The 144,179-nt window shown below is 43.8% G+C and overlaps 1 protein-coding gene across 2 annotated transcripts; it reads right to left on the bottom strand.

Annotated features, from left to right (window-relative positions):
• Positions 1-1,131: 1,131 nt before the first annotated feature.
• Positions 1,132-110,555, bottom strand: SCAF4 (SR-related CTD associated factor 4). Of its 2 annotated transcripts, none has more exons than XM_066599068.1 (20): positions 110,275-110,555; positions 92,580-92,663; positions 84,074-84,118; positions 82,397-82,558; positions 79,080-79,215; positions 74,566-74,711; positions 73,168-73,314; positions 72,979-73,076; positions 72,533-72,665; positions 72,263-72,439; positions 71,422-71,501; positions 68,642-68,832; positions 67,994-68,094; positions 67,737-67,850; positions 63,290-63,446; positions 63,060-63,202; positions 62,237-62,555; positions 57,741-57,827; positions 52,140-52,304; positions 1,132-2,798 (listed from the first exon to the last, which is right to left on the bottom strand). In XM_066599068.1, exons 1-20 carry the CDS (start codon positions 110,302-110,304, stop codon positions 1,531-1,533), a joined length of 3,783 nt encoding a protein of 1,260 aa, XP_066455165.1. In that variant the 5' UTR covers positions 110,305-110,555; the 3' UTR covers positions 1,132-1,530. The 2 variants fall into 2 exon arrangements, with proteins under 2 accessions (XP_066455165.1, XP_066455164.1); XM_066599067.1 differs by having other exon boundaries at positions 63,057-63,202.
• Positions 110,556-144,179: the final 33,624 nt, after the last annotated feature.

Here is a 144,179-nt window from a genome sequence, read left to right on the forward strand (position 1 = left end):
TGCTGAATGGGCTGCCTTTGATTGGCTGAGCACTTTGACCAATCAGAGGGAGCTCTCAGCTATTGAATGACAGCTGAGAGCTGCCTCTGATTGGTCCCTGCGCTCAGCCAATCAGAGGCAGCCCTCACCCATTCACGAATTCATGAATGTCAACTTGATGTATGTTGCCAAGTGCAGAGTGGCCTCAGTAGTAATAGTGAGCCGCACAGTTTTCGGAGTAGTATAATTGGCCTCAGTAGTAATAATGACCCCTATATTGGCCTCAGTAGTAATACCATTACTACTGCGGCCAATATAGGGAACACTGTTAAAGTTACTAATAGTTTTCTCTATATCAGCCACATTGATAGTAGTGACCCCTATAATAGCCCAAGTAGAAAAAGCGACCCCCTTAGACCAATATACTTACCTCTTCCTTGTCTTCAAAGTGCCATTGCACCTCTGCTTCGCAGAAATGTGTGCACCCGGACTCCTCTTCTCCTGTGGAGCCAAGGAGAGGAAATCGGGTGCACAGAGACTGCCATCAGTTTGTGCACCTTCAGCAGTGCCATTGAGTGATAACCAGCCGGGAAGCCACGACAACCCGGCTAGTAATCATTTTCATGGTGACCAGATGTCCCAAAAGCAGGACAAAAGGTGCCACGCTTAGGGACCCAGGGTTCCAAAGTAGGACTGTTCCGCCTAAATCGGGACGTCAGGTCACCTTATTCTAGTAGCAAGAGTAACGAATGGCAAGTGTGCCCACAGAGTGCCTTAGGTTCAGGACCACTGCTCTATGGGATTGCGTACACAGAGCCTGCAGAGATGAGTCATCCGGTGCCGACTTGCACAGTTGACAGCGCTGAAATGGAGAGCCGAGCAAGTATAAAAGGCCGGACCCAATACGCGTGTATGATGCTCTAAGTTTTGGGTCCGGAGATGTTGAACATATGGTGCAGAACACTGTACGGCTTCTAAAAAAATAACATCCCTGGACTCCTTCAAAATCGGCCCTGTGAGCACCATAACTTAGTCTACAGTGCTCATAGGTGGCAACAGGTTCCTTTAATAAAACAGGCCCAGTGTCTTTTGTATGATGGGCCGATGCCCGCATCTATTTTTCCCTTCACCAAAACTAAGAATCACACAAAATTTGTTACGAAAATAGAGTTTATTAAAAACACACCCCTAATGTCTTCAAGGGCTCAACGGTGCTTCCCCCGCTAAAACAAAAAAAGATCTGTAAACTTTTTAAAGATTTAAAAAGCTACAGCCAAACATATGAGGCTTGATTTTTTTAATAACGCATGTTGGAGCTTTTCGTAACCATTTAAGTAGAAGTAAAGCCAAATTAGTTTACAGTTCTTGAGAAACTATAACAGAAGGGCATACGGCAGAAGCAGATATTTTACAGCATATTGTACAACTCTCAAGCTCTACACAACAAGATTTAACCCCCACCCCAACCCTAGTTAAAGGGGCTGTCCCAAGATTTAAACTTACCCAGTTCAAATCTTGGGACAACCCCCTTGAGTCTTAGCAAACAGCTTTTTATGTAGACCCAGATTCCTTTTTTGCTGGTTCAGAAGGTGGCGAAACTTTAGAGGCCTTTTCCTCAACAGGTTTCTGCTCTTTAGGTTCAGCTTTCTCCTTCTCTGGTTGTTCAGGTTTACCTTTAGCAGGCTCGTGGTTCTCATTCATAATTGGCTTTCGACTGTCAGGGAAATCAAGCAGTACTCTTCTGGGCTCTCTTTCTCGCCCTACAGGCCACCTATTTCTCTCCTCACTTTCTCTAGGTCTATCACGGTCAGGACTTCCTCTGCCCCAGCTTCTTCTTCCACGCCCTGGTCGATCATGATCTCGATTGTCAAATCGGCTACCGAAGTGTTCTCGCTCACCCTCGTTACGGTTGCCAAATGACCTCCTACCAAACCTCTCTCTTTCAGGAAGAAATCCTTGACGATCATTTCTATCTGGATGGAAACCTGGTCTTTCTGGATTAAAGCCCGGTCGTTCAGGAAAACCTGGCCTGTCGGGACGGAAACCCTGTCTATCGGGATTGAATCCTGGTCTTTCTGGCTTGAATCCTTGCTCCTCTTCCATTTCTGGATTGAATGCTTCTTCTTCATCCATCTCTGGATTAAACACAGGTCCCTCCTCCATCTCAGGATTAAATTCCTCCTCTGACTCTGGATTAAACCTAATTCTTTCATTTCTATCAGGATTAAACCCATGCCTATCACCTCTTTCAGGATTAAACCCAAGTCTCTCAGGATTAAATCCACGCCTGTCATTCCTAAATGGTCTCCCTTCTTCTGGTCCCCCATGTCCTCCCTGTCTTCCAAAGTGGCCCATAGGTGGAAAAGGACCCCTCATCCCATGGGGTGGTGGCATTCCAAAACCACCTGGCCCAGGAGGAGGACCTCTGTGTGCCAAGTGAGGAGGCATTGGTCGATGTGGCATACCAGGAAATCTTTGCATGTGAGGTGTAGGTACCCCAGGTGGTCTTTGTAGTGGTATAAGCCCTGGTCTTGCTCCCAGAAGACCTGTAGATGGACTCTGCAATCCAATTACAGGCCCTGGTGGTGTTCCTGATGAGGGCCCTTGGGGTGGACCAGACATAGGAGACTGAGATTGAATTGGAGGACCTTGGGATGATCCCTGTGAGGAACATGAAGTGCTTTGTGGAGGTCCCTGAAGACCTTGAGGTGGACCTTGGGATGAGTTTGGAGGCCCTGGGGGTGCGCCAGGAGGGCCCTGGGATGAGCCTGGTGTAGCAGCTGTCTGGGGTCCCTGAGGAGGTCCACCCTGTGAAGAGCCTGCAATAATAAAAAAAACAAAATTATTGAAAGATTGTATAGATTACCATGCAAAAATGCGCTGACTAGAAAATGAAGATTTTTTAAAAGTCTATAATGCATTATTTTGGCTGAAAGCATAGTTATAGCTCAGCTGGCAAGTCCATACACAGGAAAAATCTAGGACAGCAGGCTTAAAAAAAGAAACCAAACAAACATGGCAGATTTCCCCCAGACATATTGTGCTTGCTGAAATGTACAGTCGATTGAAAACTTCAACTGAAGGTTGCCCAAACCTGACTCCTCAGCAAATTCATCTCCTATGGGCCCCTTTAGACTCCTGGGTGCTTAAATTACACTATTGAATGTTTGGACATGGGTTATTGTACCGCATGACGAACACATATGAAGGATTACCAGCTAAATGGGTACATTCCAAATGTCTGTTCAGGCGCTTAAGGGTACCGATAACAGTTGTTGGTGGGATGGGAGGGGGCGTGCGTGCGGGGGGGGGGGTCTATCCAAACTTGTAACACAACTAGATAATGTCATGTGATGATTTGGGCAGATTGGCCTTAATGATACAAGATGCCACCATATCACAGGTCTTCACTATTTGCAGCCGGTCACGTCGCTGAGCTTTCTTCGCCTACTGTGTTACAAAATAAAGTTTTTTCTAAACAAGTTATTTTAGAGTTTTGGGTGCAGATTCCTAATTTGTGCCCAGATTTTGACTGCCAGGAACAGATTTACAGAAATAACCTTAAGGCCTAATATGTCCACAGGCGGCAGAGGCGCCCGCACACTGCAATTAAATAGGTTTTGTTTTAGAAGTGTAAACAGTAAATCACGAATAGGGCGATGTTGGCCGCCTGCACACAACCGGGTCGGATTCCGGATGTGGGATCGCGCAGCAGAATCCGACCCTGTGCCCGGTTGGTGATCCCACGTACCTGTTCGTCACCTTCTTTATCTGTACTGCGGATGGTCCAGACAGCAAGCGCCGGACATTCGCAGTACAGATTGTCCCACGCCGTCGCTGGCCGGGTCCAGCAACCTTCACGCAATGCTAATTGCGGAAGGACCGCGGGTTGCACGGCTTCCATTGACTTCAAAAGAAGCCGTTCGTGCGACATCACACAAAAATAGAGCATGCTGCACTTTTTTTTCTCTGTGAGCTGAAAATCACAATTGATTTCCGCTTGTGTGCAGGAAAAAGTGCTTTTCCATAGCATGCTATGGACAGTATTTGCTGCGGAGCCTGGAGGCGGACGCCCGCCTTGGATTCTACAATGCAAATACGCCCGTGTGCAGGCGGCAGATGTGTAACAAAGAACTTCCATGAGTGGCATGAAGCTATGGGAAGTTAGATGCACTGTTTGCAGACACTTCTTTCTCCACTTATCGGTCTGTTCTGCTTCAACCTTTTTTCTAAACCTCTCAGTCATTTTGAAAAACTGCTAAATTCCATCTTAGTAGACAAGACTAACAAAAAGCTCACTGACAGATTGGGTTAAATGCTGTTCATAGAAATCTATGGAGCGATAAGGAAGGAGAATCAAAGTCTTACAACTGCTGGAGTCGCATCTACACTGCTCGGTACTGCTGTATAATGTCCTCTATAATGCTGCTTTTTTTTTTGCATATGAGAAATAGCAATAGGAGAGCAGGATCTCTGTGTGCCAGTGTATGGGAGACAGAGCAGCAGTCTACACCCACTAGTTCAAGGAGAACTAACAACTAGGATGGAGCCTGCAGAGGAGAAACCCAATAAAAGAATGCAAGATACAAGTCATAATGGCCAGATAGAAGTGTTATACCTTTATGCAGAAACAGCAGCTTATTGTGAAAAGTCATCTCAAAGTTCAGGTAAACTTTAAGAAATTAAGAGTCTCTCAGATTTACAGCTGAACTTTTAAACTAAAAAAATGTACCAATAGATGCCATAACATAATCCTACTGCGGATCATGGAGGAGATTTACCAAAAGCTGCACACCCCAATACGGGCGTATATAGACAGCAAAACTATTCCGAAAAAATCTGAGAATCGTCTGTCTGCGCCGGACCCGGTTTTCTTCGCGTTGAAGTGGGCGGGGCCAGCTCTAGACTAACAGATTAATGTATAAATGGGACCAGGCCTACATGTCTGTGAAAACGCACGGAGCGGACAGGATGCACTTAATACATGACAAGGCATGACCATGGGCTAGGACTTGCTTTGAAGCCAAGCCACCTCTGTTTGTTGCTGGGGTGGCTAATGTCATCTGCTGTAGGCAGCATGTTCTAGAGCCGGGGGAGCTGTATGACATGCTGCCCACAGTTAGGACTACATGAACACGGTGACAGGTTCCCTTTACGGTTGCTACATCTGTAATTTGGCCAATTTTGGCCGCTTGCAGTGTTAACTCGAAATGTAAATGTTCTCACAGTTTGCCTTTTCAATATCTTTTCGGTTATGTAACAATTCGATAACATGTTGCACAAAGTTATCCTCGTTACACTAAACTTTACTACCTCTGTACCTAAAGGCTGGTAACACCACCAAGTGATGGGGAGATCTATGTTTAATGCCACAGGCCTGGTTATTGCAGGACTGCGGCACTAGTAAGTCTCCTGGGGAAGGGCTAGACCCCATTACTTCCTGGAGACCACTATCTACTGACACTCTGACCATTAAGGGGTCATCTCCCATCGGCTCCTGCGCGCTGACGCCAGGACTGCCCTGTAATATGAAGCAGAGCCGACAGCCAGTGCGCAAGCGTGCCGGGAAGGGGGACACATGCGTACTGGCCATTGATTCTCCAAGGATGTCACAGGTTAGACGCGGCCAGGCTAGGAGTGATGCGTCACTTACTGACCCAGGCAGCAGGACTCGCCGTCTGGCAGTGGTTGAAGCAGTGGTGAAAGCTGGAACTTTGCCAGCTTCTGCACTGCGATAGAAAGGCTGCAGGAGGGACATCAGAAGAGCAGCAGGTTCCTGGGGAACGGCCCCATAAGGCACAGGTGAGTACTGTATAGATTTTTTTATTTTGCTGACAGAACCCCTTTAAGTAAAAATGAAATAGCTACAAGAGAAAGATAAAAGTCAAACAAGAACAATTTAAATACTCGACACAACTAACGAGAAGTTTCTCCAAATTTACCACAAATTGTCACTTTGAATGACTACTGTGGTCTTAGGCCCCCTGTCCACGGCTAGCGATATTCCACCGCCGGGGAGCGAACCGCCAGTGCTCTGCGGTGAGCCTGACTGATAAATCACGGCATGCTGCGATTTACCGCGATTCTCCGCTCGTGGACAGGAGGCTGCACTGTGGAAAGTATGCACCGAGTTACTCATGGCCGGATTATCGCCACGAGTAACGCAATACAAAATCGTCCGTGGACAGAAGTCTTAGAATTATTCAACTCCTTGAATAGAATATTCATTCCTGAGGCTATTATTCCAACACAGCAAAAATCACTTGCAGCCGTATGACAGCCCATCGGCGGCAGCCAACGGCTGACAGTGTAGCAAGATCCTGCGGGTATTGGCAGCTACAGATGAGCAAAGTTCAGCCCAAGATAAAAGCAGAAATTTGCACATAAGGTGTTATCTCAAGCACATCTGATACAATTAAGCAATCAGATACCAGGACTGGTTGGGGCTCTGCTGACGGACATGTGGTTACATGTTAGAGATATGGGGATTGTCTCATAGAAACAAGGATAGAAAAAGATACAAAGACGCTGAATGTTCCTAGAGATACATTTGGTAGCAGTTTGCACCCTCAATGTTAAAAGGCACACTGGCTACGCTACCTGGACGTTGCACAGGGAGGAAGTTATCACCGGCTGCTGCCAGATTCCTGAGGCGGGCGGCCAAAAACCCTCCAGTGACTGCAAAAGACCTGCAGCAATATTTGGTGGCAGCAGCACCGAGGTTTCTGTTTGCACGGTAAGGCACATATTAAATGCTGAAGGTCGTGTGAACTCCAAGACGTCCCCTCTACTGCCCCCAAAGGACGAGAAAAGTCACCTTCCATATGCGTTAAACCATATAAGCCAAAGACCTTGTGGCTTGCTTTTCAGTGGAACTGTGACCCCCCCCCCCCCCCCTCCAAAAAAGAACTTTTCGCTAGATCAGTGGGTTGTCAGGAGGAGGAAGAACAAAGTAGATGCTGAAAATACCCCCTCCCCCTCCCCGCGGTGAAGCATAGCGGTGGTTCGCTGGTGCTCTGTGATGGTTTTGCTTCCTCTGACCTAGAGACCTGCAGCGACTAGAGGGGAAGATGGATCCAATCAAGTAGCAGGATGTCCTAGAAGAAACCATCACGCCTGTGATGAAGCTGAAGCTCCTCTGCACCTTCAAACAGCAACACCACCAAGTATACCTCGAAAGTCCACCATGGCTTAGTTTCAGAAGTATTCCTGGAAGATTCTGCATTGGTCATCACAGACTTGAATCCCATAGAAAATCTTTGGAGTGATGTGAAGAAGGCGGTTTGAGCACACAAACCAAATATTTGTCAGTGACCCAGAGACCATTACCTATGAGGTACAAGGTAAGATTCTTCAGGACCGCTGTCAGAAGCTGCTGTCTGGATGTACATCACGTCTGCAGATGGTCACAACAGCAGACTGTGCTCTACTAAGTACTAGAGATGCAGGGGGTAATAAGCCCATGACTGTGGAAGCCACTTAAGGCCCATTTACATGAGCCGATCATCGCTAGAAAAAAAAAATTGCTAAAAGGCGATCGTTTTAGCAATAATCGTTGCGTCTAAATGTGCGCCCATAGTGCACTGCGAGCTGATCGTTAAGTTCAGGGCAACCTAAAAATCGTGGTTCAGTCTTATTAGCAGTTCTCCATGGGGAGTGCTGATACCATTGTTTCCTGATGGGGAACAAAGGATCTGAATGCAGATAAGAGCCCTCTGGCTATTAACTGCTTTCAGCTAAGGCTTCATTTGCACACTTAATTGCTCTTAAGTAGCTGAGTAACTACTTAACAGTTTATGCAAAATGATTGCTCAAAGCTGTCACTGTTTGAGTGATCATTGGCCCGTGTAAATGGGCTTTTAGAGCTGAACAGTGAAAGATGGGCACATTTACACCCAACGATATCGCTCAAAAGATGGCGTTTGAGCGAAAATCTTTGTGGCTGAATGGGCCTTCAGATAGCAGAGTCTTCTGCTGACTGCCATCTCTCACAGATATATAATTGCTCGTCCTCCAGGAAACCACCATACACAGTCCTCCATATACCATACATATTGGATCATTGGCCAATCCTGTGGCAGGGGGTTGGTTCGGCTGACGATTTTGTAGTACGTTTGGCCAACTTTTGCAAGACCCTAAAAGATTTGTGAAGATGGAGGCTACTATCAAACAATCTTCAGCGACTGTTTTGCACAGATGCGATAAGGTGTTAGAGAATGGACTGGAAATCACTTTTGGCTTCCCACCTCCATTCACTGCAAACAGGCTCAGGGTGAAGTCACACGAACGTATATCGGCTCGGTTTTCACGCCGAGCCGATATACGTTGTCCTCGTGTGCAGAGGGGGGGGGGGGGGGGGAGGGGAGAGGAAGGAAGAGCCAAGTGCAGGAACTGAGCTCCCGCCCCCCTCTCTGCCTCCTCTCCGCCCCTCTGCACTATTTGCAATGGGGAGAGGTGGGACGGGGGCGGGGCTAATTCTCAGAACTTAGCCCGCCCTACCTCTTCCCATTACAAATAGTGCAGAGCGGCGGAGGGGAGGCGGGAGCTCAGTTCCTGCTCCTGGCTCTTCCACCCCCCCCCCTGTACACGAGGACAACGTATATCGGCTCGGCGTAAAAACCGAGCCGATATACGTTCGTGTGACTTCACCCTCAGAGAGTGAGCGACTCCTATTAACCCCGAGCAAGAAGCTGCAACAGGACGACTAGCAACTACTGAGCAATTTCTTACTTGTTGCCCTGTCAGGGGGTGATGGTTGGCCAGAATGACTGGTTTGGGTGATAATTCAGGCAACCCATGTAAAAGGTACCTAGAGCGGCTTTGTCCATACATCAACCTAATTTAGAAGGTGCCGCCAACCAAAAACAACAACTCAACAGCAGAAAGGCTAATTCTGCAAAGAATTGATAATAATTGCAGAGCTAATCCAAGCAATCAGAAGGCTGGACGCCCGGCCAATGGCGCGACACTGGATACTGGACAATGAATTTGTTTCCTCTTCATTGTCGTGAATGTAGATTACTTTGTAGAGATTTGTAACACCTACTCCGTGCCACCTAATACCTGGGACTCCTCCTTATGTGGAAGGCGTGTCTTCTCGCCAACAAATCATCAGCATGTCCCATTTATTTTTTTTTTTTTTGCATAAATGTTGTGACTTAATTCCAGTGTAAATGTTATGCTTTGTGTGAACCAAGCCTTATATATCCACATTACTTCTGTTTTTTGTTTAATAAAGGTTAAAGGTTAAATCTAACCTATTATTTCAAATACATAAGCCTTAAAAGGTGTTCTCTTCTTGTTTTGCTATAAGAAGCAGACAGCACTGTACATTGTACAGTGGCCCTGGATGGTATTGCAGGCTGAGACCTACTGAAGTGAATGGAACTCAGCCTGCAGTACCAACTTGGGCCACTGCGCAATCTACAAAGTCATTTGATTCCTAAAACCGCAAAGCTAGAAGCGGGACAACCCCTTTAACAATTTCCTTCCATATCTTGTCCTATTAAAGTTATACTTTGAAAGGATACTTTGTATCCTCTTTCAGGTTACTAATAGCAGTATTTCCTCTGTGTTAATTGGAAAGTTCTCTTAAGAGCCTAACTCCTAAAATGGATATTGACAATATCAGAACTATCCAGCTTTCAGGTCCACGTTCTTCGGAAGGCCTTTGGTTACCGGTGGTGTAAAGACTGTTGTGCCCCATTGGGCATATGATTTTTTTAAAATCTGGATTCACCAATAAATAAGTTTGTTGCAGGAATGTCTGAGACTGAAGAGAAGTTTCATTCGATTGCAGTGGGTTCGTTTGGTAGCAATCACAAGGATTTGTGCTAACGCTGTTTAGATACAGGAGACAGCCACAGAATTTCTGAAATAAGTCCGTCATACGCCAATATAGCCTTAAAGTATCTTCACACGAACTCTGCAGCATTTACAGAATAAGCGTTGTGGATGGGATTTTAGAAATCCCACTCAAACCCCGTGGAGAAACTCCGCAGCGTAAATTAACCTGCAATGCAGACTTTAACCTGCAGGATGCCAATTCATGCTGTGGAATTTCACCGCTGCTTTCATTCCGTCGAATACAGGGACAAAATCAGAAAGGACGACAATAAAATCTGCAACATCGGGGGCAGGTCTGTCACAGCGGACAATCTCCAACAAACTCACATGTGAAGATAGCCTCAAGGTAGCAACTATGGGCCTGAAGCTTCTCGTTACCCAAAATAAGTCTAACATACATAAAGGGTTTTAAAATTAGTCATTGTTTTCGATCTGGAGTCTTTATATAAAGTAAAAAAAAAACAACAATGTTATAATTTTTTTTTTTTAAGTAGGCTAATCTGGTCAAAAACAAATAAAACAAACTACACATTTCTCCTGCCATATAGTGTATCCATCTTGTGTCATATCCGTGTACTGCAGTATATTAGTAGACAAATTACTATATGCTTTCAAAAGGGATTTTCCAATTTATTTGGCCAAAAATACTCAACTAGCCTCTACTCCCCCATCCCGGGTGACCACATCTCCGGTGGTTGACCACTGAGGTCTGTCATTGGCTGCAGCAACTTTTAACCTCCTGTCAACAAGCTGATTAGAGCCTGTAAACAGAGCCCCGGCGGGAGAATAGAGGTGTGGGGACTCGGGACAGGAGATATAGGTTACCTTATTTTTGTGGACAGGGCCAGCTGTATTTTTTTTAATAACTTAGAATACCCCTCTAAGAACCACTGTAGGTGCCAACAATTCCACTGGCAGGAGTTGCGCCCCCCCCCCCCCCCCCCCCCCCCACCTTCGATGTTCGGTAACTTCAGCTAACTTTTCTGTTAAGTGTCTAACAGTCAAGCAAGAACTTACTGAGAAATACTCAAGTACTTGTCTCACTCATTTCACAATATTAAGGCTGCTTCTCCTTTTTGTAGAAATTAATTCTTCAAAGATCTTATCTTTTCGCTGCAGGAAACGCAGAACTAAACCTAACCGCACGTTGTTCCTGTAACGGACATTATGGTTCCAGCTCCAGGGGTCCTTTTACACGGGCTGAGAAACCCTTCAGATTCCCACAATTAGTGAAAGTCTGACCGATTATCCTTCAGCCTAAATGGAAGCATGAGCGAATGACAAATGTGTTTGTCGCTCAGTTTCGGTATGTATAAACAGCGAATGATGGATCGTCCGTGTAAACAGGCAGCTCATCTATAAATGACTGCCTGTTTACTGTGCATGTAGCCGGGTGGTCGGAACAATCCCCAGCCTGCCTCTATTCACCAAGCCATTCTTGTTACCGTGTAAAAGCACCGGAATGATTATTGCTAAGACCACCGGTCAGGCATCTGCACCCGGCAGGTCGTCCCGTGTAAACGAACCATTAGAGCTGTTTGAAGGGGTTACTTTATTGTTTCTTGTGTTTAATTTCCTGCACCTCCCATATGCAGCGGCTCCAACTGAGGCAACACCAGATAAGGGGAGCAGAAAGATCTCACATTTCCTATGGCTTTCTTATAGCACATGGACAGGCCAGACAGTTTTACAAATACTATAGTCTGCACCCCTTGTGGAATGGAATTTAAGGATAGTCAAGAATTTGCCATTCCTAGTGCCATGTTTACAATATTCATATTAGTACATCTAAAAGGCCCATTTAGACAACAGTTAATTGCTTAAAAACCATCTTTTGAGCACTAATCGTTGTGTCTAAACACGCTGCAAGTGTACAAGCTAAAAGTCCGCAATGACTCTTCTCAGCGCCGCACACTGAGTTCTCAGTGGGATACCGCTGATACTATTCTCTCAGCTGGTATCCAGCTCTGAGCTCTCAGCGATAGCTCCGAGAAAAAAGCTGCTGTCAGCGCTCCTCTTGTTCTAGGAGCTATCAGCTCAGCGGGATACCAGCTGATAGCTGCAAGAACAAAGCAGCTGTATGCAGATCACAGTGCTCCCGCTGTCTTCTGCATACAGTGGCCACCTTCATTTACACGCTAATAAACTCTGAAGTATCTAATTAGCTACTTAAGAGCTTATGCAAAGTGATTACTCAAAACTGTCACTCAAACTGCCGTTTGAGCGATCACCTTCCTGTGTAAATGGCCCCCAACATGCAAAGGAATAGCTTAGCTATTAAGTCACACAAACAGCTTTTAGGACCAGAAGGGGCTTAGACTTGTGCCAGTGCAGAAAGAGAACAGCACAAATTGAAGGTTGCTAGTTAGTGTTCTTCCCCACCTAAAATAATCAGCTAAAAATAACTCTCACCCTAATTGATTACATCATTACCTTTCTTGCCATTGAATATGGAATCGTCTCCTACATAATGCATTTGGTTAGATTTTAATAATGTATTTATAGATATTGCCAATCTTAAAAGGGAACGTGTAATCAAAAAAGTTTTTGTTAAACTTTTTTTTTTCTTTAAAAACTTTCCATATCACACTATTTTTTTAACCCAATATCTTGCAGTTTTCACTTTGGCCACTAAGCCTAACAAGATACTTGCTGTTCTGTGCAGCAGTCTTATGGTCCCGAGAAGCAATAGACTGGGGGGCACTCACTGATTTCTAAAGGTACAGTTTTGTATGCATGTTCCTAGACGTATGCTGCCGAGAGGGGGATTGGGCGAGTTGTGGCAATCACCTATTGCGTATGGCGGATCCTATCTGTGTGTAAACAATCACAGCATTAAGAACACCTACTCAATAATGAGTTGGTCAACCTTTTTGGGCGATTACGACTTTCAGATGTCAAGGAACTGATTTTACAAAGTAGCAAACGCCCTCTGTTCAACCCATTGAGGTCTTTCCTGGGCCCACGTGAGGCATTGCTGCCGATGATGCTGGGTCATCAGGGGCACACTTTTCAACTTTCAGCTATTGCACGCCAGTTGACACAAGGTACACCACTTGGTCATTGTGGAAATTTGTCTAACTTCCCCAGTGTTGTACTGCTGGGTCAGTTGGCCTATTGTGGACATGTTCTGGCTGAGATACCAGACTCGAAACCCAAAGCTCACCTCTAGGATCAACTATACATGACCTGTGTCAGTGGTTCAACCAGTCTTGATACCATGGTTTGTGAACAGCCAACAAGTGCATCAGTTTCAGAAATACTGGCACCACACTGGGCTTTAGCAGAACTAAAAACCTACCAACTGTCAGTCCATATAAATAGGCAGTTCACATATGAACGACTGCCAGTTTACTGTGAATGGAGGCTGACGGGAATGTCCGCCTGTCCAGTTCGCTTCCATTCACAGAACGGCTTTGGATCCTGTGTAAAGCATAGGAGTGATCGACAGTCGTCCCGTGTAGAGGCGCCGTAACCCTTTCCAATCCAATTTTGGATTCCGGGTTTCCTAAAAGGCTTTCTCTTTTTTCTGTTATACAACAGTGCCATCTGCTGGCTAAACCAAAGTGTGTGTGCGCCAGAGAGGCACCGACAGCAGAGTGGCTAGCAATAGATGGTAAGAATACCCTGGCGGACCTTTTCTGACATTGGAGCTGTGCAAGCTTCAATCAGAATGTAGGAAGGCGTCAGACAGTGGATTGGAAAGCGTTAATGCTCAGAAAATCCTACGGTAACCAATGTGAAGTATAAGGGAATTATTTAATGTTTAGCTGCTCCCTACAAAAGGTGATCACGAGTAGACAAAGGAAAAAAAACAAAAAATAAGATTAAATAGATAATTTGCTGAAAACACATTCCTTCAAAGTGTTGTGCAACTTTTCTCTTACAATCTCTTCCATTTCCATCTAACCCAGACCTTACCAGCAACCACAAGAGGCTCTGCTATAAGACTGCTTCCACTTCTATGTCCGAATGTAGAGCTTGCATGGGACATGTTTCTCTCAGAGGATCCAAGAGGAGAGGAGGAAGCTGGTTCAGATGTCTATGCTCCATGTTATGTCAATGGAACATGAGGAGTGCGACGTGATGCTTACATTGTAGATGCTTATTCAGAACCCTAAATAGTCCATTGATAACAGGATGCTGGAACCTGTTGCTTCAGCATATCAATCATGATACCATAGTGACTGGGACAAAGCTCAACCAGGGCCATAACACCCGTATTGCTATAGAGACCAAATTTTGGAAATTTTATGTGAGCCTTTGCAATGTGTCACACAATTTTTTTTTCTTTAGAAATACGTAGAACGAAAAAGCCTGCCACCACCGATGCATCGTATATTCAGGCCGGTGTATCTCTGTGCAGACTGTACTAACACATTAGGATCCATCCTTCCCCCTTTTACGGCAGAGATGGGACATATACACACAACCAAAACATTTTAAAAATCAGATAATTTGATCTATGCAAAAACTGGCAGATAAAGTATGGCAGATTTGTTTTCCAAGATTGCTTCCTGCCATCCAGATTTACATCAAACTGTACTCTTCCAGTAGTGCGATACATAGGTAAATCTACAATGTGTTCTTCACTTAAAGTCTGAGGTAGGTTTTAGGATAGGCGATAGTCTGATTGGTGGGGGTCTCACTGCTGAAACCTTAACTGATACGGAGAATAGGGGTCCTGTCCCCACGCTCCGAAGCATAGAGAAGATTGAATGGGGCGACCGCATGGCAGCTGAGAGCCATTTCAGTCAGCCCCACTGCACATGTGCGACCGCCACTCCACTCAATCCTCAGGTCACTGCAGCGACCACACAGTAGAGACACCGCACCTCCATCCTCTGTGGGAAGACTCACCGACACCACCGCTGATCAGACTGATCACGCTTAGCCTATAAATAGAGGTTTTTGTTGCCAAAATAGAGGCCACTAGTCGCCTGAAGAAATCACTCAAAAGAACGCTTTTGGCAGACTGTTGGCCACAGACAGGCCACGGAGCTGCTCAATCTGAGTGACTCCTGCTTAGGCCGCCTGCACACAGGTGAGTCAGATGCCCTGGCAGCAGCGGCGTCCGCGCGCACCTGCTTTTCTTTTTCTCCCTCTGTACCTCAGATGGTCCACACGGCTCGCCATCAGACGTCCGCAGTACAGATTATTTAAAAAAAAAAAAAAGAAACTTCTGCTTACTCCTAGTCTATGTCGGTTTTCCATTGCACACTATGGACAGTATCTGCTGCAGAATCCGGAGGCGGACGCCCGCTCCAGATTCCACAATGCAAATCACCTTGGTGTGCACGAGACCTTAGTGTGGATGGAGGCGGGCTGTACCGATCCCCAGCTGCTCCGCCTCCATTCACTGTATAAAGATACCTTTAGGCTGAACCTGACAAATTAATATTCCATCTTTAAATCCCAACACAGTAGCCCCACTTCATTAGCTTGTAGAGGCCATGCCGGGTATAGTTAGAAAAAACAACTCTAAAATGTACAGCAGCTACAAAATAATTGTAGCTCAAGTAAATCAGAAGCATGTGGGGGAGGATTTATGGTTTACATTGAGCAAGAATCCCAGTGTTAATGGGTACAAACCATTTCAGACAAATGAATGATTTGTGACAAAAAGATCAGGTGTTGGTACATTACTGGCCACCTTAGAAGACAATTTACAAAAGGGGGGCATGAATTGGCCGAGTTGTTAAACAGGCCAGATTTAGTACTAGCATCTACAAGATTTTAAGCACAAAAACTGATCCAACGCATACGGTACCAGCTGAGGAGGCATAAAGAAGGAAAGCGTTGATTGTGTCAAATCAAACATTGTGCAACACCGACAGATCTGGTACATAGTCAGTCAGGCCGCTTCGATAACGTTTTGGGTCTCTAAAACAACTCTAGTAAATCTGCTCTACTGTATCGCTAATTGCATCAGGTCTTAAACTTATTAAAGGAAACCTGTCACATACATGCCTTCTTATCTGTGGGTGGGGCATTACAGAACAGGAGGAGCTGAGCGGACATATATATTAGTTTTGTGGGAAAAGTCAGTAGAACTAGTATTTTAAATCCCTGCTCAATCTGGGCTTAGAAGTCCATTGGGCGGTCCTATGAGTGATTTCATAGACCTCTCTAGGCACGGTCATACAGGGACAGCTGGGACCACCCACTACAGCTCCTAAGCCCAGGATGAGCAAGGATATAAATGAATAAAATTCAAGTTATACTGAATATTTGCCCACAATCTGCTCAGCTCCTCCTCAACAGCCCACCATGTTCAAGATGACAGGTTCCCTTTAAGAAAGGAATCTAAAAAAGTTGTCTTCTGTAGAAGGTGCTATAATTTTTCCTGCAGATAGTGTATTGAATACAATGAAAACAAGCAACCGCAGGCAATGATGATCTTCCACATCCAATGTCATCATATGGTCCCATGTTGGGTGCCAACAGCTGCACCCCAGAATAGATGGAACTTGGAACTATATGGTGATTCAAGTTTCTCTCAGTAAAACTGTGGCACCTATTGGACTATCGACATTATGGGTGGAATACTCGGTCTATGATCATCAGTATACCGGATCAGTTATGTTTCCAGTATTCTGGTGTTGCGTTGCTCAATATGAAGTATTGCAGTAAAAAGAAAATAATAAAATCATTGGTGTGTTGATACAGAAATCATTAGGAGTAGTTCTGGTAATAGGAGTGTGGAAATAGAGCAATAACGAACCTAAAAAGCTAATTTGTGGCCCCTTGGAGGGTAGAACAAGTCCAATTGGCTCCTTTTCCTGGTTGAATGTTTGTTTCTCATAGGCCTGAGCTTTCCACCCTTCTATTTCTGGTACCTCCAAGTTTTGCAAATGTGGGATCAGATCCTCAAAAAGTGGTCTACTTCTCTTAGACCTGGTAAACTTACACCTCTGTTCAATAACCCTGCCTTTCCACCCAGAGTGGGTGTTTTGCGCTGCCTGGGATGGGACATGTTATGCCGAATGCTACTCTACCCGTGCTGCGGGCTCATTAATGGATCATCAGCTACCTTGGCTCTCCTATGATCAGTTACGCTCTTTTCTAGGTGGACCATTTCCATCGGCGCCCCTTTCGGTTTCAATTTTCTTCATTGGAAACCCTGCTCACCCAATCTGCTTCACCAACTCAATGGATTTCCTGGCTCTACGATTTGCTTCTATCTTTGACTTTGCCCAGTTACCTTTCATTCTTAGAAAAATGATCCAGTGACCTGGGTATACCGCTAGATAAAACAGACTAAAACAAAAACATCTGCACGATTTCACATACATTGTGTTACACGTCATGCCCAGGAGAGGAACTTTAAAGTACTCTCTCGTTGGTATCACAACCCGGTCACGGTACATTCATATGTTCCTTTGGTTTCTAATATGTGTTGTTGGTGTACTGTGGAAAGGAACCACGTCCTGGAGACATATTGCATGGTTTACAGTCATGAGGTGAACAATACGCTACACCCTTGGCTTTGCTATCCTTGTCTTCAGTTTCTTTGGCACTGATCAAATATTCACTCTTGTGATTCCTCGATATTGGAGATCTATGTTGGAATGGGTTCAGGAGCCAAATAATATTATGGGATGGAAGAACTTCTATCTTAGGGCACAGACTCTCAGGATCATGTCCTTCCACTGTGGACACTTTGGATATTGCTCTGGTCTTCCAATGCTTTTCTGACCACTTTGTAATTATCCCCCCCCACCCCCTTTCCTTTCTTCACTGCCCCCCTTCCCTTCTCTATCTTGAGAGCTGTTCTGTATTCTTTCCCTTTGATGTTCTTATGTCTCAACGCCTTTTATGCTGGATTTTCAGTATTCTTTAATATCGGTGCTGCCGATAATCTCAGGATTTTCTACTGTACATGATTGCACTGCACCCCGTTCGTTCTTCTTAATGTATGTATTCACAAACCATTGTTCGTTTTGTCAAATGCCATTTTTTTCCGGCATATACGGTGACCAGTATTAAGGTGTTTATTTTCCTGTTTTATAACTTTTTTTGTGTTTGTCTGCTTTAAAATATCAAATATGATTATACAGAAAGGAAGCCAAATTTGTGGCAAAATATATATCCTGGAGCCTTTACAATGCACCCTACAACTCATTGTGTGTTATGTTTATTATGTTGTAAACTTAAACAAAAATGTGAGCGACTCCTGCGATCTCGAAGCAAGAATCAGACTTCTATTGTATAACAAAAGGGCTTCAGGTACGCTTTAAACAGATACACTGCAGATCAGCTATAACTAGTTACTGGAAGTCAGTCACAAATTATAGAACACATGACTGACGATGATTGATACAGATCTAGAAACACAGCATGTTGGTGACAGATACTTTAAATTGGGTTATTCGGGGAGGGAAAGATTTACCCGATGGAGTTCGGGTCCAGTGGTGCAGGCACCTCCACTTGTGGCCCGGTTCCAACACATGGTCACATGGTGTCCTCTAGCCATGATGATGTCACAAAGGGAGTTCGGCTGTTCAATTCTTAAGCCAGTCCCCTCCTCAGTCACAGCCGATGCTGTAGCAGACTGAAGCTATGTCTAGCGCGGACCAGAAGAATTACCTGTAAGATCTGTTTTATGTGGTAAAGACTTTACAACACGTTTCTAGCCTGAACTAGACCATCGGTTTACTCACCTGAGAACTAGGCTAGTCGAGGCTAGAAAAGCATTGTGAAGAATTTACCAAATAAAAGACAAAAAAAAACCCCATCATGGGTCTTTCCTCTTGTGATCCACGCCAGACGCAACTTCGATACGCTACAGAATTTACATCGATCCTACTGCTTACGCAGCAAGAAGAGTATCTGTGGAGCCGGTCTAGCCAGGTGAGTCAACCAATGCCCCATTAGTGTTGGGTATTAACAACCTATTAAGGTGAGCAGATCAATATTCATACACCTGAACGATTGATAAGTGAGGCTGCACATGATGAGCCTCCTCTGTTATAGTTACATAGCCAATGCAGAGACAAGGGGTCTAGCTTAGTTACGGAGGAAATCTCCACACCATACAATCTCGTATTGGAATCCGCTGCCTGCATCAACTGGATTGGCCATTTCACACCATGAATAACCCTTCCAAGAGGTCGCCCACATGGTCTTCTAAACCATCCTTTTAACATATGGAGTTCGGAAAGGTGTCCAAACTGGTTCACGGGTTTCTGGCCCCAAAGTCGAAGCATCACGTGTGTATAAGCCAAGTGCAGTTGTGGTTTCAAAAACATATACACAAGTCCCTACTGTAAGTGCTTACCTGCTCTTCACTTTCTTCAGCCTGCCTGCTCTTGGCCACTTTCTAGCGTTGCTCCATTAAGGCAGAACTATATAGAATAACTCAGGCTGGTGTTCTGTTTACTGGAGTCACAAGCCCAGTCCCTTATCACGTCCGATGTCAAACTCAGGTTATGCTTAGGCCTCTACCACCGAACCTGTTATGTAAGTGGTAACCCACAGTTCCCGCACTGACCAAGAAGGAGGTTACTGAGTAGCCCCTATATAAACTTTAGATTAAACTTGAATAAGAGGAGGTAGGAATGTAAGAATATTTCAAATCTTTGTTTGCCCTGAAAATTAATTTGAAAACTACAGTCAGTTTTAAGATTGTGGTCTTACTGTATACTTTAAGCCCTAAGGAGGTGACAAAATCAGGATCGAAAGGTCCCAAGGAGGTCACAATGCCTTAAGATGTACCTACACTTTCAGGTGACTTTCAGCATAAGCTGCTGTGTGTACATGAGTACCACCCCTTTTCTGGGAGGTATGTGACTTGTATATGGAGTTTTCAGTTTCTTTCTTCAGGGTGTGTATTGACTTGTTAATTTTCAATGAGCACGAGGGTATAGCTTAGCTGCTATGATATCTCCCATACACAGAGGAGATCCTACTCCCCTATCCCTTTGTAGCAGTCTCAGAATCATCGGAAATTATACAGCAGCATTGACCATTGAAGTTGTGAATCCGGCACTGAGGCGAGATAAAACACTTATTGGAAGCTGCAGCCAAGTCTCCTTGTGAGTCTCTCTGCCTTTGTTTGCGGTTGTATAAGATGGAGAATGAAGGAAGAAGTGTCTGGAGGTAGACAAAGACCCTACAACACCCAATTCCTGGAATCAGTCTGGGCTGCTCTGTTGCTCGAGACACATTTCATATGACAACAGGCAGAAGACAGCAAGTTAGCAGGAAGTGAGGCCCCAATGCCCAACATTTTAGAAGAATGTTTCAACATAAAAATGTAATTTTACGTAAATAAAATGATTTGCACTTTTGCTAATTATCATATTGACCATCATGACATTTTTTGAAAATGCTTTGCGTATTTAGGCTGGCCATACACTATAGACTTCCATTTTCAAAATGGCTTGTATTTCATAGTTGGTCTATGAAGGTGGTTGCCCTGGACAATGACATCTTATAGAGGCTGACAGGACTACAGTTGATTACACCCACAACTAAGACCCCATTACACTGAAAGATGATCGCTGAAGTCAGTTTGAGTGACAGTTTTGAGCGATCATATCTGCATAGTTTAGAGCAGTGGTCCCCAACTTTTTTGGCACCGGGGACCAGCTTCAAGCAAGACCATTTTTACAAGGCCCAGCAGGGTTGGGCGGGACATGGGCAGGGCTTTGGTTATATGGGGCGGGGTTATGAAGGGCGTTGGAGTTTAGTGCATTCTTATTTAATTATGACATTTAGAATGCCCTGGCAGTACACACATAGGGCAGTATAATATATCCCCCCCACCCAGCACACACATAGGGCAGCATATAATTTATCTCCCCCCCAGTAATAGACAGCCCCTCCCCCTGTAATAGGTAGCCCCCACCCCCAGTAATAAGCAGGTCCCCCCCCCGTAAAAGGCAGCCCCCCCAGTAATAAGCAGCCCCTTCCCCTGTAAAAAGTAGCCCCCACCCCCAGTAATAAGCAGCCCCCCTAGTAATAAGCAGTTCCCCCCCAGTAGTAAGTAGCCCCCCCCAGTAATAACCAGCCCCCCCAGTAATAGGCAGCCCCTTTCCCTGTAATAAGTAGCCCCCCCAGTAATAACCAGCCCCCCCAGTAATAACCAGCCCCTTCCCCTGTAATAAGTACCCCCCCAGTAATAAGCAGCCCCATCCCCTGTAATAAGTACCCCCCCCCAGTAAGCAACCCCCCAGTAATAAGCAGGTCCCCCAGTAATAAGCAGCCCCCCCCAGGAGTAAGCAGCCCCCCCCCCCAGTAATACGCAGCCCCACAACCCATATACTTACCTCCTCCCTGCTGTCAGCATCGCTCTCTCTCTGCTTGACCTGACGTCAGTGTGTAGCCCGGAACGCTTCCTCCCCGAGTCCTCTCCTGCGGAACTAATGAGCAGGGGACTCGGGGAGGAAAATCCTGGCTGCACAGACGTCAGTGTGTGCGCTGGGATCAGCGCGATTACCAGCGGGGAGCTGTGGCGCCCCCGCTGGTAATCGCTTCAGTGGTCAGCAGTGTCGGCACGCCGCGGGCCACATAGCACAAGGCAGCGGGCCGGATTCGGCCCGCGGGCTTGTGTTTAGAGCAAAGGTTCCCGGCGGTGCCGCGGACCGGCGTTAACCACCCAACGGCCCGGCCCCGGTCTTCGGCCCGGTGGTTGGGGACCCCTGGTCTAGAGTAGCTAATTAGCTACTAAAAAGAGCTATGTAGGCAGAGCGGGACACCGCCGCTATCACTTGGCGAACAATACAGCTGGTCTGCATAAGCAGTACTGACCGATCATCATTCAGCTCATCATCAATGGTTTATGCAGCGTAAACGATGGACCATGACCTGAACGCTGATCGTTCAGTGTAAATAGCAGGCATTCAGTATTAAACGACCGCTGTGTTAAGTCAATGGAGGGGGACAGGGGAGAGCGAGGAGCGAAATCCCCTGCAGCCTCACTGCCCTCTTGCTGACCGCTCTGCGAGCGAGCCAGCGATACTAGTTCCTGTGCAATAGCACGGGAGCAAGTGTATGCGGGAATGAGTGTCGGGCATAGTTTGTCCGACATTCGTCCCGTCTAAATGACCCTTTAGGCTCTGTACAGACCAGGTTTTACTCAAGTGTCCTAGGGTTCTGTTTGAACCACGAAAACTAGATGCAGCAACAAATAGAGGTTTTCATTAGTCAAACTAGTTGATTGGAATAGATCTTAGGCAAACAAAATATTTAGATCAGGTTTTTTTCTGAACATTTTCAAGAATAAGAGAAATTTTTATATGCGACTATTCAGGCTTTGAATAGAATGGCAAAACGAATGTTTAACTACTCCATTCAAACTCCTCATAGTCTGGGTCTTGCAACCGGGGGGTGGAGGGGGGACAAGAGTCATTAATTACAACAACTGGCAAAGGGGTGGGGGTATGTTAATCACTTCAGGACCACCCATAGACTATAAAGGTCAGGTAGTCCTCATCTATCTCTGCAAGGACAATTTAAAAACACCCTTGCATAGAATTCCCCTAGAGCCCACCTGCTGTGAAGGAGCTGAGAAGCGAATGACAGCTCAGATACCAGAGCTTTGCCTGGAGACCAATCAGTGTGGTTTCCTGGCATGTGAAGGCTATAGCAACCAGTCACAGTTATCACTGCTGTGCCTTCCCTTCCATCTTTAAGTGAAGCAGCTCATAAAAAGTTAAAAAATGAAGCAGACATAACATGGACATATGGTAAATGTTATTAGCCAATTTGTGTGGTATGACCAGAAGAAAATATAAAGTTTTGAAAAAAAACCCCAATTTTTGCATATTCTCTCTAAATTTAGATTTTTTTGCTAAAGGAATGTAAAACATTCAAACCAAAATTTACCATGGATTTCATATAAAACGTATCATGAAAAAAAAACAGTCTCAGAATGAATTGAAGAAGTAAAAACATTATGAAGTTATTATAAAGTGAAACATGTCAGATTTGGAAAGATTGGGCTCTCACATAGGCCAAAATTGGCTTGGGGTGAGGGGCAGTTAGCTGAAGAGACTGAGCTACTTTGAGCCCTATACGCTAGGCTTATGGGCTTGAAGTAGCTGACCCGTTGACTCAGGCGATGTCCTGCTGTCAGCTCTTAAACCCACCACTGCAATAAATTAGGTATGTGCCCAGTAATCATCCCCCTCTATATGTAGAATGGAAGGACTAAGAACGTACCTCAGTGCATTGCAGCGGCAGGTTTAAGCACTGACATTGGGGGAACAGCGGGAAAATTAAAGTAGAAGGCTTACCTTCGCAGACTCAGCGCGCCACTTACTTTAAACCTATAAACTCAGCTTATAGGGCTCAAAGTAGCTCACAGGTTCCCTTTAACGGGCAGACCCCCACCAATTTAGCATGCATTGCCCGTCTAGTGGATATGTGATAAAGGCTTCTGCCCAGAATACCCCTTTAAAATATTACCGTTGTCATACTAGCCACTACAGCCGTCATAAAAAGCTAAAACAACCCGTAGCTTGTCAGTTTTGCAGTGTAGACTGGGACAGTGTGAGCAGATACATCTCATCATGATTAGAGGATTACCATTTTATTGTACTGCTGCATGGCAAGATTACGGGACTTTTACCCCCTCCACAGTAAACAAGCTGACAATTGCTAGGTTTTCAGGTGAGCTAAAAGCCAAGTGGCTCTGACAAGTGAGCGATTCTTGTTCTTGCCCTGTAGGGTCCCGTGTTTACAAGTCCCCCAGATTTACTGGTCTGTGTGAAAGTCCCCTTAGGTAGGATAGCTACACTATACACATACCATTTCTCTATGCATTTTCCCAGGGACTGTCATAAACTCCCCTTCATTTCAGATAGCATAAAACATCCACACTACCTATACAGCTATATGGGAAGGCAGTGCGCTCCTTCAACATGGCCAACCGCCAGGTAAGCTTAAAACTAAAAAATGAATTAAAACATCGCTAAATAAAGAAAAATATCCTACGGGTTTACATCTAATGAACTAAGAAAAAGATACATGCCCTTTAAGATTACCAAACACTTCGTTTTGAAACACTTGGTAATTTAATAATATTTACTAAGCATTAAAGGGTTTTCCGTGACTAGAAGAAAAAAAAGAAGTATGCTTAAAATGGTCTGAAAGAAAAAAATGGATACGCTTCTACTTCGGGCAGTGCAGGTACCCGCCGCTTGGAACACGGAGGAAGCGAAGGTTAGGCACATGCCATTCATTGTGCACGTTACTGCTCAGCCAATCACAGGCTTCAGCGGCGATTCTTCCATGGCCACATAAAATCGGCAGTTGGCTGAGGGGTCACATGCATAACAAGTGACGTGATGGCTCTCGGCTTCTTTTGGTTCTAAGCCGCAGGTACCAGGACCGCAGTGCTTTCATACTATTTTATACCATAATTTTTTTTCTTAAGTCCCAGAAAACCCTTTAAGCCGACTCTAATGTGAAGACCTTTAAACCAGCTTCATACTAAAGGCCTCACTATACACAGGGTTTACTCATCCTAACTCGCTAATAAGGGCAGGGCCAGAAGAGTCGCAAATGTGCATGGGGACTGCTCCTCCGGCACATAATCGCTAGATCCACCATTCACAATAGATAAGCTATGATCATCTGCTCCCCCTCTTCAAAGTGACCTCTGCACAGATCACAGAGCATGCGTAGAAGAGTCCCCCATAGGAGTCAATGGATCAGCTCCCATCCTTTGTATGAATGGCCCATGAAGCTGCTGTAACGCATTTCGCTCAACACTGTTAAATGCAGTTCAAGCAAGATGGCCGCCCCCATAGTCATGTGTAGACAACAGAATTTAAGGGGAAAAAAAAAGAAAAGAAAATCAGAGTATGAAAACGGAATACGTTTCTCTGGTTTTAATTAAAACTTCTATATAGTGATATTGCTTCTTTAAAGGGGAATAGACCATAAGAACATACTAATTGTATAAATCAAGTTTTAATGTTAAACATTTTATGAATGTTTGGCGATTTGCTTACATTTTCGATGTTAGGATCCGCATTTTAAAATACTCCGGCTGTTCTCACATTGACCGCTAATCTTAAAAGTCTGACACTTCCTGTTCTGTAGAGAAAACTTTTTGGCAGTCGTCTCATTATCACCACAGGCAGGATTACAACAGTTTATCTACACCCTCCCTACTAGAACGGCTTCTGCACATATCATAGAACATGCCAATGAAAGGTTACATGTTGTAGATGAGATACCTTGTGATGGCTAATAATGAGAAATGATCAATCCAATAAGAGAAACACACAACGGTCCAGAACGTCAGATGCATTTAATAGGCCATCTTCATGAATTCATTCGGGTTTCCAAGATGCACAAGTCGTAGCAATGTTTCGGCTCCACCGCATCCTCTGCCATGTAGCCTGCAGGACGAAGCTCTGAAACGTTGTAGTATTTGTGCATCTTAGAAAACCTGCTGAATTAATGAAGTTTAGCCATTTTTTACGCGCTTCTATAATCCGACTGTTATAGGTTTCCTTTATTATTTTGGCGACCTCAAGGCAGTAAAGATCTGAAGTCACACAGCATCTCAGCATTTCCGGACACACAGGAGCGTCCCATGCTCCGATTGGAACAAGAAGAGATGTAGCTACAGCAAGCTTTAGAGACTACTTTGTTTCTTTCTGTTAAACGTACCAAATGCCATAAAGTGCAGCTCAATATCAGGAAAACGTTTCACTATAAATAGCGTATTCCGTATCTATATCCACGCGCACCAATATGTCCCCTTAAAGGCTTTCGGGTTGGAATATGTAAACAAATCAGTCCTGGTTTTTGGTAGCGGACATTAGAAGATAACCTACAAATGACCAACTAAAACATACTGCATTTGATGTTCTTTAAGCCCGACACTGACACGTTATGCTGGTGCACAAAACGACAACGGGCACACAAAGTAAAAAGAAATATCCTTTTAGCACTCTCTAAGCCAAATATAAATTAGCTTTCAGCTTCCTTTTAATCACCCCGAGTTCCTTAAGGCCCATTTAGACAACGATTATCGCTCAAAAGATGTCGCTTAAGAGACTTGAGTGATCATCGTTGTGTCATTCACAGTGCAAGATGATCGATCACCGTGCGCTGCCAGCGGAGAATGACGAAGACAAGCGGGGTGTCCCCGCTTGTCTTCTGCATACAGCTGTTCCCCCGCTCCGAGCACCCAGCTGTTATACAGCTCAGCGCTGCGAGCGGAGGATGCCGAAGATAAGCGGGGTGTCCCTGCTTGTCTTCTGCATCCAGATGTTTCTGCACGGAGCGCCGAACTGTTCTACAGCTGGACCGCTCTGTTCTTCATACCCAGCCTGTCATCACGGAGCGGGATACAGCTGAAACAATAGTATCAGCTGTATCCTGCTGTGAATCCCTGATAAGGCTCATCATCAGCATGCTGAAAGACAACAATGAGCGACGGGATAACTAAATCTGTGCGATGTCCGTACAGCTACACACAACGATTATCGCTCAATAGACGGCTTTTGAGTGATAATCATTGTGTCTAAATGGGCCTTAAGAGACACAGGATACAAAAGTCCAAGATAACATGTAGAAGTATTAAAATCCGCAGTGTAAATTAGGTTACCCGACACGTTACTCGACTTTCTGGGAGTCATTTGCCTCTGGAACATCTCATTTGAGAGTCCAGCAGGAGTCAGCCAGCAGGCCAGCGCTCCACTTTTCCAACGCCGCTGTGACCCATTTTTGTCAGTTATTCATCATAGTCCAGTGAGGCCAACAACTTTTTAAGGATTGACCAAATATGTGAGCCCTACTCTTCGTAATACATGTATTAATGACCCGGTAGAAGGATTGTGCAGTAAAATATCAATATTTGCAGATGATACAAAACTATGTAAAGTAATTAACAGGAGAGAAGACAGAATGTGGATACGTATAGATCTGTAAACGGCTGCAAATGGATCTGGATAAGTTGGGTTTTTGGGCAGAAAAACGACAGATGAGGTTGAACACTGATAAATGTAAGGGTCTGCACATGAAGAGAGGAAATCCATGTCACCATTAGAGTCTAAATGGGAAACCACTGGGGACACTGACCTGGAGAAGGACTTAAGGATTGTAGGTAACTGTAGGCTTAACTGGAGCAACCAGTGTCAGGCAGCTGCTGCCAAGGCAAATAGGATCATAGGGGGCATCAGAAGATGTCTGGGGGTGCATAATGAGAACATTGTTCTTCCTCTGTACAAGTCACTGGTTAGACCACACATGGAATATTGTGGACAGTTTTGGGTACTCAAGGACATATCAGAGCTGGAGTGGGTACAAAGGTGGGCAACTAAAGTAATAAATGGAATGGGCGGACTACAATACCCAGAGAGGTCATCAAAATTGGGGTTATTTAGTTTAGAGAAAAGATGGCTGAGGGGGGAGACCTAATATCTATGTATAGATATATCAGGGGTCAGTACAGAGATCTCTCCCATCATCTATTATACCCTGGACTGTAACAAGGGGGCGCTCTAATAACTATGTATAGATATATCAGGGGTCAGTACAGAGATCTCTCCCATCATCTATTATACCCAGGACTGTAACAAGGGGGCGCTCTAATAACTATGTATAGATGGGGTCACTACAGAGATCTCTCCCATCATCTATTATACCTAGGACTGTAACATGGGGGCGCTCTAATAGCTATGTATAAATATATCAGGGGACAATACAGAGATCTCTCCATCATCTATTTTAACCAGGACTGTAACAAGGGGGCGCTCTAATATCTATGTATAGATATATCAGGGGACAGTACAGAGATCTCTCCCATCATCTATTATACCCAGGACTGTAACAAGGGGGCGCTCTAATATCTATGTATAGATATATCAGGGGTCAGTGCAGAGATCTCTCCCATCATCTATTATACCCAGGACTGTAATAAGGGGGCGCTCTAATAACTATGTATAATATCTCAGGGGTCAGTACAGAGATCTCTCCCATCATCTATTATACCCAGGACTGTAACAAGGGGGCGATCTAATAACTATGTATAAATCTATCAGGGGTCAGTACAGAGATCTCTCCCATCATCTATTATACCCAGGACTGTAACAAGGGGGCGCTCTAATAACTATGTATAAATATATCAGGGGTCAGTACAGAGATCTCTACCATCGCCCACTCGTATCACATTTTATATCCAAGTTAGAGGCGGTACAACAGGGTACTAGAGTCTCCCTACGAGGGGTTAGTTTTCAACAATGAATGATCCTTTTGCTCTGATACTATAATCACCTATATCAGCATTACAAAGCACACAGAGGAAGGGGCTAATGCCCGTGGACGGATTATTGCTGCAGCCCGTCCATAGACATGCCAGGTAAAAGATTCGCCCCTGCTCACCAGCGCAAATCAACTGCGATTTTCCGCTCGTGGGGGAGAATTGCAGCACAGGTGGCTTTAATTGCAGTCAATGGAAGCCGTCCGCCCCGCAATATTCAGTGCAGAAGTACCGCGAGAATCCGCATCACAGCCCACCGCTGCCCGCGGTGGATCTGGAGAGATGAGTACGGGGTCTCTGAGGTGCCAGGTCTGATTTCACAGTTTGAATCTGACCCATTCGTGGGCATGAGCCCTGGTTTCATTTGATTGCGGGAGGGATTTTGTATATAAATACATACAGGGTAGACAAAATAAAACACCAAACTGTTGTCAGTCACTCCAGACAAGGTTTACAGCCTAGAAGTGATGTGGGACTGGCATAGGGGAAAATTTATAAAACCGGTCTAAAACACAGTATCTTCTTGTCCGCAGTAAGCCGTCATAGCAAAGCTTTCAGTTTTCAAAAGTATTAAACGAAATTAAAGCTGTACTGTGATTGGCTGCCACGAGCAAGAAAATTCTACTTTAGAAAGCTTCATAATAGCTTGTATAGCCTAAATGTACTTCATGTTTAGTAAAAAAAAAAAATAAAAAAAAATATATCTATATATATATATATATATATATATATATATATATATATATATATATATATATATATATATATATATATCACATGAAATCTATAGGTGATCGAGCAAAACTGATGTCTCATTTGAATTTGACATTTCGCAAAACTATGTATACGGGCTCGTTCACAGGGGCGTACGTGTACAACGCTGAGAGTCTCCCGCAGTGTTGTACACATTAGAGACCGCGTATGGACTATTTATGGAACTGTGCATGTCTGCGAATGACACGATCACGGGCATGCGCAGTGTAATTTTTATAAAAAAATTAAAAAATTCCCAGTTCTGTTCAGACCGGCGATGCGTAGGCAAACGCTGCCCGTATGCAATGCATATGATACACTGGGAAAAAGAGCACACTGCGACTTATTCCTCCTGGGTATCGATACACAGCGCCAGTGTGCATGGAAGAATGAAAATCCTTTGACTCCATTCACCGTGCGTTACACAAGGGCTATACGCATGCATTATACATGGTGACAATACGCCCGTGGGAATGGGCCCTAAACCATCCCCATGTTACAGCTGTGTTTACCAGCATTATTAGAGTGTGGGATCCTATTGTCTGAGGTCACTCAGCGCTCACATCTACCCGGCAGCAAGAAATCACTCTCTAAATTTAAGTAAATAATTTTACATAAAGTTTCAAAAACACAAACTGAGCGTGAAAATTGTGATGACCTGTGAGCCCAACCAGACAATAGTGAGAATACTTCCTCAAGGAAGACTTCTGTTTACTGCTTCTTTGGTCACACCTGCGTGGGGGTCCGTTCAGGGTTTCCGCCTCTGCTCCATTTTTGGAGGAGAGAAACAACTAAAACTGAAAAACAACGTATCAATTTTTATCACAATGGAGTTTAAAAAAAAAAAAAAAAAAAAGTCTCCAGTTTGTTTCCCTTCTCTCAGGTTTCCTTTTTGATTGCAAAAAAATAGCGCACTTTACATAATTTTTCTCTCCACAAAAAAAGAGAAACCAAATTAAATGGAAGCAAACGAAAATCTTTTAGTTTGTTGAAACCCATTGAAATCAGTGGGAAAAAAGGGACCAGTTTCTCTACTCCAAAAACGGAGCGCAGTCAGAAACCCTGAACCGTCCCCAACGCAGGTATGAAAGCAGCCTTATCCATGTAATGCAACATTTTCAAGTCGTATGTTTACATCTACTTTTCTCTGGATACTTTAACCAACAAATGTAACTTCCCACAAACTTATCATCCTAAGTAACCCTGCAAGACTGTAATTAGACTTTTACATCTTTAACATTGTCTTAACCTCGCACAACTGTGTATTATGGACAACTGAACCCCAAAACTAGTGTCACGTCAACATGTTCTTTTGTCTTACATGCATCCATCATCTGATAACAGATCCATTAAAATGGGGCCAATGCGGAGCATCAGTCTGGGTTTGGTGACTCTACTGGAATCAGTGGGGATGAATCTATGTCACTTGAACAGGACTTGCCAGTTGATCACATTTTACAGCCCTGGAAAATAAAGGTGTCAGCAGCCTCTGTAAAAGGATGAGCCGCTTATAATGAAAGTGCATGGGAGGAGGAGGGGGGGGGGGGGGGGGATGGGGAAAGGGACGGCCAATCACCATGGGCTGGAAATTGGCTTGTCTAAACGGGTCCTTTAGGCAGAGCCAAAGAGCAGAACAGGTGCCATCTCCATTTGTGAACTTGAGTATCATGGGATTGGTATGAAAAAGGAAGAAAAAAACAAACTGAATATCTAAGAAAATTAAAGATGGCACCTGACCTGAAGTAGAAAGGATTTTGGATTGCAAAGCAGTAAAGCAACGAAGTCGAGTTTGACGGATATTTGGGTAGGGGTGCTATGATGAAGCCATTTGGGTAGGGTGCTATGATGAAACCATTTGTGTAGGGGTGCTATGATGAAGCCATTTGGGTAGGGTGCTATGATGAAACCATTTGTGTAGGGGTGCTATGATGAAGCCATTTGGGTAGGGGTGCAATGATGAAGCCATTTGGGTAGGGGTGCAATGATGAAGCCATTTGGGTAGGGGTGCAATGATGAAGCCATTTGGGTAGGGATGCAATGATGAAGCCATTTGGGTAGGGGTGCAATGATGAAGTCATTTGGGTAGGGGTGCTATGATGAAGTCATTTGGGTATAGGTGCTATGATGAAGCCATTTGGGTAGGGGTGCTATGATGAAGTCATTTGTGTAGGGGTGCGATGAAGCCATTTGGGTAGGGGTGCGATGATGAAGCCATTTGGGTAGGGGTGCTATGATGAAGCCATTTGTGTAGGGGTGCTATGATGAAGCAATTTGTGTAGGGGTGCTATGATGAAGCCATTTGGGTAGGGGTGCTATGATGAAGTCATTTGGGTAGGGGTGCTATAATGAAGTCATTTGGGTAGGGGTGCTATGATGAAGTCATTTGGGTAGGAGTGCTATAATGAAGTCATTTGGGTAGGGGTGCTATGATGAAGCCATTTGTGTAGGGGTGCTATGATGAAGCCATTTGTGTAGGGGTGCTATGATGAAGCCATTTGGGTAGGGGTTGCTATGATGAAGTCATTTGGGTAGGAGTGCTATAATGAAGTCATTTGGGTAGGGGTGCTATGATGAAGCCATTTGTGTAGGGGTGCTATGATGAAGTCATTTGGGTAGGGGTGCTATGATGAAGTCATTTCCGCTGAAGGACTACTCTACGTAATATAATCCAATTTTACATGCACAAAAGCAGGTTTATGACCAATGTCCATGTGATCTTCTGCCTGTTGAGGTTTCCGTTCTCCAGGTTTTACAGACTGTACCAGTGACACGGCTTACATGCATGTACTAACAGTAGGACTGTACACTGCTGGCCAGGCAGTGTGGTGGGAGAGGTTCCAATACTTTTAGTAGCCGATGGTTCTCAGCTCAATAAACTGATCCAGTTATGATTTGATGCAAAATGAGATTCCTTATAAAACCGGTTACATGTATATCTGCCATACAAGAGCGTATTCACTTATAAACACCTTTCCAACAGTGACACACAGGAGCCCCATAGCAAGGATTAAAAGCAGCCCTAAGTTCTAGGGGTTTATCCCAAGAAAGAGGCATTGTGGGAATTTAGACGTTTCATACATTGGTTTAAGTGAAGCCTGTACAGGTGTATACAGAGCCTTGTTTAACTTTATCACATCTGGTGGCACCAGACTATAAATTTCTGCCATAAATTATAGTAAATGGGCTCGTAAGAGGACGCCCGTTTTCATGTGTCGCCCAGTCCACTTTAGGAAAATTGATGGAGAGCAACGTAAAAAGGCCAAGTAGCAAAATATGGTCTGCAACATAATTTGTAACATTGTACACATGAAATCTGGCATACAAAACTTAATAAACATGCACCATTGTGTATAGAAACATAGACGATCAGTGACAGAAGGAGCCCTGGTCCGCAGTCTGCCCTTATTAGTGATTAGGATAGTTTTTCCAAGTCATGTTTAAATCCATTCACTATTGATTTTCCAACCATTTCTACTGGAAGTTTGTTCCAATCATCTACAACTTTCAGCAAACTCATTTTCTGTCAGTTTCTCATCTCGACAGCAAATGTTTTTTTAGATTCTTCTTCCCTGTTCTAGTATTTAGCCTCCTAATAAAAACATTCCCATCCTGACCTTACTTTATACCGCTAACATATTTATACAGGTCCCACTATGCCATATGTAAAGGGTTTCAATCTTGCCCCGCCCCCCCCCCGTTCCTCCAGCCTACATGAATTTACTTAGTTTTTCCCTTATACCGTTTTATGCCTAAAACCTTCCACCATTTTTGTGGTTGGTCTCTAGATTTGCTGTATTTTACCAATGTAGGCAAGAAAGATCCCCAACACTCTTCCAGTTACAAAAATTACAGGCCCCCTTTTTGTCTGTCTCTATGGTACTTAAATAGACCCTCGGCTTTCGGGAGGAAGTGTCATGTAACGTACATTTTTAATATGTTCCTTTTATGGTGAAATACAACCATTTGAGTTTACAAACCCGAAGTCTGAAGAGAGAAACTGATGGTTTCCTTCCCAATTCTGTATGGTGCAGCGGTCAGGAAGTTGTGCCGATAGAATTTACTAAATACCTTGACGCCTCTGTATCAATAAACATAACCGTTGCTATAATATACAGGCAGGTAGGTGGTTAGTGGTTTACTACAAAGTCTTCGGTTAGGAGCGGTGCTATAATGAAGGAGGAAGACTTATCCCCACCAGTCTCTCAGGAGTGCATTGTTCGTTTCATGAACTGTAATATCACATCAGCTATATGTAGGTACTAGCGGATATACCCGGCTTCGTCCGAGTTAATTTGGTACTGGTGTTTATCTGGTGTTCACACGGAAAATCTTATGAAGTCATGGTTACTTTAGAGATACCGAGGAAAAAAATCTGTTCACCATTTTGCATAGTTCTTTGCGTTACCCAGGAAATACCATGTGGAGGCAACCATGCGACGTTTCTTTATATATAATGACATCAGGAAGTGAGAGAATTAGATTATGTTCGTAAATTTTGGACGCTAATTCTTTTGCGCTTAGAATTGAATAATCGAGTTGGGACCCATTAACTTTTTCTATTTATGACATAATCTATGCTCGTGCCAAATTTCAAGTTTCCATGAGATCAGGAAGTGAGAATTAGCGTCCAAATTTTACGTACGGAATCTAATTCTCTCACTTCCCAATGTCTTAGAAACATGAAATTTGGCACAAGCATTGATTATGTCATAAAGAGGAAAAGCTAATGGGTCCCAACTCGATTATTCAATTCTAGCGCAAAAGAATTAGCGTCCAAATTTTACGTACGGAATCTAGTTCTTTTGCGCTAGAATTGAATAATTGAGTTGGGACCCAATAGCTTTTCCTATTTATGACAATCAATACTCGTGCCAAATTTCATGTTTCTAGGACATTGGGAAGTAGGAGAATTAGATTCCGTACATAAAATGTGGATAGTAGTTATTTTGCGCTAGAATTGAATAATCGAGTTTGGACCCATTTATTTTTCCTATTTATGACATAATCAATGCTCATGCCAAATTTCATGTTTCTATGACATCGGTAAGTTGAAGAATTAGTGGCGAGTCAGTCAGTGAGGGCTTTTGTCTTTATATAATTCCTCAATATATATCCCCTTAAGTCTGTATTTACATGGGCAATGCACGTTGTGCCAAATTCTCAGGTATGGCACCCCGTTTGAGTGCCGTGCGAGGGGCAGGACTTGGCCCATTATAGGTCCTCTTATTGTGCGAAACGTGCACACAAGTAGGACATGCTGCAATTTTCAAATCCGACCATCTGAATGATAAATGGCTCCTGTACAGGAACCCCTTTACATTCAGGTCACATCGGACAGAACTCGTACGAGTTTCTTGCCCAGGTAAATACAGCACAAGGGTGGTTTTACATGCGAGTTTGAAAGGCAGATTTTGAGCCAAAGCCAAAAGGTGTATCGAAAAGGAAAGGAAATGATGGAATTATACTTCATTTCGGTGGATCCACTTCTGGCTTTCAACTGCCACAAAAATGTATATGAAGACACCCTTAAAAGTGGAATATAAGATATAGAAACACTTTGGCAAGAGCCAAACACCGGCCAAGATTTTTGAAGGTTCTGTTGCATTCACCCACTGCAGTGACCTGCTACAGCGTTCATATAGGCATGGCAACAAGGACCAGGACAGCCACCAATTTGCTGCAGCAGTTATAGGTCTGTAGCAATTGGGACCAGAAGTATGAAAGGATTTGCCGGGTCCTCTGCTGGTTTCCGTACTTCACAAAACCCAGCAGGAGACCCTACAAAGCCTGAGAATGGAAGTGGAGGGGGAACAGTTAGGAGAGTACTCTATTTGAAGTACAGGTATCCTTTAAACAGAGTGCTCCATCTGGAAGGAGCTGGACCCAGCTGACTGAGGAGGAGCACTCAAAGTAAAGATGTAGGTACTCTTTCCACCTTCAGTGTGACCCGTTATCCGTACAATTCCATTGAAAAACCAATAAATCATCTAGGGTGAAAAAAAAAAAAGTAACAAAACTAAAATAAAATGTGGTTGCATTTGAGGATGGGGTTCTGTTCAGAATTAGCCAATCACATTTAAACTTGTGATAATATACCATGGAGCACAGTGAAGACGTCAGCAAGAAGTGGATTACATTTGACACAACAGTGACATTACTAAGAATTGGACGTCTCTCAAAAATTGATGGAAAGAGCAAAAGAAAAATTGGTCCAGGAGGCCGACAGCAACATTAACCCTTTCCAATTCGGTGTTGGACCTCATCGACAATAAGATTTCCCGTACAGCTCCAATGTCGGTCAAGGTCCTATACGTTTCTAACATTATGCAGGACAGCGCTTCAATCAAGAGGGAGGGAATTATGAATAGTTCTAAATAGCCCATTTTGGCATAAAACCTTCAGGCCTCAGCTAAGAAGCTGAAAGACTAAGAACCCAAAGCAGACCTCCAAATCACCAAGTGAATGGCTGCACCAGATGAATATCAAACTTTTGGACTGGCCCAACCAGAATCCGATTGAAGATCTGTGGGTGACTTGAAGAGGGTGCTACACACAAGATGCTCTCACAATATGACAGGTTTGGAGCGCTTTTAAAAAGGAAGAGTGGGCAAAGATCGCCAAGTCAAGAAATGCCATGCTAATAAACCCCTACCCAAAAAGGCTGAATGCTCTCAAAAGTAAAAATGTATCCTAAATTTAGAAAAAATAAATAAAGACCCCCGCGTCCCTTCAAGTAGGTATCGCGGTGACCACCAAAAGTCCAGTTTCAATTCTTTTATTATGTCCTACACAAAAGGCAAGTATGGAATGCAACACGTTTCAACGCTTTAACAGTGTCTTTCTCTTGAAACGTGTTGCATTTCCCTACTTGCCATAAAAGAAGTGAAACTGGATTTTTGGTGGTCATTTGGATGCCTACTTGAAGGAGTGCGGGGGTCTTTTCTGGATTTAGGATATATTGATTCTGTTTGTCAAGTGGGCAAAACTCCCCAAGCTAGCTCTCCTGGAACTTCAGGATCAAGACGGGTGTCAGAGGTCCATCACAGATCGATAAGCCAACTGGGATATCTCGGTACTAGTGGAGGGGTTCCTTCTGGCAGCCTCCGCTAGGCACCGGGTGAGTCCCTTTCTTCGTTCCTAATGTGTCTTTTGCCTCTAGCGAGGTATATTTGGTATTACAGAGCGTGGTCCACATTATTTGTATGCTCAAAAGTAAAAAGGTACATTAACAAAATATACGTTTTAGGGTGTGCATGCTTATGCAGCCACACTTTAGCTTCATTTCCACTCTAAAAGAGGTTTGTTTTCAATGGCATAGTACAGATAACGGGTCACACTGACGGGTGAAATATATCCGAAATGATTCATCTTTGTTAGAATTTTTTTTAACATGACCAAAACCCAGCAATTAACTGGGTGTAGAATTGTTATATCCCCTGTATTAAACGTGTGTATGTGGAGCTTCCTAGAGGTTCTCACAGCTTCCTTAGGTGACCTGCAGTAGTCTGTGGTGTTTGTCAGAACTCCCATTGAGCAGATCAAGACATTATGTTTGTACCAAATAACCATTCCTCTATGCCAGTCATGGGTGGTAAAAAGATTAGGTCAGGTGTTTGTTTTTTCAATGTTCAACCCATGTAATCCTATTGTGTTACCCCATAACAGCCCATCAATATAAAATTCCAGTATTTTTCTCAATTGAAGATGTCTGAAGTCAAACAGGTTCCCCCTTGATGTAGGGCACTCTGCACCTTAAAGCTCTTCAATATATCCATACATATCTATATTTCCTATAAACTAAACTCTAACATAATCATTTTAGTTAATGTCATTTAACGCATCCCTCCAGCCAAACATAAAGCCCAAGTACCCCTAAATCCCCATCTGCAGCAACTTCATAAAATATTTTTTTCACATTGTTGTTTGCTATACAAAAATCTTCCATCCCTCATTCAGAAGCAAGAAGTATTTCTCATAGTGACGCTCTTGGAGATGCTTGGTCCTTCAGTTCCTTGGGTCGGCGTTTGCTACCTTTCCTCTTCCTTTAAAAAAGTGTGAGTTGCCTCTGCTGTCAAAACCAAGTGAAAAGCCCTAAAAGAGCTTTAGGGAATCTGCCGGGTCTACAGCAGTGACTGGTTCTGAGTACTCCAATGTAGCTATGGAAAAACTAGATTAATGCAGTTTCAGGGCTATAGCGCACATTCCTCAATGCCTACCATTGGCGGTAACAAGGCTAGGACAGGTAGGTTTTCAATCCATTTGATTCTATTGAGTTCCCAAAAAGCACCAATCTACAGCTGCACCGGTATAGCAACGGTGGGGCAGTTTCACTACTTGAAAGTTCAGCAGCTTTGTCTTAAGCGCACGTTTTACAAACTTTGACATTTCTGACAAAAGGGGCACAGCGTGGTGGAAAGGGGTATGAACAAAGTGTCAAAAATTGCACTAAAATGCTGGCACAAAGTCTGGCGTAAGCAAAGCCTATAGGTGGTATAAAGTTACTAGTAGAGTAAGAGTAGACAGTGTGAAGCTGTGCCACTTATCATCCAGCAGTCACTGATGAATCAGGACCATTTTAAGACTGTCCAAGTTTATAATGGAACTTTTAGCCAGTATTCGTAAATCTTCCCGATATGACCATTTGCCATCTTCCTTAATTCACCCCATGTGGGCTAGGTAAAGAGTTTTCTAAGACCAGTGGTTGGCCCACAATGGACATTTATCACCCATCTACTGTATAACTGACATTTGATCACTAGGGTCCCCACCAAGCACTACAACAGGAGTCCTAAGCCACCACCACACAGTTGTGAACTGAGTCATGGTTGAGCAAGTTCACCTGTTCCATTCATGGCTATGGGATGGACAGAAACAGCAGAGGGCGTAAGTCAGCTACAATTAAGACTATAAATGGAGTGGCACCTCTAATGTTTGAGAGCTGCTCCAAAGTTCACCTTATTGCATTCATACAGTGATAAGAAATTGGGGCCCCCATTCTTGTGCCTGTGGGGGTCCCAGTGCTCAGACATTTATCACCTCTCTCATGGATTTGATATGCCCATTGTGGGGCTACCTCAGTAAATAGTTATCAAACAAACTAAAGACAAACACTAGAATATTAAAAATTCATTGCATTGAGCCTGATTAAGAATGTTTGATGTAGAGAAGCAGCTCTTCCAGGCAGATACCTTGTGTAATTCCTTCCACATGACTTATCCATTGCTCCTTTCTCGCACCGATAGCATCCTATGCAGATTGTGACGCCTGATTTTCTCTAGACCTTACGGTGTAGACTCTGGTATACCTCCATTAGAGAACAAAATGTAGATCTGAAACAGATATGGGGCCTGACCATCTGAAGGGCGGTTGTTTCCTGCAGTACATTACACCGGGCACCATGTTTTTTCCCCCCTAATGGCTATTCTAGTAGTATTTCACCTCCTGAATTCAAATCTGTTAGGATCTTTCCATCAGGCAGGGTTTTTGTGACAATTCGAGTTTTATAGAATTAGTACTTATGTAAGCCAACATTATGTGAAATACAGATTTGGATGATTGATGGGAATATTTTGCTTTTATTAAGTTGGTGATACTGATAAGAACTGGGCCTCACATATATGCTGTTTATCATGTGTTAGGCTTCTTACTAGTTGGAAAAACAGTACACATTATATGCCATTCCAATGATTTGGAGGGAACTGAAGGACCATAGAACAGATTGCCATTTCTGCTTAACTAACATTAAAGGGATCACATCTAAAACAAAATACACAGTGGATTATCCGAATTTGCAATGAGGCCTGTCTAAAGGCCCATTTACATGCAAAGGTAATCTTTCAAACGATTATGCAAAATGATCGTTAAAACTTTGAATTTTTCAAAGTACTAATAGGCACTAATGCCCATTAGTACTTTATCAGCTTCGTTTACGTGCAAATGAGCCTCCAGGAGAGCTGCTTGCAGAACACAGCAGGTGGTTTGAGCTCTGCCATTGGCTCCATTGTTCTGACACTGGCTGCCGAGAGAAAACAATGTCATCCCCTGCTCCCGTGAAGAACGCAGCATGCGACCGAACAATGGTTTTTAAGCTCACCTAAAAATCATTGTCCAGATGAAGATTGCACGATAGTAACATTTACATGCAACGAATATCACTTAATTGCCATCATTTTAACAAATTTTGAAGGATAATCGTTGCGTGTAAATGGATCTTTATATAGTGAAGAGTATCCTGTACCAAAGTGTCCAGATTTTTGTGACCGACAGCTGACAATACTCACTGAAGATGAAACCTACAGCAATTAGAAAAGCAATCTTACATTTGAATAAGTTGCTCATCACAACCTCACATCTGATCTCAAGACAACCTGATCCGGTATTTAGACTTGTCTAAACAATTGGACCTTCTACGTTCTAGTCTCAAAAGGATAGAATCTACAATGTAACACGTACAAATATACCGATATCGTACAGTGATTTTAAACAGTACCTTCCTGAAGAAAAAGGTGTCGTTTTTTGCAATGCTTGTTCTCTTATGAAGGACCTCGTAAAGCAACACTGCAGATGAGTGACAACTATTCATAGACTCAAGTTAGTTTGAAGGCTATGCTTTTGTATAATGGTAACCAATTCCTGTAGCACCTAATCAATACCTGTAGCGCCTGCTGCCGATATGAAAGACATACGAAAATATGAAACTTAGAAAAAATCCAGTAGGAAAAATATGACTGGAATATCTATGGGAGATGTGAAGGTGATTGCTTTACTCCTTGGAATGCAACTTGGGTCACTAAATTCTGTTCATGTGGTTGGGACTGCAGGGATATTCAACAAGGGCCTAAATGTGCTTCATGTATTCCTGGGCAAAAAGTGTGTCAAATGTTCCTTTAGTGAATCCTAAAAAAAAAAAATTATTTGCCTCCACCGCATATAAAACTGGGACTGATTAAACTATTATTAAAAGCAATTGCTAGAAATTCTGCAGCATTTATGTATTTGAAGTCTAAATTTCATAAAGTTGGTGACGAGAAGCTGAAAGTAGGAATCGTTATAGGGCCACAAATAATATCAGTGATGGATGAGGAAGAATTTCAGGGACTGTAGATCCATTGCAAAAAGCAGCCTGCTTGTCTTTCAAAATAGTCTCTTTTCTTGGAAATCGTAAAGTCAAAAACCTATTGTGATCTTGTGGAATCACACCAAGCTATGGGATGCAACAGGTCCTTAAAACTTCACTTCTTGGACTCCCACCTGGACGACTTCCCAGAAAATAATGGGGCGGTCTGTGACCAGCATGGCGAGTGTTTCCCCATCTGTAGAATTCTACCATGAAACAGAGATACCAAAGGCAAGTGGAGTCCCAGTATGCTGGCAGACTATTGCTGGGCTAAATATTCCCGTCAATCAAAAACTTTCTAGGTAAACTATTTCACATAATGTTGACTTCCTTAAATACTAAATTTATAAAAACATGAAATGTGTGTCACAAAAAAACCTCTGCCTGATGGAAAACTTCTAACAGATTAGAATTTAGGAGGTGAAATACTACTAGAACCACCATTAGATTCTTGTGAAATAAATATATATATATATTTTTTTTGTAGGCCAGTGATATCGCTGCTGAGTGGTATATCCCCCCTCTGGGGTAAGCAGTGTGCCCCATTTGACACCATACTCCCCTTATGTGAATCTACCAGTGAATTATAGATAAGTGCTTGCTTGGTTTTTCTGTATAAGATTAACAACCCACTGATCAAAACTCGTACGATAAGCGTTGTTCTACCAAGGCTAATGTGGACTATCAGTGATGATCCAGTCTTCGTGTATTTACACTACTCAAATGCAGCAAACTATCCTCCAGCACACAGAACTGAAGGTACATTATATGATAAAACTGTGAAAGGCACCTGCGCCTCATCAGATTGTATAATAGACCTCTGTATGCTCCTAACAGAAGTACCAATGACTAATATATAGTCAACTACTCATCACTTCTGTACAGGAGCTTACTGCCTGGGCCCAGTTAATCGCTAGATGTTCTGACCTAACCGTATTTAGGGCAATATACCACTTATAAAGGCCTTCAATGGGCCAGAATAAAGACTCCCTGCTGGGCTGGTGCTTCTTCTGCCAGCACAAGTTGCAAAGTCTTAGGCAGCTTCTATCTTACAGAAGCCATGAGGCAAGTTCACTTCCAAGAAAAAACAAATGTGAGAACATAAGTGTGATATATGCAACAGTTTCATTAAAATAAAAAAGGAGGGATTTAGGAAGGGAGGAGGCAGGAACACCTTTGTTTGTACTTTGTTTTGTAGAACAAATTCTTCCCTTCCCCAAAAAGTCACATTTAAATGTTAGCATTAATTTTGCTCAATCCCCGAGTAATCACACAAGCACAATTGGCAGTCTGGATAACAATCAGGTATATACTTTCCTGGAAAATAAATTGCAAATAATAAAAAAAAAGGAGCAAAGTATGAAATAGAGTATACAATTCTGTCAGGATCCAAAATAGATGAGTGAAGGTTATAGGATTCCACCAGTACAGGAAAAATATTTGGAAATCATGTCTTCCTATAAGAAGATCATATCCAAGGTGGAGTTCTCTTTGTATGTTTAAGGCGTTTAAGAAAAAGCACCAAGGCAATAGTGAGTTTGTAAAGTACTGGCTGCACTAACCAAGCTGTTGATACTGGATTAGTTAAAGGGCCACTCTGTTGACTAATTCATTCGTTATGTAGCTAGCCCACCCCAAGTATATACAAGTCGGCTTGCATTAACGTGGTCAGATATTTGTCTGAAACTCAGCCTCTTTTCCTACTCTGATGGTCATTTGATCTTAATTCTGACATCTCAGATTTACTTGGGGTTATGGATGAGTTTTCTAGTCAGTTTCTCAGCCTGATACTGTTGCATGGATCTACCACAGCAACTATGTCAAGGGGGGGGAAGACATGCACTTCTGTAAGCTACTGATGATTAGAGGCTCCTGTCACACAGTTTTAATGGAGGAGATCACAGCCCATCCTCCTGACTATACTTATGGGTTGTAGTTTGACTATAGAAGGTAATGATTAAGCTGTCCCCCATGCAGGTAGAATGGTATAACCCTAGTTAAATGCTGTGCCGACTGAATCATGGGATAGATGTGAAACTGAAGGTAAAAAAAAATAAATATCATATCTATCTAAAGATAGTGGTGAGATAGGCGAGGGGTCCGAGACTGAAAAAAATGCGTTTTTGCCAGAGTGGCCCTTTAAACTATGATCAACTGTTTAACTTTATTTAAGGGAAAAAGTGTTGCACCAACATCTTTTGATCCAAGATTGGAAAAACTTAGTTCAAGTGATCTATGACCATAAGTACATCATGCATGATGATTGGTGACTGCAGTCAGGTGATCCTCCCAGCATTCATAGCAATAGTGAAAACATGGCCACTACCAGCAGCAAAGTGGGTGTAATTTTACTACCCAGCCTGGTCCCCAATCTTAAATTGCGTCTGCTAAACTAAGTTCAACTAGTTTGATTGGCCAAAATTGGAGGATTAAATTGAACCTAGATGTGAGCCACGATCACGGACTGAACCATGTTGGTGCAACAGTTTTCTACTTTATCTTACATTAACTCTTGTTGATCCCTGATAAACTCTGGTGTAACTGGCCCCAAGTGTAACAAAACACAAATAAGAAAACTTAGAGGCATTACATAATATGTAAATTAAGGGGAAATCCAGCCCCCCTCCAAAAGGCTTTGACCTATGAGCACATAAGTAAGATTTTGGAATTTAAAACTTTATTTTTTTTTCTTCTTATAACACAGTATTTCCACTTCCCCTGTGATCCAGTGCTGCAGGTCCGCTGTGGACATGTTTGTTGTTGATGAAATCATTGAAAGTCACCTGAAAGCAGGGTTACCACTCTGAACTCCTGCAAGCATGGCGCCCATGATGTAAGCGTAGATGCCAGAATAGGTGATGCAGCCAGCAGGTGACTGCTGACACCGGGAGCACAGTGGGGCTGCAGTACTGGCTGGCCACAGCAGAGGAACAGTAAGTACTGCCCTTTTTTAATGGATCTGGAGCTATTTGGGGAGGAGAGATTGTTGTCCAGTAATTGGACTATTCCCTTGAAGGGGCGATCTGGCACTACAAAACTAAATCGCCTATCCTTAGGCTAGACCCATCAATATCAGACTGGTGAGGGTGCTAGGAGCCAAACCCTAACCAGTCAGCTGACTAACAAGGGACCAAACCTCTCATAGGAATAGACCATCATTTCTTGTAGCCACAGAAGGCACCTTAGAAGCCAGAAAACATTTAAAGCAGCAATGATTTCAATGGGTTGGAGATTAAATTCTCTACATGGTGCAAATGAATGTGGGTCAAGTTTTGTTCTATTAGAATAAGAAGTTTTCTTGATTTTCCCTTTAAGCTAAAGGGGTTCCATGGTTTTAACTGTTGGTGTTCACAGAGCTTAAACCAAATAAGCTCGCAATTTATAAAAAGTGTCTAAAGAGTAATATGTGCATGAGGCAAACAACTGCTGGGGTCACATTAGTGAGCTTGTAAATAGCAAAACAAATTGCCAGGTTAAACTGTAGCGGTCATTTATTCTTTATGTACAGAATAGGCTAAAACTATATTGCCAAAATGCTTAGAATCACCTATTCTGTACATTTAAAAAATTAAATGACAGTTACACTAAGGCTCGTTACTGTGAACACATTGTAAAAAAAAATCATCAACACGGAGCAAAATATACAATCGCATTGTCCCAGTACCAAGAAAAACCAAAGACATACCGAATAGAATCCATGGGTCTTCTCTTCCAAACTTGCCCTATACCTTAAATTACATTTGCCCAGATTGTGTCTCCACAGGCATAGAACGCCTTTCAAAAGGTTTACTATAAAAATAAAGCTTTAGTCCTCATTTTTAACACAATCCAATTCCAACAAAATTGGGACGCTATGTAAAATATAAATAAATGTTAAGAAAAAAAGGCAATGATTTGTAAATCTCCCACAACCATACTTTATTCACAGCAGAACATAAAATACATAAGGGGGAAAGGAAGAATTTTTTATTTTTCATTAAAAACAAACAAAAAAAAGTAATTCATTTAGAAATTGATGGCAGCAACACATCTCACAAAAATTGGGCCTGGGGCAACAAAAGGCTGGAAAAGTAACTGGTACCAATGAACACAGCTGGAAGGTCAGTTTTCTACTAAAAGCCTCCCTCACATGAACGTGGCAAAGCACCACAATTTAATATGGTTGCCTTTGCCGTGTTTTACTTTAGTTTTGGTCTGCAGCAGTTTTTACTATTCATCATTGTCGAGGTGCGCTAAATGCCCCAAAATAGAACAGACTACGCTTAAAAATTGCGGTGCTGGAAAGCGCCGTGATTGAACAGCTGTCTGAGGCGCTCCATTGAAAACAATGGGAAACTGACCGCGTTTAGCACTGCGCTGAAAAAGTCGTTTGTGTGAGGGAGACCTAAGGCAAGTTTTCTAAGGTCAGTTTTTAAAAAAGCATGTTAGAGAGGCAGAGTCTCTCAGAATCAAAGATGTCAGAGGTTTACCAATCTTTAAAGTGCGTTTAAATATCGTGGAACAATTTCAGAAAAATGTTCAATGTGAAATTGAGAACACGTTGAATATTGCAGCATTTACAGTATATAATATCCAAAGACTGAGAAACTCCTGTTCACAAGGGACAAGGCTGAAGGTCAATATTGGATGCTCGAGATCCACGAGCCCTCAGGCGTCACCGCATTAAAAACGGGCACAATTCTGTAATGCAAATCGCGGCATGGGTTCAGGAATACTACAAGTCATTGTCTGAACATAGTTTGCCAGGCAATTCACATATGTAAATTAAAGCTGTGTCAAGCGAAGCAGCAGCCACACAACAAAATCAAATATCGATATCTTCTATGGGCCAAAGTACATTTAAAATGTTCTGAGGCAAAATAAATAACTGTTCTGTGGTCAGAAGAATCAAAATATGAAATTCTTTTTGGAAACCACGGACGCCGTGCCCTGCAGACTCAAGAGGAGAGGGACCATCCAGCTTATCAGCAGACAGTTCAAAAGCATGCATCTATGATGGCATGGGGTTATATTGGTGCTTATGGCATGGGCAACTTACACATCCTGAAAGGCACCATCAATGCTGAGCAGTATATGGAGGTTTTAAAACATATGCTCCATCCAGAAACACCTTTCAGGAAACGCCTTAAATATTTCATATCACAACATGGCTTCTCAGAAGAGCAGTCCGGGGTGAAGCGGCCGCCTGCAGTCCACACCTTCCACCAAGAGCAAACATTTGGCACATTAGGAAACAAAAAATTCAACAAATATGACCGAGAACTGTTGAGCAGCTAGAATCCTACATCAGACAAAAATGGGATCACATCCGTCTCCCAAAACTCCAGCAATTTGTCTCCTTACTTCCCCAGATGTTCAGGGACATTTTCTTGCTTTAAAACTAAGTAGGGGATGCTACACAATAGCAGACCTGGCAGATTATTTATTTATTTTTTTTAAGATGTGTCGCTGCCATCAATTTCAAAATTAATTCATTTTTTAAAATAAAATAGAAAAAAAGGTCTCCCTTCCCCCTTCTGATGTGTTCCGAGTTCTAGTGTGAAAAACAAATCTGGTTATGAGATTTGAATATTTTTGCCTTCTTTTTTCTTTACATCTACTTACATTTTAAACAGCGGCCCTACTTTTTTGGAATTAGTGTTGTAGATATAAAACACTTTGCGTAGGGTTCCTATGGAAGCATTTGGAATTTGTACAAAATACAGGAGAATATGGACCACACAGACACATATGTACATGAGCTCGGATATAACCTGACATATGAGTCATGTACGTTAGCCTAAAAATGAAGGTGAAGTGCTTTATGTCAATATTCTATCCAGTTTAAAGTGCAAGTGCGCTTTTCAATTTTTTTTCTTTACATGTCACAGGACCATATTGAAAGTTTTGATTGTTGGGGTCCGAGTGCCCAATCCCCCACCTATCGCTAGAATAAAGCGGCTGAATTGCTCACACAAGTGCTGTTGAAGATCGGCTCCATAGAAAGTCTATAGCGGACAATGACAGCGCTCAAATTAGAACTTGGGCTACTTAATTTTAGTGAATGGTGGGGGCTCAGCAAACAGACCCAAGCAAATTCAAAGTTGTGACAAGACCCAGTCAATCACTAGAACAAAACAGTTGAAGCACTCTTGAGCACTGCCACTGCTTACTAGCTGTAGACTAGCCCATAAACTTTTTAGTGAGCCCAACTTCCACTAGTAAGCAATGCTGGCGCTTGGGTGAGCACTTCAACTGCTTTGTTCTAGCAATCGGTGGGTGTCTTGGCACCCCCAAGCCCCAGTGATCAATACTTAACAGGGCTAAAAAAAAATGGTTAAATGACACTTTGAATAGGTTGCACTTTCAAAAAGTGACAACCCTGTGGGTGGCACACTGGTGAACATCAGTGGTTATCAATCAAATTTGTATAAAACCTGAATTATATAGAATTTTCTTACAGAAAAGCCCAAAGGTTTATAATTTACAACTCAGTATCATTTTACTTACCCACCTACGAATGTTCCACCAACAGAATATAGTAAAAATGCTAAATTAGTTAACTATGCAGAAAGTATATTAGGGAGGCCCATTATGTCTAATGCATTATGACCTAATGCATGCCAATAATTAGTTCATGTTAGTCCACTTTCAGACAGGTAGTATGAATACTAAAATGAACCATATTATGGCCGTCTGAAACTGGCCTTACACAAAGCTGTTTTTATGCAAGTCACCTATTTTGTGTAAGAAATGTGTTTCTCCAAACCGGTCACAACTAAAAATTACACAACGCACAGATTTAGTATCAAGCTTTATTGAAAAAAACGAAGACATTACATAGTGCAAAAGTACATCCTCAGGTGTTTAAAAAAAAGTTAAATTGCCCCAAGCTATTGCAAATATAAATGTTTCATTTATGATTTAATGTAGGAAAATGGAGGTCAATATGGTCAGTTGTCTAGTGGTGATCTGTTTAAGGCCTAATGATTTAAATGTCTATCATATGAAATGCACTAGACGAAATGTAGAGAATGCAACCTATTAATGTACAGCACGCAAATGAAATGGCGCTGCAATGTACAGACAGGCACACTGGGAAGCTAGACCAATGCAGATCCTCATGGCCAGATCAATGCTAAGTAATAGCAATGGGAAAACAATATATGCTAAAGGCAAAATTACTGAAGGTATTCCTAGTACATCTAGGCATGTCTAAGAAAATACTTAATATGGCACTTCCTTGGAAAAAAGATTTTCCAATGTGATCTGCAATATGTGCCCTTCTTGCAAGGATATCTATTATAAGGGATCAAAGCCAAGTGTTTAACCAGTTGATTGACGTTGGAAAGATGAAATGAATTCCATAGGGTGAGAATCTTACCTTTCCTTCAAGAAGCATACAGGCCTCTGTTCTCATGAATGTATAATACAGTTTGAGGGGTTGATACCCGAAGAGACCAAGGTCTCAAAAGTTCATATGTTGTTGATTATGGTGGCCAGCATGACTCAGCAGGAGCAGGACCACTGCAATGGAGCTCCATGCATCCTCTTCCACATGACGTACATGGTTTCCTTGACATTACCCTGCAAGCTTTGATGGCATGGCTTCTCTCAGAAAGATGTACCCCGCTGCCCAGATGCTCATTTGGAGTGTTTTTATACAAATACTGAGTGTTGTGAGCTGCCTAGGAGTTATATTCTATAAACAATGTGTTTTGTTTACAGGTTGAGATTTAGAAATTAAGTGCAAATATAAAATGTGTGGTCTGGTTGCAAAATCATAAAGCTGGAATGTCATGAACAGACTGATTATGGTCAGTCTTTTTGACGTCGATCAAGGCCGCTTCAGTATCTTTTTTTTCTTCCATTCATTATGTAACTAGTCTCCCAATATATATGTGTCGGGCATTACGACCTTTATTAGTTATTCCTTTCTAAATGAAAAGTCCTGGAGTCCTTCTCTTCAGTTGGGTCATGTGATCTCATCATGATCACCTAGGAATTGCTTGGCTTCGCGTTCTCTCCAAGAATCACTATTCCATTCAGCAGAACCTCCTATATGATAAAACTGCACGGATTGTACCACACAGGCTCTTCACAGGGCCTGTCACAGGTATAATGAAACAAATGACAGGCCATCCTCCCTGACTGTATACTCATAGCCTTTAGCTTATTTAGGGGAATATAGAGGGCAATGACAATCACACAGTTTTTCCAGGAGGCAGAGATAATGCTGGCTCATGTGTTGCTGTGCTGAGGCATCATGGGATTGCTAGCACAGCATACAGAAAGACAGCAGGGGGGGGGGGGGGGGGGAGAACTAAAAATCAAAATGGTATCTGATAAGTATGAGACGGTAGGCTGCACTGCACAGAAGTGACTGCAATATACATAGGTGACGTCCAAAATGGATATACAATAAGATGAAAGGTGCAAGGATGAAAAAGTGTCTTTACTGAGTAGCTCTAACCTTCAGTGAGCTCTACAATTTCAGCCAGCAATATAAAATGTCTATGAAAGATTAAAAGGGGGTATTCCAGGCTTTTTTTTTTTAAAGAATGACACATGCCCTGGATAGGTCAACAACAGTTGATGGAGGAGGGTCTGCCACTTGGGATCCCCATCCATCAGCTGATCGTCAGATCATCAGGCCTGCTGTCAGTGCAGTTGGCCAGATGGCATTCTCACTGATTAGAAGAGAAAGTGAGAGCACTGGCTTCACTCCCACTGAAATCAATGGGAGTGCCGCACTGCTATTACACTTTCTACTCAGGACAACACATGACACCCTGACCAGGAGGTGTAGGAGCAGCGCAGTGCTCCCATTGATTTCAATGGGGGTGAAGTTAGCGCTCTGACTTCTTCCTCTGACCAGTGAGGACAGTGTCTGGCCCACTGCAATTACAGCGTGACGGACAATCAGCTGATGGGACAGGGGTGTCAAGTGGTAGACTCAAACATCTGATGACATGTCTGAGGAATAGACATCAGTTAAAAAAAACAAAACAGAATACCCCTTTAAATACTTCCTAAATCTCTGCGGCTATGGTTAAAGGGGTTAACTCTGAACGACTTCAGTGTAAGTTGTAAAAATTAAAGTGGAAATTACCATTTTGCCAGTCTATGGTCCATCAGGATACACTCTGCTAAAGAGAATCCCCTTGCAGGTTCAATCAACCTTTACAAATATCCTGGCTAGAGAAACTGACTGCTTGCATTGGTGGAGGGGGAGAGATGCAAGCTATGCAGATAAGGTGAAAGTCAAAAGGCATGGCCTTCTACATCCTGAGAAGGATAGAGCATCTAGAACTGGAATGGACAAATCCTTAGAAATCAAACATGTTTTATCTATTCTTGTATTTGTAAGATTACCTCTTGGATAAGTAATGAATTTACGGCATTTGTAAGATATATGGAAAATTTTTTTAGAGCACGAGTCATTACCTTGTAAATGAGTAGAAATCAAATCAAGTACATAACAGTATGTGAATTACGACGCAGCAGACGTAGGCTGCCAATAGACTTCCTCGGTGGCTACAGCAGGCCTGCTGCTCACTACAGCTCATATCAGATTCGGATCATACAAGTAGATTAGAAGAAAGTTGTATATGTAGTCTGTTAATGCATCTGTATGTTTAGCACAAGCAAACCTGCCTGGTAAAACAGTGTGCACTGTGGGTGTCTAGGAAGCCCCTGTAATAAGGCATGTACTGTAGACATTCACACGGAAGCACCTGCATAGAAGAACCCACCCTGAACCATTACAAACACTCAGTTTCCACAGAACTTTACTACAAACATCCAACTTGATGAAGGTGTATAAAGATTTAAAATACATGATCTACATGAGGATATCAAGTATATGAAGACATTCAAAAGCATGTTAAAAAGGGTTACCTCCGTTTGTGCCTCCCCATTGGTGCTGCAGCTTATCTGTGTGGCTTGGGGCAGGCTCGGTACAGAATCAGCCTTTTTTTCCCATTGGAAGCTGACAATATTAGTCCCTTCTTGCTCTCTCCCTCTAGGAGTCTTCTCAGCTATACTGCTATGAACTGCAGAGGTGGCTCCTGACTAAGCAGGCAGAAAGTTATTTCTATTGTCTGCTCTGTAGTGAATGGAGAAGGACTATACAGAGACCTGGGTAAGTGACTGAGCGTGTCCTCTGGCTGTCAGCATATTAGGCAGACCTGCACATTGCTATACCCACAATGAACACCAGGAGATGCTGTACTATGTAAGTAAATGTCACATTTCACTGTGTGTGTTTTTAAAAAAATGTGTAAATGAGAAATTATGATCTATACAGTGAATACATTTAAAGGTCAGCCTTTCTTCTGGAGCAAGCTTTACATAGAAGTGTCTTGTTATGCAAGTGTATGTATAGTCTAAATATACATAAATAAGCAAAACAGTTGACTTGCACATCCATAATCTTAATGGCAAAAAACTCAAAATGAAATGTGCCGCCAACACTCACACAATCCTTAATGAAGCGTGTATTCAACACTAAGTTACAGATAAAGTAAAATTGTTATTGCTCATACAGGTTTAAGTTTGAATATAAGTTCAATCATGTACTTAAAGGTAATTCCAGTTTGACTTCTGGCATAAAAAAGTCTGATAGGTGCAGGTCCAACCACTGGGACCAACACCAATCCAGGGCGAGGGGCCCTAACTTTTTCTGACCCGGCTGTATGTGGTAGCTGAGAATAGTTGGAAATTATGGAGCATCCAAATGTCCACCACCGTTTCCTTAACCGCCGTAGTAATGAATGGGAACAGAAACAATATAGCACAGCGAGCCGTGCTTATTTTTAATTCCCCTTCAATTCTATGGAAGTTAAAGACACTGCATAGCCCAGCAGCGTTCTGCTGTTTATCTCCCCGGCCACCTCGCCGGTGGTCCCATCACAGCCATGTATGACAGACGGGAACACCTTATATGTAAAGACAAAAAATGGCTTTTTCCATGTAAAAGATCATATCTCGAAGTATGCTTACTTTGCAAAATTAAATTGCTAATATTTAACCATTCACAATAGGCAACATACCAAATGCTTCCAAACATAAGGCTTGTAAAATTTGTGACATACTAGAATAGCAGAAGATGACGGCACTAAACCTACATGTGTAAATACTAGGGAGGCCATAGTTGTCAGTGTAATCTCTATTATCCATTTATGGTGCTTTTTTAGGGGGAGGTTTTAGGTTTCAAGCGCATTTCAGTTACTTTCACTTACAGCAGCTCAATGATTGGCGGGCACTTCACATGTCTACAACGAGGCAGTTATTGGGCATCCATAGAAGCCGTTAACGTCTTGGAGAGAGGTGTTTAAGCAATCTAAGACAACCCCTAATCTCAAAGGCTTCTCAAGTCTATGATCACACGGAACGGATACGGTGTGGAATGTCCGCTGCGGAATTTTCAGTGTATAATCTGCAGCATTTTGAAATCTCAGCTAATTGAATGAGTTTGTGATTTTTCGTCTACACAGAGCGGTAAATACCCGATATAATTGTGCTAGCGGAGCACATTACAATGTTGCAGAAAAGCAAGGTACTAGCGGCTTTTTCTGCAGCAGAACTTAACAGAGGTTATATAGAGGAACAAAGTAACAGAGGAAAATCTGCATAAACAAACGGAAATAAAAATTGGGCCAAAATCCGCATAGAAAGCGCCACGAAATCAGCAACAACTTTATGTCTGGCAGATCTCAGGATGGTTTACCAACTCCCCTATGGAAATTTACCAACTCCCCTATGGAAATTCCACAGTTTATCAGTCCCGTGTGAACATAGCCTGGAATATATAAAGTGTCTCCCCCCCGCTCTGAAGACGGTATAATCTAGTACTAGACGGTACAAAGCAATTCTGTAAAGCAAAAAAACTAAACAAAAATCTTTCTACACAGTGAACCTTACGGATAGTAAATTGTGCCTCTAAAACCTCATACACATTCTGCTCAGACAGTACTTGCAGGCTTATTACAGTACCATTATAATATTCAAAAACGATCACTCCAGTGAACATATGATCTCCTGATTTAGATACTTTCAGTTGAAAAATTCTCAAAAACAGACTAACTTCCTGAACAGCCAATCTAGCTTCTACAGTATCCGAGGGGCTGCAGTTATCCTGATACAAGGACACTAAACAGTCTGTAAAATCATTCTTCTATCAAGTCCCTGTAACAACCAGGAACAGACACCTAAAAATCATCATAAAGACAGACTTACCGTGATGTGGATTCATTGGCCCGGGAGCATTAGTTGGCCCTCCTTGAGGAGCAGGCCCAAATCCATTTCCATTATCATCAGATTCCATATTTTCTCTTCCAGCTCCAAGAGATAACATATTTCCTTGTGACACATCTGAATCATTTGATGAAGGACCTGCTGTAGCTAAGAAACCAGATGTTAATCAAAAAGCTCCCAGTAGAAATCAACCCCTCAAAATGAGAACAAGTGTTTAAAATGGCCAATATAAATAAAGAGTGCCGCGGGCCTTATTCTTTTTTAGCTTAGGAGTTTGCAGTTATTATAGCGTCTTTACAATTTTGTGGTTCAGTTCTCTTAAAGTCTGCACCCCCAGACATACCAGCTACTAAGCCTAGCAGTAAGAGAAACCGTAGCAATAGAACATAGTCCAGGTGCCATTACACATTTTCTTATAGCGTTACATAGTGTTTAAATTGCAGAATTCCAGTGCAGATGCCAAAATGCCAGGGTTTTTTTCATGTAAAAAAAAAAAAAAAGTTTAATTTCATATTTCTTTCCACCTTCAATGTGACAAGAGTTATCTGTACAATTCCATTGGAAAACAAGTCTTTAAAACACCAAACCTAAATAATGGGGTTGCGCAAGTGATTTTTCACACTCTTAAATTTGGGGGTGCGGTTGTGTTCAGAATTAGCCAACCACATTTAAACTCCTGATAAATAGTAGTCAGCACTCTGCTGCCATTATTTACAGCGATTCTAATTTCCCCCCATAACACGTCAGGCAAATCCTAGAAGAGCCGAACATTTTCTTAGTTCGTCGGTAAACATCTTACAGCACATCAAAAGGGATCTGATTGTTGGAAGGTGTCAGGAGAAGGGGGCCAAGACATGTCCAAGGCATTATATATACACCATGGGACACAGTGAAGACGTCAGCAAGAAGGGGATTAAATTTGGCACAATGGTGACATCACCAAGAACTGGACATCCCTCAAAAATTGATGAAAAGACCAGAAGAAAACTGGTCGGGGAGGCCGACAACATTAAAGGAGTTGCAGGAGTTCTAGTGCATGTGACAACTATCTCCCGTATTCTTCATATGTCTGGGCTGTGGGAAAGGGAGGGGCAAGAAGAAAACATCCAGGCCTGGGTATGTTCTGACAAAACCTCCCATCACGGCTGTTAAAAGTATGTGGGAGAATGGGTTACGTCCGATGAGACTGGGGAAAACCTGTTGGCTATAATTCGAAAAAGTATGTTTAACAGAAGGAGGCCAGATACAAGATATGTACTGCAGGAAATGCCCAATCACCATTTGACTCAATAGCATGCAGTAAGCCAGATTGCTATATACTCAACTCAGGGTGGGGGAGGTGTGACTGCCAACAGACCCAGCCTGCACTATAAGCATGGATACCAGGAAGACAGTGTGCACCTGAATATTTTTGCTCCTCTATATAGCAATCTGGCTTATTGCATGCCATCAGGTCAAATGGCGATTGAGCCTTTCCTGTAGTATATATCTTGTATCTAGCCTCTTTCTGTGAGTTATGCTTTTGAGCATTTTTTCTCACCTCTGATTTTTGGAAAATGTTTGGCCAACACTGCGTATCAGCAGAAGACCACAATACCCCCAGAGTGAAGATAGTAGAGGCAACATTATGCTTTGGGGCTGTTTATCTGCTCCTGGAACTGGGGCTTTAGTTAAGCTGGAGGGGATTATGAACAGTTCCACATATTAGTCCATGTTGGCACAAAAGCTTTAGGTCTCTGCTGAAGAGGACTTTCACCTTTCAGCACAACAATGACCCGAAGTATATCTCCAAATCACCACAAGAATGGCTGTGCCAGAAGATTATCAAAGTTTTGTAAATGCCCAGCCAGAGGCTAGACTTGAATCCCATTAGAAACCAGTGGGGGTAGACCTGAAGAAGGCACTACACATGGGATCCCCCAAAATCTGACACATCTGGAAAGGAAGACTGGGAAACGTTGCACCATGCTAAGACACCTACCCCAAAAAACTGAATGATTTCTTGATGTACCCTTTTGACTGACATCCTAACAAGTATTAGTTTTACAGTGTACACATTCATGCAACCGCATTTTAGGTTTTTTTTTCCATCCTAAATGATTTCAGCTTGTTTTTCAATGAAATTGTACAGATAACACATTGAAGGTGGAAATAAATCTGAAATGATTTATCTTTTCCCTTTTTTTAACATGGTGTGTAGACTTTTTATATTCACTGTGTCTCAAAGATTAGACACAAGCTTTAAAAGGGATCAGAGTTCAATTAAAAAATAAATAAATAAAAAAATCTTCCCCATGTTCAAAAAGAAAATGGTGAATACCTCTCACAGCTACCGGAATAACCCCGGCAGTTCCAAGTCTACCCTGTGATGTACTGTTAACAGGCTGCTGCACTAGGTTCTGTAACTGGCTGCAGCAGCCTGTGACGTCCAGTACACACGCTGCAGCAGCCTGTGACGTCCAGTACGTCACATGGGGAGCTTAGTGACTGTGGTACAGAACATGCGGAGAGTCGGGAGAGGCATTAGCCATTTTATTATGTTTGGGCTTCTGGAAGATACTTAACCCTTCGCAATCCAATTTTGGATTCAGGGTTTCCTAGGGGGATTTCTCTGTCATTATACAATGGTGCCATCTGCTAGCTAGAGCCAGTACTGCGGTAGGGGACATGCTGGAGAGGTCCCCGACAGAGCGGCCAGTAATATACAGTAAGAATACCCTGCTGGACATCTTCAGATATCGGAGCTGTACAGCCTTCAATCAGAATATCTGAAGATGTCAGACGGTGGATTGGAAAGGGTTCAAGAAAAATTAACTGATAGCACCATTAAAATATATGGCTACCTTTAGTAGGGCTGGGCAAATTAAATTCATTTTGCCAAGTCAGTGCCTCACAATTTAGAATTTGGCCTACGAGAACATGGCTAAAACAGTGTGTGGTATCAAGCACTGTAAGAAGTGGGGTGCTGCTAAACTGTATGGAAAAGTGAGTTTAGCTAACTCCCCACGCCGTAGGTTAGCGACAGTGTAGGATCGTTCAGTCATTCAGTTTACTATATCAGTGAATGAGAACGACTGAACAATCGGTGTTTAAACTGATTAGTGAACGAGCCAACGATTTTTGTGCTTTTATAAAATGAGCAATGAATATGCAAATGAATTATCGCCCAAATCGATAATTGAACGATCGTTGATTTTCTCTGGTTTAAATTATTCCATGTAAAAGGGCCTTAAGGTGTCTATATAATTAGATCATCAGTTGTACCTGCCAATTTTAGAAGGCCTGGCTGACCATCTACCATGTATGGTTGGATTTCAACTTGCCCAATCCTGTGTTCTCATGGAAGATAAGATTTCTCTCCCCATTGAGAACACACGCTGAGCATGCGTTTGGCCAGCAGCTATCTAAAACCTGTATGGTCACCTTTAGGTTGCAGACTAACATTAGTAGATATTGCGGAGAACACTGGTATCAGTTGTCAATCTAATATACACTCCTTGTAGAAAAAAATAAAATCAATCAATCAAGTATCTAGAAGAAATTGTCATTTTGCTGCAAAATTCTACAGATTTGCAAGTGAGAGTTGTGGCGTGATTACATAAATGGTCTTGTCACCGGAGGCCCTAAAAGTGGTCCCCACTCACCCACCCCACGGTCTATAAAAGGCCCCTTGTGTGTAGTGACCTCTTTCCACTTGTGTAAAGCTTGTTGACCACTAGGCACCTCTACGACGCAGAGAAGAGACTTCACCCAGTTTGAAAGAGGGGCGCATTATTGTAATGCGAGAAGCTGGATGGTTGCATTGATGAATTGTCCCCCACCGGGCTGTTCTGACCAGACTGTTAGGGGGTGTTGGGACCAGTGGATGTGTGAGGGCACACAAGGTGACCGGGCTCAGGATGTCCCACAAGCAGCTCCAACTGTTCTGTTGTCCCCTATCCAGAGACAGATGGCGCCATCGTTACAAGCCCGTGTCGGTCGCAATCATTTCCAGGCATTTGGCTGAACAACATTTGGTCATACGACGCTTTACGGTTTTGTTTGGGCACAGAAGACGGATGTGTACGGTCAAGAGACCTCACGTTGAGCGCCTTTAATCCTGCCTTTGCTGTGGGGCACGCTGTCCTCACTGCCGGAGTGATATTCTGGGGGGCCATTGCATATGACAGTCGGTCACCCCTAATACGGATATGCAGGACAATGACAGCTCAGCGATATGTTAGAGACATCCTGCAGCCACATGTGTTCCTCTCATGGCGGCTTCCAAGAGGCAATAGAATAATGCTCAGCGGCACACACGGGGGTCACAGGAAGCCCCCACAACATTGTCACACTTTTGTGGCTGCCAGGACACCAGATTTTATCACCACTAGAACATGTATGGGACCATCTGGGACATCAATTTTAAAACCTTAAGAGTTTGCACGATCTAGAGGCTTAGTTACAGCAAGTGTGGACAGATATGCCATAGGATACCATACAGAATCTGCATGCCTCCATGATCACCCATATCACATCTTGTATCCAAACTAGAGGCGATACAACAGGGTGCTAGAGCCTCCTTGCCCTCCCATATCACATCTTGCATCCAAACCGGAGACAGTACAACAGGGTACTAGAGCCTCCACCCCCATCCGTATCACATACTGTATCCAAGCTTGTGGCGGTACAGCAGGATGCTACAGCTTCCATTTGCCCCTCGTATCACATGTTCTATTCAAGCTAGAGATGGTACAACAGGGTATCAGAGCCTCCAAGCCCACCCGTATCACATCTTGTAACCAAGCTAGAGACAGCACAACAGAGTACTAGAGCCTCCATGCCTACCCGTATTACATCTTGTAACCAAGCTGGGGGGGGGGGGGGGGGGGGGGGGGGTACAACAGGGTACTAGACCCTCCATGCCCCCTGTATCACATCTTGTATCCAAGCTAGAGGCGGTACAACAGGGTACTAGAGCCTCCCTACATGGGGTCAGTTCTCTACAATAAATAACCCTTTTGCTCGGATATTGTAATCACACAGAAAGTTTCATTTGATTCCGTCTAGGTGCTTGATTTTTCTTGACAAGGAGTGTATATTAAGCCCTTGTAAAGTCTACACGTGTGTATCAGAAGAAACGAGGATTAAACATTTTGATTTCAATACACCAGATGCCATTGTTCTGCTAAGTGTCTTGCCTTTCCACTGAAAAACAAGAGGTCCCTCATCATTGTAAACATTGCTCTATGCAGAAGGATCAGAGTTTCAACATAATCAGCATTAATTGCAGAAAATGTGTCAGGAAGGTTGTCTACTGGTCATTTGTCATTTTATTCAATTAGAAAGCCTTTTAATACATGCTGACTGTGGAAATCAACAAATGCTTTGGCCCAATAATCTCAGGATAAAGGTCCAACAATCAATTGAACGAGCAAATGGAAGAATTATATTAACTTTAGATTTCTGATCGCACCAATAAAGCAATGTATAAAATAAAGTAGCTAACCCAACACAGAATTATTGTTCATTTAACATAAATCACCCAAACTCCATAAGCTTAAAAAATATTAACCATGATGTTCCAAAAGGGAAGTCACTTACAGGTTGGGATGCCTAATCCAGATACGGGAGGAGGAAGAGATAATGGAGGAGTCATGGGAGGGGGCATCCCCGGCGGAGGAAGAAATCCTGAAGGGCAGATACAGTGTTAGAAAGAGAAATGACAAGTGATTGAAATAGTTGTTCAAGTAATGATGACCCTTTTGCATATTCAAACACACAGCACTCCTGAAGGAGGGGGCTATTTGGGAATTGCAAAGTCTTAAGGCCCATTTAGACAAATATCGTTCAAGAGATGTCTTTTGAGCAATAATCGTTGTGTGCCTTTACAGCGCAAGATGGTCGCTTAAACGTTGAGCAATCACCTTGCTCTCCGAGCGGGGTATACAGAAGACAAGTGGGGCCGCTTGTCTTCTGCATCCAGCTGTTCTGCATGCCCTAGAACACAGCTGGACCGCTGTGCTCTTCATTTTCACGGAGTGCTCAGCTGGTATATAGCCGAAAGCTCCGTGCGGAGTATGAAGAACACAGCTGGACTGCTCTGTTCTTCCTACCCCGCCTAAGTTCAGGGAGCGGGATACAGCTGAAACAATAGTATCAGCTGTATCCCGCTGTGAAATCCTGATAAGGCTCATCATTGTCTTTCAGCATGACTTAACGAAAACTGCACGATGTCAGTGCAGTTAGACAACGATTATCGCTCAAAAGACGGCTTTTGAGCCATCATCGTGTCTAAATGGGCCTTTAGGTTTTACGCTGTTGAATGTGAGAAGAAAAATTTTAGATTAAAATTTTGCAGGTCTATTCGCCTCTTGCATTAACTTGCATTGTAATTCTTCTAAAGTGATTTTTATAAAATCAAAATGACCGGTCATTAGGAGACCCACTCTGTACAAGTGCCATTATAATATATACCTCTCGCTATATTTTTTTGTGTAAATTGGCTCCATATACAGTATTTCAGTTCAACGCTGTAGATATAAGAAACCATTTAAAATGTTTGCTTTGGCTGGAAAACCTCCAACACTAAAATTCTATCTAATTGTATTGCATGTGGTTAACACTTACCAATTTGACACCAGTTAATGTAAAAAAAAAAAGAATCAGCTCTACCGTAACAATGTAAAAAGATTGTAAAGAGTTAAAACCAGTGGTGCGCCTTTGCAACATGCTTATATCTTAATCTACGCACTGTCTCTGAATAGTCAATACTTAATGCTTCATCAGATAAATTGGAAACAGGACCGCTGATCAGCTGATTGCTGTGCAACTTTAGTAAGAAAAAAAGGTAGTCTCCAATTTAACCGCTTGAGGGCACTGCCATTTTATGCTTTTCCACTCCCCTATTTAATGCCAACCCTGCCCCCCCCCCCCCCCCCCCCAGTTTATCTTTTCTCCTACCCGCTTTCAAAGCTATAACTACATATCTGTCGGCACGGCCATATTAGGGTTTATTTTTTGCAGGAGCTAGCTTTTCTTTTTTTAATGTAACCATTTAAATGTTACCATATAAAATCGTGAAAAACTTAACTAATTGGGGTCATATGGGAAAAGGCAATTGCGCCACTTAGGGGTGTTTTTTTTCCCTTTTAATTATTGCGTACACGCTGTGAAAAAATTAAATCTTATCTTTAGTTTATGGGTCAGTATGATTTACTGCGGTACCAAGTTTGACTAGTTTTTTGTTTCACAACTTTATAAAAAAAAATTGTATTGTAGCTAGGACAAACGAATGGCCAAATAATATCTTCTTACAAGCAAGCCATTCAGGGGATAGAGGAAACTCCCTATTCTGTCAAGACATTTAAATGCCGCTGATAGAATAGACATGATCATGTGAACAGCTGAGATAGTTCTCTCCAATTGTAGCTGGGTGTCAACTGCCAAAGACCATCGACAGTTGCTGCATATGGAGCGGCCGGCATACTGACTCTGCACATATCCTATGTACATCGGATGCTGCCAAAGGGTTGAGCATAACTACAAGTTGCATTCCAAGTAGCTTTTACGGGGCTCACTTCCACTGAGAGGTGAACTACAATCAGCCATGACGATGCATCATAGTAGTATGACACGTAAAACTGAATGCAGATTACTAAAAGGCCAAAGAAAAACTAAGTGTTTAGCGTGTGCATTCTTCTTCTGCTACAACATCACGTTTTTATTTCTATGGTATGCATTTTAAATTAAAAGTAATGAAGGTGCTACTGGCCATTCTAAATCACCTCACCCCATAGCAAGTTTTTCATAATGCTACACAGAGCTCAGAATGATTGCTAAAATGGAATTATAAATCATTTGTATTCAAAAGATGCCAAAATACTTCATAACTTTAGCTTGGAACCCTGGTACCCAAATCTATCATGCATGGTCCTGTACACTGAAGATCCTGCAAACATTGCGTTTCTTCCACACAGATGCTTGCAGTTTACCTGGAGTTACTGTATAGAAGTTAAACAAGAACAACTGACATTTAGTCTGGAGTTTTGCAAGAAGGTCTAAGTGAATCATTCACTGGTCAGTATTCCTACCAAACGTATTAAGAAGCTTGCGTCTCAAAAGATCTGTTGCATTTGATGGCACCCGTGTTCCAGATTGAACCCTTTGTCAGCTCCGGGCTGGCGTAGGCTTCTACTATAATTGTGACTTCTGTACAGCAGAAAACTGGCATACAAATTATAGCATATGTCCCATTGTGTTTATGCCAATATGCAAAAGCATTCAACTGCCAGATATCTGGAAGCTGATACTACACACAAACTGCCATGTGATTAATGAGGTATTGGTTAATAGTCGCCAGCAAATTTAAAGGGAACCAGTCATGACCTTCAAGCCCCATAATGTGTTACGGCAGGGGTCCCCAACTCCAGTCCTCAGGGACCACCAACAGGTCATGTTTTCAGGATATCCTATAGTAAGAACACCTGTGGCAATGTCTAAGGCACTGACTTTAATTACATCACCTGTGCAACACTGTGGAAATCCTGAAAACATGACCTGTTGGCGGTCCCTGAGGACTGGAGTTGGGGAACACTGTTACGGGATTCAAAGGTCAGGTAATGGGGAGGGACGTTTTATATTCACCAGAAGCCCTGTTACTGCGCCATCAAACCCCCCCCCCCCCCCCTCGATGTAGCTGTTCGAGGGCTTTTTGTACCATATAATGTAATGAGAAAGTTTTAAAAATTTTTGAAGTGGAATGAAAGGGGAGGAAAAAAAACAAAAACACAGTTTATGCTTTTTTTAAAAGTTTAAAAAAAACACAAACATTTACTTTTCCAATATTTTTCTTTTTAGTCCCCATGGGAGACTTGAACTTGTGATTGTTTGATCGCTCATACAGTGTTATGTAATACCAAATAATGTGGCAGCTTAGTATCTATCAGCTGCGAAGTATTGAACCTGCACATAGATAAGGTTTGTATAGGGTGCCAGTACCACAAGTACGTGTAGTGCACCATGCAGGCTTACAGCCTATTACATCCATACTATTAGACTATTGTAATAGGTTACTGTAGGGACTTGCAAGACATTAGGACCATTGAAGCGGGTTACACACTTTGGGTATTTTGGCCAAACTATTAACCAATAACTCATTAATTTGCAGAAGCAGTTGGGCCTTGAGGCCAAGGGCCCTTTTACACAGGACGAACGGTCAGTCCAACGATGCCAGACAGAATGACCCAGTAAAGCTCACTCCTATGCTGTTACACAGGGGCGAGTATCACTGGCATCGCTCAGAGCGCAGCTAGCATGGAGGTGGGGTGCTTTCTCTGCCACGGTCATCTGCCTTTATTTACTGTAAGCAGACAGTATTCAGAACTGAACTGCCGTTTACACTGAATGGCTAGTCGTTCAGTTTTCAGCATGCAGAAACTGAACAACTCTCATTCAGTCTGCATGCATTTACATGGGACGATTGTTCAAAACCACGTAGGAGCGCGGGGTTTCGAACAACTCTTAATAGTTGTCCCGTGAAAAAGGGCCTTAGGGGAGCCCAGGGTGCAAGTGCTGTGTGTAGCATACTTTGATGGTGTTGGCAGCCCTCCTTATCTAATAGCATGGGTGTAACTAACAGGCTGTAAGCATGTACTTGTGGCACTGGCACCCTATACAAGCTATAATACTAAGCAGCCACCCCCCAATGCATGGTAGTGTGAGGGGTTGTTGATCAGTATTTTGCACCTGTGCTACCTCCCCCGTTCAGCATTTCTGCCTTCTACCTTTATATCAGTAAGTATGGATGCTTTTTAGTGAATTGTTTCAAGGTAACCACCACCGCTTACATTTTGTTTCCCGTCAAAAGTGTTCATAGCTTTTCAGCTAAAATCAGTCACGCCAATTCCCCTCAAACCTGTCATCATTTAAACATCCTTCCATGACCTTGCCCCCTTAATGAAGCCACATTACTTTCTACTGCAATAGGATAAAAGTAAAAATAAAATGTCACCTACAGACACCTATATTTAATATGCTGTAAGTCACATTTATGGGGTAAAAAAATTACATGGCGCTGGTCAGAAATGAACTGTTCTTACCTGGTGGCATCTGCATTGGATTAAATCCTGGCCTCATAAAAGGTGGAGGGGGAACACCTGGAGCAAACCCTGGGGGAGGTATGTTTATAGGCCCTGGAAATCCTGGGACAGGCATTCCTTGAGGCAAAGGCATTCCTTGTAATGGTGGCAATGATGGTGGAATAGGCAACCCTTGAGGGGGAGGGACCCCCTGGGGTGGAGGCAAACCCTGCAGAGGTGGTAAACCTTGAATAGTAGGTAATGCAGGACTAGGCTGTAGAGTTGGAACTGCTGGTACAGCTGAAAGAGGCGGCACAGATGGCACAGGCTGAGGACCTGGCTGATTATGCAAGAGAAGGAAAAAGAAAGAAAAAGTTTGAGAACAAAAACATTATACAATATGTACATTACTTGTGCAGTACAAACCTGTACAGCTAGAGTTGTCACATGAAAAAATATATGCAATTATTGTCAAAGCAGTAGGAAGTTTGAGGAAAACTTGTCCCCTTTTGGTAACTTCTACTTAAACGAAAAGTATAGCTTTTTAATTAAATCCAGATAAACATTTTTTATTTTTTAAGTTTGTTTTAATTTCCTGGTTGTAGATTTTTTTCTTCTTTTCTTCTTATAGCCTGTATATGACTATGGGTGGGAGTAGCAACCTTGCATGAGCTGCATTTAACAGCATTTACAGAGATGCTTAACAGCAGAATTCATAGGCTATACAAACAATGGATAAGAGGAGACCCAAACTTTTTGCCTTAGAGCAATCATTCCTACTCCTGACCTACAGCTATAAACTCTGCTGCAATCGAAATCTAACAAAAAAAAAGTCACTCACCACCGCCATCGGCTGACGAATCTGAAGGGACAGCAGCGGTACAGGTGGTTGTAGATTTGAAATATTTTCAGCCTGCGCACTGTCAGATGCCCCATTTTGAGGTGTTTCTTTACGCTCTGCCTTTTTAGTAATAAAAGCTTTCCATTCTTAAAAGGGAAGGAAAAAAATTAGTAAAAAGCAAAAAAAAAAAAAATTAAATAAAATAAACACACAGTAATAAATGGGTCATGAACCTGCACAAAGAGTATCGTTATCCAGCATTCCTCCTTCACAAAGTGCCTCAAGATCCTCAGGTTTGACTTTACTCCATGGTATGTAGGTGACTCCTATTTCAACATCCCAATATTGTTTATATTCCGCTTTAATCCCTTTGTTCAATGCCCACGCAATCTAAAAAAACAATGCAACGAAGTGATAATGGAAGAAATGCATATTAACCAAGTCTGTTAGGCCCAAAGCCCTCGGCCGTATTTGCACTGCGGGATCCCGCAGCAAAATACTCCCCATAGGACATGCTATGGAAAATGCTTTTCCATGCCCACGGGCGAAAATCAACTGCGATTTTCTACATGCGGGGGAAAGTCGCAACATGTCTTATTCTAGTGTGAGGCTCGCACAGACTGCTTCCACTGCAGTCAGTCAATGGAAGCCGTCCGTCTTGTGGCGAGCTGCAGTGGATCCGCGTCATCGCCGGACTCTCTGAACAGCCATATGCGGTGGCGCACCAGCTAGCACATGCGCATAGCAGAATGACAATTTCAAGACAGGTACATGGAGGGGGGGAGGGGTCAATGCCAGGGCACAAGGTCTGATTCCACTGCAAGATTTCGCAGTCAGAATCCAACCCAGCCATGGGCACTCGGCCATAGAAATCTAAACCTTGCCTGGGATGTTAAAGATGTGTTTGTCTCAATACCACTATTCTTTCAGGCTCACACAGCACTGCCCAGTCAGTTAAATTTAAACTTGTCCTTCACTTATTACAACATATGCATTACCCGATACGAATTGTATGCGTTATTCAATGTGTTCACCAAGGCTGAGATTAGTTTAACCCCTTAGCGATCCAGGACGCACAATTACGTCATGGAGATTTGGGGTTTGTATGGAGGCGGCTGGGGGGGGGGGGGGGGGCTTGATCCAGCTCCATACAATGTGGGTGCCAGTTATTCCCTACAGCAGACACCCCGCCCGCAACAGCTCTGATCAGCATTGCCGCTAATCGTAGCCGTTAACCCTTCAAATGCCACAATTGATCTTCGAGGGTCCCAAACAGCCCGGTGATTTGAGTGCGTAGTGTCGGGGGTTGCCACTGCAGATTGCCTGTCAGATCGCTATATAATGTAATACTATGGTATTACACCATACTGAAGGAGCGATCAAACCATCTCAAGTTCTTGTTCCCTATTGGGACTAAAAATAAATTTTAAAATCAGTTAAAAAAAATAAATAAATTTTAAAACGTTAAACTCTTTTGCATATTTATAAAAGAACTAAATTAAAAACCACCAAACACACATTTAGTATGGCTGCATCCATGAAAGCCTGATCTATCAAAGTAATGCATTATCCCACTCGGGTGAATATCAGAAAAGAGGAGAAAAAAAAGGCAGTTGCAGTTTTCTTGTTCACATTATCTCCAAGAAAGAAAAATGAAATCAAAGGCGATCAAAAAAAATTCACATGTACTCCAGAAACTACAAGACGTGTGCAGAAACTGAGCCCTCACATGACTAGATAAAAAAAAAAAAGAAGTGTTATAGCGGTTAGAAGATGGTGTCAGAAAATAGCTTTCAAAAGATACTTTATATTTTAGAAATACAGCAAACCACCCCCCCCCCTTCCAAAAAGTAGTAGTAGTGACCTACAGAATAAAAGTTGTGTCAGTTTTGCAGCAGTGTGTACGCCGTAGAAACAAGACTATCCCCAAAGATGGCAGAATTTTTTTCCCCCACCATTTCACCCCACTTAAGAATTCAATAGTTTTTTAGTAAATTATATGGTGCATTAAATAGTACCACTGGGGAAACAAACAAAAAAAACCCCTGCGGCGATAATCCGGCCGCAGGGAACGTAGTGCACACTATCCATAGCATTGCTATGAAAAGCGCAGCCCCCGCGCCCACAAGCGGAGAATCATAGCGATTCTCCGCTCCCGGGCGGCAAATTGCAGTGATTCTCCGCGGTGAGCCTGTCAGATAGGCTCACCGCGGAGTTCCGTCTGCCGGCTCCTGCTCCCAGGCGGCGGCTCCTGCGGCGGAGAGCCGCCACGGGATTTTGCAACACCTGTGAACAGGCAACCTAAAGGAGTTAATAAATCATCTATCCCATATCTATCTATCAAACTGTCCGTCCGTCCTTTATGTGCTACTAACACCATTCATCCGATCGCCATGAAACTTTGGGAAGTTGTTGAGTACACACCTGGGAAGATTACTGGCATAGTACATCTATCCTATGATAAATGGCGCGCGTGCGAGCATCGCCGACAGTTACCCCCCCCACCCATCCCACGTAGATCGTTCGATTTCCATCATTGCCACTAATTCTCTCACTTCCCAATGTTATAGAAACATGAAATTTGGCACGAGCATTGATTATGTCATAAATAGGAAAAGCGAATGGGTCCCAACTCCATTATTCAATTCTAAGCGCAAAAGAATTAGCGTCCAAATTTTATGTACGGAATCTAATTCTCTCACTTCCTGATGTCATATATATATATATATATATATATATATATATATATATATATATATATATATATATATATATATATATATATATATATATAAAAATGAATGTCTGTCTGTCCTTTATGCATTACTACACCATTCATCCAATCGCCATGAACCTTTGGGAAGTTGAGTACACTCCTGGGAAGATTACTGGCATAGTACAACTATCCTACGATAGGTGGCGCGCCTGCGAGCGTCGTCGACAGTTATGCCCCCCAGACAAAGATCATTTGATTTCCATCTCAAGCACGAAAGCAAAAGGCATTACGAGCAACGGGATGCGTGTTCAACTACAAAATGATGCATCCGCTGAACGTTTCGCAAGACAATTGCTGGATATTGAGAATGCTGAGGTAAAATGAAAGCTGTGCTGTGATTGGTTGCTATATATTATACTGCTGAGGCAACATGAAAGCTGTGCTGTGATTGGTTGCTATTTTTTTATATTGCTGAGGCAGAATAAAAGTTGCGCTGTGATTGGTTGTTATTTCTCTTACTGCTGAGGTAACATGAAAGCTGCGCTGTGATTGGTTGTTATATATTATAGTGATGAGGTAACAAAAGCTGCGCTGTGATTGGGTGTTATATATTATAAACCTGAGGTAACATGTAAGCTGCGCTGCGATTGGTTGTTATATATTATACCACTAAGGTAACATGAAAGCTGCACTGTGATTGGTTGTTATTTATATATATAAAAACAAATGTATGTCTGTCTTCGCAGCAACACGCGACGGGTAAGCTAGTAAACTTTATAAAATGCTGGCATGTATGAAGTTTTAATTGGTTGGCATCCAGCTGCTAAAGAGAAGAGATTATGTAAATTTAATCTGCTGATCGCAGTCCCTTTGATTTTTTTTTCAGATACCGGTGTGCGCTTTATTTTATGCATTTACTGCAATCTGTACAGAACAGAGAGAAAGGACACAGAGCGCAAGCCAACCACCCCCATCTAGCGGTCTGTGAGATCTTCAGCATTCACAGTACTAATCAAATTTTCTTGTCTGACATGCAACAGCAGCTATGGAATGAGTGATCCTCTAATTAAAACCACATGCACAGTCACTACAAGGCCAGTTTGACACATACGAGTCACTGGTGCATTCATGTATCCATAATTCGGATGAGTGTCCCAGACTAACTACAGGAATTCTGACCCAAATTCAAGGATGCTACGAGTCTGGTTCAGGAAACCCCCATTTGAGCCGGGATATTCATAAGTATTAAGGACAAACAAATGTGTCCGTTTTAAGCTCTTGTGACACTGCCCGTAGGCTACATTCACACGAGCGTGAATCTTGCACAAGTTTTGCGCGTTGTGAATATGAACTTCCATTCTTTTTAATGAAGTCATACACGAGCGATTGCTTTCCCACACAGTGATGCTCCGAGGTTAGAAAAAAAAAAAAAAAAAGTAAAAAAAAGCTGCATGTTTTATTTTTTTCAGATCCCTCGGAATGCATTGACCATTGTTTTCAGTGGGATAGTTAAACACATTGCATGCCGGGCGACGTGCACGAGTGTGATATGTTTTCCGTTGAAATCAATTGGAAGCACTTGTCGATCCTCCGACGCCCGTGAAACAAGTGCTGGAGGACTAGAGTTTCCCAGAAGTGATGCAAGGAGTTTTTGCATGAAAAACACCTAGCAACCACAGGTAAAATGCATGTTGACAAGCGCGATAATCGGGCCGAGTTCACATAACTGGAGACTTGGCGCTTGTATACATTTCTATTAGCCAAAACAGAAGTTATTGATATAGTGTAAGAACTGTTAACTGAATATGCAAAGCACCCATAAAAAGGCACACTCTTAGTGCCAAATTGTCATTACTAGTAAAGTGCTTGATCAAGCATAGAAACCATTTAATATATGCTCGTAATGTGTGTATATAATACGTACAAATTGTTTTCTTTGCACTGAAGTAAAAAGAGCTTCATACCTTTATTGCCTTCTGGTTAACTTTGAAACTTCCTCTGCTCAGTTTTTGTAAAGCACGATATGCATCCAACCTTTGTACCATAACAATATAAGCACAGCCTCGAGGCGGGATCATCTGCAGAGAGTGTAAAAAAGCTTACTGCTGCAATTATCTGTTCTTCAAAGCCCCAAATCAAAGATGAGAATCTCACTTGTCGTACATCAAGTAAAGCAAGTAAGTCCAATTTATGGATGTTTAAATAGAGTACATGTACTTACATTGATTGATTCAATAGGTCCGAACTCTTCCAAGAGACTGCCAACATCTTGTTGAGTAGTTCTTTTGTCCAGCTGTCCAACCCATAGTGTGGTACTGCAAACTGAAGAGAACAAAACATGAGGGGGAAGGGTAAGCACTGAAAAGTTTATCCTTTATGTAGGGTCTGCCAATTTTTGAAATTATTCCTGATCTACAGAATATGGAATATCATTCTGATACACATGAGGTCCGAATGCTTGAGCCCCAATGACTCAAAGAAGGTAGATCCCAAAGGTTTCGACATGATGGGAGCAGCAGTCCCCTATGTGCTTGATCACTGCTACACATTTCAATGAGACTGCAAAAGGGTTGAAGCAGCTATCTGATAAACAGCAGAATTTCAGTAAATGTAGTAGGAGCAAGGAAAAACCTACAGACTTTGTACAGAACAGGGTATTGAAGATGAGTTTGGGCAGGAGTCAATTGCCTGGTATACACAACCATGAACCAACATGATCATATATAAACACATAAAAATGCATATAAATATGTATTAAACTGCACTGGAAACTAATCCAATCTAACATTGCTCACATTTGAGATACTGCATTGAAGGAATTTTACTGCACGACTAGCTAAACTTACAAAAAGGACGTCTAGATACTCACCACTAACAGCATCAGTTTTAATAGGGGGAAGTCCTTTCATTCTGCGCTCTCGTTCTTTTTCACGGTCACGCTTCTCCTGTGAGCGAGATTTTGGGGAGTGGCGCCGTCTGTCACGAGACCGTGAACGTGACCGTCTATGTCTAGAACGACGAGAACGTGAACCAGACCGGGATCGCCGCCTTTTGGGTGACCTAGAAAAAAAGATATATACTTTGGTTATTCCAGTTTGTTACACAGCACTGAACAAGTTCTGCAAATGTAGCATTGAAGGGGGTTTACAGGGACTTTGATACTGAAATTCTATCTTCGGGGCAGGGCATTGGTAGGGATCTGCCACTCGGGAACCCTGTGATCAGTTTAACCACTTTAGGACCAGTGATTTTAAAACTTTTCATTTATTCATTTTGGTTTTTTGCAGGACAAGTTGTATTTTTTTTATTTTTCTAAATGGTACCATATAAATGTGCGAAAAACTTATGCAGCGAGAAATTAAAGAAAAAAACCCCAAAAACGTTGTGCCATTGTTGGTGGTTTTACTTTTTACAGCGTTCCAGTGCACTAAAAATGACGTTCCTTAAAAATGTTCCATTTTTAAACAAGACCTGTAAACCGTGTACGTTTTCGTCAATTCGGCAATGTGAGGCCTCGTCTTTTTGCGGAGAGCGCTGTAGCTTTCATTACCCCATTTGTTTAAGATAAGTGGGGTGGGGGCATGGGAAGGCATACATCTTTTTGTTCAATTTTTTGGGAGCTGCGATTCCACCAAAAATTGCAATTCTGACATTCCATCTTAAGGTCTTCACCATTCGGGCTAAATATTGTGATATTTTCACCTGTTAGAACTTTTACAGAAATGCTGATACCGAATGTGGATATTTATTTTTTTACAACAGCTAAAAAAAAGTTTTTTTTTCATTCTAGATTCCAAGACACATAAACACAATGTTATCTTCCATCTGGTTAGGTAGGTAATATTTACCCCGGTTTGGCTTGAAGGTTTTGAGGTGCTCAGGCTGACTGAGCAACAAAGGAGAAAAGCCGGCTCCTTAAAAACACTTATTCTTTTATTACAAAAATAATCCATAAAATTATAAATGACACAGATTTCTTGATCACAAAGGGGACTTGAACTTACAATAATTTGATCTCTTGTACTATATACTGCAATACTTCAGTATTGCAGTATACAGAGATTTTTGATGCTGCTCTTCAAGCCCTGCCACGGAAAAAGCTTGACTGTATTTGTGTGTGGAAGCCTTCAGTAGGCTCTGGGTTGCCATGCTAGCCTATCAGCATCCTCCAATCACATTGCAGGCAGTTGCCAATGCAGTGTTGGAAAGGGTCCCCCTTCCGCCTCAATGTTTGGACACCTAAACCGTTAACGGCCATGATCAGCGCTAACTCCAATCACGGCAGTTATCGGCGGCTGTCAGCTATTAGAAACAAATCGACAGCCACCAGGCATGGAGCAGGCTCTGTGCCATACACACTTCAGGAACACAGGACATTTATAGTTGTTCAGCGATCCTGAAGTGGTTAAAGGAGGTGGTGGCACTCAGGTAAGTGCTGCAGCCTCTTCACCGCACAAAATTATGTTTTTGAGAAGATCTGTTTTAAATGTGTGTTCTTTTATATTATGCCTGGCCATTCATTTTTATACTCAGACAACTTGTTTAAGTGACGAGGATACCAGTAGTAGAGCAAAATACCAATTCTGCAGAAATAAGTTTCCAAAATTTGGTAGGATCTTCTACTGTACTTCACTGTTAAAGAGAATCTAACCTAATTTACACTCATTTACAAAAAAGAAAAACAAAAAACAAGCATCTAAAGAGTTGTCTGAACAAAATGAAAAGTTCTAGGTGTGATTTTAATGTTGATATAAGTCAGTAAGTGATTACAATATCAGAGCAAAAGGATCATTTATTGCAGAAAGCTGACCCCTTGAAAGGAGCCTCTAGTACCCTGTTGTACCGCCTCTAGCTTGGATACAAGATGTGATATGGGCGGGCATGGAGGCTCTAGTACCTCATTGCATCGCCTCTAACTTGGATATAATCTGGCAACTGAGCAGACCATAGAAGTGTGGCAATCTTGCAGAGGCATTTCTGTAACAACCTTCATCTAATCACACCACAACTCTAATCATTTGCATATCTGCCTTAAGGCTGGTTTACATGGGCTGATGATCGCTCAAATGACAGTCTGAGTGACAGCCTTGAGCGATCATTTTGCATACACTATTAAGTAGCTACTCAGCCCCTTAATAGCAATTAAGTGTGCAAACTTGGAGAACTGCTGATAAGGCTGGCTGACGATTTTTAGGTCGGACTGAATTTAACGATCAGCTAGCAGTGCCAGAAAAACGCGCGATGGGCGCACATTTAGACGCACCGATTATTGCTAAAGCAATCGCCGATTAGCGATTTTTTTGCGATCGGCTGGTGTAAATGGGTTTTTAGACGTAACCGCATGCAGAGGTTTGCAGCAAAAAGACAACTCCTAGGTGCTGACATTAAATATACTCAGTGTGTGCTGAAACTGGAATTAGATACAAAAGTAGTTCTATAAAATGTACTTTTCCTCAATTTCCAGTTTTGATATTGTGACAAAAATAAAAACAAAACTAATGTACCGTATTACCAAACCCCAGTGAGTACACTAAGACCAGTAAATCTTAAACATACACAGAACAAAACATTTTTTCATCATGATAAACTATGTATTTTTGCAGTCAGAAAGATATAAACTCCACTTCAGTATTTTGTGTAGCATCATACCTGGATGCAGATTTCTGACGATCGGTCATATGACGCTTAGATTCTTGGATATTGGGCTCTTCTACTTCCATAGGGACATCCTAAGGCGATAAAATATGATACCTACGTTCAGTTTTTCAACTCACAGTGTGGCCTAACATGCCTTTATAAGTTAGAGCAGTATTCCCACTTCTGCTTTTCTCGGCCAAGGGTGGAAAACTGAAGCTCTGCTCCGACCATCTGTCGGAAAAAGCCAAGCGCTTAGCACTGCGCTCTTCCTGTAGCCCTCATTGAGGTGAATGGGATTTATGGAAACAGCATAGCACAGGGTGCACCCAATCACTTCAAAGAGAGCTAAGGAAAGGGAGCAGTGCTAAGTGCTTGGTTCTCTCTGTAGGCTCCAGTGGGGTGGCTGCTAGCTATGAAAAGCCGAGATAGGAATAGTCACTATGTGAAGTATATGAAAGGTGCTTAAAGCATAAGCATTCAATTGGATTACAAACCAAGTTAAACACGTTTGTATTTCAAACTCTAAAATATTAGTATCTGGATGATGGAGACCCAAATAGTCTTGAAAGCTTGTGCTATTTTTTTGTTTGCCATTAAAAAGGTATCATATCTACAAGATTATCGAGTTCCTCTTATGGAAAGCAGTAACATTTTGAATACACATGTAATGGCTAGAACTGTCCCCTCCCTAAACCTCACAAAGCCACATGTTTCTGCCTGCAAAGACCAAAGGCTGTTTGTTTTTTAACTAATGGATTGCTGGTGTACTAACACTGACCAATTGAAAAATAAAATGCAATTAAAATAAAAAAACTTGTATTGAAACAATACTAGATAAGTGATTAAAATTTACCGGTTGAGACTCTTTCACCATTTGTACATCATTCTGTTGAGCTGAAAAACCAACAGGCAAAAATGGTTGAGGAGATGCCTGGGAGACTACAGGTGGAACCATGGTAGGGTAAGCCTGAGCTGGAATCATTCCAAAGCCAAGCATCTGTCCAGTTGGTGGAACTGGAGGCATCTGTGTCTGTACATAGAAAGTAAAATAAAATAAGCCAAGCAGAATTAAAAGAAAATCAGTCCCATATTAAAAAGGGAGTTACTAAGTTGTAAAACATACTTGACCAAGTAGGGGCTCTTGAGGCATTCCCATCATTCGTGGTTGCATTGCTTGAAATGGATCCATGCTTTGCATTTGTCCTGGGATTTGTGAAAATTGTGCAGGAGGCTGCATGGTCTCTCCAGGGAATTGACTGCAATGATAGTACAAAATATCAGCTACCATTAAAAGCTTGAGATTTATCTCCTAGTTTTGCTATTCTGCATGTACCAGAATCAAGTGCCACAGTGCTGTCAGAGCATGTGTACATAGCGCAAAACCCCTGCAGGATGTGGTCATGTGCCCCCTATTTTTCAGGAGCTTACGTCCCCAAAGACACTGCAGCTCCTGTGACAAATTTAACATGAAAACACATTCACTCCACCTTTTTAGAAACCATTTACACAGACATACCATTTTTTCCCTTTAGTAATACATTCATGTTATTACTTAATAACTGTACTCACAAAGGCGGCTGAGGTGGTGAAGCAGATGGGCTCAAAGCTTCTTTCTTCGTCTCATCAGCTGCTTCAGGCTCATCGTCATAATCAAATCTGTCAAGTAACTATAAAAAAAAACAAAAAACAATTTATTAATACATGGATGACAAGTGAGAACATCTGCTACGGTGAACAAATACTTCTAAGAAGAGCCACCTTGTCAAAAGCAGTCTTCCTGTCAGTCTGGTGCGACGGAGGATTCATTTGAGAAGCAATCGCTTGTACTTGAGTATAAACATTTTCATCAATAGCTGGAGACTGCGGCTTGGGAGGCTGTTGGAAAGTCTGTAGAATCTGCTGGAGCTTGAAGAACAGGTGAAAGTCAGTATAAATGTAAATGTGCAATCATCTCTAACACAGCATTACCAAGGATGTTAAGGGTCCTAATACACTGAACAATTATCCTTCAGAGTCTCGCTAGATCGCAGGAATATGAACGATAATCAGAAATGCTGCCAGCGACTAAACGACAAATTATTCAGGAATAAAAATTAGACGAAGATTGGCCTGTGTATACAGGCAGCCATTCATCTATCAACGACTGCCTGTTTACTGTGAATGGAGGCGGGCAGCCAGATCGATGATCTGTCTGCTTTGCCTCCATCTACTGAACGATCAGCAGCTGCATGGTCTTACCAGTAATATCAGAAAGTTTAAGCTGCTATTGGCTGATACTGCTGGACGGAGTTTCAGCCCCAAGGCTTTTTTTTGCTCTATGGAAACACAGCTTAAATGTAGATGATTGTGCACACTTATGTATTGAATGTAACCAGCTGCCAAAAGAGTGTTATGCATCAACTGTGGAAAATTGACAATATTTTCTTTTTCCCTAAAACCAGTATCTAGGCATAACCCATCTTGAACTGTCAGGAGCATTACATTAACCTACTGGCACAGATAGATGTGCCACCTACCTTTCATAAAACGGTCTCCAAACATCAATTTTACCATATCTATTGGTTTCTACTGTGATTCATTTGCCAAATACAGTCACATGATGCAATTTGTATTTCAACAGTGCAAAATGTAAGTGTACACAACCATTTCACTACACAATATGGGAGACTTGCTTTCAGATTCCAAGCCTCTAATCACATCAATGATACACATTGATGACTAGTCTGATTTTGCAGTTATTTCTGGTCCACGTGGCCATAAACAGCAGATCAGCACATGTCCGATCCCTGGCTAGGAACTGCTTCCCTGGGCCAGTGCCTGTGTGTACGGAGCAGTTTCTGCCAGCAGCAGACCGCTCCGTACATTCTGCAGTGGTCCCAGCTGGTATTTGATGCAGAGTTTCATTTACTTTAAGGGGAATCCGTCTGCAGCACAGACGTGGGCCACTAAATGTATGGGGTCACTGGAGGTCCTAGGCGACTGACGGACCCCCATCAATCTGCTATTGATGACCTAGCTTGAGGATAGGTCACTAATAGCCGTAAGTGGGAACCCCCAATTAATTTTGTAATAGAGTTTGCTTTTGCTAAGTGCGGCAGTTGGGAGGAGAAAAAAAAGAATGATTATGCAAAGGTGTTGCAGAGGAGAGTGACTTACCTGTTGCCCTTGGCTGCTTTGAAACAGCTGAGCTACAGCAGCAAACGCATCTGGGTTGGGTAATTGGGGAACAGGCACTGCAGGGATAGAGCTAGGAGCCTCTTCCTGGAGGTCTAAGGGCAAATTTGGAGGAGGGGGAGAAGATCCTGTAAAGAGAAAAAACAAAACCCTTTTGTTCTGTCCATAGCACACAGCCTTGGGTGGTTGAATGGCTACACTGGCATTTGTTGACTTGCACAGAAATCCTGTCTAGGCTACAATATAAGATCATGACTACATGTCCAATATCCAGGACGGTTGAACAACAATTTTATATTAATAGCCACATGTTAACACCAGGATGATAGATGGCATTAAAATATGATTTTGTGAAATCAAAAAATGAAGTTTCTCCATTTTGATGGGCACAAACCCTGAAACCATTTCATAGTAAGACTGTCTGATTTCAGACTACACCAAAAATCAGGGTAGAGGTTCTCATTTTTATAGTATAAATCTGGTTCTACAATTGTGAAAAGCACCAAAATTCAAAAAGAAACCTGGAGGTGTGAAGCATCCACGTGGCTGCCACACTTTTGAATTTGGTGGGTTTTACATTTGTTCCACCGTTGAGGCTGCCTGTCCACGGGCGGGTTTTCATTGAGTTTGCCACGGGGAATGCAGTAAAAGCTCTCCATAGCGCTCCCCCCCCCCGTGCACAAGCGGAGAATCATTGTAATTCTCTGCTCGCGGCTGACAAATCGCAGCATGCTGCGATTTGCCGCGGTCAGATGTAACAGCGAAGATCAGTCTGTCGGCTCCTGCTCACAGGCGGCGGCTCCCGCAACACCTGTGGACAGGCAGCCTAAAAGGTTTTCTGGAACGCTACTTTTCATTTCCTCAGGATAGGACATTAGTTGGTTGGAGGGGTCAGATACTCTGGACCCCTGGAGATCAGCTGTTATCAAGTCAACTGGTCAGTAGGGACTGCATCAAGAGTTGACATCTGTCCCCATTACAGCGACCCAAGTTGGTAATTGCAGGCACAGTTCCCATTGAATTCAATGCAATACCAACCTCAGCTGCTCTGTCCCCGCTAACAGCAGGATAGATATCAAGCACCAGACCCCCATCAATCAACTACTGATTACCTACCCAGGAGATAAGTCACCAATAATAAAGTCCCAGAAAACGTTAATATGAGCATTATTTAAAGTAGGAGGTATGTGTTGTGGGTAGAGCTTTAAAGGAGTTTAAAGAAGAAAAAAAAAAAAAGGACACTCCGCACACCAGGGCTTTCCAAGATGCAAAACGGCAGCAGTAAGAATTGCAGAGAAATTCAGTTTTGAAGACTGAATGTCTAGATGCAGGGTTTTCTAGGGCTCTGTTCACATCTGCATCAGAGGCTTCCAGCATAGATTTCAGAATGCAGGAGGCCACAACAGAAGCTGGATGGAAGCGTGGATTAATGCAAAACAGCTGTCATCCGTTGCACCCGTCTGACTAGTTCCAGCAAGCGATGGAATCAAGTAACTGCAAAATTTAAAGTACTAGTGGTCAGTGCCGTTAATCCCTCGCATGTAAATGTGAGCGATTTTCTATTTTTACTATTGAAAAATATGATTTTCAAATGTGCAAAAATCTCAAGTGCAGTGATGCAGTTTTCTAAAAAAAACAAAACTAAAAGATCGCAATTGCATTAAAACAGCTGATTTACAAGTGCGATATCGGTCTGAGGTTCTGAAACTAAACCAAACGTAAGGCTGTATTTACAGTGTGTTATCGGTCAATTACTTATTTTCATAATTTTGCTGGGTTCTCTGGGACTTGTTGGATTTTTTTCTATTGGTGGTCGTTCCTGAAGACAGGTCATCAATAGATGATCGGCGGGGGTATGCCGCTCAGCCGATTGTTAATGCCACCATTATAGACCGTGCAGGAAGCAGATTGCACTGACCATAGTGCAGCAGTCCAGTTTTGGTACTGCAGGCACAGGTCCTACTAAATTTAACGGTAGCTGTACCTGCAATACAAATCTGGACCACTAAGCTATAGTCGGCGCCACCTGCTTCCCACACTGTCCATAGTGAAAACAGCATCAGGAAAAATAAAAAAATTATGTGTCGGGGAAGGGGCGGGGGTGCTGGACAAGGCCTTTAGGTTTGTTTCACATGGGTGACAAAGTTACATGATTCTATCACCTTGCGACAATGCTACAAATCGCATGTATGTGAAGCATAAGCTTTCCTATGGGTTCCTTTACATTTGCGATGCTTTGTAGTACACAATAGTCAAAAACATTGCGGGTTTCACTATATTCCCGTAACTTGCGAGGTTTTGTAGCCTATGTTTCCCTATTGAGCCTTCCTCTGTGCAGAATGGCTTTGTTTGGTTCATCGAGCGCTGGCTCGGATTAGCTGAGCACCACCTCGCTCGGCCAGAGACAGCGCTTCCTGGAGGCGGCGGCGATTTTCCAATCCCTGGCCAGAAGACATGCCTAAAGACAACTGCCGGGGAGAAGATGCAGCGGAGCAGGACACAATGTTTTTTTCTGCAGCTAGGGCTTATATTTTTAGCCCCCACTCCACATAAATCCTCTCACATTGTAGAGCCACAAAAATCATGGTATCGCCACAAGAAAACTCAACGATATAACACAGACCACCGATGCGATCTCTGCGATTTTCTTGCGGTGACATCGCATCGCCTATGTTAAACAGGCCTTAAGGTTAGCTGCACACAGTCCCGTAATTCTGAGTTGTACATAGGGGCCTTGGACACAACTGATGTCAGACAGCACACAGGCACCAATCCGTGCGCTCTCGTATATACAGAACATGCACGTTCAGTGGCATTACATTACATTTCTCATGCATGAAAAGGACAAAAATAGGACAGGCCATGAGGTTTTTTTTTTTTATGTAAAGCTTGGGTCCACGTGGGAATATGTGCCATTTTTGGAAATACACAGACAGCCCATGGCCCCGAAATACAGTCGTGTGCCTCTAGTCTATGGGTGGCTTCCCACAGCGCTTTGGAATAAAGTGGTTTTCTATGTCGTTTTGAGCCAATGCCAGAAGTGGATTCAAAAGAAAATGAGAAATATAAAAGAACTTACATGTTTTGTACCTGCTGGATCTACTTTTGGCCTTGGTTGAAGAAAATGCATCAAAAACTGCACTAGCATGCCACTCCCAACCAAAAATTCAAAACTGCATGAAGCCACCCTAAAATAGGCATTCATAAAAAGCTAGACTTGTTCAAGTGTAACAAGTGCCCCATTTGTGAACTTGAGTCTTGAACTAATGCATAGGAAAACCAGCAAGAATTGCTCCCTCCTCACCTCGCCTCCTGAAAGGGCTGTGCTGATTGGCTGAGTGCTCAGCCAATTACAGATAGCGCTTAGCTATTCATTCATAAATAGCTAAGATAGTGCTTAGCTATTCATTCATAAATAGCTAAGATAGTGCTTAGCGATTCATTCATAAATAGCTAAGATAGTGCTTAGCTATTCATTCCCATCTAATTGGCTGAGCGCTCAGCCAATAGCTAAGCACTAGCTGTTATTGGCTGAGTGCTCAGCCCTTTCAGGAGTCTGAAAGAGCTGGATAGCAGTGTCGGGGGAGCAAGCCCGAGACAGCGTGTGTGCTGCGGAGAGGTGAATATATATATATTTTTTTTAAACTTTAACCACTTATTGATGATTTTTAGGGAAGGGTTTATATTTCAAGCCCTTCCACGAAAATCATACTGCAGGGTTTGCCAAAAAACCACTGCTTTCAATGGGACCGGCAGCAGAGCCGATCCCATTGAAAGCAATGGGATAGCATGCTGCACTTCTGCCACAGCTGTCACAGCTGTGGCAGAAGTCCGTGGTATTCTCCATATCTTTTCAATGGGGCTAGCGCTGCCGCTGCTGGCCCCATTGAAAAGACTAGCGATATCCCAGTCTCATTACGGCATCTTTCTTGCACTGCGAGGCGAGTGTTTTCACTTGCTCTCGCAGCGCAAGATAGAAAATATTGCCAGTGGGTGTCCGCCCTAAAGATAGTACTAATTAAATATAAACAAAAAAGTCACACGTGATCTTTTAACTTCTTAAAAACAAGCGATTTGCTTAAATACTTAAAGGGGTTGTCTCGCGAAAGCAAGTGGGGTTAAGTACTTCTGTATGGCCATATTAATGCACTTTGTAATATACATCGTGCATTAAATATGAGCCATACAGAAGTTATTCACTTACCTTCCCTGCGCTGGCGTCCTCGTCTCCATGGCTCCGTCTAATTTCAGCGTCTAATCTCAGGAGAAGACCCTTCTGCGCAAGCGCGTCTAATCGGGAGATTAGACGCTGAAATTAGATGGAGCCATGGAGACAGGGACGCCAGCGCAGGGAAGGTAAGTGAATAACTTCTGTATGGCTCATATTTAATGCACGATGTATATTACAAAGTGCATTAATATGGCCATACAGAAGTGCTTAACCCCACTTGCTTTTGCGCGACAACCCCTTTAAATCATCCTCCAAAAGATCTTACCTTCTTCGTTAGCAGAGCTATCAGCCAATAATTCGGCAGGCGCAGCACCTGCTGCCATATCCAGTAATGGTTGAATAATTTCAATTTTAAACACTCCATTTTTTTGCCACAAATTTAATACCCTGACGATCTTACTCTACAAAAGTGGAAGAGAAAAAGTTATCTGCATGCATTTCAGTTAAACTGAAGACATAAATCTAAATCGTCAGATGATTTTCATGATAAGGGTCAATTACAGACTTGTCAATCTAATAGGGGGAAAACAAAACAAAACAAAAAAAAAAAAACATACAAAGCAAAAAAGTTACAGCAAGAAATATTCAGGTAAAAATCCTGAATTCCCCAATAGTTTCCCCATTCTACAAGTGCAAGTATGATTATAGGAAGGAGAACAGAAATTTAGAGTACTCGGTAGTTACAGTAACCAATAGTAACAGATAAAAATAGCAGCTTTCCCCGACTACTTTGGAAGGTCTTTAGAGATTTTATGTTAAACCTGAAGTCGTCACATTAAGGGATTGTTCAAGCCTGCGTTTGCCATTTGGAATTCTGTTTGACCGGTTTGTTTCTAGAGCAGAAAAGCTGAATTCAAATGGAAATTAAGAGCTTTTTTCCCTATGGATTTCAGCAGGTCTGAAACTGATGGGGAATGCTTTCCGTTTGATTGTTACATTGTTTTTTTTTCTTAATTGAACAAACATCGCTGCAGACTGCGCTATTTGTTCTGCTTGACCCCTTAGTGACCGGCCTGTTTTGCACCTTGATAATCAAGTAATTTCTTTTTTGTTTTCACATCGGTCTGTTCCAAGAGCCAAAAGATTTTTAGTTTTTCATCGCCATAGCCATATGAAGCCTTGTTTTTCAGGGGAACAATGTATTGCTTACCTTTTATAAAACGTTTTTGTAATAGGATAAGAAAAAATAAATAAAAGGTAGAATTTCTTTTAGGTATTCTTTTAGCTTTATTGTACAGTAAAAAAATGTTATTTATTCTGCATGTCAATACGATTATGGCAGTATCAAATTTTTAATTTATTTTTTGTAGAAAAATAGTAAACTAAAAACAAAAATTGCATTTGCATCATTATGTTCAAAAATCTATAACATTTTACATTTTCCACCAATTTAGCTACACGAGGTATTGATTTTTACGGGATAAATTGTAGTTTCCATTGCTGCCATTTTGAGATAAATGCGACTGATTGCCTAGCAAAAAAAATAAGAAAAAGGAGGAAGAACAGAAATGTTGCTTTTTTTTACATCCCTTTGAGGACATGGCCTATTTTGCTTTCTCCACTCACAAAATCATACCTATTTATCCATCAATATAGCAGCCTGAAGGCTTGCCTTTTGCAGGACGTCTTGTAGTTTCTATTGCTACCATCTTGTACATACAACTTTTTCATAGCATTTTTAAAATTTTCAATAATATTTTTTTTTTCATGGAAACGGGATGACCAAAAAAAAAAACCACATAATTCTGACGTGCTTTTTCTTTCTTGCAACATTGATTGTATAGAATGTGTTAGGGGGACTTCAGTGGCAATAAAAAAAAAAATTTCATTCTCATTTGCGATAAAAACACAAAACAAAGCATGTTCTTTCTTTTTGTGATGTTGCACATTTGCTTTCAATGGGCCCAGCGGCAGCAGCACTGGCCCCATTGTAAACAATGGGAGAGCTCTGCGACCCTTCAGCCCCGCAGTGACACGAGGCTGTTTCTACATGGCAACGCCTTGCATCCCGGGGTTTAACATGGAGTACATATACAAAAACAAACAAAAAAAAACAAACACATCACCCAGCTCCCTGTCTCCTGACCTAACACCAGCATAAGTTAGTTTATGGTGCTTTAGGCAGGGAACAGGTTGTCTTTAAATTTATTTTTTTTTAACTTGCAATGGTTGGATTGTTCCTGCAGTATAAGGTAATTCCATAGTATTACATGACTGCCTGTCAGATTGCGGTAGAAATCAAGCCACGGGTTGGATTTATAGGACATTCACAATGGTAGCCCTGAAGCTCGCAAGATCCCTGGCTACCATGACAACCGAATGGCATCTCCACCACCATCACCGTTCGGGACCAAAGTTTGAAACACCGCTGCCAGTATTGATTGCGGCATTTAAAGGGTTAACGGCGCGTCGACTTCTCATACCAACCCCGGACCTCCATGAGGTAACAGTGTTAAAGGGAATCTGTTGCCCTATTTTAGTGATATAAGCAAACCTTTTGGGCTGAAAGGTAACCTGCTGAGTCCGGAGATGTAAGCATTCTACTTACCTTCCCTGTTGTTCCCCTTGGTGTGAGCGCAGAAAGCCGCTGCTCAATGCATTGAGCCAACGCACTAAGTAGTCTGCCCATTATAATTTTATAATGGTTGAAATACTTAGCAATGTCGCTCAATGCATTGCGGCAGCTTTCAGCACTGACACCGGGGAAAATAGGGAAGGCAAATATAACACTTACATCCCCAGAGTCAACGGGTTAACTACTTTCAGCCCATGAGCTTAGCTTACTCACTTTAAGGGGTTAATTGCACTTACCGTGTGGCATAAATAGTATTCCTTGGGTCAATCCAATTATGGAATACCAAATTTATATACTTTACAGTTTTTATTACTTTGTCACAATAAAAGGCATTTATATAAAGAAGAACTGTAGTTGCGCCACCACTTTCGAAGACTCATAACATTTTTTTTTTGACAAATGAGCCGGGAGGGGGGGGGGGGGGGGGGGGGGGCGCATTGTTTTTTGCAAGACAAGCTTTTTTTTTTCTTCCTTTTTTACCATTTTGGCTTACATGAGACTTGAGCACCTTTCAATTTGTTTTTTGCTTTTAAAAAAAGAAGCATGCGACACTTACTTAAAGGTTACATAGTAGTATGTCAAGGTGCTTTTACACAGGCCAACAAGTGCTCGGATTCACACGGTTCAACGAGAATCTGAACGGTCATCATTCAGTGTAAATGCATGCACCAACTGGATGAACGAACGAGTAGTCCTTCACTTCTTGTTAGTCGTTCAGTTTCTGCATGCAGACAACCCAACGATGAATCAGCCCGTGTAAACAGGCAGTCACTCACTTATGGACTACCTGTTTACTGTAAATGAAAGCGGACAGGCTAGAACGATCCCCTGCCCGCTCCACTTCCATTCACTAGCAATAATAGTTCCTGTGTAAAAGGCAGGAAGGATTATCGCTGGGACGATCTGCCAGGCATCTTACGCTCGACAGGTCATGCCGTGTAAAAGCGCCTTTAGTGCTAACGTTTCTCTAACATTTTCATAATCACAGTAAAATATTCATGTTCTACCTTATCTTCTGTTGGACAGAGATACAAACACTGGAAAGTTGCGGTTAAGTTTTTAGTGAATCTTGGACCAAATACATCCTTGTCAATCCCAAACTGATGGCGAGATTGCCGAACAATTGAGTCAATGACATACAACCCTGGTACTTTATATTCCGGTTTACACTGGGAGAAGGAAAAAAAAATTAAGATACAGCAAACAAATTTACACAAGAAAAAAAAAAAAAACACGACATGAGAGAACTAGTTAATAGTGTCTTGATAGACAAAGAAAATGGGGCAGATTTACTATTAAAACAGTTCTCTGGTGCAATTTGGAAAAAACGGTTTTCAATGCTGTGCGCCACATTTACTATGTTTTTAGACACTTTCTACCTCAGCCAAAAAAAAGGGGGGTTTGGGGGCTAAGCTGCACCCCCAAAAAAAAATTCCCACAATTTTTGGCAAAAACTTTTTTTATGCAAACTAATAGGTGATAAACTTACGATAGACAGAAAATTGAACAGATTTATCATTCAGCATGAATAGTTCTGATAAATCTGGCACATTTTAAGGCCTCATGTCCACGGGCTTCTGGGCATCCAAGTTTTACAGACTGCAGTTTGTTTCTTTAGTCCATATATCACACAATACCTGAAGCTGCTGCGTGATATAACGAATTACAAGCCAAGCAGTAGAAACAGTTGCTTCTCTTCTAGGTGCACAACCTGCACTGTACTTTCACCTTATATCACATAATTGTCTTGTGTTTATCAGAGTTCAAAGGCCACATTTACAAGACAAGAGAGATTCCTCAATAAAAGACCTTTAGGCCTCCCTCCAACAGACGTTAGCAGAAACGCATTTTTTAACACTGCGCTTACAGCGGTTTCAGCAGCGCTGGCATGAATTTTTGCCAGCGTTTTTGCAAGGAAGCTGAGGAAAAAGAAAAAAAAATTAAAGTGTAATGCTCACCTAGCAGATGCCGTCTGGGTCCCCGACGCTGCTCTCCAGAGCTCCGGGCAATTGTCAGCGCTGATAGACCCACTATTGCTGGTGACGGGGTTTGAAATCCCTGCCTCCAGCAAGAAATTGCTCCGATTGGTTCAGAAGCGCCAACTCAGCCAGAGTCGAAGCTCGATGAACCAATCACAGGTATTCAAGGATATCATTCAAATGAATGGCTGTGATTGGTGCATTGAGCACCTGGCGCTCCAGAACCAATCAGAGCAATCTCTCTCTAGCAATAGATGCTTTTTCAGCTTGACAAGTGCCCGGCAGCCTGCCTGGAACTCCGGGGAGCAGCGGCAGGGACCCGAACGTTGCCAGCTAGGTGAGTTTTTTTTTTTTTTTTAAGGTAGTGCAGCTAGCACTTGCATTTAGCGCTGCCAAAAACGTGGTACCAAGTTGTGCCACATTTTTAGCAGCACTGAAACCGCTGCCAATTCATTTCAATGGGCGACGCAGGGCTGAAAACAACCAAAAATAGAACATGCAACGCTGTTGAAGATGCTGCGTTTTGACGCTTGTGTGAACAGCCCCATTGAAATGAATGGGAGCATTGTACATTTAGCGCAGCGCTGAAAAGGCAGCGCTAAGCACTGTACAAAAAGGTCTGTGTGAGGGAGGCCTAAGTGGACGATATTTTTTTCCATCTTGAAAAGCAGAAGGCAATATCATGAAAACATTAAACATTTTCACCTTTTTGATGAACTTTTCTACAATCTGGACCACGTGTTTGTAAAGCTGTTGAGCAAAGAAATGTAAAAAATAAGTACATGTTCAAGGAGGATACATATTACATATTAGAGGATGCACTGCTACAGCACAGAACACACATGCACGAAAAGTTAGTTGTGTCAATAAGGCCATGTTCACATCTAAACAAAAGCAAAAATTGAATACTAATTCCTATTAGTAGACATCTCTCCAACCTGCTACCATTGTACCTTGTCACCACCAGAAGATAGGGGTTTAACAGGGCTTGCATGGAGGAACGCCCCTAGCTTCTGAATGGCGGAATTCCTGAAGGTCCTAGCAGACTAATGATTTTCGCCGGGCCTGGAGGGTTAGGGTTCGTTTTTCTGTTAGGCTTACATTATGAGCTCTGAATGCTTCCATGTTACAGTTGTAACAAGAAAGCATTTAGAGGTAATAATCTAAGCCCAACAGGAAAACTAACCCTAACCCTCCAGACCAGGCAAAAATCATTACAGAGTCTGCTGCTATCATCACTGTCCCCGAAGCAGCCATCCGCCTTCCATCTTCCCTAGGCAACAGCTTCCCGTACATAGTGGCAGGGCAGCGGACTGCCAGGGGTGCAGAATGTGCTCAGCAGAGGAGCAGTGCACTTTGTCAAGCGAGGAGCTGAGGAGTTCGGCAGCGAGACGGACGGACGGACGCAGCACATGGCACTTTGGCAAGCGAGAAGCGAACCACAGGACTACACCCGATTACAAACCGAGCAGAAGCAGCGCAGCACTTCGCTCATCGGCTGCGAGACGGACAACACTTGCAGTTCCTGGGGCCATGTAGTCAGCGCAGGTGAGTGGCCCGGTGTCTTCACTCTTCAGCAGAGGACCGCTGCACTTGAGCAGCACGCCCAGCCAAAGTATCATCCTGGCTGGCCGGACAACAATATAGCCAATGGGGAGCTAGGGGCGTTCCTTCATGTAAGGCCTCCTTCCCACGAACGGATTTCCGCCGCGTAATTCGCGGCAGAAATCCGCTGCGTTGCCCGCTTCTATTAGGTTCCGCACCGTGAAATCTCTCGTCCTCACCCGCGGCATGCGGTACGCGCGACTGGCTTCCATTGCAGTCAATGGAAGCCGTCCGCTCACGCTATCTTCCGCTGTAGCACAGCGGAAGATAGCGTGAAAATGCTTCCCCTCCTTCCGCCGCCGCGTCACATGACACGGCGGGCGTGTCATGTGACGCAGCGGGAGTGTCACGTGACGCGGCGGTGGGCGAGGAAGCGTTATGCGGGAGCGAGGACGCCGGATCCGCTGGTAAGTATGGGGTCTCTGGGGGGCACCGTGACGGGCTTCGCCGTGGAATATTCCGCGGCGGAGCCCGTCACGGCCGTGTGCAGCCGGCCTAAGGGCTGTCAAACCCCTAGCTTCTGGTGGTGACAAGATACACCACCACCCCCCAACCTTAGGGTAGGGTCTTGCTACTTTCTTGGCTATGAATCCACACCAAAACCTGCATGTGCCAGATGCAGATTTTATCAGAGATTTGGTCATGGATTTGCATATTTCACTCTTCTGCATTGCAAAGCAGGAAATCCACAATCAAACTGTGGCTTTTCCACACAAAAACAATCATGCTGTTCATTTGAGAATCCGCAGTATGTCGATTTTCACTTGTTTTATTCCCCCCCGCCGCTACATGAGGATGGCGTTTTGAAAAACTTATGGCCAATTTAGTGCCATTCCTTACCAGAAATCTAACAATTTACAGTACAGCGGATGTCGGAACCTGCCCTTCTGTTTTGAAATAACTAGTATTAAAATGATTTTGCCTATCAGTTACAATGACCAGCAAATGGCTATAGCAGACCTGAGCACCTCTATTACTATAGCAGTCGGGAACGTAACCCATCAGGACCCCAAGTTCATATTGCATGGGTAGAGTCCCCTTTGCAAAACTTCAACCATGGGTTTCAGCTGGGCTCCCGCAGTGATCATGTAGGCTCAGCTTCTGTACGCACATGATCAGGATGAACCACTACACCCTACTGCAGTTAAAAGATTGCTATTGCAACATAACTGGGCACTCAAACATGGAAAAGAGTTAAATGAGAGGAGAAAAAGGCTTAGAAAACTGCACTTGTAAGAGATCTATGCCACACCAGTTTGGGCTGTTACTGTGGTACAGTTAAGATTCAGCACTTCATTAGTTTACCTGCTAGCACCAATACTAGAAGCTTTAAACTAGAAGCTTTAACCACTTGCTGACCTCTTTAGAGAGGTCAGCAAGTGGTTAAAAATAAACTACAGTATGCTCAGCGCTCTGAATGCCCACTAATTCAGTACCATACATCCCATCCTCACCACTAGGCTGCGCTCACTACAAACCTGTAGCCGCAACATACGTACATACATTTTGTACCATAGCTTGCATAGATCAGTAGTTGGTTCCAAATGTATTTCTCTCAGAACGGAGAACCTCTTTATCCCATTAATGAGACAAGACATACAGTTACGTCCTTTGTATTCAGGGTTTGTATGGAGGGTGATCAGGAACAGACCCCACTCCATATAATGCGGATGCTGGCTCTTTAAGACCCATATACACTGGACGAATGTCGGGCAGATGATGCCCGACACTCATCCCTGCATATACTTGCTCCCGTGCTGTTACACAGGAGAGAGTACCGCTAGCTCGCTCACGGAGCTGCCAGCAGGGGGCCGGGCGACTGGAGATTTGTCTCCTCGCTCTCCCCTGACCCCTCTCCATTCACTTTAAGCAACGGCCACTCAGTACTGAACAGCAGTTGTTAACAGTGATCATTTAGGATACTCGCCCCTGTGCAACAGTATGGGAGCGAGTATATGCAGGGATAAGTGTCGGGAATAGTTTGCCTGACATTCATCTAGAGTAAATGGGCCTTTACAGCTGACCCTCCAGCAACAGCTGCAATGAGCATGACCGCTAAATGCGCTCGTTAATACTTTAAATGCTGCCGTCAGTTCTGATCCATTTTCTGCTACATGTGAACATACCCACCAGTATAGCGCTTCAGGTCTGCTACATCATCGAGATTTAATAAAAAGTAGAAACTCTTGAGCCCAAAAGCTGCTTCTTAGACCTCTTACAGGCGACAGCAATATCACAGCGTTTTCTCAAGAATTGTAGAACTGTCGCATCGCGAGGAAATAGCGCGTTTTTGTTGCCAGTATGAAACCGGTCTTAAAATTTGGCACCTTGTATTCAAATGCCTCATTCAGAGTCAGGGGCAATGGTCAGCGAGTCCCAAGTCCCCTCATTATAATATTATGCATGCCCTTCGTTTCCGTATACCCACTTCCCGCTGGCCATTAACATCAGGCGTCTACAACTAGACTTCATTAGCGCATTGCATGAGAGACTGTCCTGGTACCGCAAGCCTCTGGGCCGGGACAGAGGGCCACAGACTGCAAGGGTAGGATCTCACCGCAACTTGCGTTGTCAGCAGACAGGGGGAGGGGAGAACACGGTATGGATTATTTATGTAATCTAATGATGTGATAACTCGGAACTACTCAACACTGTTGGCAGTTTAATCAGCTTATATCCTGATTGCAGGTTCCCTATAAGGGTATGTTCACACGGGGCGGAAATGCTGCGGTATGTCCAGAGTGGAAAACTTTGTAACATATCCACATACAAAACTCCATATTCAAAAATGCGCAGCTTTACTGCAGATTTTGACTGTTTTGTATGCGGAAATGCTACAAAAATTTCAGCTGCGGAGATTCTGCACCATTTCCGCCCGGTACAAATATACCCTTGGAGGTATGTTCACAAATGACATAGGCGCTGTAGATTTTTTTGCAACAGCACTGCCTGAAAAAATCTGCAGCATTTTCAAGTACAAGCAGTGGTTTATGAGATTTCAAGAAATTTCATGCACATGCGGTGGTTAAAAAAAAACTAAACAAAAAAAAACAAAGCAGAAAAATTTGCAGGGAAATTGACCTGCAGTGCAGAGTTTGAATCAACAGGCATGTCAATTTAGGATGTGGATTTTATCCTTGCAAATAAGATACTGATATTTTTGTGCATTTTGCTGTAGGCCTGCAGCAGGATCCGCAGTGGAATACATGTCCCCTGTGGACGAGAATAAATGCTGCTCATACTAGTAACACAAGCTGCGCAATTTTGTCTAGGAAAAGGTCTGCTGTTATGCCATAAGGACCACATTATCAATGTGGTCTGTCCAGAGAAGCCCGATCCGGGAGTCATGAGTTTTTCTTTTCTGCTCCTAAGAGAGTTGAGCAGCAGGAAAAGCCTAAGGCCTCCCTCACACCGACTGTTTTGTACAGTGTTTAGTGCTGCGCTAGTCGCTGTATAACGCACCCATTCATTTCAAAGGGGCCGCTCACACAAGGCTGAGAACGCAGCGCCCCAACAGCATTGCATGTTCTATTTTTGGAAGTTTTCAGCCCTACTTCGCCCACTGGAATGAATGGGTAGCCGTTTCAGTACTGCTGAAAATGCGGCAAAACTTGGTGCCGCGTTTTTGGCAGCGTTAACAGCACACCGACTTCCGGGGGGAGGGCTTGCAATATAAGCCCTACTCCGAAAATCAGTCCTAGCTACACTAGATTGGAGTAGAGCAATACTCACCTAGCAGCTGCTGTCCCGGTACTCGCCACTGATGTCTGCCACTGCTCCAGTCTTCTCCTGCACTGACAGATCTATTGCTGTAAGCCAGGTTTGAGAACCACGCCTCCAGCAATAGTTTGCTATGATTGGGCATCAAGCCAGCACAGAGAACCAATCACAGCCATTCATTGACTGTCTCAGCCAATCACAGCAATCTACTGCTGGAGGCCGGGTTCCCAAACCTCGCTTACAGCAATAGATCTGCCAGTGCAGGGGAAGCCCAAAGCAGCAGTAGAGATCAGCAGCTGGGACCCAGACGGCAGCTGCTAGGTGAGTGATTTTTTTTTTGCCTTCAGCCAAAACGCTGGCACAAAGAATGCCAGCGTTGCTGAAAAGGGCTGAATCTGCAGTGAACAGTGTTGAAAACGCAGCGTTTCGGCAAACGCCTGTGTGAGGGAGGCCTAACACTGGTGTGAACCCAGTTTCATTACTACAACTTGTTAGCACTTAAGTGACATTAATACTCTTCTATAAAAGACATATTAGGAGGTGATACCTTTATGGGCCAACAAGAAAAAACATTTGCCATATGGGTTTTGCAAACATTTTTTTTCTGGTAAGCCAATGAAGGCATCACCTCTAATACTTGTCTTTTAGATAAGAGTATTGCACATCAGGTTTTCTGGCTACCACAGTAACATGCTATTTTTTGCTGTATATTTTGGCAGTTTCTTCATATTAGTGTTTGAAGCTATAAACGCTGATTGCTTTCCAAGTGAAATGGCAACTACACTAACAAGGACACAGCTATTTGTAAAGGCTCGCTCAAGCTTACCCCTGAAATGGCACTGCTGTCCATGATTCCGGGGGCCTTGTCACGAGCAAAAGGCTTCTTACTGCGCTTCTTTCTACTGGCAGTAAGGCAGATCATTCCTGGAAGATGGAAGTCCACGATTCCCTCTTCGCGATTGACGTGGCTGGAAGCCATGGATAACTTAAAACACATGGAGGAACTTTGTGCCAAAGATGAGATACTCTACATTTTATAATACTTGGGCGGTATGGCTACAGTTTCGGGCCTCGCCTAAGCTGGATGCTTGGCTGTGTGGTGGCCCTGTCGCTCCCTATACGGCTCTGACACACGCTTTACCATGGACAATGTGCTCTAATATACTGGTGAGTTTGCCTTTGGAGTATTCTCAGACTGGACAGACTTTCCTAATTCCCTTACTTTCTTTTTCCCCTTCAGGGTCTTTCCCATCTTTTAAATTTCTAGTTTATTTTTCATTTAGGTCTGGATACTTTTATTTTTATTTTTCAAATCCCCAAATAATGGGATCTTCAGCGATAAATGTAATGGGGTGTGGTATGTTTTTCTAAAAATCTGTATGGGATGTTGGGTGGTTGCAGAATTTGTAAGGATGAGGGAATGAGCGGGGGAGCATCGTGGCAGCGGTGCTGAGGGAGCAGAGAGGCGGCGGGGTCGGCAATCACGGAGCTGACAGGCGGCTGCTGGGACACAGCACTGAGGAAGCGGCCGGCAGCCTGTCCCAGCCACCAGAGCACAAACGCCGACTGCGGCAGCATTGCTAACAGTGAGCACACGTCATGGAGCACAGAGTTATGTGGCCAGCACAAAATTGACAGCCGGCTGCCGGGACACAGCGCTGAGGCGATGGGCCAGCCAGGGACGGCTCCTTCAGTGGCACTAATCGCTGCAGCGTGTGCATTGATTTGTGCCAGTGCTGCAGTCTTAGCCTGAGGGTTATTTGTCTTCTTAGGTGTACATTTTTAGATGTTAATGATGCCATGTTACAGCAGTAACATGTCAGCATTTAAAGCTCATAATGTACACCTAAGAAGAACACAAACCCTCAGCGTAAGGCTGCAAAACTGGCACACAATCCACACTGTGCTGCTAGGACCTTCCAGCCTTGACTATCAGGAGCTAGGGGTGTGACAGGGGCATCCCTCCTGTCAAACCCCTAGCTTCCGGTGGCGTCAAGATACAATACCACCAAGGTGGGCTTCGCCTGGCAGTATGGTTTCTGCTGTGAATGCGATGTCACTCTTTATACAGTGTTGTGGTGGTTGCCACATGAAGCCACACCCAACAGAGTGGGGACCCAATAAAATGAGGCTATGAATTAATAACCTCGTGTTTACTTCTACAATGGTGGTTAGCTTCGATATACTGATTTAGGGTAGAAAAAAAAACCAAAAAAAAAAAAACTGACGACCTGGATCTCACATTCACATCTTTCTACAATGCTGGCGCGTCTAACTATAGTATCAAGATATCATTACTTTAGCTGGTGTGCACTGATGGAGTAGTAAGTTTGAAACCTTTCCCTTGAGGCCGGGCTCACACGGGCAGATTCCAAATCCCCCCCCCCCCTTTTTTTAAAGTCTTCGTGGTCCCTAGCAACATGTGTTAACACTGTGCATATGCAGTGTAATTGTGTATGCACAGTGTTCCAAATGCACCCATAGAAGACGATAGGGCTGTAAGTGTGTAAAGTAGAACACTACTTTTTTTTCTCTTTTACACGCCTAATTTACACAAGAAATATACGCTAGTGTGAATAGATCATTGAAATCAATGTACTTTCATTGACTCCATTCACTGCGTATTATCTGCGAGTAATATGCAATGAAATTACGCATGTGTGAGCCCGGCCTTATGTGATATTACTTATATAAAAGCCTATACACTTAGTATTGCATCCAACATGACAAAAGGAATCTCATTAGGGAGGCCAATTGCATTATGCCATTTAGGCCTCATGTCCACGGGCAAAAGAAGAATTAAAATCCGCAGCAGATTTTAACTCTTCTCCTGCCCGCGGATCCGCGCCCCATAGGGATGCATTGACCACCCGCGGGTAGATAAATACCCGCGGATGGTCAATAAAAGTGATTTTAAAAAAAGTGGAGCATGAAAAAATCTGGACCATGCTCCATTTTCGTGCGGGTCTCCCGTTGGCTTTTACTGAAGCCTATGGAAGCCGTCCGGATCCGCGGGAGACAAAAATCAGATTTTACTCACCCGCTCCGTTTCTTCTCTTCGCCGCGGCGCAATCTTCTCTCAGTCGCAGCCGGATCATTTTGCTTCGGGCCGGCGCATGCGCGGGGCACGTCACCGACGTCATCCGCCGGGCCGAAGAAAAGATCCGGCCGCGACTGAGAGAAGATGACGCGGCAGCGAAGGAAGGATCCGAAGCGTGCGAGAGGTGAGTTAATTCTGATTTATTCTTATTTTCAGCGCTCATGTCCGCGGGGCAGGAGGGACCTGCTGCAGATTCTCCATGGAGAATCCGTAGCGGGCCTGATTTTCCCCATGGACATGAGGCCTTAATCCCTCTCTTTTTCTTTCAGCATTTCACTATTAGTAAATAAGCAACACAGGGCTGATCTGAGTGCAAGAGACCAGAGATTGTATGAAGCGGTGACAACTAAGGGCGGTTATTGTAAGGGATCAACGGGTTGACAATCAGTAAACTGACGGATGCAAAACACACCTTCCATCCTCTATCTCCTTCAAGGACTATGCTTGCCAGAGAGAAACCACATAACTTAGTAGATCGCTGAGCTTCTGTTAGTCACAGGAATTTGTGTAAACTGCAGAACGAACACCCCCCCCCCCCCAAGGTTTCTGACTGGGTCTTTAACTGTTGGGGTAACTGTATATATAAGCAAACATATCACACATAACTAGATGCATACCCACTCACACTCACTCAAGTGTCCTTATTGGGTGTATTTTTTCATATCTTATGTTTTTTTTTTTAAACAACTAGTCACATGACTGGAGAAGATTTGAAGAGATTTTTCCCCTTTATTAAGCCAACCACAAACACTTCAAGTTTTTCTATAAGTAGTAATCGACTCTTACCTTAATTGCCTTAATCGCAGCTTTAGTTATTAGAATCATTTTCGCTCGAGAAATTGGAGGTTTCATATCCATGAGCGAAAAGAGCTAGAAGGAAAAACATTAAAGTTTATCACAAAGTAAAAATTAGTAGGACAAAAAAGGCTCAAATACATTACTATTATCACTTAAAAAGGTAATTCCTCAAGGAAAACCCCCCAAAAAAATTAACACTCATTTTCAGTATGGCCTAAGAATCACACGATTGTCCATCTACAGAGCAAAATACCTGTGCCGAGATTATATGTGAAAAGTACAAATATGAGTTCGTACACGTTACTGTACACTGTAGATTTGTTTGAAGACCTTTTATAGACCCGAATACAAAGCAACCCAAGAAGTACTGAAATAAAGCTACACATGTAATATTTTTAAACTATCCAAAACAATTTAGACACTGATTGGTACCCGGGTAGAAAGAAGTAGAGGAGCAAAAAAATGACCATCATTTGATTCAGAATCCTCTGTTGCGGTCATACACTGTGGAACAGAGGGATCAGGACCACCATTGTAGCAAACGTTAGGCCGCTAATCTTATTTTTACGTGATTAAAGTGGTTATCTGCGTTTTTTTTCATTCATCTTCTTTAAATTTGTGCTCCACGTGACCAAACATAATAAAAGATCCTTTACTCCCCTCCCCCGAAGTTCCCCCACCGCTCCACCACCACATCCCCCATCTGATGTACGATTGGCTGCAGCTATGACATCCAGTTTACAGACCCAGAGCAGAGATCAGAGGTGAGGTGCTAGACATGTGGGGAGCCAGGAGAGGCAAGCATAGGAGTTATGTTTTGCCATTAAGGCCTCATGTCCACGGGGAAACTCAGGCCCGCTACGGATTCTCCATGGAGAATCTGCAGCGGGTCCCTCCTGCCCCGCGGACATGGGCGCTTAAAATAGGAATTTAAAAAAATTAACTCACCCGCAGCGGACCGCGAAGGTCTTCTCTTCCTCACGGCCGGATCTTTTTCGGCCGGCGGATGAATTTGGCACGTCGCCGGCGTGCCGGGCACACCCGCCGAGCCGAAGCAAGAAAGATCCGGCCGTGAGGAAGAGAAGACCTTCCCGGTCCGCTGCGGGTGAGTTAATTCTTTTAAATTCTTATTTTAGGTCTCCCGCGGATCTGGACGGCTTCCATAGGCTGCAATAGAAGCCTGCGGGAGCCGTCCCCGCGGGAGACCCACACGAAAATGGAGCATGGTCCAGATTTTTTCATGCTCCATTTTTAAAAAAAATCACTTTTATTGACCATCCGCGGGTATTTATCTACTCGCGGGTGGTCAATGCATCCCTATGGGGTGCGGATCCGCGGGCAGGAAAAGAGTTAAAATCCGCTGCGGATTTTAATTCTTCTTTTGCCCGTGGACATGAGGCCTAAGAGCACAAAATATATTCTCTAACGGCACCTTTAAGGCCACAAAGTGGATCTGTGGATTTGCAGTGAAACTGGCAATAAAAATCATGTGTTAGATGCAGATTTCATCCCATGTGAAATCCGTGTTAGAATCTGCATGCTGCAAATAGGAAAATCAGCAGAATGCCCTCAGTTTTAAGCAGATTTTCTTTCTGATGCATGTAGATGGGTTTTTAAAACCGTATCCACATGTATAATAAAATGCTCTGGACTTTCAGAGCAGAATCTGCAGCAGTTCCAGTGTGTACTCAGCCGAGAAGATATTACTCAGGTTTATACCCTTGTTTTTATGAAGATTTGGTGGATCCCTCAATTTGAACTTTGCATTGAGACAACTTCTCTATGCCTGTACACACAAAATAAATGCAGTTTACCTACTAGCTTCTGAATTCTACTAAACAGGGCCATGTACGTAGAGCTTTGTGGGGCAAGTTACAGCAATACAACAGAATGCTGCACCAGTGTCCAGTCACCATGACAACTTTAAGAAGGAACCCTTCTAAATCATGTACCAGATCCTATTAGTCATTAATACACCCAACCTAGCTATTACTGCACATTTACTCCACAAACCTCTTGAAATGACGTTTGTAAGATTCCAACTCTGGATGGTAGTTACCATACCGCTGTATGTACCCGGACTCTGCCTGCCGTCTTCTGTGACTCAGCCACCCTGCAACTTCTTGACGTAGATGACAGCACCACGTCATGCACAAGCAGGGTAAAAAGCGCACGTCCTGGAATTCAGAGCGGAACTGGCATATGGACATGGGAGACTGGTGAGTTTGCCCACAAAAGGGCATAAACTGCTTATGTACCAGTCCCACTCCGACTTCCAAGACATTACTTCTGCTTGTGGTTGACGTAGGGAGATCATCCATGTCATTCAGAGGCAGAGAAGACTGCAGATGGCAGGCACAGTCCAGGTATGCCCACAGGGATGTTAAGTACAGATTTGCATATGGCAAACAATTTATTTAAAGTAGATTTCAAGAGGAATGTTGGGCGATTAAGCACTAATTGTCATGAATAAACCCTTACTGACATGTAGCCATTAGTATCATGTACATTGTTTAGGAAGATTCAAGAGCCACTCATGGGTCATGTGATTTCAAGGTGAGCCCCCACCCCCCTGTAATTTTCTTTTCTCTCAAGAGGGCAATAAAACTTCCTGTGATGAAATGACACGGCTTGTACCATGCCTGCTGCTTTCAGGGGAGACACCAACTTGTGTCACAATGATTAGCGGCTCCAGTTACACAAGTGTAATGAAGACACTTCATCCGCCTGACTGTATATTGATTGCCTTTAGCTCATAATGATAGTTACACGGTATTCCCAGCAGACAAAGACTGTACAGTCTGTAGCTGCTCATGTGATGTTGTGCTGATGCATCATGTGAAATTATCAATAAGGTGCCTGATAAGCATCAGACAAAAGGCTGCACTGCATTAAACTGATTGGAATATACATAGGTGAGGGGGGCAGGGATGGAAAAAAAATAATTTTAAGGCCCCCTGCACACGGGCGGAAATTCCACGGCAGAGGCCCGCACAGAAATGTCAGTGGTGACGGGCTGGCTCCTCTCTGCGCAGGCTGGCGCATAGCAGAGAATCAAGACGCCTGGAGCGGGTGAGCCGCAGGCCTCTGCAGAGACACTGGTCCGCGCCCCGCTGCGAGAATTCTCGCAGAGGGATCCGACCCGGCCGTCTGCAGGCGGCCTAAGGGGAGTGCCTCTTTAAAAGGTGTTTCTCAGCAATATCCTGATAGGTAATCAGCGGAGGTCTGCTGCTCGGGATTTTTAAGTGACAGAGATGCTTGGGTAAGCACCACTCACTTCAGTCTATACCAGAGCTCAGCACTGTACATTGGGCCAATCAGAGTGGTGTCACATGTCCAAAAAGCCGATAGTTTTAGCGATAATTGGTGCATGTAAATCTGCACCCATCGTCTGCTTTTCGGGCCCTGCTAGCTGATCGTTAAATTCAGCCCAACCTAAAAATCATAATTCATTTTATCAATGCTGATAGCATTGTTTTCTGTGGAGAACAAAGTATCTGAGCACAGATAATAGCCTTGGTTCAAGGAAGGCTTCATTTGCACACCTATTTGGTATTTAAGTAGCTGAGTAGCTATTTAAATACCAATGATCGCATACCAATGATTTATGCAAAATGATCACTCAAAGCGGTCACTCAAACTGTCGTTGCCAACTGTTAAGCCAACCTTTAGATAGGTCTTTATAGTGATGACCTCTCCTTTCAGGCCTATTCACAGGTATTTATAGTTGAGGTTCATACAATTACATGTGATCATACAGAAAAGCACAAGACACTATAATCATAAGAAGTAAAGTTATTTTTGAAGTTGTTAACCCCTTAGTGACGGAGCTTTTTTCCATTTTTGTTTTTTCCTACTCCCTTTTAAAAAATCGTAGCTCCTTAATTTATCGATCGAAGTCGCTGTATGAGGGCTTGTTTTTTGCGGGATGAGTTGTATTTTTCAATGGCACTATTTATTGTACCATATAATGTACTGAAAAACTTTAAAATTCTTAGCGGAGAGAAATGGAAAAAAAACGACATTCCACCATCTTTCGGTGCGTCCTGTTTCTACAGCACACAAATTGCAACAAAAATGACCTGATATTTTTATTCTATGGGTCGGTACGATTACTACGATACCAAACTTATATAGTATTTTTTTTGCTGTAGTACTTTTATTTTTTTTTAAAGATATTTAATTTTTTTCAATTATATTTTGCCGTCATTTTGTGCGCGCAATACCTTTTTTATTTTTTCGTCGACGTAGTTGAGCAAGGGCTCATTTTTTGCGGGATGTCCTTTAGTTTCCGATAGTATCAATTTGGAATACATACGACTTTTTGATCGCTTTTTATTGTGTTTTTTCTGGGAGACAGGGTAACTAAAAAAATGCATTTCTGGCGTTCTTTATTTTTTTTTTTTCGGACGGCGTTCACTGTGCAGAAAAAATAATGCACTACTTTGATAGATCGGACTTTTACGGACGCGGCGATACCAGATACATATTTTTATTTTATGATTTTGATTTTTTAATAATGGATATGGCAAAAGGGGGATGATTTAAACATTTATAACTTTATTTTTTTTTAAACAATTAAAAAAACTATTGATTTTTTTTTTTACATTACTTTGAAGTCCCCCTGGGGGACTTTAACATGCGATGCTTTGATCGCTCCTGCAGTATGACGCAATGCTATAGCATTACGTCATACTGCTTTTTTACAGGCAGTCTTTCAAGCCACCCTGTGTGGATGGCTTGATTGGCAGTCTGCTAAGGCAGCCCTGGGGCCATTCATTAGGCCCCCGGCTGCCATGACACCTGCACGGATCCCCCGATCTCACCGCGGGGGGGCCGTGCGGGACTCCGAACGCTGTTCGGGGGATTTAAATGCCGCTATCAGAATTGACAGCGGCATTTAAAGGGTTAATAGCCGCGATCGGCCGAGCTCAGCTATTGCCCGCGGGTGTCAGCTGTAATAAACAGCTGATGCCCGCGCTGTATGGAGGGAGATAGCGGCGCTATGTTTTACGATAGGGCTGTCACTAAGGGGTTAAATGTAAAGGTTTATCATCCAGTTTTCCCTATTAAAGTACATTGCAGCTGTGATCCTAATTACTTGACCATGTACTAAAATAAACGTTATGTAAAGGAAAAAATTTAAGTTCCCTATTGCGAAAAAATAAAAATAAACCTATGGATCCTCTTAAAGCCCTTTTTCTATTTTGTTAGACATTTTGGCATCAATGTAGGATGTTTACACAGAAACACAAACAATAGATGCATGTAAAAAAAAAAAAGGCTACACCACCAATAGGATTTCTGTTTGAAGACGTTCATTGAAAAAGAACTCACCACCTCCCGTGGTAACCTGTTCCACTCATTGATCACCCTCACTGTCTAATATCTAATCTGTGTCTCCTCCGTTTCAGTTTCATCCCATTGCTTCTAGTCTTTCCTTGCCTTTTTTTGCTGCTGCATCACACTGTTGACTCATGTTCAGTCTGATTTATTAGTATACCCAAGTCTTTCATTTGTGCTGCAGAAGTCCAATTCCTCGCATTCTGTATGTGACTTTTTTGCCCAAATGTAGGACTTTGCTTTTCGCTGTGTTAAAATACCATTCTGTTAGGCGCCCCCCACGGGTTCAAGCTTTTTGAATACTCTCTCCTCTTTAGCATTAGCTATCCCCTCTTAAGCTGGGTTTACATTGGACGAATGTAGGGCAAACGACGCCTGAAATTCGTCCATCTATATCCTCACTCCTGTGCTCCTGCATGGGAGCTAATAGTGCTGTCTCGCTCAGAGCAGCCAGCAGGGGGGTGGGACGGCTGCAGATGATTTCTCTCCTCTCGTTCCCCCGCCCCTCTCCATTGACATAACAGCGGCCATTCAGTACTGAACAATGAGCGATCAGCTCATCGTCCATCGTTTATGCAGCATGGACGATGAGCTGATCACTCATCGTTCAGTACTGAACGGGCGCTGTGTTATGTCAATGGAGAGGGGCGGGGGAGCGAGCGGAGAGAAATCTCCTGCAACTTCCCAGCTGAGAGCTAACGATACCAGCTCCCATGCAGGTGTACGGGGAGCGAGTATGTGCAGCGGACGAGTGTTGGGCATAGTTTGCCAGACACTCGTCCTGTCTAAAAGGGCCTTTAGTTTTTTGTTGTCAACAAATGTGATCAGTTTCCCCTCAATTCCATAATTTCTTCCTCTTTAGCATGTATTTAAGTCCCATTTCTGTCCTTAAGAACATCCAGCCATTGGATTCTTCCTCTCCTCTTTCTGAGTCCATTAAAATCTACCTTTCTAAAATCCAACCTTGAGGTCTGAGTTTTCTCAGGTCTTCCTCCCTTTGTTATCCAACATCCAAGGATAGTATAATCACTGCCTCTTAAGGACCCAGTCACCCTTACTCCCTCAACCATTTCCTCTATGTTGTTAAGAATTAGGTCCAAAATAGCAGATCCCATTGTTTTTTCTTCCACCCTTCGGAAGATAAAGTTGTCAGCAAGAGCGGATAAGAATTTGTTGGACCCATTACTTTAGTCTGAGATTCCTAACAAATGTCTGTTAAGTAATCACCCATCTGCGACCAAATCCACAGCAAATCAACAATGTGTGAATGCACGCTAAGGGTGGATTCACACGAGCGTGTTTATGTGCATACAATTGCGCGCACAAAAACACACACCTGTTAAAAAACCATTGGTTCCCTATGCTGAGTTCACATATCTGCGTTTTACGCAAAACATAGGACATGCGTGCACCATAGGTCCCTGGTGCGCATCAATATTCCCCAGCGTGAAGTCTCCTTGTCACTGAACACTGACAAGGGGACTACCATTGCTTTCAATGGGATTAGCACTTCTGCAGTCCCATGGAAAGCAATGGGCTGCCGACAAGCCCAGCAGGGATTTTTGGGGAAGGGCTTTAAATATAAGCCCTTCCCTGAAAATCTTCCCTGTAGTGTGTTAAAAATAATTTTAAAAAAATATATACACTCACCTCTCCTCAGCTGCCAGGGCTCAGGCATGTCTAGCTTGTCTTCTCCCTGCACTGCTCTAAAGCTCTTTCAGCAGGGTTGTAACTGATTGGCTGAGCGCTCAGCCAGTCATAGGTAGCTATCAGCCATTCAATGAATTCAAGGAGATTCTTTACTCCCCGCGGGGAGTCCCCTTGGCACTTGCTGTCACAGTGTTCAGTGACAAGGGGACTCCACGTAGGGAATATTTATACAGCAGCGGCGGCGAGTTAAGTATATATATATTTTTTTCATTATTTTTTACATGCACAAACAGGGATGATTTTCAGGGAAGGGGTTATATTTAAAGCTTTTCCCCGAAAATCACTGCAGGGGTGCTGGCAGCACGTTGCTTTTAAGGGGCTTGGACCTGCATTCACGAGTGTTTGTGCACGTACGTGGGTGTGCAGTTTTGTGCGCACCTATGTACGGCCACTAGGTTTATGCTTCCCAAACCACAGGCAACATCAACCTGCGACAGGTAAACACATTACCCCGTATATGTTTTATTCTGAAATGCTATGGCGTATGCCTCCATGCCCCCTGTATCACATCTTGTATCCAAGCTAAAGGCGGCCCAACACGGTACTAGAAGCTACATGCCCGCCCGTATCAAATCTTGTATCTAAGCTAGAGGAGGTACAACAGGGTACTAGAGCCTCCCTACACTGGGTCAGTTTCCCACAATAAATGGTCATTTTGCTCAGATATTGCAATCGCTTACTTATATTAACGTTACTATTACACAGAGAAAGTTTCATTCGATTTCAACAACTTTTGAATTTTTTTTGACAATGAGTAGTTTCTGACTATAGGACGCATCCAGGCTTTAGGCAACTTTCACACTCACCACTTTACAGCATCCAGCGCAGTGTTTGAAATGCCATACTAAACACATTAATTGATTTTGCAGACTAGTGTTCTAATGCTGTGATTCTCGAGCGCTGTCTGCTCTATTTTAGTGTGTTTTAGCACTTTTTAACGACCCACATCCTCCATTGTCATGATTGAGTTTGCTAAAAACTGCTGTTGAGCACATTTGAAAATGCAGTTCTGAAGTGCAGCGTTTTACCAACGGTGTGTGTGAGTGGCCTAAAAGGGGTTTTCCAGGGAAATATTATTCATGACCTACCATTAGGATAGGTCATCAATAGTTCATCGGTTGGGGGCGTATTTAGGACCCCGACCAATCAGCTGAGCGGGCACATGCTGTAATTGCCGCAAATACAAAGAACTCTGAGCGGAATCCTCCGCGTAGTGGCCAGCGCTTGTAAATGCAGGCACAGCTCTCATTGAAATCAACGCAAGCCGTGCCTGCAGTTACAAGCGCCGGCCACTAGACAGAGGTCGACGCGGAGACTTCCACTCCAACCTCTGTGTATTTGCAGCATTAACAGCATGCGCCTGCTCAGCTGATCGGTCGGGGTCCCAAGCGATGGACCCCGGCCAGTCAACTATTGATGACCTATCCTGATAAGTCATCTATAGTATTTCCCTGGAAAAACCTTTAAAACAGAAAGCAGGAAATATTTTACAGCAAATGTTACCAACTTGTTCAGTTTTTTTTTGCAGGCTAGATAGGGATATATATTTTTACAATAGTATTGTAGTTTACAATAATAAAGGGGACGTAAGGAGCACAACAGAACGCCTGTCTGAATGAGCCCTATGCAGTTCTCAGAACTAATGACATGTCCACATGAATTCTCTTTGGAAGGCAATCCTATTTTTTTTCTTCTTTTAAAGAGGCTGCCTGAGTGAATTCTGACATCGATCGCTTAAACGATATATCGTTTGGTGTAAACGGATCCTTAGTTTATAGTGCCTTCTGGAGTTAATAGGTTCCCTTTAAATGGAAAACCCCTTCAACCAAAACGCAATTATTTGAATTTTACAAAGAAAATACCACACAAATTACATAATTTAATCTGAATCACCACTATATCTATTCCACATGTACGTGTCATTTACAGTAAGCAACCTTAACCCATTTACGACCAGCCACTGTATATATACGGCGGCTGGTGCTGGGCTTAAAGGACCACCGATTGTAAAAATACGGCGGTGCTCTAAGCCTCCTGCCTCTGCAATAAGTCAGAGGCAGGTACGGGTTATCAGCTGTTAGTGACAGCTGATAACCTGGAGCAGAAGGCAGGAGGGGTTTTTAACCCTTCCTGCCTTCTGCTTCCCCGATGTACAGTGCTCAATGAGCACTGTCGGGGCAAAGTGAAAGTAAGAAGTTCTTTCACTACGGGAGCCTCGGGGGGTCATGTGACCTCCCGGGATTCCCTGCTACTGCAGAGCTGGAGGGTCAGACTTAGACCCTGGAAGCTCTGCAGGTGACTAATGTCACCACAGGGGTTGCTTTCCCCTGTAACTGAGGGTCTTATGGACTGCCCAGCTACAGTGGGAAAATGTCAAATAAAGTTAAAAAAAAAAAAAAGTGAGTGTCCCCCAGAGGTCTTATATGACGTCATGGGGGACACAGATAGTAAAAAACACAATTACATAAATAAGTAAAACAAAACAACAGAATAAAACAACAATACATACATAAAAAAGAGAATAACACAAAGCAGACGCCAACAAAAACCGTCACCGTACGCGCCCTATAAACCAAAACCATACATACTATATATCAAAACGTCCGAAATAAATAGAGGAACCCATTTCCATACTTTATTTTAGTGTAAATATAAAAATAATTTTTAAAAAAACTATAAATGTTAAAAAAATCATTTTTTTTAGCATTTTACCCCCAATAAAACTAAAAAACGGAAAAAAAAGTCAGTGAAAAAGATATTTAAAAAATAGTCCTATATGTCACGGAAAAAAAAACGCAGCAAAAATAATTTTGGTAGCTAAAGGAAAAAAAATAGAGCAGTAAAACCGCCACATGGGTAAAATCCCTAAAAAGTGTCTGGTCCTTAAGGTACAAAACAACCTGGTCCTTAAGGGGTTAATATAAGTACTACATACAAAACACTATACGGAATATAGAGAGCGTGTAACATGTTACAGAGAGTTAAAAGGGTTGTGTCAGCATGCAAAATCCCTCAGAACGTGAGGCACAGGGCAAATGGCCGAACACATCAAGTCCTGCTTTCACCAACCGCACAATCAGTTGACTTAGTCATGGAAAGGCACAGCCAGCCACACATTTTCCCTACAGTGGCTACAGCAAGAGAAGTAGAATATTACAGGACTGCCATTCACATGAACGTCTGTCCTGCAATACCGAGATGGCAGAAAGTCCCTACAGAACAGAAGACGCTCTTCCCGAGCAGCTTTCCATTCTGGGTCATATAGTAGGGTCCCAAGTGGAGGAAAATTCCTGGAGGGAAATGGTGGATATAGTATATCTTAACTTTAGTAAGGCAACTGTTAGGGGTATTCACAACTGTCTGAGTGATCGTACTGAAAGAGTGGTCATTCAAAATGGCTACACATCCAAGTGGAAGAATGTATCAAGTGGGGAACCACAAGGCTCTGTCCTAGGCCCAGTGTTGGTCAACATTGTTATAAACGATCTGGACGGTATTTAACAAGGAGAAATGCAGAGTCCTACATCTGGGTAAGAAAAATGAAAGAAGCACATACAGAATGGAAGGAATTGAGCCAAGCAGCAGCACATGTGAAAAAGACTTGGGTATACTAATAGATCATAGACTGAACATGAGTCAATAATGTGATGCAGCAGCAAAAAAGGCAAGCAATTCTTGGATGTATTGAGAAGCATACGGTCTAGATCACCTGAGGTCATTCTCCTTTACTCTTCCTTAGGCCGGCCTTCCACGGCCGTGATAGGCTCCGCCGCGGCAGAGCCCGTCACGGCGCCCCCCAGAGACCCCAATACTTATCTCCGGATTCGGCGTCTTCCGCCCCGCATGACGCTTCGGTGCGCATGTGCAATAGAGCACGACACGCCGGCCGCGTCATATGACACGCTCACAGCGTCACATGATGCGCCGGAAGATAGAGTGACGGACGGCTTCCATTGACTGCAGTGGAAGCTGTCCGCACGTACACACGCAGCAAATAGAGCATGCCGCAGGGTGAGGTCGGGTGATTTCACGGTGCGGAATTCCGCGATGGAATTCCGCACCGTGAGCATTGAGCTATTAGGTTCAATAGAACCTAATAGCTGCGGGCAACCCGTCTGTGGGAAGGAGCCCTTAGTCAGACCCCATCTGGAATACTGTGTCCAGTTCTGGGCATCCCACTTTAAAAGACAGACAAACTGGAGCAAGTTCAGAAAAGAGTTATCAAGATGGTGAGCGGTCTGCAAATCATGTCCTATGAGGAACAGGTAAAGGATCTGGGAATGTTTAGCTTGCAGAAGAGAAGGCTGAGAGGAGATTTAAAGGAGATGTCCCGCGCCGAAACGGGGTTTTTTTTTTTTTTAAACCCCCCCCCCGTTCGGCGCGAGACAACCCCGATGCAGGGGTTAAAAAAACCACCCGCACAGCGCTTACCTGAATCCCGGCGGTCCGGCGTCTTCATACTCACCTGCTGAAGATGGCCGCCGGGATCCTCTGTCTTCATGGACCGCAGGGCTTCTGTGCGGTCCATTGCCGATTCCAGCTTCCTGATTGGCTGGAATCGGCACGTGACGGGGCGGAGCTACACGGAGCCCCATAGAGAAGAGGAGAAGACCCGGACTGCGCAAGCGCGGCTAATTTGGCCATCGGAGGGCGAAAATTAGTCGGCACCATGGAGACGAGGACGCCAGCAACGGAGCAGGTAAGTATAAAACTTTTTATAACTTCTGTATGGCTCATAATTAATGCACAATGTACATTACAAAGTGCATTATTATGGCCATGCAGAAGTGTATAGACCCACTTGCTGCCTCGGGACAACCCCTTTAATAGCTGTCTACAAATATCTGAAGGGCTGTCACACTGCAGAGGGATCAGCCCTATTGTCATCTGCACAAGACTAGAAGCAACGGGATGAAACAAAGGAGACACAAATTAGATATTAGACAGTGAGGGGGATAAATGAGTGGAACAGGTTACCACGGGAGGTGGCAAGTTCTCCTTCAATGGAAGTCTTCAGAGGCTGGACAGACATCTGTCTGGGATAATTTATTGAATTCTGCACTGAGCGGGGGGGGGGGGGGGGGGGGGGGGGGTTGGATCCGATGACCCTGGAGGTCCCTTACAACTCTACCATTCTATGAGTAACCAGCTCATATGTGCTAATAAGGAATATGAACAGCCTTTAACAGGTTTTTCACCAATACTGTTCATGTCAGAATATAGCTTATGGGAATCAATGTGGTAAACTGTGCAACGGATAGTCATTCTTCATTATAGCACATGTGAGATAAGGAATCAGCCAGGAATGTTCGATACATGTGATCCAGAGTGCAAAGCCCTTAGATTAAAGGGAACGTATTTAGTTGCCTGCAATGTCATTCTGTACTGCCCCCAGCCCTGTAGATAGAGAAATTAATGTTTGTGTGTGGCTTCTTATAGTTTCCAGGTCAGTGAGACATAATAATGGTGCACTGTGAAGCCATCTCCACACCCCCCATCTATCAGGAGAATGGGCTCCATTGACACGCTTGGCACTCCAGAAAGGGGTATACGAGTTAGAAATGGCCATCCACAAACACTGCTTTCTGCCCTGTAATTTATGAGGGTTGTGAAATGCTAAATGGTTGCCACAACATCCATAACCTACAATGGAAAGAACATGCACGGTGGTCTCCTCTCAAGTGTAGATAGAAGAAAGGGACCCCTATTCTACCGATGGATGCGAGCCCTGGAAGTGGAACCTGTACCCATTATGGCATGTGCTTTTGATATTCCATAAATGTTTCAGAGGGTAATACCTCTATACGTTTTGTAGCCCTTGGGAGTAGCTTTCTCGATCCAGAAAAGGTGACGTACCCCAGCCTTAGAGCACCTATTAAAATTGCATAGAGACAATGTGTATGATTGATATTTGTTGTTAATTGCAGGTTATAATGCCGCTAGAACCAAATATGCTGGATAACTGTTGATATGACACTTTGACCGACAGATTTCAGCTTTGTCTTCTCCACTAAACATTTAACCTGTCAGGTTCAGACGTCACTGTTGCATCCATCAGCTTCCTCCCATAGTAAGCAGATCACACCAAATGTAACATCTACGAACAGCTGTAGTCAGACACTGATCCTGCATCGCAATCCCACAAACCTGTTGCACGCAAGCAAAAGGTCATCTAGAGCTCTACAACACACAAGTCAATTGGAAAACTCCAATATAACTACGCAGCAAGAGGAAACGGCAGTGTGCGGGTGTATTACGCCTCATTCACATGGCCATTGCACAAGTCAGATTCACATCAGAAAAATTTGACATACGACCGTGTGAGCCCGGCCTTATTCAGTTCGCCACATGTAATGCCTACGTAGTTTACAAGAAGCCCCAGGAATGTTCACTTTCCTGCAGTTCCAGGAGCAGCTCGTTGAGCGCCTTTTGTGTGAAACTGCCGCACCTCAGAAAGCTTACGAAGCCCCACAGAACACCACTTTCAACACCCCATCCTAGCCACTGAGGTCAAGAAATACCCCCAAAAAGTGTCAGGTTTGCAGCAAGCGCGGGAGGAGGGGGGGGGGGGGCTACCGGTTGTATTGCCCCATGTACCCATATCCCAACCAGGCATCCGTAAGTACCCTTCGGGCTGTCAAAACTGAGTCACTTTAAGGGGGGTGTTCCATCAGTTTGGCAGCTTGATGGCTCTACAAGTGTGTAATTGGGCCTGGATTTTATTCAGTTGTGCCCTGAAAGCCAAAGGGTGTTCGCTCCATTGCAGGCCTAACCATGTGTCCTATAAGTAGATATGGGTCACAATGGATATGTTTCTGAACAGAGAACCAACAGGGGTATCAATTTGGGGGATGAAAGTCTTCCTTCATATGTGTGCTGTACAGAAAAATAGTTTTTAAAAAAATCACACAATTGCAAAAAAAAAAAAGAACCATAATTTTTTCTTTCTGCTTTGCTTCATTCAAAACATGTGGGGTCAAAATATGCAGAAAAACCCCTAGATGAATTCGTTAAGGGATCTAGTTTTCAAAACAGGGTCATTTGTGGGGGGTTCTTTGTCGAAATGGGGCCTAAATCACCTTCAAACAAAATTTCTGTTCTGAAAGCCATCGGCTGCTCCTTTCATTTTGGGCCCCGTTGTGCATACAGACAGAAGATTAGGGCCACAATAGGTATGTTTCTGAACATAGGACAAACAGGGGTATCCATTTTGGGGTGCAAATTCTCATTTTCATGTGTACTATAGAAAAAAAGTCTTTAAATTACATGAATTTATATGAAATTGTATTTTTCTCCCCTGAATTGCATTAACTTTTGAAAAAAAAACAAAACTGGGATCAAGATACTCCTGAACCCCCTTAGTGAATATATTAAGGGGTGTATTTTTTAAATGGGGTATCTTTGGTTCTGACACCTATGAGCCTTTACCATCTTGGCTTGGTGTAGGAAAACAAAATGTTCCTCAAAATTTTAACAATTAATGCTAAACTTGTAAATCTCCTAAATGGTTAAGAAAAACCTAAAGTTTGTCAATGTGCTTCCAGAATAAAGTAAACAGCTGGAAATGTACATTATGTTCGCACATTAACATATTGCAGTTGAAAATGTAAAAACTGAGGGTAATTGATGTCTGATGCAAATTGAAAACTGTATTTTTCAAAGGATACGTTGTTTTTTTTGTTAGAGGTACTATTCAAACTTTTTTGCAACTCCAAATGCACAGTTTTATTAAGCGCAGTTTCTAAACAGAAGCATAGACATAAGTGGAATAGCTTCCATTTGCATTTATTACCCACTGACCAAAATGTTAAAAACAGAAACTCAATTCAGTTATTTTGGCCGAAGGGAAGAAAAAAAAAAAAAAATCAATCAGCAAGATGAAAAACAAGCAGAACGGAGAAAACTGAAGCAAAGCGAAAAGAAAAATGCTTCTTAAAATCAATGGAGATTGTGCAGGATGCATTTTTTTTAAAATTTCCCTGCCCTTCGTACAGAATAGAAAGACAGACAGCCGAAGGCCGACATGAACGTAGCTCTGACAACTGCTATCTGCAGCTTGAATACAACTGGGTGAGGGGCGGCACACAAGGGCAATAACAGCAGTATGCTTGGGGACAGCTGTATGTCACAAGATTAGACTGCTATATGGCTGGGTTCACACAGGCCGGATTTGCCACGGAAATTCTGTGCAGGATTTCGCTGCAGTAAATCCGCCTGTGGCCGCTAATCCCGGGGTTAGCCAGCCATGTGGTCGAGAGTTGTCAAAAATCGCAGCCACACGGGACGGTCAATCCGCCGCGTCAAAGCCGGCATTAGCAGCATGTCTTTTTTTCCGTTGCGGCCGCGCTCCTGTAATTGCTGCAGGTTCCGTTGCTCCGGATCCTGCAGTGCAAATACACCTGTGTGCATTGGGCCTAAGTGCGACATTGTAGATCTTGCGAAATTATGTAAGTGTAGTCAGAACAGTTCTCAAGGGGAAAGAAAGAAAAAAGACAGAACAACCTACTAAGGGCTCCTTCACATTGGCGAGGGAGATCGGGACGTGAATCACGGCCCAATATCGCCCTAACCATCCGCGCGAAACCAGTGAATTCCAGGCGTTTTCACGTGACTACAGCCTGGTATCACTGCGGGGCCGGAGGAATCCCCCGCCATGGCTGCCACAGCAGAGGATCACAGAGTTTTCCCGTTGCTTTCAATGGGCGGTATCACAGAAAGTTAGAACACGCTGCAATTTTTTTCCTGCATTGCAACTCAGGAAAACTTTGCTATGTGAATGAAACCCTCCAAAAGAACTGGTTTCATCTGTGTTCGTCTCACGATGCACAAATCTCGCACGATTTTCTCGCCAGTGTGACGGCCCCCTTAGGCCTCATGTCCACAGCTAAATTGGAATTTTAAATCCGCAGCGTTTTTCCCACAGCATGATCCGCGCCCCATAGGGATGCATTGGACACTCGCAGGTAGTTAAATACCTGCGGATGTCATTTTCCCGTGAGGTGCGGATTGCGTCTGCGGGAAAACACCCGCGGCATGCTCCATTTTAGTGCGGGTCTCCCGCGGGGACGGCTCCCGCAGGCTTCTATTGAGGCCTATGGAAGCCGTCCGGATCCGCGGCACACCCACACTTGAATTTCTGCTCTCCGGCGCGGGAGAGCAGGAGTTAAAAAATACATATATTTAGAGTGCACAGCACATGCGCCGGGCCGAAGAAAGAAGATCCGTCCGCGACGGAGGGAAGATCCGCAGCGTCCGGACAGGTAAGTTAATCTTTTTAGGCCTCATGTTCGCGGGAAAGGAGACCCGCTGCGGGATTCTGCATGAAGAATCCGTGGCGGGCCTGATTTTCCCCGTGGACATGAGGCCTTAGGCCCAGCTCACACATGCGCTTTTTATCGCCGCCATTCTCAAGCACTTCCTGCTCTATTTTACTGTGTTTCGCGCACCTCATCGCAATTACGGGGTTCGCTAAATCCCGCTGTCGGGGGCAGAAACCTATGTCCGAAAACAGAAGTAAAATCGTGTCTGTTTTGCTGGCTGCATGTGTGAGCGCAGCCTCGGGGGTCAGGCACAGACTGGTTAGAAGTTACACCTGAGTTTCTCAGGCCGAGCCGTCCCCCCAGACCGCCCAGCCGTCCCCCCAGACCGCCCACCTGTTCGCTGCGCCTCCTTCAGGCGTATTCTGATCTGCCAATACACAACACACGGCTGCGATGTCCTGCCAGTTTTTCTCTTATGTCTAACAGAAGGCCTGAACCCCCTGCGTCCCGGAGCACACCATCATCTCACTGGATTACACCCCCTGCGTCCCGGAGCGCACCGTCATCTCACTGGACTATTACACCCCCCTGCGTCCCGGAGCACACCATCATCTCACTGGATTACACCCCCTGCGTCCCGGAGCGCACCGTCATCTCACTGGACTATTACACCCCCCTGCGTCCCGGAGCGCACCGTCATCTCACTGGACTATTACACCCCCCTGCGAGGAGGCGCTGCGGTTTTTACCACATGACTGAATGTTGCGTTACTAATACGCGGCTGTGAACGAACCCGCCGCCATCAATCGGTTCTATTCCCTGCGCGATGCTCTGCGTCTCGGCGCTCGGGGGAAAGATCCGCAACGTCTCCCTTTCAATAGGAACTGACATCTGTGACAGTCCAGACAGCGGTGCGGGGTGCGGCGGGGGGCTCAGGCAGACACTCCTGGGCAGAAAACCCACCCAACTACCCGCTCCGCCTGACGGACCCCAATCAGGATCTGCACATTAACGTAGACTTTGGCGAAGCCCCTCGGCCCGCCGCACCCCCCCCCCCCCCGTGAAGCCCCTCGGCCCGCACCCCCCCCCTGTGAAGCCCCTCGGCCCGCACCCCCCCCCCCTGTGAAGCCCCTCGGCCCGCACCCCCCCCCTGTGAAGCCCCTCGGCCTTTACAGCCCCCCCAGCTCCTCGACCCCCGTGAAGCCCCTCAGCCTTTACAGACCCCCACCCGCCCTCCGCAGAGCTCCTCGACCCCCGTGAAGCCGCCCGGCCCCTCCCCGGAGGCCTCCATCTTCCTGCATACAGCAGGCCCGAAGACACGTCCGTCCTCCCTCCCCACAGACCCCGCCATTATCCCCGCCGCCCCTCACCTCCTGGTTGAAGGCGTTGACGGCGTCCATGCTGCCTGCGCTCCGCTGAGGGGAGAGGCCGCTCAGAGGAGGGGTCAGCCGACGTCTCACGGGCGCTTTCTCCTTCGCCTCAGTAACCCGCACCGAGAGAGGAAGAGCCGACTACCGCAGCTGTATCACCGCCGACATGTCCCGAGCACCGAGGGCAGCGGCCGACCGAGAGCTGAAGAGAAAGGAAACGGAGGAGACGGCTTCGCAGCCTCACCGCCGGAACAAGATGGCCGACCTCCAGCCGCGCAAGGCACGATGGGAAACCACAGGCCGAGCGCACACTCTCCTCCCCATGACGTGACTGACTTCCCGCCTTCCGGAGTGGGGGGGCTATGAGAGGTCACGTGGCCGGTCGCGCGCCTCTTCAGTCAGGCGGCTGAGGTGAAATACCAAATATGCTACCGGCTGTGCCCGGGCAGCGCCGCTGGGCAGGCTGCCGGTAATGATGCCGGGCACACGGGGGTTTACTCATAGTTATAGAAGGATACAAATAAGCTGAAAGAAACTGATATAAAACAGAAAAAATGGATCCATTTTCTTAATTGATATCAAGAAACGGAAAGCTTCGGTTCAGCCTGTAGAATAAAGCCCGGGAGTGTGACCGCCATTAGCTGGAGCTGCCACCGGGGGCAGCAGTGAGCGGCGGTCCGTGAGGGGAGAGGAACCTACCCCCCTCTGTCCTCTGAGACGTCCAGTGACATTCTGGTCCTGCCCGGACCCGCCGCCGCCCTCTGCGCATTAGCCAACTGACGGGCGCAGAGCCCGGGAGCGCCCGGTGTGTGGAGCCGCGAGGGAAGGCGATATCACTGACCTAAGACGGATTTATCCCAAACTGGATCTTTACCGCCTTTTTCCCGTCTTCTGCACACGCGCCCCTCAGCAAGATGGCGGACGCAAAAGCTGGGGAGGGTCCGGAAAATTAAAGATCTCCTTGCTCCCGGCTGCCAAAGGTGGCCAAGAGTCCGGAGCAGTGAGCGGCGGTCCGCGGTCACATGATCGCCATTATCCAATGATATAAGAATGTAGCGATCTAACTGGCTGGAGTCACGTGACCGGATGGGGATGGCAGATTCAGCAACATAGAGCGGTTGCATCGTGTACGGGCTGCGGATACCCGCGGCATCGCGAAGAAAACAGAAAAAGGACGCAGTTCTGCGCAGTGCGCTATGCGGCCGCACAAAGGGTCAGACCGCGACCTGTAATACGTGATTTACAAGAAGCTCCGCGAACGCTCGCCTCCCTGCAGCTCGTTGAGCGCCTTCTGCGTGAGACCGCCGCACCACTGCGAACTTACGAAGCCCCACTGAATGCCACTTCTTACACCCCATCCTGCCACCGAGGTCAAGAAATACCCCCCAAAAGTGTTAGGTTTGCAGCAAGAACGGGAGGAGGGGGGCTACCCGGAATATCGCCCCATGTGCCCATCCCGACCAGCCTCTGTGATTACCCCTGTTTTGAGATATACCACACAGTTTTACATGATCTAAGATTTAGGGAACACCAAAAAGGGGGAAGAACGGGGGATGATTTTTTGGGAGTCACTTTTTTTTTTTTGCACAAATGTTTAATTGGGCCTGGAATGTATTCCGTTGTGCCCTGATAGCCAACGAGGTGTTCCCCCCCATTATAGGCCGAGCCACGGGTCCTGTAAGCAGATTAGGGCCACAATGGGTATGTTTCTGAACACGGGGCAAACGGGGGGGGGGGGAATCCATTTTTGGGGTGCAAGTCATCATTCCTATGTACGCTGTACAAAAAAACTATTGTAAAATAGCACAATTGCAAAAAAATGAAAATCGGATTTTCTTTCCATCTGCTTTGCTTAGATTCATTCAAAAACTGTGGGGTCAAAATACGCAGAGCGCCCCTAGAGGAATTAGTTAAGGGGTCTAGTTTTCAAAATGTTTTCTCCATCTTTTTAGCAACTCAAGGCTTCAACGAGTGAAACGGGGCCTGAAACACCTCCAGCAAAATGTCTGAAAGCCCCCGGCTGCTTTATTCGGTTTGGGCCCTGTTGTGCAGACAGACATAATATTAGGGCCACAATGGGCATGTCTCTGCTCACAGGACAAACGGGGGGATCCTGCTTGCTTTTTTAAATGTTTCTTTTTTTGTTTTGCTACGGTGAACCCAGACTTAGGCCTCATGTCCACGGGGAAAATCAGGCCCGCTACGGATTCTCCATGTAGAATCCGTAGCGGGTCCCTCCTGCGCCGCGGACATGAGCGCTGAAAATAAGAATTAACTTACCTCTCGCCCGCTCTGGATCTTCCATTTGCCGCGGCTTCACCTCTCCGTCCCGGCCGGATCTTCTTTCTTCGGCCCAGGGGATGCGCAGGGCACGCCGGTTGCGTGCCGCGCGCATGCGCCGTCCCGAAGAAAAAAGATCCGGCCGCGACGGAGAGAAGATGGAGCCGCGGCGAAGGGAAGATCCGGAGCAGGTGACTAAATTCCTATTTTAGGTCTCCCGCGGATCCAGACGGCTTCCATAGGCTTCAATAGAAGTCTGCGGGAGCCGTCCCCGCGGGAGACCCGCACGAAAATGGAGCATGGTCCGGATTTTTTCATGCTCCGTTTTTAAAAAAATCACTTTTATTGACCATCCGCGGGTATTTATCTACCCGCGGGTGGTCAATGCATCCCTATGGGATGCGGATCCCCGGGCAGGAGAGGAGTTAAAATCCGCTGCGGATTTTAATTCTTTTGCCCGTGGACATGAGCCCTAAGGGGCTTTTTACACGGGACAATTTTTGGGTACAGAAGTCCCCAGCAATAGTCACTTCTGCACTTTCACACAGGCTCAGCGAATGGAGGCCCAACAGGCCGGGGAGTGCGTCAGCCACCAGTCTCCAGTCACAGTAAACAGTTCGTAGATGAAGGACTGCCTGTTTCCACGGGCTGATTGTTGGTATGTCTGCGGAAACTGAATGACAAACAATAAGAAAATGAATTATTTGTTCAGTTGCTAGAAGCATTTACACTGAATGATTATCATTCAGGTCCCGTGATGTCCCATGTATAAGGGCCCTAAGGCTGGGTTCACATGGAGCAAAGTTCCGCGTAGACTTTCTGCATGGAAATTCCGCCTGCAATTTTAATCCCGGGATTAAGCAGCAAAGTGGACGAGATTTGCAAAAATGTCCGCAGCGGAAGACAGGCGGAGAAGCCGTGATAAAAACCGCGCAAGTTTTTTGGCTGCATCACCGCTGCAGAAATCTTGTTGAATTTCTGTACGGTCCCACTACCTTCGTTCCACGAGAATTCCGCCCTGTGTGAACCCAGCCTTAAAGGGGTTTTGTCATTTAAGAAAAAAAAAATATCTAAACTTACCTATTCCTTCCCTGTCTGTCTCCTTATCACATCTTCTCCTGGTTGAGCTTCTCCAGTGCCCCATGTCAGCTCACTGCAGGCTGGGACCAGCTTGTTATGAGGGCTGCTTATCTCAAATTCCTTCCGGCTGGGTCAGTGAAGGTCACATCCCTGTGCTGTAGCTTCACTGCCTAGGAAGGAATTGTAATCTATTTCAGAGATAGCTCTCTTGAACAATCTCTGAAGAAGATAGGCAGTCCTCCTGCTGGCCTGTGAGCTGTGAGGTAATGTTCATTGGTTGGCAGGCAGAAGAAGGCAGAAGACTGCCAACCAAATGTACGTAACCTCACAGGAAGGAGAGGAATCAGGCAGCTGGAGGTGAAGTGAACTGCAAAAGACAGGAGAACATAGGGGAGCTGAAGATCTGGTAAGTAGACTGATGGGGGAGGAATAGATAAGTATAGAATTTTTCTTTTTTAGTGACAGAACCCCTTTAAGGTGTATTCACATGTTGCTGATCTGCAGCAGATTTCACTTTCATTCAAATTGAAGGATTGAAATCTACAGCAAGTGTGAATGCACCCCTAGAGTATGTTCACACATATCAGATTTTGGTGCTGATCTGCAGCAGATTTTACCCTTTTAGTTCAAAAGGATGAAGTTAGCTGTGGATCCGCATCCCAGTCCGCACTGATGGTGCAGATTTTCCGCAGCGTGTGAACATATTTTAAGGCCGTTTTCACACAGCCGAGAAAATCACATAAGATTGGTGCATTGTGAGACTCACAAATCTCACACGAATATGAACCCCATTCTTTTGAATGCGGCCATACACACAAATAATTTCTCTCCCGCGTTGTACCGCAGAAAACAAATCACGGTGCGTTCTATCTTTGGGCATGCCATTGCATTGCCCATTGTTTTTAATGAGGCCGGGGGCAGCAGTGCAGCACATGCTAGATATAAATTAGAGCATGTTTTGGGATTTTTCTCATTGACATCAATAGGATACACTTGCGAACCTTTGGCATGCGTGAAACGCACACCTGAGGATCGCAATTTAACAGCGATGCAAGGTGTTTTCTCGACCCGATCTCACGCTCGCCCATGTGAATTAAGCCCCATAGTGGGCTTTTTCCTTCATATTAGTATTTGCATGTTGTGATAAGTAAGGCTGTTTTCACATTGCATTATTTCAATGCAGTACTGGTTCCATCCAAACCATAGGTTTCAATAGGTGAGAAGAAGATCTCTTTGGTCTCCGTTTTAATCTGTGAGATGAAGACCTCTTTGGTCTCCGTTTCAATCGGTGAGATGAAGACCTCTTTGGTCTCCGTTTTAATCGGTGAGATGAAGACCTCTTTCGTCTCCGTTTCAATCGAAGAGATGAAGACCTCTTTGGTCTCCGTTTCAATCGGTGAGATGAAGACCTCTTTGGTCTCCGTTTTAATCGGTGAGATGAAGACCTCTTTGGTCTCCGTTTCAATCGGAGAGATGAAGACCTCTTTGGTCTCCGTTTCAATCGGTGAGATGATGACCTCTTTGGTCTCCGTTTCAGTCAGTGAGATGAAGACCTCTTTGGTCTCCGATTCAATCGGTGAGATAAAGACCTCTTTGGTCTCCGTTTTAATCGGTGAGATGAAGACCTCTTTGGTCTCCGTTTTAATCGGTGAGATGAAGACCTCTTTGGTCTCCGTTTTAATCGGTGAGATGAAGACCTCTTTGGTCTCCGTTTCAATCAGTGAGATGAAGACCTCTTTGGTCTCCGTTTTAATCGGTGAGATGAAGACCTCTTTGGTCTCCGTTTTAATCGGTGAGATGAAGACCTCTTTGGTCTCCGTTTTAATCGGTGAGATGAAGACCTCTTTGGTCTCCGTTTCAGTCAGTGAGATGAAGACCTCTTTGGTCTCCGTTTTAATCGGTGAGATGAAGACCTCTTTGGTCTCCGTTTCAGTCAGTGAGATGAAGACCTCTTTGGTCTCCGTTTCAATCAGTGAGATGAAGACCTCTTTGGTCTCCGTTTTAATCGGTGAGATGAAGACCTCTTTGGTCTCCGTTTTAATCGGTGAGATGAAGACCTCTTTGGTCTCCGTTTTAATCGGTGAGATGAAGACCTCTTTGGTCTCCGTTTTAATCGGTGAGATGAAGACCTCTTTGGTCTCCGTTTCAGTCAGTGAGATGAAGACCTCTTTGGTCTCCGTTTCAATCAGTGAGATGAAGACCTCTTTGGTCTCCGTTTTAATCGGTGAGATGAAGACCTCTTTGGTCTCCGTTTTAATCGGTGAGATGAAGACCTCTTTGGTCTCCGTTTTAATCGGTGAGATGAAGACCTCTTTGGTCTCCGTTTTAATCGGTGAGATGAAGACCTCTTTGGTCTCCGTTTCAGTCAGTGAGATGAAGACCTCTTTGGTCTCCGTTTTAATCGGTGAGATGAAGACCTCTTTGGTCTCCGTTTTAATCGGTGAGATGAAGACCTCTTTGGTCTCCGTTTTAATCGGTGAGATGAAGACCTCTTTGGTCTCCGTTTTAATCGGTGAGATGAAGACCTCTTTGGTCTCCGTTTCAGTCAGTGAGATGAAGACCTCTTTGGTCTCCGTTTCAATCAGTGAGATGAAGACCTCTTTGGTCTCCGTTTTAATCGGTGAGATGAAGACCTCTTTGGTCTCCGTTTCAATCGGTGAGATGAAGACCTCTTTGGTCTCCGTTTCAGTCAGTGAGATGAAGACCTCTTTGGTCTCCGTTTCAATCGGTGAGATGAAGACCTCTTTGGTCTCCGTGATGACCTCTTTGGTCTCCGTTTCAATAGGTTTACATCCCAGTCAGTTTTTTTAGCTGGATAGAAAGCGCTGAGGTTGGCATCTCACTGAAGTCCGTGGTCATGCCTCGTTCCGTCCAGGTTTCTGTCCCGATGCAGTTTTCTGGACCAGGACGGGATCAGTGCTGCGTCTCAAACATCAATGTGAAAAGGAGGGAGGTGTGATTGCAGCAGATGAATTGGAAGAAGTTCTCGATAATGATTTGTACTGTTGGATGTAATCTCTCTGTTCATCACGTGCGGCAATTTCTGTTATAATCCAGCATTCTTCGGTTTACTTCAGTGATAATTCCCGCTCGTAAACTAAGCTTTACTGGCAGACAATAGTCCCTTCAGTAAGTGTAGCATTACTGTGAAAGATGAGGCCGTAAAGTTTAAACCCTGTACTACTGTAAAGCCTTTCAAGTTGTCGGTGCTATGGAAACAAGCTGTTCCTGAATGTGATAACAAAAAGTTTCCACCTGTCAGACTGCAAAAAGAAGCAGCCTGGAGAGAACAGTAACAGTAAGAGCAGCGTTATACATACAGTATATCCAGGTTGTACCATATTTTTGTATTAGAAGATGCACATGGTCATAAGATACACCCCAGGTTTGAACTACAGAAAAGTGGAAAAATGCATTCATACTGATTAAAACTTTCCTGGTGGTCTGATGAGACTAACTTGTACAACATGATATAGATTAGCTTTGTACTGGTCAGTTACTCCTCAAAATATTAGATGAAAGCAGCAGGGAGGCTCCTCGTGAACGGGAAGCTATACAGTGTGAGGAAATGTGCCCACAACCTGCTTTCAAATACAGCGGTGCCGTGGGTTAAGAGTTTAATTCGTTCCGTGACGGAGCTCTTAACCCAAAACACTCGTAAGTCAAATCAATTTTCCCCATTGAAATGAATGGAAAAGCCATTAATCCGTTCCAGATCGTGAAGCTCTCCCACTGATTTCAATGGGGATGGCATTGCCCCATTGAAAGCAAAGTGATTTTTGGGTAAGGGCTTTAAATATAAGCCCTTCCCTAAAAATCATCCCTAGCTGTAGTAAAAAAATAAAATATATACTCCCCTGTCTGCCGGGACTCAGGCGCGTCCAGCCGCCGCTTGTTCTCCCTGCACTGCTCTGAAGCTTTTCAGCAGGCGGGGATTAAAAATGCAGGGAGAACAAGCGGCGGCTAGACACGCCTGAGCCCCGGCAGCGGCGGACAGGTGAGTATATATTTTTTACTACAGCTAGGGATGATTTTCAGGGAAGGGCTTATATTTAAAGCCTTTTCCCAAAAAATCACTGCAGGGTTTGTCGGCAGGCCATTGCTTTCAATGGGGCCACCGGCAGCAGCGGCGGACCTATTGGGAGCAAGGCTTGTAACCCAAGTTATCACTGTACCAGTGAAATACTTCTAAGCCTGAAAAACAGCAGACAAGGGGGTTAAAGGATGGGGGTTGCAGTAGATAAGAGGAGAAGGGACTTGATCTTCACTGGTGGGGGTGATAATGTCTCTTGGTCTTAAGTGTGTATGTGTGTAATATATATGTATGTATGTCTGGCTTTATCAAGGGAGGATGTTCAGAGCTGCTGGTAGGGAATCTGCACCGTGGGGAACACACACACTGAGCGCAGGTGTCCATGCCGGCTGCCTGTCCTGTCAGGGCAGTTAGTGCTCTCAATGGCACATCACACACAGCAGCTAAAGACAGGAGGGGTGCATGGACTGTGTCATCTATCAGTCCCAAAAGCAGTGAAGGCTGACAGACAAGGTAGAATGGTAGAGTTGAAAGAGACCGCCAGGGTTATCTGGTCCAACCCCCTGCTCAATGCAGGATTCATAAATCATCCCAGACAGATGCTGTCCACCTCTGAAGACTTCTATTGAAGGAGAACTCACCACCTCCCATGGCAGCCTGTTCCACTCATTGATCCCCTTCACTGTCTAATATCTAATCTGTGTCTCCTCCCTTTCAGTTTCATCCCATTGCTTCTAGTCTTTCCTTGTGCAGATGAGAATAGGGCTGATCCCTCTGCACTGTGACAGCCCTTCAGATATTTGTAGATCGCTATTAAGTCTCCTCTCAACCTTCTCTTCTGCAAGCTAAACATTCCCAGATCATTCAACCGTTCTTCATAGGACATGATTTGCAGACCGCTCACCATCTTGGTAACTCTTCCCTGAACTTGCTCTAGTTTGTTGATGTGTTTTAATATGGGGTGCGCAGAACTGGACACAGTATTCCAGATGAGGTCTGTCTAAGGCCCCCTGCACACGGGCGGAAATTCCGTGGCGGGATTTCCCGCAGAATTTCCGCCCATGCCCGCCTGCATAGCATTGCATTACAAAACGCAATCCTATGCAGATGGCCGCAATTTGTTCGTGTGAAAACACATGCGGAAAACAAACTGCGGCATGTTCTATTTCTGTGCGGGTCTCGCAGAGGCCTGCACAGAAATGTCAGTAGTGACGGGCCGGCTCCACTCTGCACATGCGCAGGCTGGCCAACAGCTGCCGCATAGCAGAGATAGAAGATTCTGGGAGCGGGTGAGCCACAGGTCTCTGCAGCGGCACGGGTCCGCATCCCGCTGCGAGAATTCTCGCAGCGGGATCCGACCTGGCCGTCTGCAGGCGGCCTATGGAAGAGTAGAGGGGGATAATGACCTCACGTGATCTAGACTCTATGCTTCTCTTAATACATCCCAGAATTGTGTTTGCCTTTTTGGCTGCTGCATCACATTGTTGACTCATGTTCAGTCTATGATCTATTAGTATACCCAAGTCTTTTTCACATGTGCTGCTGCTTAACCCAATTCCTCCCAATCTGTATGTGCTTCTTTCATTTTTCTTGCCCAGATGTAGGACTCTGCATTTCTCCTTCTTAAATACCATTCTGTTAGTCGCCGTCCACTGTACAAGCTTTTCTAGATCTTTTTGAATCCTCTCTCTTTTCCCTAGTGTTAGCTATCCCTTTTAGCTTTATGTCCTCTGCAAATTTGATCAGTTTCCCCATATAACCAGGCAATTTTATTGGCAAGCAACTAAATGGTCAGGGATGTCTGAGATTAGACTAAAAGACACGGGTACTTTTTTGGTAAGGTTTTTTTTTTTGGCCAAAAACTAAATTTTCTCTTTTTTTTGCTTTGTAACCAAAAAGATCCATTTTATTTATCCTTGCTTGAAGCTAATATTCTCTCGCCTGATCTCAATGTAGGTACTAGTCCTGAGACAATAGAATACAGGCTATACAATGAAGACACAGAAAAAGGCAGTTTTGTCATAAATTAGTTCATACAAAAAATACATATATAGAGAGCTGTCAAAAAAGAACACACAATCAAACATTTCAGAACCTTATTAGATGACTGTCTCACTGCCGCTCCGCCAGAACTGTCAGAAGCTGAAAAATGACAGACAGCAAAGACAAATATTTGATATGTTCAGAAAAAAACAAAAACACAACCACACCAGCTTCTACCTACAATTAAAGTGGCCCCTCTTGTGGCAGTGATGAATACACCAATCCTGTACAGAGGTGGACACATTCATCATGTGACCTCATAATACTGATTCAACCTACAAAAGTGACATCACCGGGTCTGAATTACTACCAAGTAGAGATGAGCGAACGTACTCGTTTCAAGTAATTACTCGATCGAGCACCGCGATTTTCAAGTACTTCAGTACTCGGGTGAAAAGATTCAGGGGGCGCCGGGGGGCGGGGGGAGGCGTGGCAGCGCAGGGGGTAGCAGCGGGGAACAGGGGGGAGCCCTCTCTCTCTTCCTCTCCCCCCCACTCCCCGCTGCAACCCCCCACTCACCCACGGCGCCCCCCGAATCTTTTTGCCCGAGTACGGAAGTACTCGAAAATCGCGGTACTCGGGTGAAAAAGGGGCGTGGCCGAGTAGGTTCGCTCATCTCTACTACCAAGTTATTACAAATTGCTGGGCCAAATGTAAAAATGCTTAGGACTGAATATGAAGGCAAAGATGCAACACCGTAAAGCACGACTAAAAACCTCTGAACATTTGTTTTAACTCTCCTAATATGCAGTCAACAAGCTTAGTGGGAGGAACATGCGAAGCTACATATGATGCTTTTTGACAGTGTGAGGGTATATATATATATTGCCATATGTTCTTTATACTTTTATACCTATATGCAAGTTTTATTCAATTCCAAATAAGAAAAAAAACTTAATCTGTCGCCTTAACATCAGATATTCCAAGGCTTTAGAAGGCTGAGAGAGATGTTCTAGAAATTCAGAGAAGATACGGAACCAGACACAAGGCCGCGTGTACTTGGCCGATTTCCCAGAAGCGCTGGAACAAGATATCAAGATGTTCAACCATGTACATAATTTTCACTGTCTCAGGCCGAAAATCCGGACTGCCCATATATGGTTATAAGCCCATCACCCCTTGTTGGTGAGGGGACAAAGGGTATAAGATCTCATGTAATCTGTAATAAAGCACGTTGGCACAGCCGAGAGCCATGTCCCGTGTGAGGAATTATACCAGACCTCTGTGTGGTGTCTCTTCTTACCACCGGCAACGGGGCAAGTGGGGTGGGCCCGATTGGTGCTGTACTTAGAATATTTTATTACCCTGATAAATGGCGCTCAACTGTGGGGCGGTAAAACCAGGAGCTTACAGCGCAATTCACCCGGATCCACGCTACTGAGAAGCCGTCCTGCTGCAAACCGAGCCTGATCAACTCACTTAGAACTCCAGGTAAGACAAACATATATTTATGTTGTGCTTTACTGCGAGTCTTGCAGCAGGATGGACTATCTGTGGTTTGTGACCGGACGGGTTGGGTTAAGAGTTCTACACGGTAACTCGTGTGGGCTCCGGGTTTGCCGTCATGGACCACTGACCGTGATATGCGCACCAATCGGTCACCCAGAAATTAGTCTGTAGTCTATTTGTACTTTGAAGTTTTAACGTTTTAATAATAGTGGAGATTGTTGTATCTGCAGAAGTTTTTTTTCTCTTACTTTTTATTTTGTCTCATAGAAGAAGGGACCCTCGGGTTTAGTTTAGTTAAGAGTTAATGGTTTAGCTGAGGAGGAGACGCACTCTATGAGAAGTCTCATAGAAAAAGGGACTCTCGGTTGTTTTGCCTTATATATGGGGCTAACGATTTGATTTCAGAGAGATGCATTTTTATGGGACTGGTTCCATGGAAGAAGATGCCCTCGGTTGTTTTGCCGGTATATAAGGGGCTGACAATTTGAAAATTAAGAGGGATACACTCTATGGAGCGTGTTATTATTATTATTGTTGTTGTTCTAATATGCGTAAGACCTTATTAAAGAAGATAGAGCCCCTCAAGGGCTGCCGCCGTGTGGATGAATTTGTAGAATGTAAGAAAACTCTAATGAAAGGCCTCCTTCCCACGAGCGTGACGGGCTCCGCAGCGTAATATTCCGCTGTGAAGCCCGTCACGGCGCCCCCCAGAGCCCCTATACTTACCTGCGGGAGATAGCGTGAAATCGCTTCCCCGCCCACCACCGCCGCGTCACCGCTCGTCACCGCCCACCGCTCTCGCGTCACCAGCCGTGTCACGTGACGCGGCCGGACCGCGTCATTTGGCGTCATATGACGCTCGGCGGTGGGCGGGAAAGCGTTTTTTCACGCTATCTCCCGCTGGTTACAGCGGGAGATAGCGTGAACGGACGGCTTCCATTGACTGCAATGGAAGCCGTCAGTGCGTACAGCCCGTCCTCACCCGCAGAAAATAGAGCATGCTGCGGGTGAGGACGGGAGAAATCGCGGTGCGTAATTCCGCGGTGGAATTACGCATCGTGAGCATGGAGCTATTAGGTTCAATAGAACCTAATAGCTGCGTGCAACGCAGCGGATTTTCGCCGCGAATTACGCGGCGGAAATCCGTTCGTGGGAAGGAGGCCAAAATGTGTGACACCGACCCGCACGGCAGATTACAAAATGGTGTCTGGGAGGAGGTCTTTAGGACCGAGAGGTGCCTTGGAAGACCAAGGTTTGCTAGAGAGAGAGAGACAGTCAGAGTAAGTTAAGTATGTACACATTATTTGTTTAAGAAAGTATCCGTAAGTGAAATGTTGAAAAGTACAGTAAGTGATCAAGAGGGTGTCAGGAGAGTGTCTATTGAAGGTTATATTGGCAGCTAGGTAAGGGAGAGAAGTATGAGAAACAGGCAAGTCGATAAGAAAGTTACAATGCATGTGATTTGTTGGCAAAGAGAGATGAAAATGTGTATAATACAAGATAGATAATAGATATAGATATATATGTGTGTATATATATATATATATATGTATATACTGTATGTTCAAATAGTGCAAATAGTTAACTGAGCTTGCTTTTAGATGAGAAAGATTGTTGACATGTAGCTGCAAGTCTGTGTAAGCTTTTCAAGGTCGGAAGATAACAGAGAAAAAATGCAATAACAACCTTGGTTAATATCTTTGCTTGCTTACAATGAATTGAAATGAATTTAATTAGTTATACTGTCTTAGTAGGCAGGAAATATAGCAATCAATTTCTAAGTTATATTCTTACTTATACAGGGGTTGAAAATGAAGAACATGTTGTGCTGTATTTATGAGTTCAAATGCAGGGCTGTTCAGTCAGTGAATGCATATTCAGAGATTTATTTTGAAAAGGTGGGGGCTTTCAGACTTCACTTTTTGTTCAGGGTCAAATACAGAGAAAGAGAGATAAGGGGGGTTGAAAAATATCCACAGATTCTAAAATACTTTAGCGTTTAATACAGCATATAATAGCTTCAGTAAATAAGAAATATAGAATATTTCAGTCACTCAGCAAACTTTTTCACATAATTTGTCAAAGATAGCGCTCATTCACAATCTCATCTCAATAGAATTATGTACTTTATAAAATTAAAAGCACTCACCTCAATGTTTTTCAATTGATGATGTATGTTTGTCAAACTTTTTTTTCTGTGCATCTGTATGGACTGGTACACCTTCAAGGGGGGTGACGGAGCAAACTTGAGAGCATGGATGGATGAGAGTTAGTGACCCGTGTTCAAGCTGTGGTGGAATGTGTGATGCAGATAATTGACTGGGGATAAAAGTCCTCCCCATGCATGGGACTTTGCTTGGTTGAGATGTGGACGTGTGGACTGTTACACTGAAATTAAGTTGGGAAGACGAACGCACGGAGCCAATATCGAAGGGGTGGAGCTAGATGATGTAATAGTACGTAGTAATGTTTCATCCCTCTTGCACAAGGGAGGGGTGAGGAGTTTGAGCAGCTAGTAAAAGTTTTTGTTTTGTTTTGTTTTGTCTCCCGTCTCAAATTTTGATAAGACATTGCATGCAGGAACAGACTAATAATGAATTCACTTAAAGGGATCTCACATTTCCAATATTAGTAGATGTTTTGTAGATTATTCTGCCCCGGTGTAACTCATGTTTCTGTTATTGATGCTAACATTTTACAGGCCTTATCTGCTTCCATCAAATCTTTTTACAATGTTATACTACCTTGAAACCGGGTGCTCTTGTTCCAATTGAGTACCCTGTTTCAAAGGGGGGGAGGAGAAGGCATAGGTGATCTAGGTATTGCAAGTCAGCCATTTTTAAATTCAGCCATTTAAAAAAAATTTTTGCAAGCCATTTTTAAATTTTTTTAATTTTTTGCAACAAGGTTCTGATCTTTTTGAAATAGAATACCAGCCTGATTGTCTAGCATTGATGCAACAAGAAAATTTAAGTTTTAAAAAAAGTTACTGAAAGCCCTTGTTAATAATGCATATTTTGAGTTGTTTTTTATAGATGGTACCCAGGGTGATTGACGACTCCACACTGGATATGCAGTGGTCACACAACAAGATGTCCAAAAAAGCAGAATGTCTCCGCATGTCGCAGTACAAGAAGTGGAATTAAAAGCACTCACGGAGGCGTGTGGAGTGGCCACAGGTAAGACGGCAACCATTTACACTGACTCCCGGTATGCATTTGGCATAGCTCATGATTACGGCCCAACATGGAAGGCCAGACAGTTTTTTACCTCAGCAGGACAGCCAATTAAGAATGATGCAGCGGTGCAGTCTCATGGAGTCCCTACTTCTACCTGACAAGGTGGAAAGCTCACACCAATTCCTACACCAGAGAAGCAAGAGGCAACGCCATCACAGACCACACAGCAAAAGCAGCGGCCCTCAAGCCGTGGAAGAACAGAAGAAAAGAAGAATTTGATAATAACTTTGGACTTTGACTACACTTGGACTTTGATTTGAACTTGGCCTTTGATATGCTAAAGACTTTACAGTTAAGAAAAAGACAAATGGACTAAAAAGGGACGGCGTATGGTGAACAGTCAACAGAACTTGCTTACCATAGTCCCTGTGCCCCATGATGGCCCAGCTGACGCACGGAAAGACGCACCTCTCAAAGCAGTAATGATGTCGACGCTTGAACGAGGACGGGTGGCTCCTTGGTTTTCTGTAGCTGCTGCATCATTTGTCCAATTTTGCATGATCTTTGCCGTAAGCAACAGGGCAGAAGTAAATTTGCCACATAACACTTGCCTAGACCACTCTACCCATTTCAGGGATTGCAAATTGGCTACACTCAGCTCCCACTTGTTGGGAAGCATGAATATGTGCTTGTTGTTGATTTCTTTTCAGGTTGGAGACCTACTCTGTTACCAAAGTAAATAAGCAGGTAACCGCACAGAAGCTCATGAATGAGGTAATCTGCAGATATGGGGTACCGGAAGTGATTGAGTCAAACAAAGGTACAAATGTCACAGGTGAAATAATGCAACACATCATGTCTGCTTTGGGTATATTTCAGGCTTTTCACACACCCTACCATCCGCGGAGTAGTGGGAAAGTAGATACAAAAGGTGTGATAGACATGATGATTATTTATAAAATGTCTATCGATTAATATAACCCAAATGTATTTTGCTGTTGTAATGACTCTAAGCTCTGTGGAGTCTAAAGGACACACCCAATCTAATCATGGTATTTGCTAGCCAATGGATGGGTGATGTATTTGCTCTAAGTACATAGAAGTTGCTCAACCAGTTTCTAAGAGTTAAAGGGCCATAGTGTTGTGTATATCCTGTGTTTAATACTGAGTGTTTACCTAGCCCCCTTCCACTCCTCATCCTGAAGCTAGGTAAACAATGATTCATCACTACAGGGAGATGACTTCAGCTAGGACAAAAGTCCATACCACCTCAACACTTGGAAGGGGGTGGGCAGAGAGGTGGGGGATTCTATATGATCCGACAAATGAGAATCCTATATGTTACTGATGTAACCTGTTGCACGCCCATTGTGTGTCTGTACAATAAAAGGCCCTGTCTGGCTGTTTCTGGGCAGAGAGCCATTTTGGATATGAGGCTGATAGCTTGTGTCTAATTTGCTCCACGATGATGTGTGCACACGACATAATTCGGAAGCGGCAAAATACCCCAAAGCCTGCTGGAGAAATCATAATCCAGATCAGTGGAGTCCCTGGGTGAGCGAGTGGATCTGTGAGGTCACAGCCTGGAACGTACAGAGATCGGCAGATGGCACGCAGAACTCAGGGGCCCGAAAATCTACAGAACACGGTAAGATTGCTTTATGTAAATCTACCGATGTGAGCTGGGTTCTGACTGCTTTTCTGCCTGTTCCTGATCCAGACTGGACCTTCACTGAAAGACAGGTAATAACTCTAGTTCTGTCCACTCGGAAAAACCACCGTTTTTACCTGTCTAGGGGTATTTTGTATGCTGTTGTGTCTGAGACAGTTAAAAATTGTGTATGCAAGACCAAGAGATAAATTCTGTGAGGGTTAATGTGTCAGGAGGGCGGACTCGGCTGTTTAAGTCTGAGGGAACACGCCAGTGACACGTGCTCCTAGGTAATACTAGTGTGAGGTTAGGAAGATTTATGATACGTATACTTACCTTTATGATTGAGCGTGTTATGTTCTCATATGTGAAAAGGTATTTACGGGTGAAAATAGCCGTGGTGTGACGGCTGGCTCCAGAAACTCTTGGTCATTGAAAATAATCGTCAGTCTCTGTGTATAGCTAAATGTCCTGTCTAGGACGTGTACAGGAAGTGCTCTTCGGGATTGCTAGTAGACCTTGGGTTGATATAAAGGTGGATGAGATATATATATATATACCTTGAGCCGTTGTGGGTATTCTCCAGTAATCCCGTCTGTCTGCTATTATAGAAAGAATGTGCAGTGTTTATTATTGCGGGGAGGGGTGCTGATAAGAGAGTGAACTGAAAGCTTTTTTCAATTAACCCTTTCTGTTTCCTTTGTCTTTTCTGAGTGGGAAAGAGAGGTTATATGGGAAGGATTTGAAGCAGATTTTACAAAAGGAACACTTCGAAGTTTCTGGACACAGTATAGAATAGAATAAGCAGGCAGAATAGAATGAGGGATCAGTACAGGATGTTTTGGAATATGCAAAACATGTAGAAATGTTATACAAAGAGAAGGATCAGGAAAAGTTGCAGAAAGGAATGTTAGGTCATGGACAGATAAGCAGAAATGAGTATGGTAAGATAGACTGTAGAAAGTTTTCAGAAGATGAGCAGGAAGCCTAGCAGAAAGAAAGGCGTTTTTAGATTGCTAGGAGGAGGTATAACGTAATTAAGAGATTGAAGAGGAGAAAGCATGTAGGGGGGTATGTGTATTGCTTATGAACAATGTAATGCCTTTGTGTTGACTACAGCCCCTCCCTGTAATGGCGGCCGCGCTTGCAATGTTTACAATCCAACATAGTGTGACTCTGCAGTAAATGTAGTGAGGCCTGCCCCCACCCTGAAGTTACTTCCCCCCCATGTGCTCACTTTCAGGGTGTGTGATGTTGCTTCCGGTCCCTCCCCATCCGGGACAGGACCTGGCCCCGCCCCTTCCTCCTCCAGTGGCCATCTTGCCTCACCTGGAAGTGCTGCTACTCCTGGGCCCGCCCATTCCTCCAGCGGCCATTTTGCCTCACCTGGGAGATCTGTAGCCCCGCCCCTTTCTGCCTCTGGCGGCCATTTTGCTGCATTTGGGAGGCCTATATTCCCCAATGCCACTGTATCCAGTGCTAACATCATGATTGTCTGAAGTAAGGTTTTGTTTGACCAGACTTTGTTGCGCTCCAAGATGTGGCCACTTTGGATGTGTGATAAGTTCAGGGAAACAAACCTTTGTGAAGATGCAGCTTGGGACATAGTAGACGACTAAGCTGGTTTATAGTGCATGGAAGATTGGAGTTGATGCATGGGGGGCAGAGACCAGGAATACATGACAGGGGACGCTCTCTCATGTTTCCAGGGGCTCTGTTTTCCACTGCTCGCTTCTCCAATGGATGCTCAGACAGATGATGTTATGGAAGGCTCCTACAGATGAAATAATTTCCCTATAGTCACCCAGCAAACTTTTTTCATGCAATTTGGTGAAGTAATTTTACTTTTTATGTGAAGAAAGAGGGACTGAATTGCCCAGAGTAGGATGTTAATTCATCCGTATTCTTTAGTTTTTCTTTAAGTCTTTTGTATATTCTAGTGTCAGTTTACACTGAAGCTATAATTATATTCCGACAGGAGAGTAAAAGCTAAACGCTGGCCATACCCTGAAATACTATTACACTGGGTGACGTAAAATTTGAATTGTGTGGCGCCCCCTTGTGTTAAAAAATGCTAACTGCAATATGAAAGAAAAAAAAATAAATCTAAAGGATATTTTCGCTCAGACTTCGCTGCATACAATGTCATCTTGACCTACAAAGTGCTTGTTTTTGTGCCTCTTGGTTTACTAGTTTGAACGCAATGACTCTTTTTCCATTGAGTATTCCGGTTCAAAAGGGGGGAGGCATAGGTGATCTGGGCCATAGATGATCTAGGTGTTGTAGATCAGCGATTGGGTTTGAAAAAAAAAATAAAATAAAATAAATGGAATAAGATAACAAGATTCCGAGCCATGTGAAATAGAACATCAGCACGATTATTTAGTACTAATTCAGTAAGAAACTGCAGGTATGCAAACAGTTACCAGAACCTTTGTTGATAATAAATATGTTGAGCTTTTTGCAGATGGTACCAGGGTGAGGACTGATGACTCCACATCGGATATGCAGTGGTCACACAACAAGATGTCCTAGAAGCAGAAGCTCTGCCTTCGCATGTCACAGTACAAGAAGCGGAATTAAAGGCCATCACTAAGGCGTGTAGAGTGGCGAGAGGTAAGACGGCAACCCTTTACACTGACTCCTGGTATGCATTTGGCATAGCTCATGATTACGGCCCAATATGGAAGGCCAGACAGTTTTTACCTTAGCAGGACAACCAATTGAGAATGGTGCAGCGGTACAGAGTCGCATGGAGGCCCTGCTTCTACCTGACAAAGTTGAGAGTTCGCACCGATTCCTACACTGGAGAGGCGAGAGACGACACCCTCGCTGACAGCATAGCAAAGGCAGCGGCCCTCAAGCCGTGGAAGAAAGAAGAAAGATACTGACAGCATGAGTCAGTGGTAAAAAACTTTGGACATTGATAAAAATTTGGACTTTGATATGCTAAAAGACTTTTACAGTTACAAGCCAGCAAGGAAGAAAAGAATAAATGGACTAATATGGGAGCAGCAGAAACAGGACAGCGTGTGGTGAACGGTCAACAGCACTTGCCCACCACAGTTCCTGTATCCCATGATGGCCCAGCTGATGGACGCAAAGACCCACCTAGTAAAGCAGCACTGACGACGACGCTTGAAAGAGGTTGGGCGACTTCTAGGTTCTCTGTAGCTGCTGCATCATTTGTCAGGTTTAGCATGATCTATGCCATGGGTAAGTCAGGGCAGAAGTAAATTTGCCACACCACACTTGCCTGGACCACTCTACCCATTTCAGGGATTGCAAATTGACTACGTTCAGCTCCCACTTGTTGGGAAGTATGAATACGTGCTTGTTGTTGTTGATGTCTTTGCAGGTTGGAGGCCGACCCTGTTACCAAGGTAAACAAGTAGGTAACCGCAAAGAAGCTCATGAACGAGGTAAACTGTGAATATGGGGTACCAGAAGTGATTCAGAGTCAGACAGAGGTATAAACTTCGCAGGTGAATGTAACATGTCATGTCTGCTCTGGGTGTATCCCAGGCCTTTTACATGCTGTACCACCTTTAGAGTAGTGGAAAGGTGGAGAGACGTAGTGGCACGCTAAAAAGTAAGATACTTAAAAATGACGCCACTTTGGAAAGACTGTCATCCAATAGCCTTATACAGTGTTAGATATGAACCCAGGGGGGATTATACATTATCTCCCTACGAGATTGTTTGGGCTAGCCCCAAGGCTAAGTCGCTACTATCCTCAGTAGTTACAATTACAATCTGATGTGTTGACTGAGTATGTGATTTCCGTTGTTAAAGAACTAACCAAAGCCTATGCACAGGTGTTCTCTTCCAGACTCAGAGGCAGACACTGGGACACATATCTTGCAGCCTGGGGATTGGGTGTGCATCAAGAAGTTCCCCAGGAAGCACCCTCCTGAGCCCCGATTTGATGGCCCCTACCAGGTGCTTCTGACTACTGCCACAGCTGTGAAACTAGCCGAAAGACTTACATGGATCCATGCTTCATACTGTAAGAAAGCTTCAGATCCGGGAGACCAGTCTTAGTTGTGCCAAAGACGTTACTCTGGTTAGGGCTAGTGAGAGAGGAGGGTGGCAACTGGAATCCTTAGTCGGAAGAATATGAGGTTATGGTTACCTTCTAGTATAACTCGTCCAATGCTCAAGTAGCCGCATATTCCTTCGACTATTGTACTGTGGTCCCGTGTCTAGGCGCAAGATCCCACCGCAGGCCAGATTTAGCTCAGTCCAGCTGGTTATATGATTTATATACCCGGGGAATACAATATGTTTGCGCCACTGATAACGTCTGGGGAGAAGACTGCCGTTATTGGGGATTAGTGGGATGTAACACAGGAATAGACTAGTCCTATAAACCGCGAAGTGCCTTAAATAAGAAAGATAGGAGCGGGAAATCCCTAATTAGTCGTATAACCCTCCTTGAGAATAATAAGGACAGCAGGTATTGGAAGGCTGAACTTAGTATGTTGCTTGGTTTTAATGCGGTTTTTACATTAACCATGGGAGATCCAAGCCCGGGGGACGGAGGGACTTATAGTCTGGGGACATACCGGTACGGGAGGATAGATCCCTTAGGGAAGTTTAAAATAAGGGGTATGGTAGATGCAGCCGAATGGAAGCCTTCACTTAGTCCCGTGCCCATAATTAACCCCCTCCGCCGTAAGATAAAGACCTTGACGAACATGATGATCATAGCCGACCCTACTTTTTGAGGACACCTTGACAGTAGCGACTGGCTACTCTGACCAGAATCTCTGGTTGGAGTTGATGAGGTACAATGCTAACAGGAGCAACAAGTCTAACTGTTGCATGTGCGGTAGTGCCCGACCACACTCGGGGATGGTCCCCCTAAATCTCCCTGTAGATGCTGAAGAGTGGTTTATTAGTCTCTTCACGAACATTTCCGCTAATTACACTGTCCGTGAGAGATGGAAGGAGGAATACTCTATAACTACTTAAGTGTTTTGCACCGGAGAGAGTGTTACTGACTACCCTGGAAACTACACCTGCCGGGCAATTAGGCAGGGTAGAGGGAGATTTTTGGGGAACTCACCAATATTTCCCTTGTTTAAAAAAGGATGAAGAGCCAGTTCCGATAATGCCAACCACATACGCTACCAAAGGAAAGGAGAAATGTACTAGTACTGTGCCTGCCCCGATCTCCTAAGATGGATTGTCAGTGGAATTCCCATTTGCCAAGGGATAGTGCAGAAGACCTTAGGTTCTGGCGAGGGCACACCCTGTGGGGTGTTAACTTGTACAGATAGAGGGTATAGATGCCCGGAAATGAGCCCAGGGAATCCATGGCCTCCCTCTGAGGTGAGGTAGGGATCCCCCCCTCCTAGGAGTAGGGACTTACGGGCAGTGGGAAAACCCTGACGCAAGGGTGAGGCGACCTGGACGTGTTCACCATTAGGACTATCTCCAGGAGGGACATTGGTGTGGGTGAAGATTAGGGAGTCCCACACCGTGCGTACCTGTGCACGCTACTAGTATTGTAACATTATACTAGAGCGAGAAGAGAGACCCCTGGTGGTAGTTTTGATCTACACGTATACATTGACGTCATAGGATAGCCAAGGGGGGTACCTGACAAGTTTTAAAAATTAGAGACCAAGTTAAAACTAGATTCGAGTCCATTTTCCTGATCATTAGGGTAAATAAACGTTGATTGGATTAATTATGTTTTATTATAATTAACAGTGGTTTATAAATTATACTAGAGACGCCTTATAGGGACTAGTCGACCAATAGGACCTACCTCGACTATGACTTTTAAAATAGAATGACCTTAGATATGACTTTAGCTAAAAAGGGGAGTGTCTGTAAGATGATAGGGGAGACTTGTTGTACCTACATCCTAGATGACACGTGACTCGCGGGTAAAGACGCACTTGCCATTAAGAAGCTGACCGCACTAACTAAAAAGAGCTAACTTTTGGGACCAGCACTCGCCATGGATGAGCGGGTGGTAAAGGATCCTGGCACAGACGGGCGTCGCTGTTGTATGTGAACTGATGGTTACCTTTTCTGTTCTAGTCTGCTGTGTTATCCCCTGTGTCAGAGAGACCTGTGAAACTGATGCTGGAAAAGCCGCTCCCACCATGAGTTTGCTGGATGCATCCCCAGAAGGAGTGGACAAGTCCTACACCCCCTTGAAGACCCTAAAACGAACCTTCAACGCGCTCCAGTTATAGGCTCATGCGCAGAAAACTGTGAAAATTAGATAGAGAATTAGAGGATAGACATTTTAAGGGGGGATTGTGATAGACATGATGATTATTTATAAAATGTCTATCGATTAATATAACCCAAATGTATTTTGCTGTTGTAATGACTCTAAGCTCTGTGGAGTCTAAAGGACACACACACAATCTAATCATGGTATTTGCTAGCCAATGGATGGGTGATGTATTTGCTCTAAGTACATAGAAGTTGCTCAACCAGTTTCTAAGAGTTAAAGGGCCATAGTGTCGTGTATATCCTGTGTTTAATACTGAGTGTTTACCTAGCCCCCTTCCACTCCTCATCCTGAAGCTAGGTAAACAATGATTCATCACTACAGGGAGATGACTTCAGCTAGGACAAAAGTCCATACCACCTCAACACTTGGAAGGGGGTGGGCAGAGAGGTGGGGGATTCTATATGATCCGACAAATGAGAATCCTATATGTTACTGATGTAACCTGTTGCACGCCCATTGTGTGTCTGTACAATAAAAGGCCCTGTCTGGCTGTTTCTGGGCAGAGAGCCATTTTGGATATGAGGCTGATAGCTTGTGTCTAATTTGCTCCACGATGATGTGTGCACACGACATAATTCGGAAGCGGCAAAATACCCCAAAGCCTGCTGGAGAAATCATAATCCAGATCAAAGGCAATGAAGGAAATGGGCAAATTTTGAATTGAGTGTCTTTCAGTAGTTTTTCTTTTTCTTAGGAGGATACATGCCACAGTAGATGAGTTTGGGGAATGATTCTCTTGTTAATTTTGTCATAGGCCTCTCCAAGGAATTGTTAGTAATGCATTCTGTAGTCTCTGCTTTTCTCCCAGGTCTTACAGATGAGTGTCACAATCTTAAATCAGGTGACAGGGTCTATGTGAAAAAGTTTGAGCGAGAAACCCTGTTTGAATGTCCTTACCAGATGTTGCTTACCACCCCAACTGCAGTCAAGCTTGAAGGAAAGCCCACTTGGATCCACACTTCGCACTGCAAAAACTAATGATCCTGCATATCCTTTAAATGCTATAATGTGGTACAATTCCTCTAACACACACCTTTGACTACTGTACACTAGCCCCCTGTTTCAGAACAAATTAATACAATGAAATGTGCAATATGAAGAGTACACTGAGGGTGAGAATCCAACACCGCATCGTGCTAAGAGAGACGTTAACGTTCAAGGTGGTAACTTTGATCCACATGTACACATAGATGTAATAGGAGTGCCAAGGGGGGTGCCAGATGAATTTAATTCTAGAGATCCGGTTAAAGAAGGTTTTGAGTCCTTATTTGGTATTGTCACTGTTAATAATAATGTAGATTGGATGAATTATATCTATTCCAATCAGCAGAGGTTTGTAAACTACACCAGGCATGCTTTACAAGGGTTAGCTGACCAATTAGGGCCCACTGCATCCATGGCGTTCCAAAATAGAGTGGCCCTGGATATGGTTTTAGCAGAAAGAGGTGGGGTATGTAATTTCCTGTTTGTGTATTATCCCTTTAATGTGACCAAAATTTCCCTTGTTTGAAAAAAGATGAAGAGCCAGTTCCGATAATGCCAACCAGGTACGTTACCAGAAGAATGGAGAGATGGACTAGTACTGCGCCTGCCTCAGTCTCCTAAGATGGACTGTCAGTGGACTTCCCATTTGCCTAGGGTTAGTGCAGAAGACCTTAGGTTCCGGCGAGGGCACACCCTGCGGGGTGTTAACTCGTACAGATAGAGGGTATGGATGCCCGGAAATAAGCCCAGGGAATCCATGGCCTCCTTCTGAGGTGAGGTAGGGATCCCTCCCTTTTAGGAGTAGGGACTTACGGGCAGTGGAGAAACCCTGACGCAAGGGAGAGATGACCGAGGAAGAGTGCAAAGTCTGATGCTTGATCTCCATATTAAGTTTTTTAGGGGGGTTTGTGAGGGTATATATATATATATTGCCATATGTTCTTTATACTTTTATACCTATATGCAAGTTTTATTCAATTCCAAATAAGAAAAAAAACTTTATCTGTCGCCTTAACATCAGATATTCCAAGGCTTTAGAAGGCTGAGAGAGATGTTCTAGAAATTCAGAGAAGATACGGAACCAGACACAAGGCCGCGTGTACTTGGCCGATTTCCCAGAAGCGCTGGAACAAGATATCAAGATGTTCAACCATGTACATAATTTTCACTGTCTCAGGCCGAAAATCCGGACTGCCCATATATGGTTATAAGCCCATCACCCCTTGTTGGTGAGGGGACAAAGGGTATAAGATCTCATGTAATCTGTAATAAAGCACGTTGGCACAGCCGAGAGCCATGTCCCGTGTGAGGAATTATACCAGACCTCTGTGTGGTGTCTCTTCTTACCGCCGGCAACGGGGCAAGTGGGGTGGGCCCGATTGGTGCTGTACTTAGAATATTTTATTACCCTGATAACAGTGTGTACTTAGCTAATTTTCTTCCATAAACCAGTTGTTTTTAGTCCTGCCTTACTTGCTGCATATTCTCAAGTTGTGAATCCTTGACACGCAGGTTGCCTGGACTAGGGAGGATGCGGATGTGTGAACTATTGTCATTAGGACATGTACATGAGGCCTGTGATATGGCAGTGGTAGTTCATACTGGCCAAACTGATTTTCAAACAAACACAGATTTCTGAGCAGATTCAGTGAGTTTCCGCAGCAAAACACTTCAAAATCCACAACAAAACTTACGTTCTCCATTGATCTCTATAGAGAAAATCCGCAGCAGATACAGTTTCCACAACAAATGTTAATGCTGCAGATTTCAAAGCCGCAACGTTTTTCCAAATTTCATGCTTTTCCGAAGCAGAAAAAAAAAATCTGATGTGTGAAGAATTGTCAAATCTCATTGACTTCTGTTGTACTCTAAACACTGCGGAATTTTTGCATCGATTCCGCTGGCAGACGTTCCGCAGCATTTTCTGCCTTTGCGAAGGCAGCCTAATACCTAACATGAATGCATGTATTTCCATGCTTATAGAGGACTGACCTGGCTTCAATAAAGACTACTACTCTCTCACCACAGGGGGAGCAGTAACCTGAAAACTCTCCCAAAACTTTCAGGACTGAATAGAGGGGAAAAAAAAGGACCAACTTTTGCAACTCGTATTACATAATTCCCCTTCATACTGCAGGCTGGGACGGCAGAGACTTCATAAAAGGGGTTGGAATCTTAGTCATGTGTTCCCCCTTTTCCTTTTCAGCACACAAAGTATTACACAGCTTTAAAGGTATAACAAGCAGACAAAAAGCTGCTGTAGTAATCTGTAGCATTGCCACAAGCAAAAAAAGATGGAATCTGAAGTGGCGCCTTAAGTTCTTTTGTTTTACTTTTTATATATCTTAACAGCTTTATAATGAAATACAGCCAAGGTATTCCAGCCAAATACTGGCTATAAAAGGCAGCACAATACACAGGATGTAATTTCCCAATAACTAAATGTATACAAAAGAATATTCTGTAACCAATCATGTTATACGGTGACAATACAAGACTTATTTGTGGTCATCAGATACACAGAATGTTAAATAAGCTTCAACATAGACGGTTCCTTAAAGATCTTAAAAAGATACATATTCTGCGGCCGGCTGACAGCTGTACAAGGCATTGCAACACCACAACATTAATTGTAAGAAACAGTGCAAGGTACGTTGAATCGAGTCGCCACTCCGTTGAGCTGTTCTTGTTTTGTGCTTTTTAGTGCAATACATATGTACATCCTAAAACATCAAGATTTGTATCTAATTCTTCCCAGGTTTACGCTTTAAGTGGTGCTTCCAAACGTCTGGAGGGTTCTTAATGTATCTCTTATTATATGTGTTTGAGAGTAATGGTGTAAGTGACCACTAGATGGTGCTGAAGTACTGTTGAATAACTCTCCAAATCACCCTTCACTTTAAAGGGAACCTGTCTTGTCACCACAGCACCATAGCCTAAGTTATGGTGCTGTTAGGGGACATGACAGGGAGCCGGGTGATGTATTTTACATGCTCTCACGATCCAGCACTGTCGCCCTCTGAAGATTGCACTGAGCTGGAAAATCTAACTATTTCCTGTGAGTGCGCTTCTCCCATAGACTTATGTACTCCCGGATCTCCCCTAGCAGCACCAATACTTAATTTATGGTTCTGTGGTGATGTGACAAGTTCTCTTTTAAAGGGGTTTACTACCCTTTCTTTCCACTGATGACCCACCCTACCCTACTATTCCACGTCCTGACCAGACTAGAATGTCCGTAACAGGAGCAGGAAATGGAGCAGCAGCGCGTCGCTCCTATTGATTTCAACAGAAGTGAAGCCAGCGTTCCTACTTCCTCCCCTGTCCCCTGATGATGATGTCCAGCCCACTGTACTGAACAGTGGGCCTAATGATCAGCTGACCAACGAGGATTCCGAGTGGTGGACTCTAATCGATCAACTACTGCTGAGCTATCGAAAGAAGTTGTCGAAAACTAATGAAACTTTATTGTGTGATTGTAATGTTGATATAAGTAACTGATTACAATATCAGAGCAAAAGGATCATTTATTGCGGGAAACTGAATACTTGAAGGGAGGCTCTAGTATCCTGTTGTACCGCCTCTAGCTTGGATACAAGATGTGATACAGGGGGCATGGAGGCTCTAGTACCCTGTTGTACCGCCTCTAGCTTGGATACAAGATGTGATACGTACAGGCATGAAGGCTCTAGTACCCTGTTGTACCGCCTCTAGCTTGGATACAAGATGTGATATGGACAGGCACAGAGGCTCTAGTACCCTGTTGTACCACCTGTAGCTTAGATACAAGATGGGATACAGGGGGGCGCATGGAGGCTCTAGTACCCTGTTGTACCGCCTATAGCTTGGATACAAGATGTGATATGGACGGGCATGGAGGCTCTAGTACCCTGTTGTACCGCCTATAGCTTGGATACAAGATGTGATACAAACGAGCATAGAAGCATACAGGTTCTATATAGTATCCTGCCGCATATTGCTTCACATTTGCTGTAAGTGAGCCTCTGGATCATGTAAACTCGTAGGCTGTCAAAACTGGCGTCCCAGATGGCCCCATACATGTTCTATTGGTGATAAATATGGTGACCGGCAGCCACGGAAGTGTGGCAATGTTGTGGGGGCTCCTGTGACCCCCTTATGTGTGCGGCTGAGCATTATCCTGCTGCCTCTTGGAAGCCGCCATGAGAGGAACACATGTGGCTGCAGGATGTCCTGAACATATCACTGAGCTGTCATTGTCCCTCGTATCACTACTAGGGGGGACTGACTGTTGTATACGATGCCCCGAGACCATTACACCAGCAGGGGGCAGTGTGCTTATCCACACAGAGACAGGCTTGAGACACCAACCCCTAGGTCTCCAGAAACGAACACGACTGTCATCAGTGCCCAAACTAAACCTGGCTTCCTTGAACCCAGTTCAACTTTCCAGCAGTCCAGCTTAGTCATTTATGAAACCACTGCAAATTGAGATGAAGGTGGGTGGGTGTCAAAGACAAAACGCATTATGGGCATCAAACACCTGGAAATTGTTCCAACAGACATGAGGGCCTTTAATGATAATGCCATTAGTCTCTGGATATCAGACAATGAAATAAGTGCTTATCGGACGATCCTCTCTACTGGTGGTCTCTAGGGGGTGTCCTGAGCCCGGTCACTATGTGTGCCCCCATCCACAGGTCCCAACACCTCCTAACAGTCTGGTCAGAACGGCCGATGTGGGACAATTCATCAATACGATCCAGCTTCTCACATCCCAATAATGCGCCCCCCTCTGGTAACGGGGTCTCTTCTCTGTGTCGTAGAGGCGTCTAGTGGCCAACAAGCTCTACAGAAGCGGAAGAAGAGGTCACTGCGCACAAGGAGCCTCCGAGAGCCTCTTATAGGCCAAGAGGGAACCACTTTTAAGGTCTCCGGTGACAAGACCGTCCATCTAAATCACACCACAACTCTCATCACTTACGCATCTGCCTGAGATGGAACTGCAGCATGGGGTCTGCAGCAAAACAACAACTTCTAGGTGCTTGATATTTTGTCTACAAAAAGTGTATTTGGAAACCTACGAAAACGGTAAAAAAAAAGAATTCTCACCTTTCTACGATACCTCAAGACAACCAGCACTCATTATAAAATATCCATTATAATATATATATATATGCAGTATATAAAACTTTCCTCAATTATTATTTTCTAATTCCTAAGTATTAAATATTTGTCGGATACCGTCCCTTTTTTCCTCCTTTCATCCCTCTCTCACCGTTATATCAGGACTACAACCTGCCACTTTGGAAACCAATTCCACCCCACCTCATTTCTTTCTCCATATCCCTTAAACTTTTACAGTTGAGATGCCAAAAAATGTATTCACCCATTTGAATTGCTAACCCTCCAGACAGTTTATCCCTTTGAAGGGTCTCCAATTTAATTCTAGCGGATTTCTTGTTCCATAATAAATTCCTAAATATCGTATGGAGTCTTAAAAAAATATTGTGGTGGAATCCAAGCTGGAGAGTTTTGAAGTATATAAAGGAGTTGTGGCATCAAAACCATTTTAATAATATTTCCCGTGCCAATTATTGACAGTGGGAGACTATTGCAGACCTTGGCATTATCTTCAAACCTTTGTGGCAGTGGAAGCAAATTGGCAGAAATATAGTCTTGAGGCTTAGAAGATACCACAAATACAGCCACGTTTCGACCCTGTGGGTCTTCATCAAAGCTTTGTCAAAGACTCACAGTGTCGAAACGTAGCGAAATGTAGCTGTATTTTCTATCACGGAAGAATAAAAGCTATTTATGACTTTGCACCCACTTATGCTGTCACCATTTGTCTGCTTAGTCAGAATTAGCTAGAGGAAGTCCCATTGTCTGAATCATGTGCCTGTTAATGAATCTCAGGAAGCTCATTCATCTACGGCTGAGTTTCCCAGCCATTTAGGCACAGTCAGTTAAGTAAAATGGAAATTTGTTACTAAAGATTATTGGACATATGATGGTCCAAGCCCAATATGAATTATATTTACAGAATTGGGTGGGCTAGTTGAACAAAACACATCTACACATCTTGCGCTACGAGCTCATTATCACCCCCGAACAGCGTATTCGCGTACTTGGTCATCTTTTGTATTGTTGAATAGATAAAATCATGACTAAAAATATGCCGGGCCGATATCCCTGATCAGACGGCCTCCCGCCGAGATATGGGGATTATGATTTTCCCATAAGGGATGCATGGCTCCACCCAAACCTCCTGAATGACATCAGAGGGGGTGGGGGAAGGTGTGGGGGATCCTTTATAATTTGGGGCTCCACAGGCTCAAATTGTCAGATTACAGAGATACGCCCTCAGCGTAAGGTTGTCCTATTCGCTTCAGTGACTGTGCATGTATTGGAACATTGCACCAATATCCAAATCTGGTTTCTTTCTTTTAATTTCTTCCTGTTTATTTTTAAAATACAATAGAAGCAGAAACCAAAAATACCAACAGCAGTCAAAATACGTTTCCTATCAAAGGTATACATACCTATAATCAATACTCTAACCACATTAAATAATGCAAGGTTCATGGTATATCATTCAATCGAATTACATCAGCCCATCCACCAATGTCCAGGGGACCAAGCTCTCAGATGGGTCCTAATGCTAATACCAGGTGGTAAATCTCAACCTGGAAAAGTTGGGTTCCCACCTCTCAGAATGCTCCTCTCTTGGGACTAAACCTACAAATAAAACCAGGAAAGGTAGGATACCATTCATATGCTCCAGTAGGAGGGACAGAAGGTAAATGGGCAGCGGCGTACACGACCAAGTGAAGGCAGCCAAAACTTCACAATATTTGTACAAAAAAAAGATAAAATAGGTCAGCACTACCCAATAGAACTATATCTCGATAGAAACATATAGGCGCATGTTAAACCATGGCTGCAACATACAGTAGAAGCAGAAACCAAAAATTGCAACAGAACGCAAAATAAATTTACTATCAGAGGTATACATATCTTATCTTTATTTTTAAAATACTGTCTTGTTGTGTATATACCTGTATACCCGTATACTCCCATGTAACAACCTTTTTTGTATATCCTTTGTGTGTGTGTGTATGTATATATATAAATGTATGTATGTGTGTGTGTGTATATATATAATCTGCACTTTATTAGTTACGCCTTGTCCTTTTTAAAACGAATCCTAACTCCGAAGATTGTGTCCATAATTCATACCGGTTCCAGATTACCGATAATATTGTAACAAGCTGGTGGTGGCAACGCGTATTGGTGTGGATATTACAAAGCGCTGAGTCGTTAGAACGTAGCAGGAGGGTGATCTGAGCTACCAGTCTGCATGCATGCAGAAGCCTGGGAAAGCTGGGTACAGATCCACCTGTATTCTAACCACTCCGTGCTTGCAGTACTGCTACATTGAGGCTCGGCCGTGACAAATTGGTAGCAGTGAGGCCCTGTCTATCCGTGACCATCTGAATATAATGAGATACATTCCTACTGCAATCCAACTATATCGGGTAATTACCAGAGGCACACTAAACTTTGCTGTGCAATCTCTCTACAGATACTCTCCTACTGAGCTAAGATCATAGAAAGAACTGTTTATAACTTTTGTAATAATCACAAACTTAACAAGCCCAAAAAACATTACGAATACACGAGTTTTCTTCGTTTGAATTAGAGCATACTAAACTACAAATCATCAAAGACAGTCAGTAGTTTCATAATAGGTCTTAAATTATATCATTTCAGAAGTAAAATGACAGTAAAAATGTAAGAATCTGTCAGTCGGAAGAAATCTTGAAAGCTGAGGGGTTTAAGAAAACCCATTAAACACAGAAATAAAATTGTCGCTATTTCTGTCCTTTTATAAGACGGAAAGTCCTAATAAATATACCTTTTCTGAATCATTTTATGGTGTTTGGTGAATATAATATAAAAGCAGTTGGGTCAACTAAATTTATATTGCTAATTGGAATGCCCCGAACCAATATCCATCTGCAGTGTTTATGAACTGATTTCACTGAGGGGCGCTTATTGTAGGAGGGGGCTTTAACATGACTCCAACATAGAAACCTCAACAGGCCCGCGGGGGGGCTCCTATAGACGGGTGCGATCCTTCAAAGACTTGCTACGTAGCCTCCATTTGGTAGATGTGTGGCGCATACAACACCCACAACATAGAGACTATACTTTCACAATTTTTATTGGTCACCATGCACTATCCTGACATCCCTCAGCCTCTGTTGGAGACATAGTGTGGTCTGATCACGCTCCGATTTTTATGACCTTCTCCCTACCAGATCCAATAGATCATCAATGGATATGGTGATTAAATGATAATTAATTAAAAAATACTATATGAGTAACTGACACACAGGAACACATATATCTTTTAATAAGAACCCATGCTTCAGACAATACATCTATACCCATTCAATGGGAAGCCCTGAAGTGTGTCCTTAGCAGCATCTTTATTAAGCATGGCATGTGGCTTAAAGGGGTTGTCCCGCGCCGAAACGTGTTTTTTTTTTTTTTCAACCCCCCCCGTTCGCCGCGAGACAACCCCGATGCAGGGGTTAAAAAAGAACACCGGAGAGCGCTTACCTGAATCCCCGCGCTCCGGTGACTTCTTACTTACCTGATGAAGATGGCCGCCGGGATCTTCTCACTCGGTGGACCGCAGGGCTTCTGTGCGGTCCATTGCCGATTCCAGCCTCCTGATTGGCTGGAATCAGCACGTGACGGGGCGGAGCTACACAGAGCCGGCATCCAGCACGAGCAGCCCCATTGAAAAAAGAAGACCGGGACTGCGCAAGCGCGGCTAATTTGGCCATTAGACGGCGAAAATTAGTCGGCTCCATGGAAACGAGGACGCTAGCAACGGAGCAGGTAAGTGAAAAACTTCTTATAACTTCTGTATGGCTCATAATTAATGCACAATGTACATTACAAAGTGCATTAACCCTTTCCAATCCACTGTCTGACCTGTGAAGACATTATTATTTAAGGCTGCACAGCTCCGATGTTGGAAGACGTCCGTCGGGGTTCTCTTACTGTATATTGCCATCCTCTCTGCTGTTGGAGCCTATCCAATGTGTCACCTCGTGCAGTACTGGCTTTAGCCAGCAGATAGCACCATTGTGTAATCGCAGAAAAAGCGTAAGCCCCCTAGGAAAACCAGGATACAAATTGGACTGGAAAGGGTTAATATGGCCATACAGAAGTGTATAGACCCACTTGCTGCCGCGGGACAACCCCTTTAAGAAAGCAAAAACACTTAAAAAAATCTAATTTCCTCCAACAGATTCCCACTCCGGAGCACGCTTATGGACACATAGCGGAATTGGCCGGGCCAACCCTGAACACTGAATTTTTAAAGAGACTGACAAGACAGATATTACAGAGGAGGAGATACAGGAGCCCATTAATTCCACTCCAAAGGGCTCGGCTGGACTGTTTTACACCTACTTTTTATAAACTATTTCAGCACAACTCACCCTTTTCCTGGCTAGAGACTTTTCTGTGATTTTTCCAGAGGCCCCTTTTCATGTGACAATTAGTAGAGGCACATATCGGTGTCTCATGCAAACCAAAGACCCTACAGTCTTAACTAACTACACACCAATATCGTTGATAAACATCAATATAAACCTTTTTTCCAAAACTTTATCCAACCGACTCTCCTCATCTCCCCTTCATTATACACATGGACCAAGAAGGCTTCATCAAGGGCAAGAAGGCTAGAGATAACATAATGCAAACTCTACTCCTAACATGGGTCAGAACCTATGTGCCTGTTATCAGTGGACGCAGAGAAAGCTTTTGACAGGGTCCACTGAGGATTCCTGTAAGAAACCCTTAGACAAATTGGGTTGGGCCACAAATTTTTAGCCAAAGTCCTCCCCCTTTAATACTTGTCCCACAGCTAGGATTAGAGTAAATGGTATATTTTCCCCTTCCATACCTATAAGAAATGGCATCAGGCAGGGTTGCCCCCTCTCTCCATTACTCTATGTATGAGCGAAGGCACACCTTGCGGTAGCAATCAGAAATAATCCTAATATCCAGGGCTTACAAGTGGGGGGGGGGGGCATTTTAAGACAGCACTTTATGCCAACGACCTACTTTATATTACCCAGCTCCGCATCATACTTCCTTCCTTTTAAAAGGAGTTCAAGAGGATTGGCCATTTATCTAATTTTAAAATAATTCAAAAACAGAAGTCCTAAACATTTCACTCCCATTAGCAGAGCAAGAACGCATCCCAGAACATGATCCTTTTAGATGGCAACAGGGGGCTCTGCAGTATATAGGATTGCTTATCCCAGTAGACCACTACTTATTATTTTCAATTACCAAGCCCTCCTAGAACACACATTTATCATACACCCATGATCCTGACGCACCTTCTAGACTGGCATTATCATGTGGCCAAGAAACAATGGGTGACAGTAGAACAAATAGATTGTTCCATTTCTTTAAAACTCCTGCCTTGGATCCAACCCCAAGATAGGTCACAGACTCTCCCCAAATTATATAATAATAATATTCATCTTTATTTGTATAGCGCCAACTTATTCCGCAGCGCTTTCAGGCATGGATAAATGCAAAACAATACAACAATTGCAACAATTACAATGTGAGGTACATTGGGTTAGACACAAATGGGTTGAGGGTGGTACAGAAGGTGCAAGGGGTGGGGGGGAGAGGAGCAAGGCATGGAGAACACAGGCAATAGGAAATTTCATGTACAGATCATTTATTAGAAGGCAAACAGGGTGGGGCACCATAGGGAGGGGCAGGGGACTAGGTCAGGAGATTTGGTATGCTTCCCTGAAGAGGTGCGTTTTTAAGGCACGTCTGAAATTTCGTGCATCGGGAATTGTCCGGATGCCTTGGGGTAGAGCGTTCCAGAGGATGGGTGCTGCTCTGGTGAAG

The sequence above is a fragment of the Eleutherodactylus coqui genome, chromosome 4, assembly GCF_035609145.1.
Source record: "Eleutherodactylus coqui strain aEleCoq1 chromosome 4, aEleCoq1.hap1, whole genome shotgun sequence".
Lineage (NCBI taxonomy): Eukaryota > Metazoa > Chordata > Amphibia > Anura > Eleutherodactylidae > Eleutherodactylus > Eleutherodactylus coqui.

Coding starts and splice junctions, on each gene's coding strand:
- SCAF4 (XM_066599067.1), bottom strand. CDS start 110,304: ATGGACGCCGTCAACGCCTTCAACCAGGAG. Junction 79,216..82,396: donor TCTGTCCAACAGAAGATAAG/GTAGAACATGAA, acceptor CCACTTTTGTAG/AGTAAGATCGTCAGGGTATT. Junction 67,851..67,993: donor GACCTATTGAATCAATCAAT/GTAAGTACATGT, acceptor CACTCTCTGCAG/ATGATCCCGCCTCGAGGCTG.